Source organism: Mytilus galloprovincialis, chromosome 10 (assembly GCF_965363235.1).
Source record: "Mytilus galloprovincialis chromosome 10, xbMytGall1.hap1.1, whole genome shotgun sequence".
NCBI lineage: Eukaryota > Metazoa > Mollusca > Bivalvia > Mytilida > Mytilidae > Mytilus > Mytilus galloprovincialis.
The window spans coordinates 12,552,897-12,675,008 of NC_134847.1; the positions used below are offsets into that span (position 1 = coordinate 12,552,897).

Consider the following 122,112-nt stretch of genomic DNA (forward strand, 5'->3'; position numbering starts at 1 on the left):
TAGGGTTACAGACATCATCAGGGTTAGGGATACAGACAGCATAAGGGTAACGGTTAGAAACATCATTAGGGTTAGGGTTATAGACATCATTAGGGTTAGGATTACCGACATCTTTTGGGTTAGGATTACCGACATCTTTTGGGTTAGGATTACCGACATCATCATGGTTACGGTTACAAACATCATTAGGATTAGGGATACAGACATCATTAGGATTAGGGATACAGACATCATTAGGATTAGGGATACAGACATCATTAGGATTAGGGATACAGACATCATTAGGGTTACGGTTAAAGACATCATTAGGGTTAGGGTTAGAGGCATCATTAGGAATAGGATTATAGACATCATAAGGGTTCGGGTTAGAGACAACATAAAGCTTAAGGTTACCGACATCATGAGGGTTAGGATTTCAGACATCATTATGGTTAGGGTTACAGACATCATTAGGGTTAGGGTTAGGGTTACAGACATCATCAGGGTTAGGGATACAGACAGCATAAGGGTAACGGTTAGAAACATCATTAGGGTTAGGGTTATAGACATCATTAGGGTTAGGATTACCGACATCTTTTGGGTTAGGATTACCGACATCTTTTGGGTTAGGATTACCGACATCATCATGGTTACGGTTACAAACATCATTAGGATTAGGGATACAGACATCATTAGGATTAGGGATACAGACATCATTAGGATTAGGGATACAGACATCATTAGGATTAGGGATACAGACATCATTAGGGTTACGGTTAAAGACATCATTAGGGTTAGGGTTAGAGGCATCATTAGGAATAGGATTATAGACATCATAAGGGTTCGGGTTAGAGACAACATAAAGCTTAAGGTTACCGACATCATGAGGGTTAGGATTTCAGACATCATTATGGTTAGGGTTACAGACATCATTAGGGTTAGGGTTAGGGTTAAAGACATCGTTAGGGTTAGGGTTAGGGTTACAGACATCATGAGGGTTAGGGATACAGACAGTATTAGGGTTACGGTTGGAGACATCATTAGGGTTACGGTTACGGACATCATGCGGGTTACGGTTACAGACAGCACTAGGGTTAGGGTTACATATACTATTATGGTTATGGTTATAAACAGCTTTAGGGTTTGGATTCGAAACATCATTATGGTTATCGTTAGGGTTACATACATCATCGGGGTAAGGGTTAGGATTACAGACATCATTAGGGTTAGGATTACAGACATCATTAGGGTTAGGAATACAGACAGCATTAGGGTTACGGTTAGAGACATCATTAGGGTAACGGTTACGGACATCATTCGGGTTACGGTTACAGACAGCACTAGGGTTAGGGTTACAGATACTATTATGGTTAGGGTTATAAACAGCTTTAGGGTTAGGTTTAGAGACATCATTAGGGTTAGGGTTACAGACATCATTAGGGTTACGGTTATAGATAGCTCTAGGTTTATGGTTACAGAAAGCATTAGGGTTAGGGTTACAGACAGCATTTTGGTAACGGTTACAGACATCATTAGGGTTAGGGTTACAGACAGCATTTTGGTAACGGTTACAGACATCATTAGGGTTAGGGCTACATACATCATCCGGGTTAGGGTTACAGACATCATCAGGGTTAGGGTTACAGACATCATTAGGGTTAGGGTTACAGACATCATTAGGGTTAGGATTACAGACATCATTAGGGTTAGGGTTAAAGACATCATAAGGGTTAGGGTTAGAGACATCATTAGGTTTAGTGTTAGAAACATCATTAGGGTTAGGGTTACAGACATCATTAGGGTTAGGGTTAGAGACATCATTAGGGTTAGGGATACAGACAGAATTAGGGTTACAGTTAGAGACATCATTAGGGTTACGGTTACGGACATCATTCGGGTTACGGTTACAGACAGCACTAGTGTTAGGGTTACAGATACTATTATGGTTAGGGTTATAAACAGCTTTAGGGTTAGGGTTAGAGACATCATTCGGGTTAGGGTTACAGACATCATTAGGGTTACGGTTATAGATACAATGTAGCTCTAGGTTTAGGGTTACAGAAAGCATTAGGGTTAGGGTTACAGACAGCATTTTGGTTACGGTTACAGACATCATTAGGGTTAGGGCTTCATACATTATCAGAATTAGGGTTACAGACATCATCAGGGTTAGGGTTACAGACATCATTAGGGTTAGGGTTACAGACATCATTTGGGTTAGGATTACAGACATCATTAGGGTTAGGGTTACAGATACCATAAGGGTTATGGTTAGAGGCATCATTAGGTTTAGTGTTAGAAACATCATTAGGGTTAGGGTTACAGACTTCATTAGGGTTAGGGTTACAGACATCATTAGGATAGGGTTAGAGACATCATTATGGTTAGGGTTTTACAGACAGTATAAGGGTTACGGTTACAGACATCATTAGGTTGCAAGTTATACAGACGGCATTAGTGTTAGGGCTACATACATCATTAGTGTTAGGGCTACATACATCATTAGTGTTAGGGCTACATACATCATTAGGGTAAGGGTTACAGAGAGTTCCCTAGGCTTTTAAAGGCATTGACCGTGCGAACATTTTAAGAATGAAGTGCTTCCGCGCTTAACACAAAATGTACTCGGTCAACGCTTTTACACCCCAATGAATTTACAAAATGAAGCATTCAATTCTTAGATTTTAAAAAAAATGAAAATCAGTAGCTGTTGTAAGAAATGGATAGGAAGGCTGTGTGTTCTTATAAAAAATTATGAGTTCTATCAATTATACAAATCAAAATATCTGCATGTTCGAAAAGCAACATAATTTGTGTCACAGGATAGTAAACCTAATACACTGCTAAGCACATATCAAATAATAGTTTATATACATTTATTAGATACGTACATGTGATCATTTGAACAATTTTCTATTTGACAAAATCTTTGATATGGGCTTTCTTTGGAACATTTATTTAATATTCCTTCAGCTCTTGATTATAAAACCTTCATTACGATGTCAATAAGATCAGCATAGATTTATGTATCCACATTAACAATGTGTTACTATTCACAAATTGTATAAATTCACTTTTTAGCTTAGATAGGTGAAAGGTTTTAAAAAAATCGAAAAAATATCATGAACACGAGAATGCATAAAAATAACGTATTATTGGTTATACAATTAAAACTATGCATTATTTCATACGTAGTGTCGGATTAAAAAACAGGACTTGTTCACTCTTTATTTAGTTTTGCTTTATAAAGATAAAGAACTTCAACAAAAAAACACACTTTTAAAATTTTATTTTTGTTTTTAATCTAACAGACTAGAAAATTCTGACAGACTAACATGTTAAGAAAATCAATTATTTTTGTTAGAAACCACGACAACATTGATCCTCCTATTATAATGATTCGGGTATTTCTGAAAGATTTTACAACAACAGTTAGCGAACAGATTCCTTAATACGACGGTGTCATATCATTATTAGGTAAACTATTTTCTCTTTTTTTAGTTATACAGATCGGTCAGTGAAATAAGACAGCAGTGCTACGGTTCAATAAGTCTTCTTGTCCATTTTTTAACTCGCACCTAACCCGAGGGTGTAACAGGCTTAGCATAAAATATGTTGCTATACTACAAAACCATATTACAATGTAGTTCCTATTCTGTTTAAGTAAAGTGTGTTGATAAAAATATTTTAGGAAATGTTTGAATTGGGTATTGTATATTGCATTTTTTTTAATTCGTCGAACATGTAATTCGTGGTTCACCTGTACTCACACAATCCATAAAATCTGGTATCCACCGAATAATAATGAAAAGTAAAACAAAAATACAGAAAATTCAAAATGGAAAATCACTAAGCAAACGGCAAATTTGAATCAAAAGCTCAAACACACGAAACGAATATAGAACAGCTGTCATACCCGTAGCCAGATAAGGTCACATTATTTTGATGCAATGGTTCTTTTAATCTAGTCATAGACAATATTAGATATCTTCAAGGTCAAACATGTCTATCGAATCAGTTTATTTAAATCGTTCGATATAAACCGTTTTGCAGGTATTCACCATTGATATATTTACTGCAGATGGGATTATTTCTTGGTTCAAATATCTTCACCGTAACAGAGCTTCTAGAATTTATTATATTTATCATGTGGCCGCTTATTCAACGTCGATCAAAAAAAAAATGTCGTTCAAAATATAGCTTAAAAAAATACCTTTGGACCAACCCAATTACGAGTTGCTGTTATTCATTCCCATCAAGGATGTAGTTAGGTGAGAACACAAAACTGATACTATGAGTCAGAGACGCATTAATTAAGGTTCATTTAGATTTATATTCCTCAGTGAAACACTTAGTCTAGATCTGTCTTGCGATTTTTAATTTGAAATATTTCTTATTGTATAAGCAATATACAAAGTTTTAGTGAAATATAGTGAGGAAACCGGAATCATATCAACAACTTGATCTACTAGTATTTTCAAAAAAGATCTGGCTGTAATAGAAGCACACACCGTATACCAAACTCTTTATTACTGTGATCGATTCCGTTCTGGTACAGTTTATGTTACTCAATAATTGTTTAAAGTACTGTGGGTTTATCATTATTCGTTGAATACCAATTTTCGTGGATTTCGTGGTTACCGTGGAACCACGAATTTCAATGTCCAACGAATTACAAATTTTTTACAAGAATGTATGAAGAATTTTGCAGAAACCATTAAATCCAATATCCAAGAAAGTACAAGTTTTTTCTAAATCCAGGAAAATTGGTACTCATCAAAATGAATGAATCTAAGCTAGATTGTCGATCGAAGCTAGACCTGACGAATAGTTTAACAGTATGCATATCATTTAGAGAAAACGAGACATTATGCTTCTTCTGTCACTCTTTTAGATTGTTATATTCATCTTGGTTTTTTTTTATATCTCCAATAACAGCAGAAAATTTTCTTTGTAAACAAAGCTCTATTGTTTATTCACAGTTAAATTCCATCGACTCAGATTGCTGTTTTTAGGTATCCATTTTTATTTCCGTTAAAGAATGAACTCAAATTATAAAAATTTTGTTATAAGTTTCACCCTCATAAAGACTAGCCAGACGACCATCAACTTATTTTTCAATTCAAATTTGTCAATTATGGAGGAAAAAAAGTATATTTAAAAAAATACTGAACTCCGAGAAAGTTTCAAAACGGAACGTATCTAATCAAATGGCAAAATCAAATGATAAAACACATCAAAATTTGTGATGTTGATGGAATTTGTTTTATAAATTTACTCCCGTGTATACTCAATTATTGTTTTGTTTGATATGTTTTGCTTTACTACTTATGGTTTGCACCACCTCAAAGAATGATTTGTAGTCAAAGGGGTTCATAGCTTTTTTTCAAGTTAAAAGTACTTTCGGTAAAAAAAAAATCCCCAAAGTTGATAGTTGTTTATATATCTATGACCTCACAATAAAGCTAATTTTAACATGGCTCAGCTGTTAAAACAAGCCCTTTCACAAGTATTGAAACTCACAAATGTAATAAATCATCTTGGTATTCTAATATTACATATATTAAAAGATGTATTGATGTTCACATAGAAAGTTTTGATGTTGAAAACTTAGAGTATTTTTATTAAGAAATGTAGGATTTAGTTGAAAAATACTATAGACAATATGCAAATGTTAAAAAAAGGAAAATTGCTTACTTTTTTTAAATTTAAAAACATCTTCAAATAGGAAGAATATTTATGTCACGTTATTGAATTTCATTTTCGACAATTTATAAGTGCTCATCAGTTAGCTATTGAGTGTTTTACGGAGTGAACAGTGATTCGATAACATTATATATCTCCGGACACCTATAAGACAGTATACAACATAAACTGGTTTCGACTTCACCATGAAAAAAAATCAAGTAAATGTGTTTGTGCTTTTGATAAACCCGCCTGCTAAAAGTATACGGTAAGCAGAATGTTGAGTAATGAATCTGAAAATGCACACAGTATAGCTGACTCATATAAATCCTTAAACCAAATTTCAGAAATCCTTGTAATTTTAGTTCCTGAGAAAGTTGCAGAGAAATTATCAATGGGACGGACGGACAACGTTAGGTTAAACAGTTTTCCCCCACTTTTCTTTTAAAGCGACATCAAACAAATGAACCATGAAAACAAGGTTAATGACCACTGAATACCGCCACACAGATATCATCAAAGTTTTTAATCATTACTTATTTTCAACATTTGGTTGAATTCGAGTCTTGTAGACGAAACATGTCTGGCGTACAAAGTTATGAACACAATTTGATAAGGTATTTTTCCATAAAAAAAGCACGTATATTTGAGACATTTTCATATGGACTTTACCAGAATATCTAAACCTTGATGGTTTATCCATGACATAAGATTATGGTCGGAGAAATCTTGTGTGATGGACATGTTGATTTTGCAATGATCCCATATATCAAATTTAGTCTCATATAACTCACATTAAGTGTGCTATTCAACTGACAAAATTATCATGTTCTTTCAAAAATCCATACCTGAGGCATAGAAATTAAGGGACGGTCAATTGAGAGATGTAAAAGTAATGAAGCATCCAGTTGCTTCATTTCTTTTGTCTTTGATATATTCAAATAAATAAATTAAATGTATCCTCATAGAATTATTTTGATTGACTAACATCAATCTCGAGTCATTCTAAAATTATCATTGATTTCAAAATGAATTGTAAAAGAAAAGAGGGACGAACGATACCAAAGGAACTGTCAAACTCATATATCGAAAATAAACTACATTCATGATGACACACGTTACCCTAATAAGTTCACATGTAAATAAAAAAAATGCTTAGTAATCGTGTTTTGATGAACATAGCGAAAAAAGATTAATAAAATATTGAAAGTGGGCACATTTTTATAATGAAGCCCTTCCGCACTTAATATAAAATGTACCTCGGTCAACCCTTTTACACCTCAATGAAATTACAAAAAGAAGCATTCCTTTCTTAAAAACAATATGTAGTATACAAGTCTTACATTAGTGTTTTCTAATATATATGGGCATGGAGTTGACAGTGATCAAATTATAAATGATTAATCCCGAAATTAATGCATACATTTGAAATTGCAAACCCTTGGTCCCTGGCAAAAATGAAAATATAAAAGAAGGACAAAAGATACCAGAGGGACAGTCAAGCTCATAGATTGAAATTAAACTGACAACGCAATAGCTTAAAAAAAAGACACAACATATAAAACAAGACGAAGTAAGGCAATCCCACCTAAAAATGGGGGTGATCTCAGGTGCTCCGGAAGGATAAGCGGATCCAGCTCCACATGTGGCACCCGTCGTATTGCTCATGTTATTACAAACACGGTAAATAATCTAATCCGGTAGGTCACATTCGTGAAAATAAAGGAGTTCGTATTTAAGACATAAGGAACATATCCGATATGTTGATAACAACTGTCATATTCCTAACTTGATACAGACATTTTTTTATATGGAAAATGGTCGATTAAACCTGGTTTTATAGCTAGCTAACCTTCTCACTTGTATGACAGTATACAAAACCACAAGTGTGATTATTTAAATAACCTGGTTCTTTCCATTTTTTTGTAATTTTATTTGCCGCCCATTTTGTCCCAGGTTTGAGTTGTCTTTTTGTCATGGTTTAATATCCCCCCCCTTTTTTTTTATTAATATTGTATCTAAATTTGTCATAGATCATATTTTTTAGTTCAGTGTATGTTTACTTGTTTTGGTTAATACTGTAAATTCAGAAATTATTGAGATGTTTTTAATATTGCAAAACTAGAGGCTCTCAAGAGCCTGTGTCGCTCACCTTGGTCTATGTGCATATTAAACAATGGACACAGATAAATTCATAACAAAATTGTGTTTTGATGATGCTGATGTGTTTATAGATCTTACTTTACCGAACATTCTTGTTGCTACAATTATCTCTATCTATAATGAACTTGGCCCAGTAATTACAGTGGAAAATATTTTCTAAAAATCTACAAAAATTTATGAAAAATGTAAAAAATTTATTATAAAGGGCAATAACTCCTAAAGGGGTCAACTGACCATATCGGTCGTGTTGAGTTATTTGTAAATCTTACTTTGCTGAACATTATTGCTGTTCACTGTTTATCTCTATCTATAATATTATTCAAGATTATAACCAAAAACAGCAAAATTTCCTTAAAATTACCAATTCAGAGGCAGCAACCCAAAAACTGGTTGTTCGATTCATCTCAAATTTTCAGGGCAGATAGATCTTGACCTGATAAACAATTGAACCCCATTTCAGATTTTCTCTAAATGCTTTAATTTTTTAGTTATAAGCCAAAAACTGCAATTTACCCCTATTATCTATTTTTAGCCATGGCGGCCATCTTGGTTGGTTGACCGGGTCACCGGACACAATTTTTAAACTAGATACCCAAATGATGATTGTGGCCAAGTTTGGTTTAATTTGGCCCAGTAGTTTCAGAGAAGATTTTTGTAAATATTACTAAGATTTACAAAAAATGGTTAAAAATTGACTATAAAGGGCAATAACTCCTACAGGGGTCAACTGACAATTTCAGTCATGTTGACTTAATTGTAAATCTTACTTTACTGAACATAATGGCTGTTCACTGTTTATCTCTATCTATAATATTATTCAAGATAATAACCAAAAACAGCAAAATTTCCTTAAAATTACCAATTCAGGGGCAGCAACCCTACAACGGGTTGTTCGATTCATCTGAAATTTTCAAGGCAGATAGATCTTGACCTGATAAACAATTTAACTCCTGTCAGATTTGCTCTTAATGCTTTGCTTTTAGAGTAATAAGCCAAAAACTGCATTTTACCCCTATTATCTATTTTTAGCCATGGCGGCCATCTTGGTAGGTTGACCGGGTCACTGGACACAATTTTTAAACTAGATACCCCAATGATTATTGTGGCCAAGTTTGGTTTAATTTGGCCCAGTAGTTTCAGAGGAGAAGATTTTTGTAAAGGATTACTCAGATTTACAAAAAATGGTTAAAAATTGACTATAAAGGGCAATAACTCCTAAAGGAGTCAACTGACAATTTCGGTAGTATAAAATTATTTGTAAATCTTATTTTGCTGAACATTATTGCTGTTTACAGTTTATCTCTATCTATAATATTATTCAAGATAATAACCAAAAACAGCAAAATTTCCTTAAAATTACCAATTCAGGGGCAGCAACCCAACAATGGGTTGACCGATTCATCTGAAATTTTCAGGGCAGATAGATCTTGACCTGACAAACAATTTAACCCCCATGTCAGGTTTGCTTTAAATGCTTTGGTTTCCGAGTTATAACCCAAAAACTGCCTTTTACCCCTATGTTCTATTTTTAGCCATGGCGGCCATCTTGGTTGGTTGACCAGGTCACCGGACACAATTTTTAAACTAGATACCCCAATGATGATTGTGGCCAAGTTTGGTTTAATTTGGCCCAGTAGTTTCAGAGGAGAAGATTTTTGTAAAAGTTAACGACGGACGACGACGACGGACGACAGACGCCAAGTGATGAGAAAAGCTCACTTTGCCCTTTGGACCAGGTGAGCTAAAAATCGAGAGGGTAACAATAGCAATGTAAACTTGCATTTTTGATTTTTTTTATGAATTAAACAGGATTTTCTCAGTATTGCAAAAAATCGCATTTTAATCTAAAATGACAAAATCGCAAAAATAAAAGCATGCAATAATTTTTGAAATAACAGTAGTCTATTTGATCGAGTTGCACCAATTCAATTGATATTTATAGTGCACCTTTCAATGTGTTAATATTACAATCAGGATAGGGATGAAGGTTGGCGCCTGTTGAAACGTTTAAACCAGCTGCATTTGAATGCACCTGTCCTAAGTGATCAGCTTGTTTAGTATTTGTTGCTTGTTGATGTGGTTCATAAGTGTTTCTCGTATTTATTTAGGTAGGACCATTGGTTTTCCCGTATGAATTGTTACAAGGTCATTTTTCAGACCCTTTATAGGTTGCTGTTTAGTATGAATCAAGGCTTTGTGTTGAATGCCGTAGTTTGACCTACATTTGTTTACTTTTTACAAAGTGTTACCTGGATGAATTTGTTAGTTCAGTATGTTTGATTTGTTTTGGTTAATACTGTAAAGCTGTCTGATTTGCACATATACCACATCTTATTTCTATGAATATCAAATACCAAATCCTATGTTGTCAATATAATGTTAAAATCTAAGTGAACTAGACCCAACAAGCCAAGTCAGAATTTTTAGGTTCCAGCAGGAAGGCATACCACCCTACCCTCACATATTATACCATCCTTGACCATAAAACTCCTCTGAATATAGTGTGATTGCTAGAGAATTAGCAAATACAATTTTCAATGTCTCTGGTTTATCCAAACTGATGTATTAAATCCATGACCTCATGACCTCTAGACCAGCAGGATATCAATGACCATACAATTGGTTATTCTTATGGGGAAATAAAGCTTTGAGGATTTTCTTAACTTTGATTTTTGTTGAGCCTTCGACTTTAGTCGAAAAAGCGAGACTAAGCGATCCTACATTCCGTCGTCGTCGGCGTCAACAAATATTCACTCTGTGGTTAAAGTTTTTGAAATTTTAATAACTTTCTTAAACTATACTGGATTTCTACCAAACTTTGACAGAAGCTTGTTTATGATCATAAGATAGTATCCAGAAGTAAATTTTGTAAAAATAAAATTCCATTTTTTCCGTATTTTACTATAAATGGACTTAGTTTTTTCTGCGGGGAAACAAAACATTCACTCTGTGGTTAAAGTTTTTAGAATTTTAATAACTTTCTCAAACTATCCTGGGTTTGTACCAAACTTGGACAGAAGCTTGTTTATGATCATAAGATAATATCCAGAAGTAAATTTTGTAAAAATAAAATTCCATTTTTTCCGTATTTTACTTATAAATGGACTTAGTTTTTTTTGCGGGGAAACATTACATTCACTCTGTGGTTAAAGTTTTTAGAATTTTAATAACTTTCTTTAACTATCCTGGGTTTGTACCAAACTTGGACAGAAGCTTGTTTATGATCATAAGATAGTATCCAGAAGAAAATTTTGTAAAAATAAAATTCAATTTTTTCCGTATTTTACTTATAAATGGACTTAGTTTTTTCTGCAGGGAACCATTACATTCACTCTGTGGTTAAAGTTTTTAAAATTTAAATAACTTTCTTAAACTATCCTGGGTTTGTACCAAACTTGGAAATAACCTTATTTATGATCATAAGATTGTATCCAGAAGTAAAGTTTGTAAAAAGATTACTCTGTTTTTTTCTGTAATTTACTTTCAAATGGACTTAGATTTTCTTACAATCATAAAATAGTAACAAGAGGAATATTTTTATTGATTTTTTTCCTCATTGTTGTTGAGCCTGTGATTTACAGCAAAAATAGGCGAGACACTGGGTTCCGCGGAACCCTTACAAATTTTTCTTTTCATTACTGCAAGAAAATTTGTTTATTGTGGGGATGATAAGTACCAAAGAATTTTTTTCACAAATCTAAACAAAATATTTTCTGTTATTCCTTTTTGAAGTTTTTGGAAGGAAAATATTAAATACCAAACAAATCCATTTTGATAAAGAATTCAGCATTAATAATTAAGCTTTTATGAGATTCCCAAAAATAAAACAAATTCTAACTGAAAAACTTAAAATTTGTTTCAATGTTTTTTCAAAACAGATAGGCTAAGAAGATAACATAAATCTATTTACATATCTTTATTTATTAAGCTATATACTGGCTTGACAATATTACGCCAAAACTATCAGAATATAAAATTGTACATCAGTTACATTTTGCTATGGTTACCGTACAAAATAAAGGTTATGTTATGACCTTGCAGGCCACGTTTGAAATGCTAGAGAAATTATGTTTTATACTTTGATCTAGATTTAATCAATATATTGCTTTATTAAGCCACATCAAATTTTAAATTTAATACTTAAAATCAAGTTTTTTTTATATAACATATGTATATTAAATAAATAAATTGACGTTATTTGAATGTATTTCAATTTTAATTGAATCAATTATCCATAAGTCTTCAAATTTTATACCATACTTTATTAAATTTTCCACCAACTGTATAATATGGCTTCTTGTAAAAAAAGTAAATTACAAATGTATTGCTGAAAATCAGACAAAAGGTTCTGTTATCTTAATAGATATCCAAAAAGTAAATGCATACAAATAAAGTTTTGGTGTTGCTTCCAGATCAGATTTTGAGCTTTACTTAACAAGTTTAAATGCTGCTTGGAAATAAATAGTATTGTACACTGTATGCAAAACTCTAATATAATTATATAAGCAAAATCTTATAGAATTAAAATAAGATAAAAAACAAATTTCTATACATAGAGTATTTCAGTCTGTAAATCCCCAAAATTCAAGTTTTTTTTCATTCAAGTTCCAAGATTATTAAATTAGATTTAAGTAAGTAAATGGCAAGTTGGCATTGAATCAAACATCTACAAGTAATTTTGCATTAAATTTTATAATATGAATTAAAGTTTTATGAAATTGCCAATGTTGAAACTTTTTATTAAGTTAATTGCTTGTATGTTTATGTTATTTACACAAAATCTGTAACTTATGTTCTAGTTCAGATGAATTTTGTCATTATATTTTGCATGCCATGATCATCATAAGCACTCATCAAATTTTGGAAAAAAGAATGGTAAATTTCCCCCCCCCCCCTATGGCATATTGTACATGTGTATGCAAGTCTTGTAATTATCAAAAGTAATAGCTTGTCTTCACCACAAAATTAATATAGGGGACCAACATTTGTTTACCATTCTGTCCTCCTACATTAACGGACATGAAAAATAGCAAATGCACCCGACCAGTACTGCAAGGGAGATAACAAAACCATAGGGGAAATAACTCTTGTTAGTTAACAAAATGTCTGAATTCTATTGTTAACTACTATATTAAAGCATTGAACAGAGAATTCTAGTCTTTCAATTTTACTTGATCAGAAAGATACATCCTGCTGAATTTTATAATTTGTACAAAATATAAATAATGTCAAATATTAAAGGATCATTTTTTCTTCCCCATAAAAATCAACTGCATGTAAAGACTTATAAATTATTTATTCTTTGCAAGGGTAACAGTTTCCCATATTTTCAACATAAAATACTAACTAAAATGCTGATTATATAAATGGCTTTCCTTAGAATACACATAAATAATTGCAAAATATTTACATAAATTCTGTTCCTAAGTATATGTATATACCAATATGAAGTGGTCTCGTATTAGAAGATTGCCCTTAAATTGTCAAAATAAAACTTACAAGTGTATGGCACTTCAAATATTTCATCAGCACTTCAAATATTTCATCAGGATAAACTTTCCAGAAATGACATTTAGCAGGAATTCACTGGAAAATATGAACACCTTCAGTTTTCAAAATTCAAAAATGGTGGGCATGTCTGAATTATTTTTTCTGATAGAAAGTATTGGTCGATTTTACATCTTTCTTATCAAACTTTACATTTTTATATAAGGCACAGACAGAGGCATATCATTATATTAAAAACCACCTCATGAAGTTTTATATATTGAATTCTTTGTACAATAAAGGTAAAATTTTACATTAACTTACTGCATCACTATTTTTCAATTTTTGGTGAATCTTTAATTTCTGTAAAATTTTCCATTTAAGTATAAGTTAGATGTTAAAAGTGACTAAGAGAGTGTAATGATGTTAGTTAAACCCCTGGTCAAAGGCATTTCCTGGAAAAATATGGATAAACAAATTATCAATGATTTTTCAATTATGAAGAATATTCTCCACAACACCTAAATAAAGGAGAGAGATGTTCATCTATTTTCAGAACCATCAATTATCTATAAATATGGCGAGACCACTCAATGATATGAAATAAGAAAGGCACCTGTTTCATGCTAAGACAGCAATATTAACAATATACATGAATATATTTTACACACAAACAATACTACAGCACACACTGCTAGGTGGTTCAGTTAAAAATCACTCTTGTTGTTGTCTAGTTGACTACTGTGAAACAGTGTAATTGCCAGTCACAAACACTCCAATTGATTCAGTCAAAATCATTTTTGCTGTTGTCAAGTTTACTTCTGTGAAACAGTGTAATTGCCAGTGATACCATTTTCATATGCCAAAGCTGACACACTGAAGATACAGATATCTCAAGATAAAAAATCTGCAATCACAAGTCTTCATTTAACTGAACCACTTTGCCTGTACTGTATATAACTTTAAACAATAACGTAACTTTGCAAATATAATAAAAAACATAACAATAGAAGAGACCCATATTAAAAATTCAACAAAATGAAAACATTAAGTCTTCTCCCATTACAATACACTTTTCTTTTCATGCTAACTTTTTTTACATTTATTAGAAAAAGAAAATTTCAAGTTTTGGCTTTTAAACATTTGTTTCTAAAACATAACTCAGAAAACAAGTCAAACATAGTCTCATGACCCTGAATAACCAGATAATATTACATCCATTGAATCACTCCCTTTGAGCTATAAGAAATTAGTGACTAGTATTAATTGAAAAATAATTCTGGATTTTACATTTGTAATGAGGTATTGAGATTTATAGAATCTATCCATTGGCAAATTTATAGTAACATAAATTTATGAGGAAGACATTTATTGCAATAAATTTCATTTAAATCCCCCCCCCCCCCTTCTCCCACAAAAAAAGGTCTGGAAGTTAGTATTACAAAATGTAATTAGCAACAGCTTCCATTACACCAAATATAAAATAAACTTCCATTTATCAAACATTAATAACAATTCATTTCCATATAATAAATTTTATACATCATTAGAATTCATCGCAGATGAATAATTCCACAAGAGTTACTCCCCTTTGGCTAGCAAATCAGTTGATGGGGTAACATTGGAATACATAGTTTATCACACCATTTGAAGAATATAAGTTTTCATTCATCCCCATTCTGCTGCTCAACTTCACCGTTCAAGCATTCTGGATCAACATCTGTTGAATAAGAGGTTCCTTCTAATTTAATTGTCTTTTCTAATTTGGTAGTTGCTTTAGTTTCATAATGCAATTTAATGTCCTGATCTGATGGTAGTGTTTGAATAAAAGCTTTGGTTTGGTAAGCTGTGCTGAGATACCGCCACAAATTCTTCAGTTCTTTAGGGATCTCATAACCTCTGTAGGCCTGAAAATAGATATTAAAGAGATTTGTTTAAAAGTATCCTCACCTCATGGGTTTTTGTTACATTAAAAATGCATTATGACGTCTCGATTTCCATTGAAAAAGCATGCAGAACTAGTACGAAAATATCTAACATATAATCTGACTATACTGTTGGTCATTTCATAATGTGTATTATCAATTATTAATTTCACTTTACCTTTCTGCTCCCTATATTTTCAAGCCATTACTACAAGTACAACATGTGTACTGCACATTTTTGGAATTTCTATGATGAAAATTGGATTTTTTTTAATGTTTTTCACAGTGCTGATCTAGAATTGTGATTACAGAACAGTTTCAAATATTTTATACAATCAACTAAAAACGCCTGATAACTTCAAATACATATACCAGGTTGACAGAGTATAGAAATATGGTCATCTTTTGTCCTTATGGCCTCAGAACACAATTATTCTTCCCCTTGGCTACAATTCACTTTTTGGTTAAAATAAAGTTGAATTAAAAAATTTGCACCGCTACGAACATGAAATAAATTTAACTGCCTATAGACCATTATTATTCTAATAAAATATGCTTGTCCTAAGACAATCCATCAGTGCTTTATCTTTAGAGAGCCCTATTAACATGCTAATGGTTGGATTTGAATCTTGATTAAATGACGAAGGCTAATTTCTAACCTACTTTCATTTTGGCCAAATCACTACGTTTACTTTCAATAATATATTTTTTTCCCAAATGTTTTACTTATTTCAATATATATGCAACTGAAAAGATCACTTAAAAAGTAAACATTTCAAAGATAACAGTAGACAGATTATCTAGGAATAAATACCCCGTATAATAATTAGGAACTATATTCCTAGACCATGAACAAAGGGAATTAATTGTGGTCTTAGGCCTTATACTGATTGATAACAAAACCCTGACCTCCATAGTTAAACCAATGGCTATGTATGGTGTCTTTTGGTGTTAGTGATATGAGCTGCATCGACTAGAAATCAACCTTATGCATATGCACATGAAATGTACATGCATCGTCTTAGAATTTGGTTGATTTTTGAACATTCAAATGCGAAATGAAAAATAAAATTTGATGTGTTTTGTATGGTTCATGTAATGCTGTAACTCGATTTTCAAACAGTTACACAATTTCTGTAACGATTATTTAAACCTGATATAGGTTAATAGATGTACTGATATTCATAAGCATAAGGTCAATTTCTATCAATGCAGCACATGTAATATTTAATTTGCAGCCACTTCAATTAGGATAGGACATTATATTGTTTTCCAAGCTCTCTGCAGTAAAAATAAGAGAACCTTTACCAAAACATTTTGACAGGTTCCTTGATAGCGACATTTTTTAAGGCTCAAGTCTTATTCTTACCCTTATTCCATTAACCCACTTACCCTATGGCATTCCAATTTTCCTGTCCTTCATTGAATTTCTTTCTGATTGACCCTTATTACAGGATGTACCGTACCGGCCTTATTCAATGTTAATGGGTTCTTGTTCTGAACAAGCACAAAACATTTGTATGTAAAGCAAGCAATTTTCAATAAAGTACATTTAGTGCTTTCCCTAGGACCTTTAAGCATCATGGTAATGCCATGCTATATTTCTAAATGTGATGCTATAATTTTTAGAAACATGGTGGCATTTTAAATTTCCTTTTTTACTAGGGTTGTGTTCAATATCAAAGCGGTTACATAGGGCTATGTAGATCTATGACTATTGAAGGTGTAGCTGGCCTAGCTGCTACATAGATATTGAGAGTACCTAGGCTAGCTACTCATCCAGTAGACAAAAATCTATGTAGCATTTTATAGCTGCTACGATTTTGAACGCAACCCTGGATGCTGAGAACTCTGACATGCGATCTACACATTTTTTAAACCAATGTAAATGTCTCACAATTACTGTATACAATGTACTTGTGTGATCCTATAAAATTTGTTACACATCTAGTTGTGATTCTATAAATAATTTTTACCTTTCCTGCCACTCTGATATGCTGAAGTCGTGACAGTAATACTGTATCACTATAGGAAATTGTAGATCCACACAGAAAAGTCGTTTCCATTTCTCCCAAAAAGCCATCAACGTTTTTCAACTGTTGCGTTAACTTTGTCCCATTATCGTTAGGATTTTGTAGAAATAAATTAAATTTCTGAAAAATACAAGAAAAATAATGTTATCACAGATACAGTTATAGGACAAACGCCAGATTTTGAGTTTCTTCAGCAAAATAGCCAGAACATTATCCAATTAACAGATTATTGATAAGTCATTTATTCAAACACTTGTTTATTTGTCTTCACAGCAGGAAATCTTCTGATTACCACAATATTTTAGATGACTGACCAGAAATGACCACATGTGTACTATGTACAACTGATGTACTGTCAAGGACTGTTCCACATAAATAGATTGTTATCAGAATCAGCTAGTGGCAAATATTATGACTTTTGAATTCTATCTATACAAGACCCCCCTTTTTTATGATACAAATTTTGGCAATGCAAACATTTGAAAGCAGAGTATTAATGTTTAGTATTTTATTTTTTATATTTAAGCGTATAACTAAATTTACAATATAAATATGAATAAGAAATTACTGATTTTGTAAAATAATTTTTTGTATACTGGAATGAAACTTGAGAAGTTATCGAATTTAATTTTCTTGTTCCACAGGCACACTTTGAAAATGTTTTCTCTTTTAAGCCTAGTAACGGTGTCAAAAATCTAACACAAGTTTTGACATTTTTAATAGTTCCAGTTTTACAATTTGCTATTTGTCAAGCCTGCATATACATTATCTTGGATCATAAATCAATGGTCAGTAAAGAAGTCGAGACATTTATGATTGTGCACTCTTGTCATTAGAATTTGCCCTTTTGGGGAATAGTTGAATTTTGTCATTTTTGGAGTATATACTTGCATCAGAGGTGCATTGCTTTCTGGATAACTCCTTGAACAGTGAACCATAGACCTATGTACTCCCATGCTTAACTTTGTGTACTAAAACTTGAATAACAATTTGCATCTGGGAGGGGGGGGGGGCATCATTTGTGTTTTCCAGACACAATAGTATCTTTTAAGAAAATCCAACATTGACTTTGTTATAATACAGTAACTTCACAGTGGAGTGCGGTGATATAATTTTGTCTAGTTTTTATCTGAACTGTTCTGTTTTTGCTGATGATTAGAACTATTTTTGTTTAATAAATATTAAGAAGATACAGTCTAGGGTTTAAGTTAACAAATATCAATAACCTTTCTCAAACCTTAATTTTGAATTATTTTCTAAATACCGGTAATGATATTGATAAAAAATGTTTTCCAATAATTTTAATTCAAGACTTTATTAGAGTCATATTCAAATGTAGGTACTCCTAACGGTGCCTTGTTGCATTCCCTTTTCAAAATCATTTATTGATTTAGTAATTAATTTCTGTAAAAATCCTTTCAAATATATTTATACAAAGAACTCTTTTAAAAATATTTATATTATACATATTACACATGTTGTATTCCTGGAACAGATTTCACGCTATAAGTTTCTATTCAATAGTGTTCTACAAATTCTGAAATATACACTAATATATTGTTTCTGATTTAGTCTATGGTCAGTGGTCTGATTACCATGGTCAAAGATAAAAGTTTCATACCCATTCATCTGACATTCTAATCTCTACCAGCAGGGAGTATGATAAGAGGTTGTAATATGTTGAATGGGTTAATTAACATCAATAAATTGTGCAATTTGATATCTCCTAAATTTTAGGATGAAATTTGGCGTTTGTCCTATAACTGGATACGTGTAACATGTGTAAAATACATGTACACATTGTATGTACAAATGTACATGTGTATTGAAGCCTAACACTGATATATATAGAATACATTTTTATTGAAGACTAACTGATATGATACATGTACATTTGTAGATGTACACTACAGCTCAGGTACATGTAGGTTTTGCTTTGTCCAACCGTCTACAGTAAAATGTATAAAATACATGCACTTTTTAAGTACACATGTATTGAAGTCTATAGCTTAAAACTGATATGATGTATAAAATACATCAAGGGGCATATATACAAAATGTATAACACATGAATTGTTAGTTACTCACAGAAATAATTCAAACTCTTGGAGTTTTGGTTCAAGTTGTGCACATGTTTCATCAAATTTGGATTTGGAAAACTCAAGTTCAAAAGCAGAAAAGAAACTGAAAGACAATCAAGGGTAACTCTTAATACCCGGGCCCAGAAAATTTTCATCAGGAAATGAATTTAAAAAAAAACACTTCTTACATGTTCATGTAGAACACAATGCACATGTTTATACTAGTTGAAGAAACTTTGCCAAAGGACAATACATCTATATTGACAAAACATGTTCATGAATTTAAAAGCATTCATTGACTTCAATTTTCTCCATTTTTAAAATAAGAGGAATTGTCTTTTAGGAAAATTGTTGAAAAAATATTTTCTTTAACAGCAAAATAATCCGGCCTGAGGGACATCCCTCATTTAGGGATTTTTTTCCAACCTCTGTTACCTGTGGAATTGATGTGTCTTCATGTAAGACAGATTTCAATTAACATGATTAAGATAAAGAGCTAATTCACTAAACATTCCATTTTTTCTAGAAAGTGACTGTATATATACATTTGTATATACAGCAAACGCTCTTGAATGACATGAAAATTGATGGAATCTTATAAATTATTAAATAAGTATGATTAAATAATTTGATGTACAATAAATAAAATTCCCATAAAAAGTACACTAGCAAATCAAAGGTTACTTATTATTGAACAATATTTGAGAAAATGTCCAACCTTTCACAAAAAAATGATAGAACTTACTTATAATTAGAAATGACAAAATAGGATTTAATCAAGGCAAAAAGGAGTTTTCTTCTTTTAATTCTACATTTATATTGCAGTAAAATTTCTAGAACTATAGTTGAACAACATTTGAGTTTTGTACAAACTGTTGACAAATCAATAAATTTTTTATGTACATTCATATGTGCATTTTGTAAATGTATGTATCATATTTTACTGTTGAATACATGTAAAAACTAGTTAACTAGGACACATATTCAAGTATTCCAAGTCAGGTTGTTATCAAATGTTTGAGGGTTTTCTTTATTCAGGAAAAAATTTGTAGCTGATGGCAGACTTTCCATCATCCACTTTTAAATTAATAAACAAAACTTTTGTATATATAGAGCTTGACAGATGTTCATGTAAATTGACTTATCAGTTGGTTTTTTTTTTGGTTTTGTTATCAATTTGGTTTGCTGCCTCTTGAAGTACATGCACATATCTTATATTTCATTTTAAACACTATAAATTTTCTCAGTTGCAGAAAAAAGTATCTTCATGTTTAATTGATGTTTGCACATTGTTGAGGGCTGTATGGTGACCTATACTTGCTGGCTTCTACATCATTTAGTTTCTGGTAGTCTGTAGCGAGTTGTCTCATTGACAATCATACCATATCTTCTTGTTTCTTAATACAATCCTAAAATGTAGCTACTAACTTTATATAAATCTTCAACATGTCTAAGGGCGAGCTGATTCTTAGCTTCTGTTCTTTTCAGCAATGGTCGACTGACATTAACACTTTCAAAGAATTTCTCTACTTCATCAGCATCATCAAATACACAGTTTGAAATGTCCTGTCCTTTTGTGTCACGTCCCTGAACACCTATTACAATTGGAAATGTCTTGCTCATGGTTTTAGCCTTGAATGATTCTGGTAAATTGTTAGCTGGGACCGTGTAAACTTGGAAATGAACATCTGACTTTTCCGCCAAAAGATGGGCCACCATGAACCATTGTTGACAAATGGGACACGATCCTTTACTTTCACCATCTCGTACAGATGCCTGAAAACCAAAAACAAAAGATTATTGTTTTAATCATGTTTTTTTTTTATGTACATGTACGAAGACCCTTTCCTCCGATCCTAAATATTACTGCAAATTTAAATGAAAAACATGTAGTTTAAAGCAACAATAACAAAGCAGTAACCTGTTGTTTTTAGCTCATTGGTTGGGTTTGTTTATCTTTGATAAATTTCCTTTTCCATTTTCATGTAATAAATATAGCTAACTCTTCCATTTGACCACTTGTGTATTTTGCTTTATAATATATTATTTAACCTTATAACTTATAGTACCTAAACGTGGGCAGATTCAGAACTCCCCCTTGAGTGGGTCTCACTAAGTTAAAGTGTGACGCTGGATTACAGATTATTTTGTAAGTATAACACTTAATGTCAAATTATTGTGCAGTGAAAATGGGAAATAAAGTCTAGTAGGACATGGCAAATTACAAACACCAAACAATGTAAATGCTTATGTACATAGTGTAAGTGGGATAAAGGAATCTAAAACAAATATAGTTATGTCCATTACTCATTACAATTTTTATTGATTTCCTTAATGACAATATCTGCATTATTTTTTCAATTTGTATATGATAAACACATTTCATTATTAATCTATTTAATCACCCAATTCACCCTCAAAACACGAAAAGGGGGGATAAACACCTGTGAACTAACTAACCTTCTACGGAAAACGTCGATAACAGCCAATTTCCGTCATAATGAAAACCCAATCAATTTAAAATATCTACATATAAGGAACTATTCATCATTTAAAATAATTAATATTTAACAGTATTGCAAATAAAATCAACAAAACATGATAAACACATCTTGAAAAAAGATGTGTTCCGAAATGTAAAAGCAAAAACTTGCGCCAAAACTAAGACGAAGAATGCAAATTTCGGCATTACAAACCTTAATGTACAGCTCAAAATGGGGCTTGTTGTCAGAAACAGAATCGTTGGTAGGGTTATCGTCACTCATCTTCTTGTCGGCTTCGAGAAGGCGACGAAAATTTCTTCACTTTTATCACGTATGACGCAGAGGACCTCGCCCAACGGAAATGAATGAAAATAATCAAGCATGCGCATGATAACGGGCACCTGCTATCATGTGACAGAAGATTACAAAGCGGGAAATTTTAAAAAATAAAAGTGAAATGGGTAATCTGTACTTATACGTTTTAATTATCAAAAACGGCTTGATAATTATGTATCAATACAGACATTTTTTTCGTTCACCCTGCCAGTTTGACCTTCTTTGCAAAGAGGGACGAAAGATACCAGAGGGACAGTCAAACTCATAAATCGAAAATAAACTGACAACGCCATGGCTAAAAATGAAAAGGACAAACAGACAAACAATAGAACACATGATACAACATAGAAAACTAAAGAATAAACAACATGAACCCCACCAAAATATGGGGGTGATCTCAGGTGCTCCAGAAGGGTAAGCAGATCCTGCTCCACATGGGGCACTCGTCGTGTTGTTTATGAGATAACAAATCCGGTAAATAGTCTTATTCGGTAGGTCACATTCATGAAAGGGAAGGGGATTGTAGTTACAACTTAAGGAACATATCTCATCTGATATCATTTGGGAAACGGTTAATCCATAACGGTCAACCAATTCGTGATGGCGTCCGTAAAATTTATGAAGAGATGATTTCAACTTCACCATTTGGAACTCTTGATTTAATAGCTTCCTTGTAAGCAATAATCCTCTCAAGAAAATCATGCAGGGGCGGATCCAGCAATTTTAAAAAGGGGGGTTCCCATACCAGGACAAAGGGTGGGTTAAAACTATATGTCCCCATTAAAATGCATTGATCGGCCAAAAAAAAGGGGGGTTCCAACCTCCGGAACCCCCACCCCCCTGGATCCGCAAATGCTTTGAAATGGAAAGTTCTCAATTGGAAAGCTGAAATCATTTCTTTTGTCGTAAAGTTTTGTTTTCAATCGACCCTCATTGTCAATTTCTAGATGTAAGTCAAGATATTAGGCCGACTTAACTGTATCTGTTGTATCCTTTATCTCTAGTTCAACGGGATAGATGCATTCGACATAGTCACCAAATTTTGAATTATTTAGTGATAGAACATCATCTATATAGCAAAAAGTAGAGTTAAAGGATATTGCTAACTTCTTATCTTTCTTTCTAAGAAGTTCCTGTATGAAATCAGCCTCATTATAATAAAGAAACAAGTCAGCAAGAAGAGGGGCACAGTTCGTTCCATTTGGAATGCCGATAGTCTGTTGAAAAAACTCATCCTCTGAACGTAACAAATATGTTGTCAATCAAGAAATCAAGCATTTTGATAATTGTCAGTTTCAGAGAATTTTTTGTTTGAATCAGATTGATCAACAGTTACATCAAAAAGACATGCTTGTTTGCAGACTGTATTTTTACAGAACAATTAAAAATCAAAAATATTTTAACATTCTACAAAATGACTTAGACTGCCTAGACAAATGGGAACATACTTGGGTTGTTCAATGCCCTCGCTGTAACAGGTTCTTCGTGACCATACAAACGTTCATAACTATGTAAACTACATAAATTAGGCCATTAGTATTCTGGTTTGAATTGTTTTACACCGTCATTTTGGGGCCTTTTATAACTGACAATGCAGTATGGGCTTTGCTCATTGTAAAAGGCCGTACGATGACCTATAGTTGTTAATTTCTGTGTCATTTTGGTCTGTTGTGGAGAATTGTCTCATTGGCAATCATACCATGACCACATCTTCTTTTTTATATTACTTAAAGGCCACATTTTAAAATAAATCCGTCCAGGTCAACCAGGGACTATGCTAGTAAAGAAAATCCCTGAGTCAACACAGTGAAATATCTTACTATCACCTAAGACTTTCTATACTAACGTTAGTGATTCCCTATATAATCAACCAAATATTCCCAAACAAAGAGTAGACCCCTTACCCTGTATCCGCCTAGGAAAGTCCCTGGTATCACCTTATCCAACAGCATGTCATGGGAAACCAATACAAACAACATCAAGCGAATAATTCTTCTATTTTTTTTAAGGAACCTAAAATTAAACCAAGAAGAAACAAAAAGTTTGGCTTATTCAACCAATCACGGTAAAAAAAGGGTTAAAAGGGTAATTTTCGGCTACTCAAGTGTTAGTGTCAAATTGGTTAACATTTTACTGTGATTGGTTGAAATAATTTTTATAAAACTGTATTCCAAATACTATTGACTTATAATAAGGAGTTCCATGTACACTAACCTAAACATAAACTTTAATTTGAAAATAATGTAATGGTTTCAAAGTAAATGCATTACTGTTGGATTGTTTTATGTGATATCCATTTAACGTGGCTCGGTACTTTTAACATCCTGTCAATGTGTTTGTATTGTCTTTTTTTGCTGGTGTGTTTTGTATATGCGACTTTTTGTATTTCTTTGGTTCTTATAACGTGACTCTGTACTTTAAAAGATCCCGTCAGTATGATATTGTTCTATTTTATGTCATTATGATATATTTCTATTATGAATTACAAAATATATTGAACCACAGACGTCAAAATTATTCAATCGCCTAGTGAAATGAACTATTTGTGGATTCTTATAAATTCTATATAACTTTTGGACTATTTTAAATCTCGATCTATTTCTGAAATTAATTCTTACATACTTTTGATTTTTTTACCCGGTATGCAAACATTGCCTATGTGAAATTTTAAAATTGTTTGTATATACATTGAAAGTGACGTACAAAATTTTCTGACGTCAGACACTCGAATCAATGAATGTGTTCATAGATAGATGTTTTTGTGTTCTGTTACATTGTTCCATTTAAAATTGTTACACGATGATGACTGCTGTACCCATATTTTGACTATTTCATTTATTATGTCTGTTTCGTTCACACATCATTGTAATTATAACGTAATTTTTATGGGACTGTCATCAAAGTGAGAGGGTTAGCTCTATAAAACCAGGTTTAATCCACCATTTTCTACATTTGAAAATGCTTGTACCAAGTCAGGAATATGACAGTTCTAAATTGTCCATTTGTTTTTGATGTGTTTTGTTATTTGATTTTGCCATGTGATTATGAACTTTCCAATAAGATTTTATTCTATGTTCAGTATTTTTGTGATTTTACTTTATACCACAAGTGGTTCCACCTAAAATGACCTTAGCACAACTTTATATGTATATGTTTACAAAATGTATAAGCTTCAATGCCAATATACCATGACTGAGTGGGCAGAGCCAAACAATCTCCATGGAAATGAGATAACCCAATCCAAACTAAATTTCATTGACTTCCAATCTTTGGTTCCTCATGAACTGACCTAATCTATATTTAATACATTGTTGATGCCGCCACTCCTGCCAGGAACATCATACCTAAGTCTTGCTTTTTGACTCTGTCAAGGGGAGATAAAAACTGACAAATTGAATGAGATTTAGACACATTGTATAGATTGTTTATAATTGAAGACTGTAAGTTGACCTCTATGATGTCTTTTGGTTACTTTTGACCTTTGGTTCCATTCTCAATGATGTATACCCTTTCATTCCTTCAATTCACATACAATTACCTAGATTAAGTTCTTTGAGATAACATTTTAGCGAAATGATTTTGATTGGCTGTCAGATCAAAATGTATTTATGATGACCTCAAATAAGATGATGTAAAATTTAGCACTGTAGTGTAAAAACACTTGGGTGCTGGACAGTCCTTAGGAATATAAATATAGCCTCCAATATGACAATAAGAAGTTCCATATCTGAGTGAGAAACCGGAAAATTTTCAAAGTCAACAGGTATCTTATTTTTAACCAATTTTAAGTTTCTTAAGTAATTCCATCAAAGCAAACTTAATTATGGTACAACATGTGAAACCAGATGCTCCGCAGGGCGTAGCTTTATACGACCGCAGAGGTTGAACCCTGAATGGTTAGGGCAAGTATGGACACAACATTCAAGCTGGATTCAGCTCTAAATTTGGATTGTGATTAAATAGTTGACACAGCATAGGTTTCTGACACAGAATGAATGTGTTCTAATGAACTTAAAATTTGTGTTTCTCTTAGAGCAATTCACTATGCTGTTGAATATTAATCCTCTCAAAAAAATGTTTGAAGAAATTTTCTTTTTTATTTATGAAATTTCAAATGAGAAAAATTGAACCCAATATTTTTAATCACATCCCCCTTTCCCTTATTCCAAAACTAATCTCAATTAAAATTTCTAATGGAGTTTGCAACAATAACTACTCATTTAAATACATCATAAAATATTAAGATGTAAAAAAAACTGCTTGTTATCACTGAATGGTAAAGATTATTTTAATTTATCAGTTGGTAGTAAAAAGTGAATATACATTGTATATTGTATATAACAAAGATTTAAGTTGATTCTGGACAAAGAAAGATAACTCCAATTAAAAAAAAATCTTGCTATTGCACAATATTTTGCAATTAGATATTTCTTGCTTACTATTCTGGACAAAGAAAGATAACTCTAATTAAAACAAAATTTGATATTTCACAATATTGTGCAATTAGATATTTCTTGCCATTGCGCAATACTGTGCAATTGAAAAGACTTGCTATTACACAATACTTAATATAATAATTTTAGATCCTGATTTGGACCAACTTGAAAACTGGGCCCATAATAAAAAATCTAAGAACATTTTTGGATTCAGCATATCAAAGAACTTCAAGATTTCAATTTTTGTTAAAATCAGACTAAGTTTAATTTTGGACCCTTTGGACTTTAGTGTAGACCAATTTGTAAACAGGACCAAAAATGACGAATCTACATACACAGTTAGATTTGGAACCCCATTTATTCAATTTTTGATGAAATCAAACAAAGTTTAATTTTGGACCCCGATTTGGACCAACTTGAAAACTGGGCCAATAATCAAGAATCTAAGTACATTTTTAGATTCAGCATATCAAAGAACCTAACTGATTCATTTTTTGTCAAAATCAAACTAAGTTTAATTTTGGACCCTTTGGACCTTAATGTAGACCAATTTGAAAACGGGACCAAAAGTTAAGAATCTACATACACAGTCATGACAGTTAGATTCAGCATATCAAAGAACCCCAATTATTCAATTTTGATGAAATCAAACAAAAGTTTAATTTTGGACCCTTTGGGCCCCTTATTATGTTGGGACCAAAACTCCCAAAATCAAACCCAACCTTTCTTTTATGGTCATAAACCTTGTGTTTAAATTTCATAGATTTCTATTTACTTATACTAACGTTATGGTGCGAAAACCAAGAAAAATGCTTATTTGGGTCCCTTTTTGGCCCCTAATTCCTAAACTGTTGGGAACTAAACTCCCAAAATCAATACCAACCTTCCTTTTGTAGTCATTAACATTGTGTTTAAATTTCATTGATTTCTATTTACTTAAACTAATGTTATTGTGCGAAAACCAAGAATAATGCTTATTTGGGCCCTTTTTTGGCCCCTAATTCCTAAACTGTTGAGACCAAAACTCCCAAAATCAATCCCAACCGTTCTTTTGTGGTCATAAACCTTGTGTCAAAATTTCATAGATTTCTATTAACTTAAACTAAAGTTATAGTGCGAAAACCAAGAAAATGCTTATTTGGGCCCTTTTTGGCCCCTAATTCCTAAAATGTTGGGACCAAAACTCCCAAAATCAATACCAACCTTCCTTTTGTGGTCATAAACCTTGTGTTAAAATTTCATAGATTTCCATTCACTTTTACTAAAGTTAGAGTGCGAAAACTAAAAGTATTCGGACGCCGGACGACGACGACGACGACGACGACGACGCAGACGCCAACGTGATAGCAATATACGACGAAAATTTTTTCAAAATTTGCGGTCGTATAAAAATTACTTTTATCCAACATATCCCTAGAATGATGGACTAGAAAATTTACAAAATTCTGCTCACTCCAATATACAATACAAGTTTAATGATTTTGATCAAATCATACTGGCCTTACTTGAACATATAATGGTTTACTTTTTACAAGTTTTGATTTGGATTGAGAGTTGTCTTATTAGCACTCATACCACATCTTCTTATATCTATCTAGTATGTGCCTATGATTGGACAGGGGAAGTTTAACCATCAATGACAGGTGAATGAAACAAACAAGTTCTTTGGCTGACACATGTTTATTTTAATCTCCAAATAAGTGCATTTGTCTCAGCTCAAAAGTTTCAATTCCCCATTAATTACATTTGAGTTATTGTTGTATCTACTAACATTGGTGTATGTTGTCATTTGTGACCAGATAATAAATAGTTCAAACACAGCACATCCAATTTGAGTAAATGTTCATCTGTAATAGTATTGCATAGAGTCACTTCTTTTTCAGGGAAAGAATCTTTTCCTGTTAAAGATCTGAAAAATAATAATTGAGAATTCATTATGATTGATCATATATGTATAATTATAGATTTACTATGGTTTATTAAAAAGGATAGATATAGGAAGATGTGGTATGAGAGCCAATTAGACAACTCTCAGGCCTTGATATATATTAACACAAAACAAAATTCCAATCACTCTAAAAATATATTTTTTGCAATTTTGTTTATATGAAAGGGGCTGAAATGTAAAATCCAATCTAAAATCAATGTACAAAAAAATTTGCTAAACTTGAAAAAGACCAATCCAAATTCAATTAATATAATGCATATTTTCAAATGTACACTTAATGGTATTAACAAATTCTATTATACTCTGAAAACAATAAATATGTCTTAATGATGTGAAAAGTCGTACTTAAAAAGTTATAAACAAATGGAACATGTAGTAAAGAGCCCTTAGATTGACAAGTAAAGCATGTGTAAGTTTACAGGTGTTTAAATCTATACAACTCATTGATATGGAGATGAAATACATGTGATAAGGTATATGTAAACAGACTACAACTTACAGATAGGTAAAATAGATACTTCACATACAGATACAATCAGGTATTGATGATCAACTACATGTCTACTAAGTATGGAAATAGTGGGTATGAAAAAAAGGGGGAGGGTGTTTAAGTTTTTTCACAAGTTTTTTTTTATTATTTTTTAATTTATTATGAAATTCAATTATATTTCTTTTTGGGAAACTATTTAGTAAATTAAAAAAGGATCAGGTTTGAGTTATACTTAAAATAATTAATGGCCATCTCTAATTTTGTCCGTATTTAAAATCAGTTGTGTGTGAAAAGGCCATTTATTGTTAACCATCTTAAAATATAAAGCGCATATTAGTTGTAACCTTGACCTTTTGTCAGTTGTAGATAACATAAAACAAATGCTATATGGCTGTTCAAATGACTCAATTTTAAAATTCAGGGATTATACATGTTTCAGTTAGTTGTGCCTCTGTCAATTGCTGCATGGTTTTTGATTTTTTTTCCCTCAAGGTTTTGCATTTTCAAACTAATAATGTGTTTGACCCCCTTTTTTTCCTTCATTCTGAACCATAGGCCCGTCTCTTAGTTTAAATGGTCCCTCTTCTGGGGACGTATATTATCTACAGTGATCTACAGTATAATAAAGTAACTGTGAAGACAGAACGAACAAAATCTTTTAAATATATTTATTATTGTCTCTCTAGAAAATATGTAATATTATTTACATTGGTACAGGTAAAACAGGTATAACTTGTCTGGAGACAATACAAGCTGTTGCCTAGAGTCTGCAGGTATTGTTCATTTCATGTGAATATTTAAATAAAAAGTTAAATTCATGAGGATCTCTACCTAACAATTTACATGATGTAACAACTGTATTTGCTAAATATCAGTTTTCTTTTAAATTTTAAAATTTAAACTTCATCAAAGGAGAGATGAAATCAACTGATATTTCATAACATAACTGCAATAATTGTAGCTCTATACTCCTTTAGAAAAATGACATCACCACCCTCAATTTATGTTTTTTTTAATTCTATTGAATATTCATAACAATAAAACATTTAATCCAGAAAGTATACATCTCTTTCAGGATATGTGATTTGATATTGATATATAATCAGCCTGCTGATACATTCTAAATCTTGCTTTATAAATTGAATGAAATTAAATTTCAATATGAAGTTACAGTTTTATCCTAAAATTGAATGACACAGTATAGTTGGCATTGAGACAATTATCCATGGAGGTTAAGGGTAAACATCAAAAGTTCAATGAAGGATAAAAAACTTAATTCACAAAGTTTTTTCACTGACCCCCCCCCCCCCCCCCCCCCCCCCCCCCCTCTTAACTTAATTTGGTAAAAAATGATTGACCAATAGGGATATATATAAAATCGATTTTAGATTAAAAAAAACTTGCACCAATGTTGACCCCCCACCCCCAAACTATTTGATTTAATTTTTTTAATCTACATCGATCTTTTGATTTCGTCCCTTAAAGGTAAAAGGTGTACATGACTAAACAAAGAATATTACATAACTGTCTTCTGTAAATACAAAGTACAAAGTGCCCTTTTAATGAAGTCAGAGTCCTCATGATTGTCCCAAGTCAGGAGCCTGTAGTTCAGAAGATGTTGTTCATGATGTAAGTTGCTGCATATAACATTTGTCTTTTGAATATCAATCAGGTCATAATGGTTTTCAGTTTGAATTGTTTCATATTTGTCATTTTGGTGCTTTTTATAGCTTCCATTGTGGTATAAGTTTTGCTCATTGTTGAAGGCTGTTCTTAACTATGGTTTCTGATAGAAATGAAAGGATATGAGGTATTCCAACCATGACACAAAATCAGGACATGCACAGCAAAAAACACTAAAAGCAATAGACAACTTTCGAGTTCGATGCATTTCCGTCAAAAACTCTGGTTTTAGTGAACGTCATTTGTCCGTTTAGGGGCGTCGTCACATTCATCCAATGTTGAGCGAGTGGTTGGAAAACTATAATTCTTTATTGTACAAATTATTCGGCAAACTGAATTCTCAAAATTGAAAATCAGCACTGCTGTCATTAGGGAATTGTCATTAAGTACCCACAGAACAACCCTTATTTCTAGTTTATCCTGCACAATGACGATTACTAAGACGTTTGATGAACCTAAATAGTGCAATGATACAGGCAACCCCCTCTATCTGGTAAATGATGTCATAAAGGCGCCTATAATAGACGAGTTTTTTCCGGTGACGGATGAACTCGAAAGTGGTCTATTAGGAAATGCTAACTCCTATGTCATGATTTGGTTTCTGGTGGAGAGCTGTCTTCCTTGCAATCATACCACACTTCATGATAATCTTTTTATTCATTCAAATCAATGAAAACTGAAAATTCATCTTTATTTCTAGATTAAAATCCTTATAAACTGAATGCCAGTCAAAAGTTACCTTTTTTGACCACCATTAAAAACAAATCAATAAAAAAGAAATTACTAAATGAAATACATCCTATCTTCATTGTAGATTTTTTTTTCAAATAGTTTTCAAACACAGTTAATTCAGATGAACTTTAACTTTCATAGTGACATCCAGGACTAATAAAAAATGTACTTAATTAAGTTATTAGTATCATGCCAATCCAATATACTCGATCAGTATCAATAAAAGTTGTTCAACTGTATAGATACATCATAACTATTTCAAAAGTTTATTCAATATTATCTGAATTGATCTATATGCATGAGTGAAGTCTACTAAATATTACAATTAAGCTGAATGTTATTTTAGTAGCGCACTTGTTAGGCTTAAAATATGAATTTATTTTTCTATCACCAAAAATCGATTTTTTTATGGCAATTATTATATATGCAAGTTAAAATTGCATGTTAATGAGTCATGAAAATGAGGTGTGCAGCTAAAGAGTCAGCCTGATTCATGAGACCAGGCCTAACGATCATTAAACTTTTGAATCGGTTTTGTGTACTCATGCTTGAAAAATCAACCAATCAAAATGTTGGATTTCATGTTTCGAGCATGAGTTTCTTTCTCCAAGCACTGAGCAAAGTTTTATGAATCGACCCCAGATGTTTTGTAAATTGTTTATTTTTTATTACCATATTGCAGTTTACTCTCCTCAACACTGAGCTTTTATACATAGCTAAAACACCAAACTTATTATTTTGAAACAAAGTAACTAACATCCTGAAGTTAATAATTCCATTGCAAAGCCAGTTTATACAAAATATTGCAGGTCAATGTCTGAAATGACATCAATAAAAGTATTTAACAAGTACTTCTAAATTGGAACACTTGAACATATATTTTCCAGATAAAAATTCAAGCTAAATTAAGGCCTATAACTTTATTTCTGGTCCGACGGCTAGTACACACAAAATTTTAATAGCTAGAGTAAGAAATGAAACTCCACCAGCTGTCACTGTGGCATCGACCCAGTGGTTGTAAATAAACTCCATCAGCAGTGGTATCGACCCAGTTGTTGTAAGTAAACTCCACCAGCAGTGGCATCGACCCAGTGGTTGTAAATAAACTCATCATAGTTATTTAGATTAAGGAAATTAAAACTTGAAGACCTCATTTTGTTCTACATCGTTTGGATGATTTGTGTTATTTACACTAATACAATGCTGTTCCATAATGTGCATGTACACATAATTTTCCTCTTGTTTTACAAATTGCAATTTCAAAATTTCTGGGAAAATGGAAGGAAAATATGGATATATAGTTTTTTTTAGATCCCTAAATGCTATTCTGTTTAAAACAATGATTCCCATTTAACTATATATCATGTATATGGAAATTAAATAATCATCATGATCATAATGACATAACAAAATCTGCATTCCAGATATGTTAATATATTTTATGTTATTGCATTAAAGTTTACAAAAGCATAGAAATTCTTTTATTCAGTGCACAAGTTAAAAGTATTAATGGATGAGTAACTCCTATGTTGGCAAAGATCATTTAAACCGATCTTCATTTCAATCAGATATGATTTATATTCATAGTTAAGTAAAATAAATAATAACACAACTAGGTCTTAAATTATGTCACTTTAATATTTTAGTTAGAAGTGTGTTTAAGGTTTAAAGAACAAGTAAATAATGAGGATGGGAGAAAAGGGGGTGGGATAGGAAAAAGGAGGGACAAAACAATGACCTTATCATACCTAAATTTATTCTTTAAGAATTCAGAGCAGTAAATTAATGATATTTTCAAACAAAATATCCATCTTCAGATTTTTTCTTTTCATTAGGGGAACAACTTAATCTACCTTAAACATCTATTTGTTTTGTTTTGAGATGTGTATAAGACTCCTATTATCTTCTGTTCATATTTATACTTGACGAAAGTCTAATTATGTTTACTTTGATAAATATAAAGGTAAAAGATTTTGTCACAATATTAAGTATAGATTAACAGAGCTTGGCAGAGACAAGTTTAAGATAAATGACTGTCTAAAAATACACATAGTTGTGATATCCTTTGAAAACTACCACAATTTGAAAATGCCCAAATCACAATTTTTACTGAAGATACATGTATATTTTATCCCTCCTATGAAAGTATGATAAATTCTTAGCTATATATATATATAATCAGAGTCTGTTGCGGCTACTTTAATCTGTCAATTTAAAAATATTCATAAATTTAAATCGTTCAGTGCTGCATGTCTATTTGGTAATTTTATTGAAGTAATCATTCTTGTACCATCATAATTGTCGTTCCCGTTAAAGTTTTAGAATTGTGCTAGTTCATATCGCACATTATTATTTGTATTTAAAGCATATATTTAACTCTCTGTTGTAATAAGCCATATATTACCTATGTCATGTTTAATAAATTTTTAGAATGGTGCAAGTGTCTGAACTGATGTTCGGTTTGACTTTTTTATTGTATAAATTTCAAGATTGTAATTCAGTTTAATCTAAGAAGACTTAAAGATGATTCATTTAATATCAGAATCTCACTGAGGAAGGATATCAGTTATCCGAAATATTTATAAATAATTACATTTATAGTTTCCTTTTTTTGTATTTGGAGTTGTTGTGTACACTTTTTTAGGCGTTTATATAATTTATTTATTATGTACATGTATCGTTACTCGTAAAGATCCAGCGCTCTCGTGGGGAAAATCGTTGACTACTATTCAGACGTTTTATATATATATAGCTAACAAATCATCAGTAAAATGCTCCTAATGATCAGAAGGTAAAATGATTGTTGCTTGCAAAATGTTCAGCAGCAAATATTTCACAAACAGTAAGAGCACAAATGTAACATTGATATTTTTTGTGGACCATTGACATATACCTTATTGATATTTGTCGGTAATATAACTCATAACTGAACTTATCACAAAGGATCCCTAAAAATATATAAACATCATTATACAAAAAATTTCTGACACCACATGGAAAAGTGATTGCTGAAGGGTGGCATCAATACTTCAAGAGGCAAAGATTCTCTGGTCAACAGTACAGATTTCCATATTGTGATAAGGCCTATTGAAATACCGTAATGTTGGATTCAATTTATGGAAATTAGCATAATTAAACTTATTGTTTGTCAAGTGAAATTATTTTTTGGTCAATAAACAACAGTATAACATTTTATTGCATAGCAATATAATATTTCCAACAGAAAGTAACCAAAAGTTAGCGTGCAATAAATTCCAGTATTGCACTAGTGCAATTATAAAATCTTTAAAATAAATGACGTCATCAGTTAAACCAATTTTTACTTTCAAATATTATATTGCTATACAATAAAAGGGTTATTGCACGAATATTGGGGAATAATATAAAATTCTACTCGGGACAATATTTGACAATATTCATGCAATAATCCTATAATATTATGATGCGATAAAAAACAACAATCAAATTCAGGTAAATAATTTTGTTGTGCTATTTAAACTGTGTGTACACAAATTATAAGTAACTGCTGTGAAATAATTTACCTAAACATCAGTAAGATGAGTAAAAACTTGTATGTATCTAATATATTAAATTTATTTATCATATCATATGTAAACAGATTAAAGATCTTCAGCTGAAATCAAGAAGTAACAAGTTGGTAAAGAAAAAAATATGTTTACCCTGTTATGAATTCATGTATAAAATTGACTTTCTTGTAGTCAAATGGAGGAAATTTTGAATAAATGCAAAACACATACATTGATTGACTTCAATGAGGACTCAAATAAAAAATAAAATGGCCATTTAAAAATGAACAAAAATTAAAAATAGCTTCATGCTTCATAACCAATTTGCACAAAACTTAAAGCAGGAGAACAAATGAAATAAAATTGCAAATCAATTTTAAGGTTGTCAAATTGTTTGATCACTCAGCTTATCAAAAATGTTAATCTTCAACATGCTTAACTAGTGCTTACTAAAAGATACAATTCAAGAAATGAACAGACAGATTTTTTCGCATACATGTCAATCAGACTGCAAAAAAAATTACAAGTTCTAAATTAATTGCCCCACGGATTTTATTTCATAATTCAAAACGGCAAAAATTATAAAATCATCACCCTAAGAAAGTTAAAAGACATCTGTATAGTTCACCTACTTTTTTCACAAGATTTTACACCTGTCAATGAGATTTAAATAACAATTATTACAGGTAATCACAATACCTATCACTCAACAAGCTTTGATTAAACCTTTTACAGTATGCAATTATTTTGTCTCCTATTATTGTCCAGAATAATTTGGTCCTATTTGAAAAGGCCAAAATACCTTTAAAAAAGGGCATTTTGAATTTTACCAAACATTAGGTTTAACAAGGTTAAGTCTGACATGTATGAATAAAGACAGATGTAGAAGGGTCTTAATGAGGTTAACAAAATAGAGAAAAGGACCAAAAATACTTAGGTATTAAATATTATAAACACTAAGAAATTAACTCCCCTCCCCTCCCCTCCCGTTCCCCAACACTAATGTCCATAATTTTGTGTATGGTAGACATAACTGAAACAGCAACCTTAATAGCAACAATCAAATTCAGATTGATTGATTGAATGTTGATGTATAAGCCTCTTTCAGCACTATTGAATTTCTTGCAGCAGCCTAACTTAGACCCTCAGATTCCATTATAAATTAGCATACTGACACTGATATTCCAATCAAATGAAAATGTATATCACCAGAAGTCTAGTGATCAAGATGTTCTGACCTGTTTTTTTAAACACTTCTTACATAAACAATATGTAACATTTTTATTGTCATACTACTTGTTATATTACACAACCCAACATAGTATAAGTAGATAAGTTTTAATGATGATAGCATACTTCTATCTAACCTATATGACCTTACAGACACTGTTCTGAATATATGAATACAAATTATCTTCATTTCAATGTTATATTCAAAAGCTACAGATAATTTATCTATATACTACTGAATTAAGAGGCTATTTAAGCTTTTAGTCATTGCCAACACTATATATCCTACCATAATATTATCTAATCATTTGTATAAGGACCTGCACTTCTGAAATTTGTATTTATAATCAATTCTACTTTTTATTTTTTTTTTATTTTTGTGAAAATTGTCATAATATGAAGCTAATATGATATTTGACTTAGTTCTAATAATTTGTTTTTTCAACACATTTTTTAGGTCAGACTTTCATTGTACTACAGATGTACCTAAATGTGATTTCTTTACAATCATGATGTATACAGGGGTCTCCCTTTTGTGTGGTTGATTATATAGGGAAACACTGAAGCATGACTGGAGCAGGCCCCCTCTAATTAGGCAGTCAGTGGGCCACTCTTTATGAAAATTTTTACATTACTTGTAGCCACTGATAATAATAAATTGTATCCCATCAAAATTTAAAAAAAAAAACCTGCAGTCCAGTGATGGAAAAGGTAGGATAATGGTGTATAACCTCCAGAAACTAAATCTTTAAATAGACACAGTAAAATCAAAACCATATGATATATCATCCTTTAATGCTGTTCTTCAAAAGAAAATCACAATTAGGCCTTCAAAATGAGCAAAAACTTGTACCTCACTGCAAGTTTAAAAGCTTAAAGTAATATGTATTATCATATGCCTTCACAAACACATTTTATTGACATTTAAAGTTAAGGACTAACTATCGAGTGCAGAATAATTTATAAAAAAATAAATACTATTTTAAAACTAAAGTAGGAAACGAAGTTTATTTTTGTTATGGCCTGTACATTGCAGGACAGTTTGACAACAAAATATGGAACACTACTTGGGGTTCAGTTATAGACCGGTAAAACTGAATAATAAATTATATTTCTTCATGTTCACATCAAGTCAGAATGCAGGTGAATTAATTATAATAAAATATATATTAGAAAATATATTGTATATGCGTGTTCACATGTACATTATGAATAATAGCTAGGTTAGATATGTACATTATAAACTTAAGTCGCAGAAAAAGAACCAGAGGCTCACAACAGTCTGAATAATTACTAAGTGATTGAAATTTAGGTTAGCGGGGAGACAAATTGAGAGACTTATGAGTTGACCAAAAGGACTTAGTTTAAGCCTGAAAATCTAATACAAATTATTATGGAATTAAGGCTTGATTTTTATGTAGAAAAACACTTTTTAATTTGGACTAGGAAAATGACTTGAAAAGTTTCACTCTGCAGACTATACTATAATTAATATAAGCATCTGCTTTGTTACTTTTGCAGATTTAAAGTCTACCTTTACTTTTTGCCCCATTTCCCTTTATCTGACATATATCTTGATGGGCCCTGTGGTTGTTTAAATTTGCATTGATTTGTATTTTAGGATGTGAAGGCATGTCTGGCAATTTATGACTTTTTATGTTAATATTTTTTGCCTGATTTATATTTATTTGTTGATATCATTACCAATGACTACACTGAAGTTGTATACTTCAATCACACAGATGTAAAGCATGAAAGACAATACATGTAAAAGCTAAGATTTGTGCTGTGCTACATATTATGGAACCATTTTCAACTTGCTTACAGATGAGATTTGTTGTTCCAATAAACACTTTAACTCAATAGCCAAATTCATCTCATGTTAACTATGCCTGATGGATGGATGGATGAATGGACTGTTGTTTAATGTCCAGACTAAGACAATTAGAACATATTGATATGATATTAATATGACCCCTGCTTTTTACTAACTCCACTGGCTGAGCTAAATTTTAAATACCTTAAGTTCACAAGGTAACAGAGTGCAAAAAGACATGTCACCCTACCCAGACAATATATTCTGACTCCGGGCAAAGTTAAGGCTCTTAAATGTCTTGTGTTCAGCAGAGATGCAGCAAGTACCAATTTTTAATCATTTGGAATGACCCAGCCAGTGATTTAAACCCATGACCTTCCTCATTTGAGGTGAGCACACTTCCACAGACATTAAACAAGGCTGAAATATGCCTGGTGGAGTTGGAACCTAAAAGCTTCTTAATAGTTTCTTAATTTATCTGATCAATGAGTTTTAAGCAGATGCTCGCTGAATCTATGTAATAGTATATTATGTTATCTTATAGATTATGGTAACAGCAAAAATATCAAATTGCTGTTTTAACAATATGCTAAATCTAACCTAATTAACTTATGTTATGCCTAGCAGGTCCAAAGACATAATTACATACATACAGTAAATTTAATAAAACTTAAATATAAAAAAGAAGATGTGGTATTATTGCCAATGAGACAACTATCCACAAAAGACCAAAATGACACAGACATTAACAACTATAGGTCACTGTACAGCCTTCAACAATGAGCAAAGCCCATACCGCATAGTCAGCTATAAAAGGCCATGATAAGACAATGTAAACCCTATATAAATGTTTAACCCTATATGTTAATGCCTAGCAGGTCTGTTAAGACATTATTTCATATAATCTGATATTAATGACAATATCTACGAAATCAATTGTCTGGTGAAACCAGCATAACAATTCTAACACACATTTAATCAAGCAGCTAATCGCCATAAAAGATCTAATTACAACTATTAACTTTCAGTTTTATAGAAAATCGGTAGATTTAATCGTGATAAGATAGTATAAACACCTTGTTGGGATTCAACAGTTGACCGATTCTATTGGATATAAATTCATTCATACATATAGCTGTTACACGAAACACTATGTAATATAGTTCTTTTAAAGAACAACCACTCAAAGATCTATTATTAATCAGCAAGACAATTACTAAAACATTGGCTATTTCCGTAGTTTTTCACATGCTGGTATATAGCTTTTTTTTCCTATAAAAATCGCTTCTACCGTTATTCTGTAGAATGTATTTCTATAATGATGTAAATTTTTAGCCACATTGAATGCTAAAATTCAATCAGGGCTGACTATAAAAAGAAATGATCTAAAATAAATTCACTTGTAATGACAAATTTTTTCTTGTCAGTTGTCAATTCTTTAAAGTAGAGTGGTGGAAGATATTGTGAATATAGGAACTTACATAAGATATTAATATATACAAAGATAATGTTATAAAATATATACAGTTAAAATTAATGACACTGACAAAGGCTAGTTCGCCCAAATGTTTGTCAACACGATTTTTATATAACATCATCTTCATAGATATACCATTTTATATTAGTACTGTTGCACACATCTTTATAGACTTGAACATTATAAAAATCTGGTAGCATTTGAAATAAATTTGCTTTATAAAGTCTGGAACTTAGCTGCAAAATTATAATAATTCTTTATAATACAATTCAAATTTTAACAGTTTGCAATTTTTGCTATATACAATTATATTAAAATCTTCTTTAAAATATGATTAGATCAGCAGTTTAATTACGGTAAACTTGACTGTATTGTAAAATATTAATATTAATATAGTAAGTCTGACTGACTGCAGAAACCGTTTAGTGTCACAAAGAATAGGAATTTTTATTGTGTGTTAAAACATACAATAAATATCCTATTTAGTATGTTAGACAACATTTAACCTCAGGGTGTGCACAAAATATTGTTTTATGACTATCAATATATATTGTTTATAAACAAATAAAATTCTTTAAAGGTCAATAAATACATTTAATGACATTAGTATAAACATCTCAGGTACATATATAACTAAAGGTAAATAATAATAGGTTCTTCCAGAAATGGTCACCCCAATTAACCTTAACAACTAAGCATAAAATAATTGTATAAAAAAATGTTACCTGAATGCCAGGGAAATGATAATGATTTACAGAGTCAGACTAGCCAATTTTCCGGAGCTTTAGGGGGTTTCCCCTATGAAAGGTGTTGGCCAGAAAAGAATATAATAATCAATTAAATAACTTAAATAAAATACTTAAATAAATAAAATTCCTAAAAACTGGCATTCTAATGTGAAGAAATGCATTTAACACATATACCATAGAATTTTAGGCTAAAAACCATGATGGCAAATTGCATGCAAGAGATCCAATAATAAGGTACTTTAGAAGCAAAAATAAATGAGGAGCAGGGACACAGATGATGCCCCTGCTTGCATATAAGGAAGTACACCACTAAATCATGGTCCCATTGCTTTCTATGTTAAATTCCTCCGTTCCAAGCAGGCATACCTCTTTCATTTTAAGTTCAAATAAAGTGGCAATCATTGCATGTCAAAGCAACACTTTATGGTGTTTTGTACTGAAAAAATCAACATACCTTTAATTGCAAATAAGAAAGAACTGGTTCCCGGAAATACGGATATATACCAAAACAGGTACTTCAGATCTGACAAACAGACTAAATGTACCCTCTTTTTAAAATTTGGTGCAGTTTTTTTAATATTCAAATTTTTAAGTCCAAAAGTGTTCTACAATGATCACCAGTCCTTCAGCTTTCATTTGATGCCAAAAATACCTAAATATTCTATCTATTTTGAAAGTTACACTCATGCGTAGGAACTATTTTGTGTTAAATATGTACTACTTTCTGGTATGTGCTTTCTGGCCGGGCCCGAATTAGTGGTGTTACACCATAACAATATAAAGGGACATAACTAAAATAAAATGGCCAAAGTGACACATATTTAATGGGAGTATTTTGGTAATAAGCATTGTGTATGAGTTTCATAACATTTGGTAAAGGCAAACTTAAGTTAGAGAATGGAAACAGGAAAAAAAATCCATTTGCAAAGGGACATAACTCTTGAACAGTAGAAGTGATGGCACCAAAATTCCAATTTGATCTGTGTTTTGTGGTAACAAGCATTGTGTATAAGGTTCATAAAATTAGATTGAGGCAAACTAAAGATAGAGATTGGAAACAAAATTTTAGCATTTTTTTTTTCGTTTGAAAAGGGATATAACTTTAGAAAAGTAAAAGTAATGCCACCCAAATTGAATTTAGTGAGAATTAGTGATACAACTGGGCCATAAAAAAGAATAGGTTTGTTTGCCCAAACGCTACCTACCCAGAAAAAAGCTGCCTACTCAAATTCTTTTATTGTCCAGATTTGAAAAAGTTTTTTTTTAATCAGATAGGCATGAAGACTAATAATCACCCGATACTTCAATTTCTCTTTTAGAAAAAAAACAAGGATGTGTCCAAAGTACACGGATGCCCCACTCGCACTATCCTTTTCCATGTTCCATGGACCGTGAAATTGGGTAATTATCTAATTTGGCATTAAAATTAGAAAGATCATATCATAAGCAACAAGTGTACTAAGTTTCAAGTTGATTGGACTTCAGCTCCTCAAAAACTACCTTGACCAAAAACTTTAACCTGAAACTCCCACTTTCATTTTCTATGTTCAGTGGACCGTGAAATTGGGGTCAAAAGTCTAATTTGGCTTAAAAATTAGAAAGATCATCTCATAAGCAACAAGTGTACTAAGTTTCAAGTTGATTGGACTTCAGCTTCATCAAAAACTACCTTGACCAAAAACTTTAACCTGGACGGAAGAACGTAACCACAGACGGACGGACGGACGGACGGAGCCACAGACCAGAAAACATAATGCCCCTCTACTATCGTAGGTGGGGCATAAAAAGAAAATGTCTACCTACCTACCCACTGTCATGACTGTCTCAACCTTTTGGTAGGGTTTGGGCAAACCAAAATATTTTTAATTGTGGCCCTGGTTAAATTCTAAAGATGTTCTGATAGAAATAGTATTTCGAATAAACTTGTGCCCTTTCTTTGATTAAAAGTTGAAGAAATAATGGTGAATAGCAACTGATTTAAAAATACCAAAAAAAAAAATCGCTAAACTTGTATACTTTCCTATGATTTACAGTCAAAAAGTCAACTAAATTGTACCGCCCATGGCATTATAATGAGTGGTTACAAATGGGAACAGTATAAAATATTTAAAATTCATGTTAAAGGTAACAAACTGTAAAATTTACCTAGTAAGATAACACAATAGGTATTTCTTACTTCTGTCACAAGACAAATTAGACAAAAAAACATGTAAACAACAACTTTAGTTTTGACATTTTATAGTTTTTGTTATAACTAATATCAATTAATGTGTTTATAATAAAAAAAAATATGGAATATTTCCTTGTTTGATTACTGATTTGAATAAACTTTTTATTGATCGACTTTCTTCAATGTTGTTTATCAAACTTTTCTCCTAAATTCAATCTTAGGCCAAAATAAATTTTTAGTTGTCTATAAATGATGGTTAGATGTACACTGTCATTTAAACTGAGGCATGTTAGTAAATTTGGTCTTTTAAATAGTTATGAATATAATTAATGATTTAAAGTATATGTTTTTTGTCAAAAAACAAAATAAGTATTAACAATTGCAGATACATTTGTCATGCATTTAATGGATATACAAAGAAAAAAATATGCAACTTGGTCATCAAGTTTTAAACATATCTGGCAAAATTAAAATCCAGTACATGTAGATCAAATCATCCATCTTTTCAAAGAAAAATCCTTATCCCCATTTTCCTAGAATTAAGTTAGTTTAATTCTTTTAAAGATTTAGTCTTAAGAAGATTGACACATGGGAAAATTGAATACTGTAGTGGAGGGGGGGTGGGGGGGGGGGGGGTATACATAGATCAAAGACAACTTGAGAAATAAGACATTACGCAATAGTATGGAGTCAAACCTGTATAAAGGTGACTTATAGGACAAGAAAAAAATTGACCTTACAAGAAAGGTTACCTTGGAATTGATGTTAAAAACACATTGGTATTTATACTACAGTTGGAAAAGTAGAAGCTCATCTAAAATTAGACACAGGATTTTCTTAAAAAGGTTTCTGAGGCGATTCAAAGGGAGGGGATGGATGCCAAGAACCCCCTTACCTTTAAGGATAATTCAGACGTGTTACTTAAATTCCACTCCAAAAGTTGTTTATTCCCCCCCCCCCCCCCCCCCCAACAACAACAACCTTTTACAGTTACACATGTGGCCAAATTGTACAGACACATGTCTATATTGTCTATATTGTTGTAACAGAATGTATTTCAGTTACCATATTTATAATTGCATCATTGGGTTGCTGTCTAATGAATGTAAACACCCTTCATTTTCTTTTCATATCAGTCTTACAATTCTTGTCTATTTAAAATTGAGAAAGGATTTAGTTTATAAATGAATGTAAACAAGAATGTGTCCCTATAGCTAGTACACGGATGCCTCACTTACACTATAATTTTCTTTGTTCAGTGGACCCTGAATTTTGGGTCAAAACTCTAATTTGGCATTAAAATTAGAAAGATTATATCTTAGGGATCATGTGTACTAAGTTTCAAGCTGATTGGAATTCAACTTCATCAAATCTATCTTGACCAAAAACTTTAACCTAAAGCGGGACGGACGAACGAACCCACAGACCAGAAAATTCATGTCCCTCTACTATCGAAAGGTGGGGCATATAAAAATGACATTAACTAGACAAATTGGAAGCTTCTAGGGGAAAATAAGATCTATTGGCAGTAAAACAGAGGGTACTTCAAGAAGTACTGATATATATACAATGATATTATAATATCAATTGTACATTCAAATCTATTACCTCCCTTTTTCTTTTTTTTCTTCTAAAATAGTCGCAATTTATTTTGTTAAAAGAAATCTGAATGTGATTTTTGTCCGATATATATGATGGCTATGAATCATCAAAAGATTTTAAAATAATTTTGTTCCTTATAATAATGGCTTATAAAGAAGAAGAACTTATCCTAAAATAATCGTAAGTTTGCATAAAAAAAAAAAAAAAAAAAAAAAGATCTAAAAGTAATCTTTGTCTATACTCGTTACTCAAGAATCTTAATCAATAACAGTAATAAATTAAAACTATAATCTATGATATAACTGAAAAGAAAAGTGAATGATTTTGGCGTGGTGGGCTATTGAAGGCAGCAGATGGTCCCCCATTGTCCAATGACTATAACATAGAAACACAAGAATTTTATCAATATAAAGATTTGATCTATTTCTTCCTAAATCATGCTTTAATTTACAATAAATCAGCCAGTCAAATTGATAAATGTATAGTTAAGTTGTATCTTAATCTGACCAACTCCTACTACAAATTCTTCTACTTATTTATAAATGACAAGGGTTAAACACCTTTTTGAAAGTGAAATCATTTGTGTTTTTTATTCCTATAAAATTTTCAGAGAAACTGTATTACCTGAATGAGGTAACATCAAAGCAACACCCCCATCCCCCTGTTTCCAACCATCAAATAGCATATGGCTTGTTTTCCCACCATTATATACCCAGCGTATGACTTGTTTTCCCACCCTCATATTGAATATGGCTAGTTTTCCCACCATCATATTGCATATGGCTGGTTTACCCACCATCATATTGCATACGGCTGGTTTTCCCACCATTATATTGCATAAGACTGGTTTACCCACCATCATATTGCATATGGCTGGTTTTCCCACCCTCATATTGCATATGGCTGGTTTACCCACCTCATATTACATATGGCTGGTTTACCCACCATCATATTGCATATGGCTGCAACCTAAGATACAAATAACTATAAGACAACAACATTCAGTCTTCCGACAATAAACAGATATATAATTTGTTATTTTTTCTTGCCCCAAAGTCTAAAATTATGAAAATTAAAAAGGGATTTTCATAGATCCACCATCAAATTTATACTTAACTCTCTTAACATATATAATTTATAAGATATGTAAGATATCAATTAAAATTTATGAGAAATTAGATATTCAAATTTACTTTTTTCTTATCTTTTTTAAATTAGCTACCACCTTGACCTTCAAAATGTTGACCTTAACTTTAATAAGAATTTGCCTTTCATTTTATGTCACTATATGTTGAAGAAAGGTTGTAATCCGAAACTACAGTACTTAAAATGGCATCCAGTAACAAAAATTACTGACTACTGAGGTTAACAACTATATTTATAGAATATACATGAAGACTAGGAGGAGCAATGTATTTGTCTACAAAACCTAAGATACACACTAGATAAAGCTTTGTTAAGTCTGCACCAAAAACTTTTTCAACTACTAGTCCAAAGACCAATATTCTGACATATTTCTTATTGGGCCAAACAAAGTTTTGAAAACATTTACTAGTCTGAATGAAATTTTACTAGTCTGGGGCATCTGACTAGTGGCTAACCATGCAGACTGAATTGTTTAATTCAGCTAGATCTCCAAATTTTGTAAAAATTAGAAAATTTATCAACTTGAGATTTATCAACATGTTTAAAAAAAGAAATCAGGAAAGAATTAAAACATTGTAACAATTAAGTTTGCTAAAAAAAATAATCGGTTAAAGATAGCGAAAAATACAAGGACATAATGAATGAGTTTAAACAAATAATGTTAATAAAAAAACTGTGACTAATTTATTACAGTGTCAAAACAGGAAAGTAAAAAAACAAACAAGTACTATGATGAAGTAGTTTTCACCAGATAACTAAATATACTTTTAAAGGAAGTGTTTCATATCCTTTCCCATATATACTACATGTATTTGTAGATATTCTTAAAAAAAAACTGATAAAATAAAAGTGAAATTACGCAAATTTCTCAGTAAAATTTCAAACAGGAAAAGAATTTTAACAGATAAAAATGACAGAAGGCATTTTACATGTAACTTTTCGATGTGGAATAAAACTAGAGGCTCTCAAGAGCCTGTATCGCTCACCTGATTCTACTTGGGTTTTTGAAATCATATAAAAAAATATAAAATTTGGCTAAAAGTGACAACACAACCTCATTTATAAGGAAAGGAACATGTTTAATTTCATTCAAAAGTCCCCCACTGGCGGCCATCTTGGATGACGGATCGGCTACAAAGTAACAACACTTGGTCAGCACCTCATAAGGAACATTCATGCCATGTTTGGTTTTATTCCATTTAGTGGTTCTCTAAAAGAAGTCATTTGTATGCATTTCCCATAGGGTCCTATGTTAAACTAAGTCCCCTGCTGGCGGCCATCTTGGATGATGGATCGGCTACAAAGTAACAACACTTGGTCAGCACCTCATAAGGAACATTCATGCAATGTTTGGTTTTATTCCATTCAGTGGTTCTCTAAAAGAAGTCATTTGTATGCATTTCCCATAGGGTCCTATGTTAAACTAAGTCCCCCGCTGGCAGCAATCTTGGATAATGGATCGGCTACAAATTAACAACACTTGGTCAGCACCACATTAGGAACATTCATGCCATGTTTGATTTCATTCCATTCAGTGGTTCTCTAAAAGAAGTCATTTGTATGCATTTTCAATAGGGTCCTATGTTAAACTAAGTCCCACGCTGGCGGCCATCTTGGATGATGGATCAGCTACAAAGGGTGCAATCAACAGTTTTTTTCTATGACGTCACATTTTGAGGGACCATGCATAAGTGACCCTTAGTGGTGGACTGATTAATAAAGATACTTGTATAAAACTAGATATCACTGGAATCAGAATGTTCTCTAGTTTATAATGAAATAAAAATAATGTGTACTTTTAATATATTAAAAATATTCCATCCAATGAACATGGGGGAAAAAAGGTCTAATTTGAACATAAAAAACTTGAAACCTGGTCATGTGCACACCCATGAAGACATGATCCATGCACATTTTACATAATCAAAACTGTATGAAATATGTAGGTTTTTACCTGGCCTTTCAAAAAAATCTTGTTTCAGGGTACGGTTTCCTGCTCCGAAAAGAGCAACAGTGGCTGCAAATAAGTTTTCAATTTTCACTGCCAAAAAAACAGGTTGTTTACAGTGTTGTCTCCCCTCAAAACATGTAAAGTTAATATGATTTTTAAAATTATTTCAATCATTCAACCTGTTTTAATTCAAAGCTAATTAACTAATTTTTACAATCAAATACAAAAAACATGATACGTTTTCACCAATTGAGTAAATAAACAGGGGTTTCCCCCCATGGTTATTTTTAGTCGGGGAATAACCCCTAGTTTTTTATACGAAACTGTTTATAGCACCCAAAGTAACAACACTTGGTCAGCACCACATAAGGAACATTCATGCCATGTTTGGTTTCATTCCATTCAGTAATTCACTAGAAGAAGTGATTTGTATGCATTTCCAATAGGGTCCTATGTTAAACTAAGTCCCCCACTGGCGGCCTTCTTGGATAATGGATCAGCTACAAAGTAACAACACTTGGTCAGCACTCCATAAGGAACATTCATGCTATGTTTGGTTTCATTCCATTTAGTGGTTCTTTAGAAGAAGTCATTGTATGCATTTCCCATAGGGTCCTATGTTAAACTAAGTCCCCCGCTGGCGGCCATCTTGGATGATGGATCGGCTACAAAGTAACAACACTTGGTCAGCATCCCATAAGGAACATTCATGCTATGTTTGGTTTTATTCCATTCAGTGGTTCTCTAAAAGAAGTCATTTGTATGCATTTCCCATAGGGTCCTATGTTAAACTAAGTCCCCGGCTGGCGGCCATCTTGGATGATGGATCAGCAACAAAGTAACAACACTTGGTCAGCACCTCATAAGGAACATTCATGCCATGTTTGGTTTCTTTCCATTCAGTGGTTCTCTAAAAGAAGTCATTTGTATGCATTTCCCATAGGGTCCTATGTTAAACTAAGTCCCCCACTGGCGGCCATCTTGGATGATGGATCGGCTACAAAGTAACAACACTTGGTCAGCATCCCATAAGGAACATTCATGCTATGTTTGGTTTTATTCCATTCAGTGGTTCTCTAACAGAGGTCATTTGTATGCATTTCCCATAGGGTCCTATGTTAAACTAAGTCCCCTGCTGGCGGCCATCTTTGATGATGGATCGGCTACAAAGTAACAACACTTGGTCAGCACCACATAAGGAACATTCATGCCATGTTTGGTTTCATTCCATTCAGTGGTTCACTAGAAGAAGTCATTTGTATGCATTTCCAATAGGGTCCTATGTTAAACTAAGTCCCCGCTGGTGGCCATCTTGGATAATGGATCAGCTACAAAGTAACAACACTTGGTCACCACTCCATAAGGAACATTCATGCTATGTTTGATTTCATTCCATTTAGTGGTTCTCTAGAAGAAGTCATTTGTATGCATTTCCCATAGGGTCCTATGTTAAACTAAGTCCCCCGCTGGCGGCCATCTTGGATGATGGATCGGCTACAAAGTAACAACACTTGGTCAGCACCCCATAAGGATAATTCATGCTATGTTTGGTTTTATTCCATTCAGTGGTTCTCTAAAAGAAGTCATTTGTATGCATTTCCCATAGGGTCCTATGTTAAACTAAGTCCCCGGCTGGCGGCCATCTTGGATGATGGATCGGCAACAAAGTAACAACACTTGGTCAGCACCTCATAAGGAACATTCATGCCATGTTTGGTTTCATTCCATTCAATGGTTCTCTAAAAGAAGTCATTTGTATGCATTTCCCATAGCGTCCTATGTTAAACTAAGTCCCCCGCTGGCGGCCATCTTGGATGATGGATCGGCTACAAAGTAACAACACTTGGTCATCACCTCATAAGGAACATTCATGCCATGTTTGGTTCCATTCCATTCAGTGGTTCTCTAGAAGAAGTTCAAAATGTAAATTGTTAACGACGACGACGACGGACGACGACGACGGATGACGACGACGGACGACGACGACGGACGACGGACGCCAAGTGGTGAGAAAAGCTCACTTGGCCCTTCGGGCCAGGTGAGCTAAAAAGCTGAAATGGCAAAAAGCTTTCATTTGATTGTAAAAAGTAAAATTACAAATCCTTGAACTGAGGAAAATTTTATATGAAAAGTCCTTAGTCAAAAAGCTAAGTCAAAAGCTCAAACGCATCAAACGCATGGATAACAACTGTCAAATTCCTGACTTGGTACAGGCATTTATTTCCCTCTTTCAGCAGAAACTATGAAGGCTTTGGATATTTGTTCAAATGAGTTGCATACTTTTGCGTACCCTTGTAGAACACACTTAATTACCTTGTTTTTGTGACAGTTTTTCATGTCTTAAGTTTTTAATTCTGCTTGTCTGTGTTGTTATCTCCCTTACATAAGGCTACTCATTAATTTGTGAACATATATGGCCTTATTTTAAACAGATAGCTGGGCTCTGTTGAGGGTTTGATATAGTTAGAGAGAGCCATTAATGTCAGGAGGATGACACATGTTGCTAATTTCCCAAATCTGTTTTTTTTATATGCCAATATCCACACCCAACATTTGCATGTCCTCTTATATACCCCAATACAAAATCAAGTCCTCCCTTAATTTTACAGGCCTACCATGGCAAGAATATTGCCACTGGTTGACCTCTAGATCATTTGACAGCTGAAATCCAATGAATAAGTTTGCTTTTAATTTACTGTTTACAACAAAATCAGTATTAATACCAATAAAAACAATATTCAAAGATCTAATCACAGCGTTGAATTGGTAACCTTTCAGAATAATTTTATTTATATTAAAAGATCTAAATTACAGAGTTGAATTGGTAACCTTTCAGAATAAGTTTATTTATATTCAAAGATCTAATTACAGCGTTGAATTGGTAACCTTTCAGAATAAGTTTATTTATATTCAAAGATCTAATTACAGCGTTGAATTGGTAACCTTTCAGAATAAGTTTATTTATATTCAAAGATCTAATTACAGGTTTATTCATATTCAAAGATCTAATTACAGCGTTGAATTGGTAACCTTTCAGAATAAGTTTATTTATATTCAAAGATCTAATTACAGGTTTATTCATATTCAAAGATCTAATTACAGCGTTGAATTGGTAACCTTTCAGAATAAGTTTATTTATATTCAAAGATCTAATTACAGCATTGAATTTGTAACCTTTCAGAATAAGTTTATTTATATTCAAAGATCTAATTACAGTGTTGAATTGGTAACCTTTCAGAATAAGTTTATTTATATTCAACAATCTAATTACAGCGTTGAATTGGAAACCTTTCAGAATAAGTTTATTTATTTAACGATCTAATTACAGCGTTGAATTGGTAACCTTTAAGAATAAGTTTATTCATATTCAAAGATCTATAATTACAGTGTTGAATTGGTAACCTTTCAGAATAAGTTTATTTATATTCAAAGATCTAATTACAGTGTTGAATTGGTAACCTTTTAGAATAAGTTTATTCATATTCAAAGATCTAATTACAGCGTTGAATTGGTAACCTTTCAGAATAAGTTTATTTATATTCAAAGATCTAATTACAGCGTTGAATTGGTAACCTTTCAGAATAAGTTTATTTATATTCAAAGATCTAATTACAGCATTGAATTTGTAACCTTTCAGAATAAGTTTATTTATATTCAAAGATCTAATTACAGCATTGAATTTGTAACCTTTCAGAATAAGTTTATTTATATTCAAAGATCTAAGTACAGTGTTGAATTGGTAACCTTTCAGAATAAGTTTATTTATATTCAACGATCTAATTACAGCGTTGAATTGGTAACCTTTCAGAATAGGTTTATTTATATTCAACGATCTAATTACAGTGTTGAATTGGTAACCTTTAAGAATAAGTTTACTTATATTCAAAGATCTAATTACAGTGTTGAATTGGTAACCTTTCAGAATAAGTTTATTTATATTCAAAGATCTAATTACAGTGTTGAATTGGTAACCTTTTAGAATATGTTTATTCCTATTCAAAGATCTAATTACAGCGTTGAATTGGTAACCTTTCAGAATAAGTTTATTTATATTCAAAGATCTAATTACAGTGTTGAATTGGTAACCTTTTAGAATAAGTTTATTCATATTCAAAGATCTAATTTAACAGCGTTGAATTGGTAACCTTTCAGAATAAGTTTATTTACCGGTATATTCAAAGATCTAATTACAGCGTTGAATTGGTAACCTTTCAGAATAAGTTTATTTACCGGTATATTCAAAGATCTAATTACAGCATTGAATTTGTAACCTTTCAGAATAAGTTTATTTATATTCAAAGATCTAATTACAGCATTGAATTGGTAACCTTTCAGAATAAGTTTATTTAAAGGATTGATAATTTTACTGGATGGTTCCTAAATTTCCCGCTCGGTAAACAACATCATCCTTCCCCTTTTGAAATAAGTTATCTACAGGTACAATTTAAAGTAGGGGTAGTTGAGGTTGGTTTAATTTGGTACTTTAGTTGGAGAAAAATCACAGTGTTGGTAAAAGATTGTCAGAGATTTGGTCAGAACAATTAACAATGAGTCATTTGAGGGTTCAAAAATCAGTCTGACAAAAAAAAAAATTTGGAAAAAATTTGTAAGAGAGTTAAATCCATTAAGAAAACTGACTTTTACAGTACCAGTTCTTATTATAAATGAAGTATTTGAGGCATGCTCTGTAATAAAGCACACACAATAAGATTCCGTAAAGGATTTCTTTTTAATTATAAGATAAATCAAGAACTTGTAATTATATAAAGAACATTGAACATGTTGAAAAAGAGAGATATTCATTTCAAAATTCTAAAAATTGTTCTTTTTCAAAGTTTTACCTACTACACAAATGTTTGCTTTTAAGAAAATGTGTTCTTAGATTAAGACAAAATTTGTGGGAAGTTACATTTTGATATACAGAAAAAAAGTCATAAAATTGGCGTTCCCTCAAGTTTGGAATCCTGGTACATTTTGTAAAATATTTTCAAATTGCATGTTCAAATTTTAAATTGTCAGTGATATCTAAATGACAATATATTACAAATTGTTACCCCACCCAAAGTTGTAATCTTGTAAACAAACTTGGCTATTATCTATAGATGTGACCTTTGAACTATTGAGATTTACAGACAAAACAAAGATAAAACTATCAAACAGTAGATTTTATTTCTTCCAAGTACATGATAAAAAATCAATAAGTGTCAACCAAATTACAGTAAAACCAGTAAAAAAATATAAAGAAGGCCTAGAGTAAAAGTGCATAGATATTGATCAATATCGTAAAAGTAATATGTATATTTATTTGATGAATAATATGTGCATTGAATACTAAATTATCTCTTTGTGGTTGCACTCTAAACCACTTTAACATTTAAGAAATATTATAGACTATATATATATATATATAGACCATAGAAAAGCTAAAAAACCTAAAAGGGCACCTGATTTATTTTTTATCTTTGATAATCTTTTTTTTATAATAATTAATAAATGTTCAAACCCAAAGATGATTCCAAGCTGTACATATTGTGTTTACAGTGTTGACAGCTGTCTTTTTTTTTTTTTTTTTTATTAAAGACCATTTATTGACCTCAGAGAGTGTCTCTTGATTTTTCTTTTGTCGTTAAGGGCCCTGTGATGAAGGAAAAAAAAAGAATTTGAAGTTGAATTAGAATTTTAAGCTGCTATTTCAATGATTTATATCTCAACTTGTCCTCTAATTTTTTGGAACATATGAACCTCAAGTTTACCTGAAAAATTGAACCTCAATCATCTTTCTGAATAACCTAGGTCTTTTCTTTCACATACTAAATACCATTTTAGTTGAACAGTTATAACTGTACATGTCTTGCAAATAAAGACTTGTTAGTCCCCTCTAAATATATGTATAGACAGTATTAGATAAGAATTTTATTAATCTAATCAAGAACCAATAAAGGGCATTTTTACAACATTATTATGCACAATATGATTGGAAAAAAACAAAACATAAACATAAAACCATAAGGTAATGGACAGGATCAGTATATAAACTATAAGAGCTACTCCAAAGCCGTTGACATCTTCCTTAAAGGTCATATAAAAATCTAGAGTTATCATTGGTAAACATGAACAAAGCATTTGTGAATGAAAAATGGTAACACTGCAAATCTATGAAAAAAAAAAAAATCTTGTTTCTTTTAACCTTTTTCACGCTTTATAAATCTATATGAGTTATAGCACATAAATATGCATGAACAAGGCTAATTGTATATAGGAAACAGAAAAATCACCTACTTATACATCTAAAACAGAATTTAAAATATGCCTCCCATTAAATTCAACATAATCCTTTCAAATTTCACATTTTTGTGGAAATGATTAAAGTACTAATTTTTGGGCTGGGTTATATATTAGGTGATTCATGATAATTAGGTTAATTCAATTCAAAGTTTTATTGCCATATTGTTAATCCTTTGCACTTGTGTTTCTAGGCAGATACCGGATACACAGCAGTGTATAGCATTTTATTATTCTGTTTTTGTTATCAAACTCATTAAATTAAAATCAAGACACAAATAACATTGCAAACAGTTGTGTAATTAAATACTGTTAATAAGAATCAGTGCAATCTACAATTTTTATATACATACATATATATATATATATCTGAATTTGACATGTACTATTTTTAAAATATTAAGCTGCAATTTATTTTATATATATTTGTAATTAATACAGATTATGCTTTTAATATCATTTTAAGTGCCTTTCATTAGAAAATGCACAAAATTGTTAAAAAGTGGTTTTTTTTTTACATGACAAGGCTTGCAGAGTTATCTCCCATACTAAAACATTTGGTCACTGGTTTTCTCATTTATCATACCTTAATTTCTTTCAATTTTTTTTAATAATTATACGTACAGATTCGGCTATACATGTTCAGCTCTTATATGCTTACTATTTGTCATATTTTTTTGGTAAAGCAAATATTTTCTCTGTAAAAGGCCTTAAATTCAATTTACTTTATAAATCTTAAAGGAACTCAAAAATTTGTAAGGGTTCCATGAAAACAAATGTCTTGTCTTCTTTTGCTGTTAGTCACAGGCTCAACAAAAATGGGGAAAGAATTATTCATATAAAATTATTTTTCCTCTCTGTTGATTGATTATAAGAAGGTTTTGTCAAATTTTGTAAAAATCAAGGATGATTTATGAATCTAACAGGGCTCACGCTACCAGGCGACTTGGGCAAAGAAGTCGCCTTCCCGACCGTCACTTCGCTTTCCCCGACCCCCAAAAGCGAAAACAAGTCGCCCTGTTCTTGACGATAGTCGCTTTCAGTCGCTTCCGTCATCGGACATTTTCAATTTTTACCAAGTTGATGAAACATCAATTTTTTACTGATTATTAAAGAAATTTAGACATAAACGATTCATTATCTTTAGAAAAGAGGTTGAAGCATTGTCTTCGCAGTGTGTAGCAGGTTATTTGATAAAAATACAACTTTTTATCACTTCGTGCATTTCCGCAAGTCCCGGTGCTTGTTACTCGAAAACGTACATCAACCTAAATTTCGGCGGCAAAATAAGTTTGTTACTTTATTTAAACGTGATAAAAGATGCTTCAGTAAATGTTTAATCCATTTATTGCATTAAAACCGTCATGTTCCTTTCCAAATAACTTGTCAAACATCGTTTATTTTTGTAAATTTTCTTGCATTCGTCCGCCATTGACCGATTTCTAAACTACGGATCTGAACCGGACCAGCTATGACCGAAATCCGTACTTTTACAATAATTACTACGGACGCACGGATGGAACAGCTGACAGAAGAATATTGATCCCAAAGGGGAAAATTACGTATTCCACACACATTAAGAGACTTTTGGTTACATCTAATTGATTGGTGTATATAATTCCCTATATTTTTTATGGATTGTTTCAAACTATTGATTAAAGTTGCTTAACTCTGAGACTATTCTACTAATATCAATATATTATGGCCCAGCTTAATAACTCTTATATTTTTTTTATGAGAAACACTGAATTTCATACACAAGATAATTTTTAATTAAATTGTAATTGATATATTATAATTTCTTTACATTTTTTAAAATAATTTTTTTTTAGTGCTAGATATTAAATTTAGTTGGTAGTTTCTCACAAAACCTTAGTTAAACTTAAATAACTTTTAATTTGAAATGTTACTTTAATTGTGTACTCAGATATGAATTGAATAATATAAAAAGAACATTATTTACATATGGCCCTTTATACTATTGTAAAATCCAAACATTGTAGCGCACCATGCGAATGAGCACTTCTCTTTCAAATCTCACCACTTCTCCCTATCAGTTTCAAAAAGAGAAGTCACTTCTCCCTATAATTCTGAAGTAGTGTGAGCCCTGTCTAATAAATGTGTTAAAAACTGAAAAGTACTGAAATGTCCATTTACAAGTACAATACGATAATTTTTTTACAAAATTTACCTCTGGATACTATCGTATGATTATAAACAATGTCGTGTCCATGTTTGGTACATAGCCAGGATATTTTAGAAAAGATATTAAATTTTAAAAAATTTTACCAACAGAGTGAATATTTGTGGAAGCCGCCAACAGAATGTAGGAGCACAATGCCTTGCTTTTGCAACAAAAGTCACAGTCTCAATAAAAATCAAGAAGTGTTAAAAAACTTGAGGGTGGAGAAACAAAAAAGGTCAGGGATGCAAAAATAAAGGATGAAAGACCTCTAATCTTGATTTATAGGCAGTGGTGATTGTTCATTGATTTACAGGATAAAGTCAGGACCAGACAATTATTTCAAGTCCAAGTATAGAGATTGAGATAGTAAATCATTTTCAAATATTTTACATATAATTCATCTCAACTTGTTTTGATTCTGTCCTGGAAAACCTGACAAATGAAAACTTGCTGAAGCTGTCTTGATATAAAATGTAAAGAAACTGAGAGAATATATTATTTTCACCAACTCACCTCAATTTGTTTTGTTTCTGTCGGAGTAAACCTGACAAATGAAAACTGTCAGAAACTGTCTCAATGTCACGACCTTGACACCAGTCAACAGCAGCTTGTCTTTTGTTGCCTGTCCACAACACTACTGCATGGTTATATAGGGCATCTAAATTTCCTGAAAAAAAACAAGTAATTATTATACAATTATTGTCTTTTGATGAGGTTTATAAATACTATACATGTATTTCCCGTGCTTGAGGGAGATATGAAGATTTGTTCACCCAAGAATATTAATATTTCACGAGGGCTTTGCAAATTTTCATATCATGAAGTTTCGCTAATTTTTATTTTATTTCATAAATGTACATTTTTATACCCCCGCCGTAGCAAAGGGAGCATTGAGTTTTATCCTTGTCTGTTTATACGTCCATCCCAATGTATGTATCATAGTGTACGTTTGTTTTTCAAAATTGGTTTCCGTAGTCTTTCTCTTGTCTCCTGTCGTAAAACATAAAAAAAAACTAATGTATGGGAAGCTCATTTCAATAGATATCGATCTAATATCTTGTGTTTTTTATGACTTGTCCCCGTCTTGTCCTTTTACAAGATATAAGAGTTATTTATTCTGCTTCAAGAACCCAATAACTTTTTCACTGACTGTGAGGCTGTCTCTTTAATTGAATTTGTAAGTCTGATGCACGTTGTTTCCGATTTTTTTAAGTATAAATACAAATTATAGAAACGCAACTGGATTGAGTGAAAACCAGCACATTTTTGTGACACTGTTAGTAAATTTCTTTTAAAATGGTTGGAATTTACATAATGTGCCATGTGTTTTACTGATAGAGAATGCATATGTATATTCTCAGATATTTTTATTGCATAATTTTTACGAACGACAGAATGTTGAAATTGGTCTTTTCAAATGTACAGTTTGCAAGGTTTGTCCACAAATACGCACACAACCCACAGGTTTTACATCATTCAAAATATAAATTACTTTATCAATGACTTTAACAACTAACAGAATGTTTCTAATAGTAATTAATTTGGTAAGGATGCATTAAAAATGTGTCTTTCAGACACAACTTTTGTATTGTGTTGTCCTGAAGTATTTGTCACCGGACATTTAACAACATCTACTCAAACACACTTCTATAAAATTGAGAATGGAAATGGGGAATGTGTCAAAGAGACAACAACCCGCCCAAATAAAAAACAACAGCAGAGGGTCACCAACAGGTCTTCAATGTAGCGAGAAATTCCCGCACCCGGAGGCGTCCTTCAGCTGGCCCCTAAACAAATATATACTAGTCCAGTGATAATGAACGCCATACTAATTTCCAAATTGTACACAAGAAACTAAAATTAAAATAATACAAGACTAACAAAGGCCAGAGGCTCCTGACTTGGGACAGGCGCAAAAATGCGGCGGGGTTAAACATGTTTGTGAGATCTCAACCCTCCCCCTATACCTCTAACCAATGTAGTAAAGTAAACGCATAACAATACGCACATTAAAATTCAGTTCAAGAGAAATCCGAGTCTGATGTCAGAAGATGTAACCAAAGAAAATAAACAAAATGACAATAATACATAAATAACAACAGACTACTAGCAGTTAACTGACATGCCAGCTCCAGACTTCAACTAAACTGACTGAAAGATTATGATTTCATCATATGAACATCAGGCACAATCCTTCCCGTTAGGGGTTTAGTATCATTCCATCATAACATATATGAGAAGAACATAACCCGTGTCATGCCAACAACTGTTTTTAGAATAAATGTGTTTAGTTCCGATGCAAAGACCTTATCAGTGACTCAATATTAACGCCAAAATATGCAATCTTTAATGACTTGACAACAGTATCGTAATTATATCCCTTCTTAATAAGTCTATTCAAAGGTTTTGTAAGTTTCTGCAGTGAATACTGACACCTTTGTGCTTTATAAAGAATATTACCATAAAAAATTGGATGTGAAATACCTGAACGTATTAAAAGTCTGCATGTTGAGCTATATTTACGAATAATGTCTTTATACCGATGATAAAATTTAGTAAATGTTTTGACTAGTTTGTGATATCGAAAACCCTGGTGTAATAATTTTTCAGTAATACATAAATTTCTCTCGTTAAAATCTAAAACATTGTTACATACACGAGCGAATCGTACAAGTTGAGATATATAAACACCGTAAGATGGTGACAAGGGAACGTCACCATCTAAAAACGGATAATTAACGATAGGAAATGAAAAATCATCCCTTTTATCATAAATTTTAGTATTCAGCTTTCCATTAGTGATATAGATATCAAGATCGAGAAAAGGGCAGTGGTCATTGTTAGTATTAGCTTTATTTAAAGTAAGTTCAACAGGATAAATTTCATTAATATACATACTGAAGTCGTCATTATTGAGAGCCAAAATATCATCCAAATATCTAAAAGTATTATTGAATTTGTTTATCAGATGTTGTTTCGATGGGTCTTTGCTTATTTTTGTCATAAATTGTAACTCATAACAATACAAAAACAGGTCCGCAATAAGTGGTGCACAGTTAGTCCCCATTGGAATTCCGATAATCTGACAATATACGGAATCCCCAAAGCGAACAAAAATGTTATCTAGTAAAAATTCAAGGGCATATATAGTATCAAAGCATGTCCAATTAACATAGTTTTTTTGTTTATTGCTACTAAAAAATGACCTAAAAGAGTTTGAACATATATATTCACATTCTGATTTTTTGAATGCCCATTTAATTAGGTGTGTGAATTTTTTCTTAATGAGAATGTGAGGTAATGTGGTATACAGGGTAGAAAAATCAAAACTTTGAACAGATTCAAAATCACCAATATAAGCATGCAATTTATCAAGTACTTCCAACGAGTTCTTGACACTCCAAAAGTAATTTATTCCACTATTTTCGAAGGCCTTATTTGAACAATTTATTATCAGGTTTTTAATTGTACCAAGTGTGCTGGTAAGAAGAATAGACAATTTAGTAGTTGAACAATGGCTTGAAGACGAAATAAATCTATATTTGTAAGGGGTTTTGTGTAGCTTCGGAAGCCAATACATAGTTGGGACTTTCATTGTATTTGGCTCTGCTTGTAAAGCGGTGCCTAAAAGTTTATGTTTGTTACAGATTTCGTTTTCTGAAAATGGAGTCAGTTGGAATGTTGGTGAATTGGTGATTTCCTTTTTCAGAACCTCAATGTAAAATTTACGTCAAACAATAATAATATTATTAGCAGCTTTATCTGCCAGGACAAAAACAAATTCCTTGGCTAGTTCTTTTAGTTTATGTTTGATACGAGAAATAGGTATGCATATGTCAACTTTGAATCAATTTATATAAAACAAGGATGGTACCATGTGTCTTTACACATGCACAGACTCACTATAAAATCCGGGAAATTGTTAGTTTTTAGTCTTTCTCCGTATATAAGAGATCATAATGAAGAAGTGACGGCGCTCAGAGCATTTTTATGAAGTAGTTTTCTTAATTTTTTCGTTTCTGTTTTCTACCTTTAGTTTGCTTCAACCAGATGTTTACTTTATACGTAATTTATACGTAATGCATTATATTTTTTTATGTTTATACAAGAGGGGGCGTGATCAGTGTCCCATGGATACATTCCGGCACATGTATTCCAAGCTCTAACGTATTATTTCTTTTTGTTAAGAATTGAACGATGGACAGTCAGTGCGTGAATGCTTCTTACTACCTGATTGGAAGATATAACGAGACGTGAATAATCAAAGTTTATTGATTGGTTAGGACAATCCAAACCTAGTAAATGTCCTTCAATCCCGTAGAGTGTCGGATTTGTCCTCTCTATTTTAGCAATAAGATTTTGCCTGGTCATTAATCATGCATATTTATGATATTGATATAGACGAATCTTCTGTAGTTTTGTAAACAACAAAGTTAAACGATATCGTGTGACCTCGCGTGTTTGGTAAAATTTGTTGATTGATATTCTAAATGAATTAATCTACAAAGCGAGACCACTTTCCATTTTCATGAGCTTAGAGACAGCTAGCCTTTTTTGAAGGCTAATACTTGTAATGCATTAGAATCGGAATAACATGTGGTTGAAGTGTAGCTACAATCGCAAATTTCCGTGTTACTGTCTCCCCTATGCGTCGACAGTAAAACTGCAATTGCGAACATCAATTCGCCAATTGAGGGGACTCCTTAACTACAGTGCCGTTACTCCTGTGAACTTCAATGAACTTATTTTAATTTATTGAAAGTATGTGGAAATTTTCATATAACAGTTCTGCATAACTACATTTCTTATTTTAAATACTAGTATGAACAATACATATACGGCTGGTCATTTGTATTTCTAGGCCTTCATCTGTTTCGTCTTTCATCATGTATAGGAGCATGTAGTTTGTTTGTTTGGTCAAAGACCCCAAATCTGAACATATTGTGTAACAATTTGACAAATCATACCAGTAATCTATCTTTCTCCTGCAAGGCTTTCCCCTGCTTAGTCATAAATATTTGATAATATTTGAATAAAATTTGTTGAAGTCTAGATTTAAATGAATGGAATAAACACAGCTGCTGAAAATGACTTTACTAGTCAAAAACGATGTCTTTTCATCCAAATGCTGCATACAAACAATTTACCAAACATGGAGCAATTAAGCAGTTTTCGTTAATTTTAATGGCAATATGAATGCTTTCATAAGATTCAAAATATTACAGTTAGAAGTAATGAAAGAATATAAGTGTTTTTCTTCAAAATCAGAGTCTTGTACATGTATTAATACACAAGTATGTATGACCAAAGTTAAACACCTCCCCTTCCGACTGATAGTTGTGGGCATAAAAGTTAAGGGAAAACATCAAAAGTTCAACATAGGATAAAAAAAAAACTTAATTCACATAGGTTCTTAACTTGACTTGGGAAAAATTGATTGATCAATATGGATATATGTAAAATCGATGTCAAATAAACAAAACTTGCAGCAACTTTTATCCCACCCCACCCCCAAACTATTCGATTTTTTTTTTTATCCAACATTGATCTTTTGATGTCATCCCTAAGTTAATCACTTTCTCTCATTGATTATGGTCAATTCCAAAGTGTTACAAGACAAAATGATTCTTTGTAAAAATATGCTATCAAAGATGACTTTCTTCTTTGCAGATCAACAACAAATTTTTTTTTTGTGTTTTACAGAAATGACAAGATGAACACATAACGCCCATTTCCATAAAAACGAGTTCGGGGACATACCAATTTTATTAACTCATTATAATGCAATAAGTTAAATCCTTAAGTTCAGATTTTTTTTACAAAAAACAGTGGACCTGGAAAAGAGATATTTTTGGCTTATTGTTGCCATGGCAACTGTTTTATTTTAACCCAAAAATTAAAAAATCAAGTTTTTTTGAATTTTTTTATGATTTTTTAATTAAAATTTATTATTAATGAATGGACCACAATTATTTATTCAGTTTTATTTGTTTATAGTCACTCGCATACATTATTATTTCAGAAGTATTCAAACTTTATACAATTTTCCCTAAAAATCTTCAAAAATCGTAATTTTGAGCTTTTCACCTGAAAAAACGGGACAGGCGATGTTCGATTTTTTTTCTCTAAATGATTGGGTACTCCTCCCTGAACAAAATGATGTATCATATTGGTATAATATCACGAAGAAAAAAATCCAGGTTTCATGCAAACCTTACCTTAAATTTGAAAAATCTATCAAATATGCCAAAAACTGTCACTTTTCATATGGTTTTTGTTAAAAATGAAAGTTGCCACATCCGTGTTCATCCTCGACCTTTATATATGTATTTATCATTAAACACAACTTACATTTAAATATCAAGAATGAACATGAATGCGGCCACTTTCATTAAAGACGGAAACCGTCTAAAATTTAACTAAAATGCTGAAATTGTGAAGATTTCAGTAATTTAGCATGACTTAATGCTGCAAGTACCCGTTATATGTGCATTGTAATGCCAAAAACAGCCCATATTTATGTAGCAGAGGCATTATACCTTCCAAAAAATAACTAAAAGTTTACATTTAAACAATTTTGTAAGACTGCTATATTTTGGGGCCAAAAAGGGTCCTACTGAACCTACTCCTTTGAACAGGATAATGATTTTTGCTATTAAGAAGTTCAAGTTGTGTACATTAATCTCTCATAACGTCGCATGATTTGTCCCATCATTCAGAGGGGAATATGATACTCAGAGGGGAATAAGAAGATTTGTTGAATGATATGTGGGATAATCTCAACCAATCAAATACTGATTAAACTATCAATATTTATAAACAGTGGAATAAAATGATATATCAAACCCCAGAAATATGGTGCAACAAATTTTGCAAAGCATGAAAATTTATGAACAGAATGTCTTCTAAACATGGCTCAAGTTCGTGTGTCCACACCATAATGATAACCACACATTAACCTGAAACAGGAGACTAATGAATGAGCATACAGACCAAAAAACATACAGGTGGGAGCATTACACATTGATGCCAAAGCAGCAGTTCAAACCACAACACTCAGATAGGTGATATTTAAAGTTTCAATGAAGAAAATAACTTCATACAAACCTTGATTAAGTCTTAGTGAAATCCTGAGAAAATGTAAGGCATCTTTATTTTGACCTCTGGTTGCCACAGCAACACCTAAATGACAATATACAGATGATGCTAATTTTTGAAGGTCATTGACAGGTAATGTGTCCTTGAGCTGTGAACTTTCCTCACCACTGGAATCTAATCTTCGGCGTTTAATTTGTTGCTGAGGTCTGGTCCCTTTCCCTAAATCATCACTGAAGGGAATTTTACCAACACACCTGCAAAAATATACATCAAAAAAACTAATTTTTATTTAATGTATGAATATTCATCATGTTCATTACCTTGTTTTTTCATGCATATTCATGGTATTAAGCTTTTTCACATACATATTCATAACATACTCTTTTAAAATGAATTTTCATAAACTGGTCATTCTATTATTAGGAAATGGAAATAGTTTTAAGGTTTATAAATAGTCAATGACCGCTTCATACATGGTAAAATAATCATTGACCATTACTTTGTTGGATGTAATTTTTTCATTTTCTACAATTGTTGTTTTCATGCATATTGTAAGATAACCATGATAACTTAATATTTCAATAATCATTGATTTCCTTGTACTATACTTCAAATCTGGTATTTAAGAAAAAAATGCATACTTCTTAATAAAAAATACAGACCAAGCAGGGCTTCCAAAACGGTCATATATTCCGGTCATTTGTATAACGTCCGGTAAAAGTCCAACTGGGCAAAGCATGAAACGGTCATCTACTTTTAAGTTTTCAAGGCTTTTTCAGTCATTTTAACATAATTATCGATCTTTTTGACTCAACCTTTTGGCTTAAACATCCACACATTTCCGGTCATAAAAGTGACATGATGATTAATTACTATCGAAACAACCCCTACTTCAATACTTTCTAATTTAATCATCGCTAATTAGTTGTTGGACAGCTGAAATCTACCTGTTCAGGTGACAGGTAAACTATTTTCAGTAACGGACATCCTAAAAATTATTGGTCTATTCACAATTATTTTCTTACATTTCAACGGTTTGTATCTAATTGATTTAGTCCAAAAGATTAAAATTATAAAAAATTAGTTTATCAACATGATTTGATGAAAAATTTAAAAAGGTTTTAAATGAAAACTCGTCAGAAATATGTTGTATGAACTAGAACACTTGTGTGCATGTGCACAGGTGGGAAATTTAATTATGCATCCTACATTTTTTCAAAAATGCTAAAATTATCATTGATACCTATCTAACATTCATTTCAAGTATTGTGTTGAAGAAATAACGTGGAAAGAGCTTCTTCACTCAGTCAAGCTTTGTAAACGTACACAGATTTTATGTATCCGTTTATGGTTCATGTATCATGTGTATTACCATTGCCAAGTAAACATCCGGTTTAGGAAAATGTGATTTTAAAAAGGAAAGTAAAGTTTTTGACAATGTCATTTTGCACAAATAATGAGTCTGAGGCAGATATGAGCACACTGATGTGCATACTATGAATGCTGCACTGCCAATTTAACAGTTTACATCTGAACATCAAATTCATATCAAAGTTTAAAATCATTTTTTTTTTTATCTAATGTCAATCATTGGAATGGCCATCTGATAACAATAATTGCCTTTTATGACTAAATCTTAAGGGATTCAAATCAGGATCAGATATAAAATGTCTGGCTGGCTCAAATATTTTTTGGAAGCCCTGAGACCAAGCTCTCTACATTATGTGTTTTTGAATGCCAGGAATGTAATAGTTTCAGACAAAGAACAAATTCTGCTGCACTCTTGTGGTACTTGGGATTGGTGTAATAATAATAATAATAATAAATTCTTTATTTAAAGAGGGTAAACTCAATTAGTTACAATAAACTAATCTTCCCTGAGGCCCTGTAGCTGAAATTTGTCTATCTTTTCAAAGTATTACATCTTTAGCTATATCAATGAAAATTTTCTTCATCAAATGAGTTAAGATATTTGTTTGAGATCTTTGGCCTCTTATTTTACATATCTGACGGGGTCTTAACTTTAACATGCTCAGATCAGGACCTATACAATAACATTGGTGTCTGTCTCATTGCAAACAGATATACATGTACAAAGACAGATACACATGTACAAAGACAGATACACATGTACAAAAACAGATATACATGTACAAAGACGTATATACATGTACAAAGACAGATACACATGTACAAAGACAGATATACATGTACAAAGACAGATATACATGTACAAAGACAGATACACATGTACAAAGACAGATACACATGTACAAAGACAGATACACATGTACAAAGACAGCTATACATGTACAAAGACAGCTATACATGTACAAAGACAGATACACATGTACAAAGACAGATACACATGTACAAAGACAGATACACATGTACACAGACAGATATACATGAACAAAGACAGATACACATGTACAAAGACAGATACACATGTACACAGACAGATATACATGAACAAAGACAGATACACATGTACAAAGACAGATACACATGTACAAAGACAGATACACACATGTACAAAGACAGATATACATGTACAAAGACAGATACACATGTACAAAGACAGATATACATGTACAAAGACAGATACACATGTACAAAGACAGATATACATGTACAAAGACAGCTATACATGTACAAAGACAACTATACATGTACAATATTGACTGGAGAAAAAAAACATGTAATGGATGATTTTGACTAGAAATAAAATCATTGAATTTGATAAAATATAACCCATTTCATCACTTCTGTAAGTTATTGGTTTGACCAGCTACAGTTGAAAAATATACATATGATATAACCTATGTTACTGAATATCTCCATCACATATACTGATACTGTAATGCAAGCAAGTTTTAAATTTCAACTGACATGATAGAAAAGAAAGTATCAAGATTGTATACCAGTTTGCCTAAAATAATGTAGACTAAAAGAAACTTACTTGTCTAGGCAATGCAAAGCTGTTTCAATTTTTTCTAGAAACACAAAACAATCAGCCTTGTATAAAAGAACCAAAACATTGCTGTCACACTCTGTATCTTTTGTTTTTAGTTCTGAAGAATGTTGTCTTTTTCTCTTGCTGCCTTCTTGTGAACTACCTCCTTCTAGTTGGTCAGGTTCTATGTCACTTATATCCACAATTCCAGTTAAACCTGTGTCACATGAAATCTGATCAATTTCTAATTGGTTAAGGAAGCTGAATGATGAATTCTGGGATCCAGAGGGGAGACAACTCAGGACTTGATCACAAACTGCTACACAGTCATTATAATTTTTAGACTCATGAAGACATTTTATAGCTTCAAGATAAATGCTTTGAATCCTGGGAACCGTTACCAAACTATTTCCAGAAATCTGCAGAAAGAAAAGTTGTTAAAAGTCAATAATGTAAAACCAAAGACTTATAAAAAAACAATACATTAATGTTATTATCACTATGTTTTAAATATTTAACATAAAAATCAATTGAAGTGGGTAAAATTCTTCTACTAATTTCACTTCTATCAATGCTGGATCAAATTCTACTAGAAGCTAGAAATGTGTTCTAAAAATTTACAATTTGTATCAAAATAGTAATGCAGTATTACCAGAGTATATTACAATCAAATATTGGTGAAAGAAGTAGAGAGAATCCATATTTTGTTCAAACATAAGTCCTTCTAAATGCAAAAATACACAGATCTTGAAGAATTGGAATTTCAGCCATTTATGCGAGAAAAACCCATTTCTTATAAACTATGATGTCAATTAAAATGCTACAACACTAATGCAAAAGCATCTTCACTTTGGTTGTGTAGAAGTGTAGAAGGGGTTTTACTTAGGGCTTTTCAAGAAAAAAATGTATGGAGGGGTTGGAAGGCAGTTTTTGTCAGCACCCGCCACCCAGACAATTGTAATTGAGAATAATAGTGCATTATAGTGTGAAAAGTTGCTCTGATACCCATCACCCATGTATTATTAATATAATGTGCCTTCCGACATCCCTCCCCCCACCCATACATTTTTTTCTGGAATAGCTCTTAGTATAAAATTGCACCTATATCTGGATGCTTTGATTGAGGCTTGCTTGCTTAAGCATAACGGATATAAAGGTCAACATCAGGCTGGAATGTGATCATTAAATCAAATACACCATAAAGATTGTTTCTTGCTTATGTTCAGTGGCAAATATGTCATGTTATGATTATGATGAGCAGTGTACTGTAAAAAAAGAGTACATGCATGTAAAAATAACATTTGCAATGTATAGTAGGTGGTTTCTTACATAGATTTGCATTCAATCAAAAAGTTCCCGTGACTTCTGATTTCAATAAACATTGTACTTTACCTGTATAGTACTGGTGTCATTTAAGTACACAAGTAAATCCAGATATCTCTGAGACGCATCTTCGTACCTACAATCAGACACATAAATATACCAATCTTAATTTCATCATCCAATTATTCTATAGTCTACTTAATCAAAAACATTAGTCATTCAATAATCTTCAGGCAATACCAGATCAAACCAATAAATTCACAGAAATAAACAAACTGAATGTTTGAATTCTTTTATTGATATTACTCCATGGATCATCTTTTTGAAATTTTATCTCAAACCAGTGCTAGGGGAGGTCTTAAGACTTTTAGGGAAGTGAATTTTTGTTCTTTAACAGTGTGTTGAAGGCCTCAATGGTGACCTTGAGATGTGAGCAGCAATAAAAGCACAGTTCTTTTGCTATTTGTGTTTTCTTGTTGTGTATGGACTGATTTTATATCATTGATGGATAACCCATATCATTTCTGTTTGAAATAATATTGTCTAACATTACCTAAAGTTTGAATAAAATTTTAACCTGCAAAATAAAAAAAGATTTTTGTTGAAGAATACTTACATATTGAGCTGTGAACATCTACATGCCAGTGTATACAGGACTTGACACAGTGTTACTTCTCCATTGGTCTCATGTGTTATCTGTGTAAACATATCCTGACTGTAATCTGTTGGTTTAATATCACCATTCTGTAGTGCCTATCAATAGAAATAATCAAAATTGCTGTAACTGTAGACTATAATCATGTCATTTTCAATGTCAATGTCGACCCTGGTATCATCCAGATACTCCCATATCAGCCCATAGCACAACCCAAGGATCTATCAGCAGTCCTTTTCATTTTCATTTTCTGTTCTGTGAATTGTTACATCAGCCAATGAAATTTCAGCCTTCAAATGTTTGAAAATGTGTATAATCTGACAAAACCAGAGGATCCTAAAAGGTCTTTAAAACAGAAATTTGAATGAAGCTTTTCTGATCCTTGTAAGCAAAGCTATTAATCAGATTGGGTCTTTTTATTGCTATATGTATATTCGCCAAGTCCTGTTATTTGCAATATATAACATTGTATAATAAAATCTCACGATAACTCCTGATTTAACAGTAATCAAACTATCAACAGTCTTTTATAGTAAAAAACTTTTTTCATATATGGGATGTATGGACATAATGGTTTACTCACTGTAGACAATAGGTTAAGTGATTCTAACTCAGCCAGTGTCATCCCAAGTGATCTGTATTCTAGAGATATGTTATATAGTGGTAGTAGGAAACAGAAATCATGTTCTAAAGCCTCTCTAAACTTCTGTATTGCACACTGATGCTTTTCCTTAAAATAAATGAGTATGAAACTGTTGTTAAACATATAATAATTGCATACATTCATATTAGACATGTAATTTGTTAAAAGAGGGGTTTGGGGAGGGTTGAGCACTCACAAATATGTTTAACCAAGCCACATTCTGTATGTGCCAAACTCAAGTCAGTCGTTGTCCTTGATTGCTATCTGTCATATTTGTTTTTAGTTTTCTGTATTATCTGTACCCACAATACTCACGACAATTTGTATCCAACGAAGAATTATAATTGTGGCATGAAAAAAGATGACCATGCCTGATGACGGCTCAAAAAGAACAAACTTTCAGCAAATCTTTTAAAAAAGACGGATAAACTTTGATTATATATATATATATCGTCTAAAAGTCATTAGAGAAACAGATTCCACCCCTATATTGTGTGTATTACGATATTTCTTTACTCTCAAAAATTTTAAATATTCAAAAACCTTAATCTTAAAATTTAACTGTCTCATGTGGAGTAATACCGTGACACACTTAATCCAGTGGTGAAATCTATATTTCTCATGCCAGGTGCCTCATCAGTGATTGTCCTTTGTTATATTATGATGAACTGTCTTTTTGGTAATTTGCTGTTATCAATTTCTTGCATCACTTTCAGGGTATCTAACCATACATATTTCAAACATTAATTAAATCAGTATTCAATTTTTACATTTATAAGCCATGGGAGTAAATTTTACTTGCTTAATGTCTACAATCAGAGAAAGAAATTGAGTTAGCTGTGTTGACAAGGCAGGAGTAGACTGGGAGTTCCATGTTGACCAGACCTTTAGATGTCTTTTAGTTTTTTGTATTGTCAGTTGTTGTCTCTTTGATGTAAACCTTACATCTCTTTTTCTTCATATAAACTTTGTCTTAATTCTGCACCGGTCATTAAAGGCAGGACAAAAATGCAGCTACACAGAAAATGAAAATATCGTTGTATAGGCAGAGTTAATATATTATAACCCTCCCCCACATTCTGTATATGCCTGCCTCAAGTTGAGAGCCTGTAATTCAGTGGTTGGCATTGTTGCCGGACATCATATTTGTTTTTGCTTTATTTTTTGTACATAAATCAGGCCGTTAGTTTTCTCTTTTGAATTGTATTAGATTTGCCATTGCAGGCTAGGGATTTTATAGCTTGCTATGCGGTATGGCATTTGCTCATTGGCGAAGGCTGTACATTGACCTATGGTTGTTAACTTTATGTCCTGTTGTCCATGTTGGAGAGTTGTTTCATTGGCGATCTTACCACATCATCTTATTTTTATAGAGGTTAACTATTATATCCCCTCCTTTGAAGTGAGGGAATAATTATAGATTTTAAAGTTCAATATGTAACCACAAAAATACCTGAACATCAACTTACCAGTTTAGACAATGCTAAACCAAACAAATGACAATGCAGAGCCTTCAATCTACTGGTCATATCAGTGTGGTCAATGGCCAGAGTGGTTAATACTTCTACATACTTCTCTCTGTAGTAATCTTGGCATGCTGAAATTACACAATGTTGAAACTGGTTAAAATTGATTCTAAAATTGGAGTTATATTTTTTTTAACATTTTTTGAAAAGACTTCCTAACATTAATCTTTATTTCTGTAACATGCTTGTTTGTGTATAAAGTATAGCTGCTATGACGAAATTTTCAAACTTAAAACAAACAATTAAATTTTTTTAAAGAGTCAAGATATATAATAGTCAACAGAGTCAAGTGATAAAATCTGATCTCTTACATGCTGTGTGTAATGTTCTAGAGATACATGTATAAGGGGAAATTATGCGAGGGAAATTTTATCAATGTGCAGTTTATCATAATTAATCAAAATGTCAGAAACAGTTTTAAATGCATACAGAATCAGCCAATAAGTTTTTATCAAATTTATTGAAAACAAATTGGCAAAAGAACCATTCGTAGAACTTTATTATCCTAAATTGTTAGGTCAGTCAGGGGTACTACTTGTACATGCATGTATTCTTTATTTACTTGAAGAAGTAAATAAAATAAACTTATATATTATAATTTTAATGTTTGAATTATCTCCCCTTAATTTTCTAAAAAAAATACTTAAAATTCTTAAGTTTTGAGATGTAAAATCATGCCTTTAACAATTTTTCTCAGGTTAGCTCATACTTTTTTTTTTATTAAAGTTCAATGTTTCATCTCATTTATTCAACAAAGAAACTGAGTGTGCAAAGATCTTATGTATTTGTACAAGGCCTTCAAAAATTGCCCCTTAGGGGTTGTAAATGAGCAGTGTTCTGAAAATAACAGACAAATGGGATGTCCATGAAATTACACTTAAATGATTAGTAAAGACATTTGCAAAGGACAGACAATCAAAAATTCTATTAGAGCAAAGAATTTCTAAGAATTCAAGAAAAGAAGATAGGATGACTTTTTTTATAAGTAAAAAACTCTGAATGTGTAAGGGACTTTGCTAAGCCAAATTTTTGTTTACCTATACAAGTACATAAAATACACTTGCACAAGTATCCTATACATTTATTTATATAAGTATATAAATATTTACCTCTTCAAGAACAAATAAAAACACTTATACAAGTAGTACCCCTGACTGTATGTCTTCCTGTTTAATTATAAACCAGAATGTTGTCACACAAATGATTAAATATCATCCCCCTGTTTCATTATGATTTACTCCCTAGCCAGCCAGTGAATTTTTTTACAGAATATTCTTATGTATACTGTACTTTCCTTTTTTTCAGTGTGAAAATTCCAATTGAACAAACTGGAATAATTACCTTTTAGATATGCAGTATAACCTTTGAACTCTGGTGATTCAACTTGATTCAGGTATTCCTTTGCCCTTGAGTCATCCTTTCTGAAGTAAGCCATGCCAGCTGTCATGTAGACTATGTCAGTCACTGATGGTGTGTCAATATAGTGTTGTCCTGTCAGCATTAGGGAGAGAGGAAGGAGAGTTAAGGGAGGTAACTCCAAATTCTGAAAAATATAAAAAAAATATAACTATTATTATAAGATAAAATCAACATAATTTGTTTGAATTGAGAAAATATGTTAATAAATATTGAAAAGAAATGCAGAATCATTTGTATGATAAAATAGATAAGGTTTAAAACCAAGGTGTAGAAACAGTCATATTTGCCAGACATGACCTAACCTGAAAGGTGAATTACCAAAATGTTGTACTTTGGGATTAATGAAATTTTAATATTACAGAAATAATAACTGAGCGTACCATAATAAATAAATAAAATTAATTCCTTCCATTAGACATCACAAAATGACTAAAATTGTGTGATTTTTTTTTTATAAGTCTTTGTTAAGTACCAAAACATGTAGTATTTTGTACAATTCGGAACATTAATTGTAACAACTTATTTTATAATACCTTTAAACCATGTAGAGTCACACATTTATCCACTAACTGTACCATACTGTCTGTCTTGGTCTGTCTGCAGTTAACCACGATCCATAAACAACACAGACTTACTAACGGTGACAAAATTCTGTCTATAAATAGAAAAAAAATCATTCAATTCTTCAAGGAGCAAAAAGTATAAAAAAAATATCTTTGCAGTTATTTTTTTACAATAATAATTCAATTACAGATGACTAGTACAATCAAATTTACCTTGACAATATTCATAAATAACTTTTAAAGTGACTTGCAATGATTTTATTCAATTTATTTTGAGTTATTCCCCTTTGGTCTGCTTTTATTATTTTTTTAGTTTTCTTCAAAATTTCTTTCTGCATCATTGTAATGTGATGCTTTAGTCTTTGAATGTGATGAGGAATGATGCATCGGAAAATGTTGTCTTATACCTAGATCATGTTATCAAGTGAAACTCTACTACATTGAAAAACATGTTATTTCAAATATTTTGGTTTAACTGGGTGTTTTATGAAATTGATGAGAACATGGTGCTATTTGAACTAGCTGATGTCCAGTGGTTGTAATTTGTTGATGTGGTTCATAAGTGTTTCTCGTTTTTTATATAACTGACTGTTGGTTTTCCTGTTTGAATGGTTTTACACTATTCATTTTTGGGGCCCTTTATAGCTTGTGAGTCAAGGCTCAATGTTGAAAGCCGTACTTTGACCTAAAATGGTTTACTTTTAAACATTCCGAATTGGATGGAGAGTTGTCTCATTGGCACTCATACCACATCTTCTTATAACACAGATACCTAATAAAGAAATATCTCTTCCTTACCATCATGCACTTGCTGTAAAGCCAGGAACAGTAACTCTGTTGTATCTTGATGTAAACCACAATGTCTCCAGTCTTGTTGTCCAATAACTAGAACAAAAAGAAATTCAATGCATTTTAGACTATTAATACACTACAATTTTATGTTGTACTGTCAGTCTGCACCAAAAACTTTTTCAACTACTAGTCCGAAGACCAATATTCTGACATTTTTCTTATTGGTCCAAACAAAGTTTTACAAAAACTTACTAGTCCGAATGAAATTTTACTAGTCTGGGTCATCGGACTAGTGGCTAACCGTGCAGACTGCTGTACATCGAGTAGATAATTAATAAGGCTGGCATAATATATCAGTAAAAACTCATAATTTCAAATTAAGCTAACATTATCATGGCAAAAAGACAAATAAGTATGTTAAACTTAGTTTTATGAGAGTTCCTGTCTACCCTCCAAGAGAATATGAATGGAATAGCCCTAAATTGAGGCTTATTGATCATACATTTACAATATTACATACCACGTATCAATGTTTCTTTGATAATTTGCAGAAATTGGTGATCATACAGACAACCTACATTCTCTGTTTGTATTCTAATAAAACACAGATTATAAAGGGCAGACAACTCAAGCTGTAACTGTGCCATGTTCAATGGTGCACCTGTAGGGATAAATAAAAAAAAACACGTAACAAAGTACTGGTAGAGTGGTAGTATTTATCTGAAAACAGGGTTCAAATTTTGTAATTTGTACATATTTATAAAAAATTAAAAATTTTGTTTGTGTGTTCCTCTTTGATGTAAAATATGTATGTAGAAAAGAAAAAGAGTTCTTTATTTTTGTTTCATTTTGTATCAGTCCGAGAGAAGGATAAAAAAGATAAATTCAAAGGTAGCTTTTGACCAAATAAACAAATACACACACATGCTTGAACATGTAAAAAAAATCTTAATATGTACATGTACACATGTTAGTAAATGTCAAAGTTCAGACTTACTTCTGATCTGGCTGATTATAGTTTGTAGTTCTTTAATGTACTGTTGGTTTGGTTTGGTTTTCACATCACTGATGTTGTTGTCCTTTACATAAGTCTGAAAAGTAAAAACTTTATTTTAAAGGCAACTATATTTTGTCAGGTACTAAAATTTACTTAAATAATAAGTATTACTGTATTGATATGTACTTCAAATTGTGACTTAGATAGAGAACTGTCTCATTGGGACTTATATATCACATCTTCTTATATAGATTCAAAATTGATATAAATTATTCAGTACCACAAATTTACAGTTCTGTTCTGTACTACAAGTTTTTGGTACTAGTAGTTTTGTACTTCTGGCTAACTGCAATCTCGGTTATTCCTTAATCAACTTCATTACACAATGAAATTTATCATACATGATGACACAAGGTTGCACAAAAAAGTGTACAGGTAAATTAAATAAAACTTGATAAAAATCGTGTATTCATGATCCTAGCTTAAAAATGTAATTGTAAGTATTGAATGCTTTTTTTGTATCTTCATAGGGTTGTAAAAGTGTTGACGGTACACACATTTTTAGAAGTGCTTCATACAAAATGTACTTAGGTCAAAGCTTTTACACCCAATGAAGTTACAAAAAGAAGCATTCAATTCTTAAGTACAAAAACTATTTTATTTTTAGTCCAGTAGTAACTTCCAGATTACAGTACTAATGAAGTAATAAATATTAATTGTTACCTCTATAATAGTACACAATTGAAGTACAAAACCACAATTTCAATTTTTAGTCTAAATCTATAAAATTAGGGAAACGTAATATATAGTAGGTAAGTTTGAGAGACTCCCTGGACATTATTAAGGAACATTTGTTTAAGTACTATGAGTTTAAAGTATTAGAATGGTAAATAATAATTTTACATACTGACATGAATTGTGATGATATCATGTTACAGGAAATGATCCATTGATTCTGGAGGTTATCTCCCTTAGTGGTATTCTCCTCTATCAGGCGATTGCACTGGTCAAATTTTCCAAGGGAAAAAAGTAAATCAAACCTTTCAACTATAGCCATGGTCAAATAAATATGTGACTGTCTTTTGCACTAGATGTTGTAATCTATAAAAAAAAAAAAAACTATATAATGTTTAGATACATGAGTAGGCATGCAGGTACAAAATGTAAGTGAATACATGTATATATAATATATATATCTGTATCTGTATCTGTAGTGGTATGTGTTGAATCCTGTTTAGGCTTTTATACACAGTGGAGAAGAGCGCCGTTGTTATGGGCGTTGTTCTTGTAGAGCGGTCTTAAATGCCTCTACAGAACCTGCATGCACAACTTTATCTAGTAGTTGGTTCCAGTGGATAGTTGTTTTCACAAAAAATGAAAGTTTGTACTGTGGTTTGTTTGTTGCTATTTGGAACTTTAAGTCCTCTGGTGTTATATAACAAGACAAAGCTAGCTATGACCCCTCACTCCACGCTGAAGTAACTGTATTATATCAAAATCAATGAAGGACTTATTTTGAGATATTATTGTGTCTGGGAGACACAAGTGGACACAAGTGATGCCCCCGCAGATGTAAAGTGTTATTTTAAATTCTAACATGACGTCCTTCAAACGCTTTGAGTACACACCCGTGGTAAAATATGAATATATTGTCAGGGCTGTTCCAATCGTACTCCCACGTCATAGAAAGTTGACGTAAGAATATGAGCATTTTACGGGAAAATACAAGCTTGCCAAAACAAAAATCATCACAAGGAAACCTAAACAAACGAGGCTACATGTAAATGTGGCACAAGACAATTTTTTTTAAACATATATAAGACATTATAAGTAAATTATAATTTAAATTCAACCAAAACTATCTAAAAAGTTATTGTAAAAACTTTAAGCAAGTCACTTAAATTCAGTTTGCTCCATTCTTTTACCCCCATTTTAATAGTGCGATTATTTATGGGAACGGCATATCCACCTAGAGCGATTCGATCCAAAACAATAGCTGTATTTGTCCTATTAGATTCGAAATAATTCAGGGGGGCTTGAATCATGATTTTACCACGGGTTGTCCTTTTATGTCGATATTTTATCGCTCAGGGTAAAATATTTGTCATGAAGGGCCAACCCCTGGTAAAATCACGATATATTCAAGCCCCCATGAATTATTTCTTAATCATCTATAACATTTAACCACTTATACTGTAACGTTTGTGGGTCACTTTATTTGGTTCATTTATTTATTTTATTATTAGTATTTTTAATTTTTTTCCCAGAAAAGATTGGACTTATTATTTTATTACTTTCTGATTTTTTTTCATTCATTAAATTTTAGTGACGTAACGAACCTTCCATTAGCATTAAAAATATTTTCCCTTCTCAACCAATCAGAGAGCTCCATTGAATTCGAGGGGAAAATTTAGCTCGTGCAGATATTGCCTGCTAGATAACATTCTCAACCCAGACTTCCAGGTGTATAAATGTAAGGTAAAAAGGGGAATTTTCAACCATGTGCACAATATTTTTGGAAGTGGTCTCGGTAGGAATCACACGCTATTTTATATACTATAATTAGTGTATTGAAGAAAATGTGTTTTACAGCATTTTTTAGGTAAGAAGTCCCCCTCCTATGATTTTCATGTATATATTTTGAGTGACTAAAACTGGCTGGTTTTTGATCACGGTTTGCATTGGAGATTTAGCGGAAAACTTTGAATAGTTGGGTGTTGAGGCGTAATTTATTTAGAAAGCGGTTCGCTGGTTAAATTATGAGATGAGTTTTTGAAAACTTCTTTGAACTGAATAAAAGTTGACAGTTGGCGAATAACGAAATTCGGTTAACTGTTCAGCTGTTCAGTTGTTGATAAGGTTGTTTATGTTTATAAGTTGTTTATAACTTGCGGGTTAAAGCAAGTAAAAGTTTGGAGTAATTATTGGTTGACATTCACGTGAAAGACTCAAATCTATGACTTGAACTTAAGGACAGTAAATTTAAGTATTAAAGCATTAACAAGCGAAATCCATATGTAAGCCCTGATCAGAACGGCAGAGTGAGTCGTTAAAGGAAGTTAGATACTGAAAAAATTTATTTTGGTCTAAGAAATCTTGTTATAGACTGCAGAAATAGACCATTGACTCTCAAAACTGTAACTAATTAAATGTGCAGATGATTCATATATATGTGTGTTTAATAAAAGTTGTATCTTACTGAATTATTTTATTACAGAGAAACGCCTTGTCCCTTGCCTGAATTGATCCTTCGATTAAAACTCATCCTGATTACTTCCCATGGTATTGGTAACAACCTAGATTTTGACCCTCCCTTGAGTCTGAGTTTCATGGTTTCATGATTACAGACTATTTAGGTGAAATCATATCCAGGACAGAACGAGCCTTATGGTGTTTAAGCTTCCCTTTAGGTGTTTATTTTCTGGTTTTATTGCTTGTGTATTTGGTATATATAAATCTAGTTACATGTATGTGTTTGGAAATCCTGAACTAGTTTTGTTGGTGTTATATTGTAGTGTCATACTTGAAACGACCACACTTGTTGGGTCGGGCTATTGACATTTGGACTGTCGGTCTGTCTGCCCCCTTTATTTATTGTTTACCTCCAGGTTTATTGGAAATGTTTTAGTTTTTCTTCAACCCATACAGATCTATAATATAGAATTAGCGTGGGAAGGTACTTCATACTTGAGCAATAAAATTACCTAGACATACTTATAGAGGTGCAGTATATTACTGGACGACCACCCAAACCATAATGTTGGGACTGTGATTTTTCTGGTAAACTGGTATTGCCAGATCCTGGTATATTTGGTAACAGTCCAGACTGTCATTTCAGTTGTTCATTTAGTCCTACACTAAGATAGCATGACTGGGGTCAAGGTCAAAGGTTAGGATCTGGTTGGCCCTAGGAGTAGTCTAGACCTTTTTTATTTACCATTGGTGATAGAATCCAGAAGTCACACTTAACTGAGACTTGGAGAGTACTGAACGTCAGAGACATCTTGTTCCAGAACACGTATTTAAATAAATTATAAACTGGTGGCATAGACCGGTAAAAATTATATCTAATAAAACTCTTAATCATGTTAATGGCTAAGTATTCAGTAAAGTGCTGTTTCAATGGGTGTCCCAGAAAAATGCATTTTTTTCATATTTTAAATTATTTCGAGTTTTAATGCAGGTAGCTAATCAATTCACTGTATGATGAAGAGATAATATAAACAGTCTCATATGAAAAGTTTATTGTTGAATAAAGTATTTTACAAATGAAGTGTTGAATTCCCTATTTTTTGCATGCTTATTTTGTGACATGGTCGAATGACCCAAAATCAAAATTGTTTTATAAACCTTTTTTTATGAATGTCAACTAGGTAAAAAGGATTTTCAGGTAATACAATAGGTTTGTCAAGGTTTAGGGCATTAAAACATGAAAAATCTTCGAAAAATAAGGATTAAAAACAATTTTAAATGGTCACGTTGTCGGACTAACATTTTCTGTCTTCTTCCTAAGTGAAAATGAAATATAAGTTATGTAACAATAGAGGGCAATTAAATGCACAAAATATCTTGAGGCTTGAGCTTATTAACTAAAATGTGATAATTCATCATGAAGTTACAGCAGAAAGTTTTATTTTTTTCAGGAATTGTCATTAAAGTTTACTCTTGAAAAATCTGTCCAACCGTTACGGGCGAAAATTTCAATTTTCATTTGCAAGTTGCCAACTCAGTTTAAGTTTTTATTAATGTTTATGACAACAAATTTTACGACAATTGCAATGCACATATAGTATTGCTGTCAACTGTTCCTTTTTACTGGAGGTCAACGACATTGAAGGGGTGAACACTCTTTCTGTCCAACCAAGAGATGGAAGTTACATCTGAATTAATGTTACGTCCAACATCCAAGATATTCTCTACAATGGCTATCACAAGTCACGGAATCAATTTGCTTCCACTTTGACAATAACTTAACCTTAAATACTACCATATATATGAAAAATAAAGAGGTTTTAAACTGTTGAAAGTCTAAATTTGACATAATTTTGAAAATTAGGACGTAACAAGAGTCCGATAATGTTCTGTTGGACAAAATCTTCTAATGTCGGACGTAACAGCTTTTTAAAAGTAAAAAGAAACTTGTTAACAACTAACAAGTCCACATAAATTTAAAAATAGTTCTCAGACCCTTCCTCAACTCTTCTTAAGAGGTGCCCATTTTTAAATTGCCATTAGAATCAGTAAAATAATGAATTCTGTCCTATCTTTGTCCGACAGGGAATATAATCTGTCCTATGTTTGTCCTACAACAAATGAATTCTGTCACTGTTCATCCAACAGTTTTTTTATGGTTTTGTTTTATCCATTTATTTAATAATGAACCATTTTACCTCTTGCTGAGGAACACCAGCTGTAGATATTAGTATAAACAGCATAGTTTTGACTTTGAATGATGCAAATGGAACAAATTCTCATCCAAAAATGTCCCCGTTTGTCCGACATATTTTAAGATTTTTCAAACTTATAAGTTAGTTTTTGAAAAATTTAACAAAATGATATACTTGAATTGAAGATCTTATGAACTGTCAGAGAAAAATTAATATATTTATTAACAAAGCCTTCATATAAAAGGAAAATATTCAATTTTCAATGTCCTGTTACGTCCAACATAACCTCTGTCCAACATGCTATTTATGTCTAATTTTATATTTTCTGACTAAAAAACTATCTTTTTATATGTAAAACCCTAAACAAGAATCATTCTCCTTTCAGAAAATCATGTTATTATGATTGAAACAGCTACTTTTAAAATCATACATGTTGTCACACATTAACAACACTATACTGAATACTTAGCCATATTCTAGTCTGGCATCACTATAATAGAAGTCCTAGAGCGAAAGCATAGGCCAAACCTACCCTAGAGATAGATTAAATGAAAAGTTGGGTTACTGTCTAGTTTCGATTAAGGTTGCATAGACAGTACCCCAGTTTCGTTTCAGTACCCCAAAAATGACAAAGTTCAATTATCTCCCAAAAGAATGAAAAGAACAAATATTAATAAAAATCAAAACCTTGACCACATGCACAGCTTTAATAAAGGTACTAAAAGCCAGCAAAATGAAAACTTCCTAGCATTCAAGCTGTAGGAGGAGTTATCTGGAAATGCTTCTCTTATAAATGCAAGTAAATACTCAAAAAATGATCAAGTTCAACTAAACATGCTAAATGTATCTTCCAAAAGAGCAAATATTAAAAAAAAATATTAAAACCTGACCACATGCACACCTTCGATATATATACAAACAGACAGCAAAGTGAAAACTTCCTAGACGGCTAGAGCCTGAAGTCGTGAGGACACTTGAAGGGGGAGCTTTCAACTGTTCAACTTTCTTTCTAAAGTTCTCTGAGCATTCAGTCCCCCATTTGCCAAGTAGGTCAAATGATGGACTAGAGTTGTGCTGGCTGGGATTATTTCTCTGGTACCACCACCGAAGCCTGATTGGTTTAGGCTAGTCCAAATAATTATGACGTCTGGCATGGCTATTTTAATTTTTTTCTGGGACGCCTTCCTGTCAATGTGGGATCAAAAAAAGTCAAAATCGAAAAATACCCACAGCAGACGGCATGATTATCTGGACTAGGTTTAGGCCAGAATGAGAAGCAAATGGGTACCCCTCCCCTTTTTTTCCCCTCTTCCTCCTTTATTTTTTTTTCTATCAATATAATATTTTATACTTGCTTATTTTTTGGTTTTATCTTATGGAAAACTACATATTGCGCCTACCGGAAGCGTTGAGTATTGTCAATTTGGTCAAGTTTTACTTACAATGTAGATGTAAATGAACTGAACATCTCCCGCTAATATTTCCATCAATGCAAACACGGATCAGAACGCTTCTTGCCCCTCCTATCATTGCGCAACATATCAATTTGAATGACGTTTTAACCCTTGTATGAAATTTATGATTTTTTTTATTATTAATAATCAAAGATGATTAAGTATTAGTTTTATGGGGTATACAATTGTATATGTAGGGTTTCTTCTAAAGATGTGACTAAGTTATAAACTAGGTCAACTCGTACCTTTGCCATACTCGTAACAAATTGTGCATAGATATAAAAATGCTGGAAACTAGAAGTTAACATAAACAAATCAAAAGTCATTATATTTAACTCAAATGAAAAAACCCATAATATTTTTTTAGATATTATAACCATGATAACGAATTCTTGGAAACTGTCAAATCATACTGGAATTAAAGCTGAAGACAGAAAGTGTAAGCTATGTAAGAACGCAGTTGAAGACGAACTACATTTTCTTTTAAAATGTCCTGTTCTAAAAGATACTAGATCTCAACATCTATCTAATTTAAATTCTAAATTCAAAAAATTTTCAAGATTATCTGATGAAATGAAATTTGTTTGGATTCTTTCATCTGAAGATTTGTTTGTTACTTCAAACTTATCTAATTTATTGCACTCCCTTTTTGAAGAACGAAAGAAAATTATAGAAAATATTGTTGTTTAAAAAAAAAAAAAAAAAAAAAAATAGAAGAAAAAATATATATTAGATATATATATATATATATAAATTAAAATTGATCAGGAGTTGTCTCCCATAGACCTAGAACTATCCTAAAGATTTATGTAATTTCTCCAGGTCACAGTGGCACCCATAACAACTATGTTTTGTCAATAACTTGGTTTATATCAGGTTAATTAGTGTAAATGTGTATTCATGTGGTTTTTTGTTTAATTGTACTTTAATCATTCTAATCATTTTCTGTGCTTTATTTTGTAATTCATTTGATTGTATAGCTCAAATTTTGGGCACCATGATTGGTTAATAAAATTATCTTATCTTATCTTATCACTGTTACTGCTACCTTGGCATGACACTGCAGCACACAGGAAATCTAAATCTGTCACGGCAGCTCATTGCTTGTTGAAAAGGGTAGAAAAGCACTCTTTAAAATAAAAAAAAACCAATTGGACTGAATAACCAATGCAAGCTATTAGAAAAATTATTTGACTCCCTAGTGATCCCTAGTTGTGCCTATTGCTCTATACGGTAGTGAAGTATGGGGAATAGGCAAAAAACACAGGGATTCAGATCACTATGAACACTTGCACTGATAAATTTATTAAAAAAATTCTAGGAATACATTGTAAAGCATCAAATGCTACATGTTTAGCCGAGCTGAAAAGATTGCCCTTATATATCAGAATAGAATTTTCAGCAATAAAATATTGGCTTCATAATACTTGAGTCAAATAATTCACTTGCCCTAAAAATATATAAAGAAACTGAAAAAATAACTCTTGGATAATAAATATGAAAAATCTTATTTCAGGACTTGGAGTTCATTTTATTAATCTAAATCCTATTGATATTAAATGTATTTAAAACCCATTCAAGAGAGAATCAACGATATAGCCTTCCAGAAGCAAGAGACTGACATCAATCAAAATAAAAAATTAATAACTTTTTTTAATATACTATATAAACCAAATAGTAGACCCTCATATGTTGATCAATGCAATTCCAAATGTGATAGATCAACATTATGTAGATTGAGGTTAAGTGCTCATACTTTATCTATAGAAAGGGGTCGATATCTAAAAATACCAAAGCAGAGTAGGGTATGTCTTTAATTGCTGCATCAATGGAGACATTGAAGATGAACTACACTTTCTTTTGAAATGTTCCTCCTATAACTATGTGAGAGATAACCTTGTTAAAAAATTAAATAAATTTCTATTGAATAATAAATTAACTTCTTTATCATATAACTTGCTTATATCAATTCTAAATAGTAATTCCCCAACAATATTAAAATTGTTGTCAACTATTTGAATGCATGCTTGTTGGTGAGAAACTCATTATTAAAAGGTAATTGATTTCTGTAATAATGTATATGCTTCTCTTTTTATTTTTATATATTTCTCTCATAAATATCCACTGTCACTCCTTCATTGTATATATGTTATTGTAGTCTGCCTTTAATTTGTTGCAATAACCATTTATTGTCAATGTGTTAATTTTTAGTGCTAATAAAGTTATCTTATCTTATCTTATCTATATATATTTCGGCATTGGCTATTTTGCCGGCAAAAATCTCAAATGCTGTTTGTCAATACTTCGACATATATTACAAGTAAAACAATTAAAATAAGAGTTTAAGGAAAGAAGAAAAAAGGGAGAAAAATCTGTCAATTAATCAAATAATTTAGTATATGTATATATAATTCGTATACCCTGGTCCGGGGTTACTTCAGGTCATATCGTCTGATAAAAAATCTGAAATAAGACCGGCAAAAAAGCAAAACTCTATATAACCGATTTTTTTCCCACGAAAGGGGGGCCCGGGCTATTTAAAACTTAATTAAGCCCGGCAAAATATCAAAACTCTATATAAATCGCTATTTTGCCGGAGCCGGTAAAATAACACATAAGAGGAGAGGCTATTTTGCTGGAGACGGCAAAAAAGCCACTGCCAAACTGAAATATTCCAAAAAAAAAAAATCAAGTTTTATTTTAATACATGCCTACATTGAAGTAAATTTATGTAACAAAAACGCAATGTAACCGTAGACTCAATAACTATATTGTTACATTCGTAATTAATCGGTTCCTTTGTCAAATCAAATCAAATCAAATATGTGTATTTCCTAATCAAAAAGGCTCATATAGGCATATCAATTACAAAGAAATAAATCATAGACAACACAATATTTGAAAAACAGAATAATTTTTGGCAATAGGGGAAAAAAAAAAATTTTTTTTAGAACCAGTATTTTAATAGCACAAATCGAAGAACAGTTACAATAATATGTTTATGTAGATCAGCCTATGAACAGCAACCAAAGACTGCAGGAAATGGTTCTTCTTTGTGAACAGCACCAGAGACTGAAACAAGCTTCCCCAGAGATTGTTACAGCACAGTCATTTGAGACATTCAGATCTCAAATGACCAACCTCACAAACTAAAGATAAACCACAGACACTTGTCTCAAAAAAACAAATCCTATATACCTTTATGATATAAGTAAAATATCTTCGAACTTTAATTCTATTCAGTAATTTATGTTTTCTTTGATAAGGTCAAGTGACGGGTTGTTTAAAGCTATTTCACCGACATATTTAAATGGGTTTTAAAAGATTGCAATATATGAGGTGTTGTTGGGATCATTACAGAACACACCAGATGATAAAAGGTAAAAAAAAAATATGAAGAAAACTATAACAAAAATTAATAGAAAATAATTGCTAAAATGTAAAGAGTTGAGAATAATTGGAGAAAATGATCAAGAAATTTAAAAACAAGACTGTGCATTCCAGACCCCCACATATCTATATATGATCGTCATATGACAACGACCTTGGATTTTAAACACTTCATGTCCTAACTTCTACTCGATACTAAGTTACAGTAATAGGAAGTAAAATAGTCAGACATATTGAATTTTATACAAGAATGGCGTTTTCTCAGTCTATTAAACGAGGACAAGCTCCTGCTACGTGTAATTTATGTGAAGAAGAAACTAAAATTAAATGGAAATGTGTAAACTGCGACATGTTGATGTGTACGAAATGCAAAGAAAAAATTCATGTAAAGTTCAAATTTGCTAAAGATCATCAAGTCATAGATATCAAGGATGTCGGGGATCATCTTAAAACTCTAGATTTTAGCAATTTAAAATGCGAGAAACACACAGGACAGTTTGCCGTTATGTTTTGTACGTCGTGCGATAGACTAGTCTGCACGTCATGCATTTCTAGAACCCACAATGGCCATGGGTTAGTAGAAATAAGTGATGGTTACAACATTAAACTGGAAACAATAAAAACCGAAACAACAAAAGCAAAAGAAAAAATTAAGGATCTGACGAAAGAAAAAGGAACAATAAGTCCGGTTGATACGAAAGACAGTAAACAATACAAAGATTTGATACTTAAAATCGAGGCTCATAATATTGAAATTAAAAAATCAGCTGACAAATATTCAGAAGAATTAAAAAGTGAATTAAAAAAAAAATGGAATGAATTTCAGGTGGGAAAAGCCACAAGAAAAATCGAGAGAGTCGAAGATAGCTTAAATCAACTCATTTTAAATGCCGAAACTCTCATTCAATCTAAGGAAGCCGAAAAAGTATTTATTGAGTATAGAAAGCTGTCAACGGCAGTCAGTATAGATGATATCGATCCCGGTACCATATCATTTCTCCCGGGACAAATATCACCGTATAACGTGGGATCGTTACAAGTTGTGTCTAATGCCGTCAACGTACGTATCATTAAACAATTCCAAACTGAAATTTCTAGAGTGTTTCATATGTCGTTATGTCCCGACAATTCCCTGTGGATAAGTGACGCAGAAGTGTTACAGAAAGTAAAACCAGTAGAACATAGACTGACAGTAGAATCAACATTTAACATTGGAGTGTATGGAATGGATGTTACTCCGACTGGTGTCCTGCTTCTGGTATCGGGTGGATCAGTACTGCAACAAATCAGTGGTAAAACAGGAGAACTTGCTGATTCTATTTACAATGTGGATCCTTTAGTTAATACTGCTATACATGTGAACAAAGATGGTAAAGTCATAGTAGGAGTCAGGAGTACGGGAAAAACATGGCCGGTTTCGGGCAGACGAGCTATTATTGGGATGAATCAGAAAGGAGAACATGAAACTATCTATGAACATGACAAAAACAACATCCGAATATTTACATATGTTGAGAGTATTACCAGTACAGATAACGGGAATATCTGTGTTTTGGATAGGTTATCTGAGAATGGGAGAGGTAGAGTTGTGGTGCTAAATAGGGACGGAGATATCCTACAGATCTACACCGGTCATCATGAGGTCAATAATGAAAACGAGCCGTTCAAACCAGTAAGAATTGTTACTACACTGTCTGATAATATTATTATGACAGAAATAAACATTTACATTTTTCACATACTGAATAACTGTGGTCATCTGATCACTCATTATAACATTGGCAAGGTAGGAATAGAAAGGTCCTTTTCTCTTAGTTTTACAAGAACCGCGGGACAAATGTATATCGGATGTAACCAACCATTAGGAAGTTTAAAGAAAGCAAAGTTATATGAAGTGCACCTTTCTGGTTGTTAGGCAAACAATGAATTAATGACTATTAAAATAACTTTCATTTCCTTCGAACTTTCTTGTTATCTTTCAAATCCAATTATTTTTGTTTGATTTTTCTGAACAGTTTCAGATTTTCATCATTGTGTCAATATACGATAAAACATATACGTATACAGACAGTGAAATGAGTTTTTAAGAGCATTTTTATTTAATCAGACTTAAACATTAAACAATTTGTTTCGTGTGATCATTATATCAGTCTATGGAAGAAGCGATTCGATAAAACCTTTTCTTATATCAACGAGCGATATTGTCTTATATCAACGAGTTGCATTGTGGGAAATTTCAGACGAATGTTAGCATTTGTACGAAGAAAGGCAGATTTCTCGGTATAAAGTTATGACTCTTTTCTTAAAACAGGGTGACATTTAACATGACATACGTCTGGTGTATAATTTTCATGAGTTATTTTATGTAATAACATGGTTATGTGTTACATATTTGTTTTTCTTTCATTTTTCTTTTATATAATAAGGCCGTTATTTTCTCGTTTGAATTGTTTTACATTGTCTTATCGGGGCCTTTTATAGCTGACTATGCGGTATGGGCTTTGCTCATTGTTGACCTACGGCGACCTATAATTGTTAATGTCTGCGTTATTTTGGTCTCTTGTGGACAGTTGTCTCATTGGCAATCTTACCACATCTTCTTGTTTATAATTCTATTTGAAGTGATGATGCAATGGCGGAATTTAAAAGCGATTGCAAATACGTCTACCGACCTATTAGATTCTAATTTACTGGTCACACTGCTATAGTCTACCCACCTTGGTAATATCGAAATAGACCCAAAATATCATTACTTAAAAGAAACATCCATTCAAACAATCCAATCCAATACAGCTCCAAATTACAATGAATATTCAAATGGTAAAATCAATAATCCAAACAAATTAAAATGTACAAATGCTGATGTCCCGCTCTTTGAAGATACCAACTGAGTAGCCTCAGGCTATAAAAACTGGACAACTTCAGATACAACGAAAATCAAAAATCTTGTCAAACAGAAAATATATTTATTATTAACATAGCACAAGATATTGAGAAGGAAGACAGTTCTTTTTGGATATCAAAGACTTTTCCCCGTTGGTAAATCGATATCTCTATGAACATAATCAGCTCGCCGCGTGGACGCTCTTTTACATCGCGATGACCGTGAGGGTATTCCGATGTATTGTTGCCACAGAGATTTGACTTTCGTTTTTGGCTAGTAGGGCAACCGATCATGTAAATACGCGAACTTTTCTTAGTGCTAAATAACAATAAAAAAATGTTTAGAACACAAATAAATAAGATGTAAATGTCTTTTGACGTTAGAAATGTGTATATTCGTTCATTCGTTCATTGTGTATTAATTTACGTTTTTTGATTGAGTTAAGTCTGCCAATTGATATTTTATAGTGTGTTTTTCTATGTTGTGATGTTATGCTATTGTTTCAGAAAAAGGGAGAAGGTTTGGATCCATTAAAACGTTTAATCCCGCTGCAAATGTTTGCACCTGTCCAAAGTCAGGAATCTGAAGTACAGTAGTTGTCGTTTGTTTAAGTAATATATACGTGTTTCTCGTTTCTCGTTTTTTTATATAGATAAGACCGTTGGTTTTCCCGTTTGAATGGTTTTACACTAGTAATTTTGGGGCCCTTTATAGCTTGTTGTTCGTGGTGAGCCAAGGCTCCGTGTTGAAGGCCGTACATTGACCTATAATCATGGTTTACTTTTTTTTAAATTGTTATTTGGATGGGATTGGCACTCACACCACATCTTCCTATATCTATATATCTTTTCTATATTCATAAATTTAGATTGTTCAGTTGGAGGACTGGAAAGCAGTTATTTATAAGTGGAAATTTTAAAGATTTATAGATATAAGAAGATGGTGCATGAGTTCGAATGAGACAACTTTCCATCAAAGTAATAATTTGTTTAAAGTAAACCATTATAGATCAAAATGAGACAACTCTCTATCAACTAAATATTACTAGTATATTATAGTTTGTTTAAGTAATATATACGTGTTTCTCGTTTCTCGTTTTTTTTATATAGATAAGACCGTTGTTTTTTTTATATTAGCCTATATGCTTCTTTCAGAAAGAGTAAATGTACAAATTTGTAAAAAACTTAGGAGGAGACAAAGTCTATGATTCCTTTGTATATTAACTATATCTGGAGTCAAATTACTACATGAGTTACAACTTACCTCGTGGTATGCTGGTATCTCCCAATTTTTAAGTAAAGAACATAAAATGTAACCATTGCTGTTTAGCTTCTTCGGTCGATTATAACTTTAAAAAATATACAATCAGTACTACGAGGATCAGTGGGGTCGCCAAATGGACGGCTGTACTGATAGAAAGCCTTATAACTATATTACTTTCATGACAAATTTTTGTCCTAACAGAAAGTGCGTTAATTAACGGAGGCTTTGTGAATACGAAATAAAATTACGGAAATTTAACGGAAATGTTAACGGGTCCGTTAGCTAACTGATGCTTTGTGAATAAGCTCCCTGGTAACTAAGTAAAAATAATCGGTGTATAATTCAAATAATGCACTGAAATTAAGCCGAATGGAAAATGATAAAAAAAATCGTAACGTTTTTGGGTTACTAAATTGCAGTTTGTAAAATTGATATAAATATTACTCATGATTTCATTCTTTATTCTTTTTGTTTATACTTATAGATTAGTATTACTGTGTGGACCGTTGTGCATCTCTATATTAGTGAATTCTGAAAATAATAGTGGACATATGATAAAAACGACAGACACATACAAATATCAGATTATATCATGATTTGTTTGTTATCTCGGTTTATATATCTAATTTAGGAAAATCCTAACAATCCGTATGCTACAATCAACTTATAAATTGGGCTACGAAATACTTTAAGCTTGCTCTTATTGGATCCATGATCGTTTCCATGTGGTAAGTTGCAAATGAGACAACTGTTCATGCCAAGAGACCAAATGCCATAAAAAAAATAACAACTATATGTCCTTCAGCAATCACCAAAATAAAAACTGCATATTCAGCTTTAAAAGGTCCTGGAATGACAATCGTAAATCAATTCAAACGAGAAAACCAATGACCAGATATATGTACAAACGATGACTAACAACAAATATGATATAAAGCACCAAACGACAACCTCTGAATTACAATGTTCTGTCTTGGTACAAGCAATTACAGAACTGGTCGTGGTTAGATAGTCCCTTTTGAATCTTTTAAGTAATTTTGTTATGCTAAGAATTTGTAACAAATAATATAGTCAATATTTCAAATTATGTATACTTAAAATTAGTGTGATCATTCTCTCATATTGTTTTGCTTTATAACTATTTTGATCTGAGCGTCACTGATGAGTCTTATGTAGACGAAACGCGCGTCTGGCGTATTAAATTAAAATCCTGGCACCTGATTACTATCATACAATTGCAGCAGAAACATGTGAAGAACAAGAATAGTACACGGATGTCCCATCGCACTATCATTTTCTATGTTCAGTCGACCGTGTAATTGGGGTCAAAACTCTTATTTGCCATTAAAATAAGAAAGATCATAACATAAGAAACATGTTTACTAAGTTTCAATTTGATTGGACTTTAACTTCACCAAAAACTTTAACCTGAAGCGTGTCAGACGGACGAACAAACAAATGAACGGACGAACAGACGCACATACCAGTAAACATGATGCTCATAAATGGGGCATACAAATCAAATTCATTTTCTATTATTTTAGGCAGTGGCTTTGTTGCCGGCTCCAGCAAAATAGTCTAGCTCTTTATATGCTTTTTTACCCATTGCATCCTAATACCCTCATTAGTGCTATTGTGCCGGTTGCGACAAAATAGCGATTTATAAAGAATTTTGCTATTTTGCCGGCTTTAATACAGGATTTGTCTTAGGAATATATGATTTTTTTCATTGAAGTCATTGAGTCCAAAAATGGAAGACTATATCATCCACTTCAACCTAATCGTTAAAAGAAATTGAAATATTAACGCTTTGTGCGACTCATATGTGAATTATGAGCTACAGCAGGTTTATAGCACATTGAAAAGGACAACTATGTACACATGTGGAAACATGATTCAGGGAATATGCAACTTGTACAAATTAGAGCACAGAACAAAAACTATATAGTTTATGAAGCAATAAAGGCCACAAACCTTCATCCACTGGTTATAGTAAAGTCGTGTTTTATAACATGTTCATGTATTTTTTATTTTGTTACTATCTACATTATAGCAGCGAGAAGACAAGCAGCAGAGAATAAAACAGTGTAAAAACTTGCTAGATTGTTCGTAAAACAATAACTGTGTTATTCTTGCTAAACAAACAATCTTAAACTAACTGCATTTATTCTAAAAACAGTTTGGATTTAACTTCTAATTTTAAAACTTAATTGGATATTTTTATTATAACTTTTAATCAGAATAATAATTAAACATCCATGACTTGCTTATGTGTTATAAATGTTTAAAACCAACATATTTTTTGGTATGTAAACTTTTATAATTTCAAAGAATTTTCTTTTTTACTAGAATATCAATTTAGTATGTATGCATGCTTTGCTTATGTATAACATTTTAAAAGATATTCAGTACCAAGCATCTATTTCAAAAAGGGAAATGCCCCGTCGAAACATAAATTCTTTCGAAAATTTCGTTGCAAGTGATTATAAGCCTACCTTCTTGTAGGATAAACAGAAAATCACAAAAGATACTGAACTCTGAGGAAAATTCAAAACGGAAAGTCCCTAATCAAATGGCAAAATCAAAGGATAAAACACATCATACGAATGGACAACAACTGTCATATTCCTGACTTGGTACAGGCATCTTCAAATGTAGAAAATAGTGGATTGAACCTGGTTTTATAGCGCTAAACCTTTCACTTGTATGACAGTCGCATCAATCAATTATATTTACGACTTTTTTTCTTAACTTATATTGGAAATTTATTATAATTATTCTAATGCAATTGGTATTCATTTCAATTCTTTTATATTTATCACATACCAATCGTCAATCTTCCTAGGTAAATTCGAAGGCATCAAGTCACAAAAAGTTTATACTTAATAAATAACAATGCCATACACTGCCATGATTGTGGACAGCAATTTTGTAGCACATGCTGCTTTCACTTTAATTCAAATTATAGATATGGAACGGCAGCAAATATATATCATTATGTTCACCAATCAAGAAAAGGTGATAAAGGATTATTAGTAAATTAGACATCAAACCAACAAAAATATTTTCCTTAATAACTGTACTTAATTTATTCGGCCTATTTTGATTCATTTATTGGTGTTCAAAACCACTTTCAGCACTATTTTGTGGCGGTCAGTTATTTGTGGGAGATAAAGCCAGAGTGACCAAAGAGAACCACTGTCCTTTTGTTGGAAAATAATAATCTTAGTCAATCATAATTGGAGTGGAAAGCACCTGCCACATCCAGAATAAGAGCTCACAACCTCAGTGTTGACAGCTCGTGATACAGCAGCTCGACCTCCTAGACCATTGGGTCACTTACGCCCCTGGGGGCTATATGGCACTAACACTAAATGATGTTGACTGCTCTATGATCGAGTTGTTTTCTCAAGTGAAATTTGAACTCACAACCTCAGTGTTTACAGCTCGGGATACAGCAGTTCGAACTCACACCCTCAGTGTTGACAGCTCATGATACAGCAGCTCGAACTCACAACCTCAGTGTTGACAGCTCATGATACAGCAGCTCGAACTCACAACCTCAGTGTTGACAGCTCATGACACAGCAGCTCGAACTCACAACCTCAGTGTTGACAGCTCATGATACAGCAGCTCGAACTCACAACCTCAGTGTTGACAGCTCATGATACAGCAGCTCGAAGTCACAACCTCAGTGTTGACAGCTCATGATACAGCAGCTCGAACTCACAACCTCAGTGTTGACAGCTCATGATACAGCAGCTCGAACTCACAACCTCAGTGTTGACAGCTCATGATACAGCAGCTCAACCTCACAACATCAGTGTTGATAGCTTGTGGTACAGCAGCTCGAACTCACAGTCTCAGTGTTGATAGCTCTTGATGCAGCAGCTCGAACTCACAACCTCAGTGTTGACAGCTCTTGATGCAGCAGCTCGACCTCACCTCAGTGTTGACAGCTCATGATACAGCAGCTCGAACTCACAACCTCAGTGTTGACAGCTCATGATACAGCAGCTCGAACTCACAACCTCAGTGTTGACAGCTCATGACACAGCAGCTCGAACTCACAACCTGTGTTGACAGCTCATGATACAGCAGCTCGAACTCACAACCTCAGTGTTGACAGCTCATGATACAGCAGCTCGAAGTCACAACCTCAGTGTTGACAGCTCATGATACAGCAGCTCGAACTCACAACCTCAGTGTTGACAGCTCGGGATACAGCAGTTCGAACTCAAACCCTCAGTGTTGACAGCTCATGATACAGCAGCTCAACCTCACAACATCAGTGTTGATAGCTTGTGGTACAGCAGCTCGAACTCACAGTCTCAGTGTTGACAGCTCTTGATGCAGCAGCTCGACCTCACAACCTCAGTGTTGACAGCTCATGATACAACAGCTTGAACTCACAACCTCAGTGTTGACAGCTCATCATACAGCAGCTCGACCTCCTAGACCACTGGGTCACTGTTTCCTCTTGGGGCTATATTGCACTTACACTAAATCAATATCATATACAATTTGTAGAAAGAAATTAAATGAGTTTTTTTTAAAGTTTTATACCAAATGTCTGTAAATTTGCTTAATTGTTAGAAAATGCAGGGTATTCTGTATTCATATATTTCTTGCAATAATATTTGTATTAGTGTAAATCTGTACAGTTTCTTATGCCTTAAAATAATATATTTATATAGATAATAAAGCCCAGTTATTTTATTTTTATTTGAAAATGCATGTAAAGTATAACATCACTTGTTGAGTAGAAATTAAAAGTTTTCTTTATTATAGAAGAACTTTGCCCCAGTTTTATCCACAGCGGAATGTTTGTTGCTCGCTTGGTGAAGAGTATTTGATAATCCACTTGGTCCACAGAAGAACACACCAACACTTATCCTGTAATAGAAACCTAGTAATCAGATTACATAGTTATTCCCCCTGTTCCCATATATGAACTTAAAATACTGAATATAAAAACGGACAATCATAAATTAAAAGGGCTTTATTTTTATAAATTTTTAGAGAATTCTTATTTGTTTTACTACAGTTAAACTTTATTCTGTTGAACTCAGATATGTGAAAAAAACTTCGATGGTTGGAAGTATATCGTAGATGTCATTACAATTTCTGATTATTTCTAATATGTACAACTAGTTAATTCATACTATCTATTACCCAAAACCTGGTATTAAGTTAATCCATAAAAAGAAAATAGCATATCTCTGTAAACATGTTTAGTATAACCCTGTCAAATTATTTAAGTATGAGCCTATCCCAAGTCAGGAGCTTGTTATTCAGTGGTTGTCGTTTGTTTATGTGTTATATATTTGTTTTTCGTTCATTTATTTTATATAAATAAGGCCGTTAGTTTTCTCGTTTGAATTGTTTTACATTGTCTTATCAGGGCCTCTTATAGCTGACTAGGCGATATTGGCTTTACTCATTGTTGTAGGCCGTACAATGACCTATAGTTGTTAATTTCTTTGTCATTTTGGTCTCTTGTGGACAGTTGTCTCCTTGGCAATCATACCACATCTTTTTTTTTATATTAGATACTTTAAACAAGTGAAAATATTAATGACAATCACATGTTCTCAAGCATATCCGAATATTCTTTTCATTCCCTTTATGAAATTTAAAGTCTAAATCACCATAAACTTATGATTTTTTTTAAGTCTTTGGCATGTTTCTACAACATCTTTCCAAATATAACTTTTATCCCTGGCCTCTATCATTTCTGTATATATTATGATCATATATCATTTTAGTAACAATATAAATATTGATAAACATTGTTGTACTTACCCAGCATGGTCTTTAGAAATATTTTCAAATATTTTGTCCCAGTTTGGTCGGCCATAATGTGTTTTCTGCTGTAGTCCTGTTACTGGGTCTGCTTCATCGCCTTCATGTAAAATTATGTTTTGAGCCTGAAAGTTACAGCGTATAATTATGTTATGAGCCTGAAAATTACAGCGTAAGATTATGTTATGAACTTCAAAGTTACTGCGTAAAATTATGTATTGAGCCTGAAAGTTGCACTGTTAAATTTTGTTTTGAGCCAGAAAGGTGCAGTGAAAATTATGTTTTGAGCCTGAAAGTTACAGCGTAAAATTATGTTTTATGTCTGAAAGTTACAGTGTAAAATTTTGTTTTGAGCCTCAAAATTATAGTGTAAAATTATGTTTTGAGCCTTAAAGTTACTGCGTAAGATTATGTTTTGAGCCTGAAAGTTACAGCTTATAATTATATGAGCCTAAAAATTACAACGTAAAATTATTTTCTTGTGCCTGAAAGTTAGTGTAAAATATTGTTATGAGCCTGAAAGTTACAGCGTAAAATTATGTTTTGAGCCTGAAAGTTACAGCAAACAATTGTGTATTGAGCCTGAAAAATACAGCTTTAAAATTATGATTTGAGCCTGAAAGTTACAGCGTATAATTATGTTCTGAGCCTGAAAGTTACAGCGTATACTTATGTTTTGAGCCTGAAAGTTACAGCATAAGATTATGTTTTGAGTCTGAAAGTTACAGCGTATAATTATGTTATGAGCCTAAAAGTTACAGAGTATAATTAGGTTTTTGAGCCTGAAAGTTACAGTGTATAATTATGTTATGAGCCTGAAAGTTACAGCGTAAGATTATGTTTTGAGCCTGAAAGTTACAGCATAAGATGATGTTTTGAGCCTGAAAGTTACAGAGTATAATTATGTTTTGAGCCTGAAAATTACAGCGCAAGATTATGTTTTGAGCCTGAAAGTTACAGCGTAAGATTATGTTTTGAGCCTGAAAGTTACAGAATATAATTATGTTTTGAGCCTGAAAGTTACAGTGTATAATTATGTTATGAGCCTGAAAGTTACAGCGTAAGATTATGTTATGAGCCTGAAAGTTACAGAGTATAATTATGTTTTGAGCCTGAAAGTTACAGCGTATAATTATGTTCTGAGCCTGAAAGTTACAGCGTATAATTATGTTATGAGCCTGAAAGTTACAGCGTATAATTATGTTATGAGCCTGAAAGTTACAGCGTAAGATTATGTTTTGAGCCTGAAAGTTACAGCGTATAATTATAATATGAGCCTAAAAGTTACTGCGTAAGATTATGTTTTGAGCCTTAAAATTACAGCGTAAAATTATTTTTTTGTGCCTGAAAGTTACAGTGTAAAATATTGTTATGAGCCTGAAAGTTACAGCGTAAAATTATGTTTTGAGCCTTAAAGTTACAGCAAAAAATTGTGTATTGAGCCTGAAAAATACAGCTTTAAAATTATGATTTGAGCCTGAAAGTTACAGTGTAAAATTATATTCTTAGCCTGAAAAATGAAACGTTGAATACTATTCTGATCCTGAAATTGCAATGAAAAATTGTATTTTGACTTTGAAAAGTGCAATATGGAATACTATTTTTAAATTGTTTAAAGTAAGAATGTGAATTAAAATACTTCAGCTGTTAATTGCTATGAAAAATTATATTCTGAGCCTCCAAATTACTATGTTAAATTATATTCTGAGCCTCCAAATTACTATGTTAAATTATATTCTGAGCCTCCAAATTACTATGTAAAATTATATTCTGAGCCTCCAAATTACTATGTAAAATTATATTCTGAGCCTCCAAATTACTATGTAAAATAATGCAAACAACAAGTTATAAGTTGTATGCGTCCAAATTGCTTATTTGGATATACTTTCATCAGGAACACCCAAAGCATAATATTTGGAAGCTTATACTGTATATGAACCTAAAAAGTTGAGGAGATATTACCAAAGAGAAAATAAAAAAAATAAGCTAACTGGACCATTTGTTGATCATTGTTGTTGGTCTTTCATTTTGTCAGAAAACTTTTGTTTTTTGGTTGTGTGGTCTGTTATTTGTTTGAGCAATACTTGTTATCCTTTTATATGTTATAAAACATACAATCAGTCCATCTATTCGTAAAATATAACTTTGAATAAAATTCACATATTACCTGGTCTTTGTCCCAGCCTCGGGTCAAGTAGATATTATAGGTTAGGAAATTTGTGTTTCCCTGTTCAGCCATCTGAGTATCAAATTCTAGTAGAAGTTCTTGCATCCATTCAAATGAGTTAGTATCTGGACAGACCCAGTAAAAATATACCTTTCTTAACTTCATGTCTCCGTCAGGGTTCATACACTGGTATCTAAAGGATTAAAAAAATCCATTAAGACCATTATACAATTTATAAAAAATTACAGCAACACATAGAACAAAAGCAAATTCTTGTTTTGCTGATTGAAACCCTATAAGTTCTGTTTGATACAAAGATGAATGACAGATGAATTAATGAAGAAACAGAAATGTAAATGAATAGAAACACAGACACCAGTATAAGTTAACTTTAAACTGCCTTCTTCAGAAACTGAGGGTATAGTGATTTAACACTTGTGTTGAGTTAATAAAGAAGATACATTAATTAATATATCGGTATATAGATAGATTGAATGAGAGAAGATATATTTGACTTATTCAAATTGATAGTATTTCAATTATATATAAATGCAAATATTGTTCTTTTAAATCAAATGCAAAACTGTCTATACTGCAACTAGTTGTGTTTAATTCCTAAATTTAGTAACACAGCTACATGTATATTTTAAGCAATGTTAATTCCATCATGGATCAATGACATTTGAATAAAAAAAAAAAAAAACAGCTGCGCCATGAGCGTATGATATGCCCATCACATTTTTAATGAATAAAGTTCAATTACTTCTCATTTTCACATTGGAAATTTATGAAAATCAAAAGGAAGGTTACAACAATAGATATAAACAATTCACCAAAGTAACATGAGAATCATGAAAGCTTTTTGAGTTTTTGTCCAAAAACAAGAAAATCTCCCGTTTTTAATGAATAAAACCCTACAACTCCGAAATGTAAAATGTAAAATAAATAAAATTGTAAAGGGAGCTTACATTAACAGATACAAACAATTCCTTAAAGTTTCATGACAACTGCTGAAAGAATTTTTGAGTTTTTGTCAGAAAACTAGAAAAGCCCCCTTTTTATAATCTACCTCAGGGAATGCAATCCCTTCTTAATTGAATTTTAAACGCTCAAGTTGATTTCCTTACCTGATGTGTTTCAATATAGATGCAAATGGAGTAACTCCTATCCCTGCGGCTACAAACACATCAACTTCATACCAAAATATGTCCTCAGTAGCAGTACCAAATGGTCCATCTACAGCCACCCTGAAATAATATTAAATAAATGACGTGGAATATAACTTCTACTTAAACAAACACATCAACTTCATACCAAAATTATGTCATGTATGTCCTGAGTTGCAGTACCAAATGGTCTATCTACAGCCACCCTGAAATAATCAGGTAATTTTCAACTTAGAAAAATAATTCAAACAGATTATAAATCGTGTGTTCTTCTCTGGGTTTACTATATATACAAAGGAAAGCTGAGGAACTCAAAGATTTAAAAATCAAGGATATACATGTATCAGTACTTAAACATGTGAAAAGTCAAATATACCAAAGGAATCAAAATAATAATAAATCATAACTGTTACATATAAATATAAACATTTTTATCCTTAACTAGGTGTGGTAAGAAAAATGTCATAACATTCCTATTTTGAGATTTATCAAAGGATTGAAAGCTGAGAGGTGTATCTGTACAATAAATCATATTTGAGAACTTAAATTAAATAGGTGTGGTCAGAATAATTTCAGGATAATGTCATTTTTCCATTTTATCCAAATCTATTTATCAATCGTTATTCAAATTTTTAAGCCATGCTGTATTATGAGTGTATATGGTAATTTAAATTCTAAACCTTGACCTTATTCTATTTATACATTCATGATCATGACCTCTTATATTTACATTGTTTGATAATGACCATTGACCACTTGATAAAATTTAAACCTTTGAAGTCCTAAAGATGTGAAGGATTAAGAGTGCTATCTACCAGTATTTGTACTTAATTTACATTATTTCATGAACACTAAGTTATGGCTAGTCTTACGATGAATGGAAGTTTATTTTGTAAATTGTGTGAATCTGTGACAGACATTAAATGGAAATGTTTGCAATGTGATATAGTTATGTGTGAAAAATGTAAATTGAGGATTCATCCCAACATAAAAAATGCGAAAGATCATAAAGTAATGGACATAAAAGAAGCTGCTGCACAACATTCTTCCAAGTTGGATTTTAGAAACATTAAGTGTGCTGAACATTTGGGGCAGGTTTGCAATCGTTACTGTCGGTCATGTGACAAAATTGTCTGTCCGATTTGTACTTCAAAAACACACTACAGACATGCACTATTGGAAATTGGCGAAGGGTATGAAATTCAAGTGGAAAAACTTAAGAATAAACAAAAGAAAATAAGATCAAATATGGAAATCTTAGGCCAAAGGAAAGCTCAACTGATCGACACTGTTAAGATGGAAAATTCAAAATATAGGGAAACAAAGAAAAAAATTCATTTTCAGAATGTAGTTTTGAAAAATGCTGTTGATCGTCTTACCGAAAAACTAGCAAAAGACTTAGACCAAAAATGGGAAGGTATTCATAATTATACGGAAAAAGAAGAAAAGAAAATTTCACATCAGAAGAAAAGTTTAGAAACTTGTCATTCAAAATTAGAAGACATTGTGAAGTCAAGAAATGTTGCCAAATTTTTTGATGATTTTGGAAAAATAACAAACAATATAGAAGACATTGAACCTGTTGAACCTTTTGAACTAAAGTCAATACCCACATTTTTACCAGGGGAAGTGAGTGAAAATAATATTGGATCATTCCATGAGGTCACTGATAAAATTCATTTCAGAGTTTTGAAACAGTATAATACTGAAATACCTAGAGTGGATTATATTTCTTCAGGGGCTGACAACTCTGTATGGATTACATGTAATTCACCAGGCATTTTACATCAAGTGAAGCTAGATGAAAACCTTCAAACATCTTCTAGTTTAAAAATGAAAATATTTGGCATGGCAGAAAATAAGTCCAATGACTTGCTTCTCATTACTGGAGGTGAAACGGTGCTCAAAAAGGTTGATGGAGGCACTGGGGATGTAGTTGACACCAACTATGACGTAGATCCACTCATTCCGACAGCTATCCATGTCATGAAAAACGACACGGTTTTAATCGGCACTAGAAGTAGTGGACCCTTGTTTCCAGTTACTGGAAGGCGTGTTATTATCTCTATGGAAAAAGATGGACGACAGATATCTTTACTTGAACGAGATAAAAATAATCAGCGTCTTTTTACGTACACTGAAAACATTTCTAGCACCAAAAATGGCCATATATGTCTAGTGGATCAACAACACAGTGATGGAAGAGGAAGAGTCCTGATCATTGGTCACAGCAGAGAGATCTTACAGACATACAGTGGTCACCCTGACCTGAACACTAAAACACGGCCATTCAAACCAGTAGGAATAGCGACAACACCATCCAATAAAATCATTGTACCAAACTTAAACTTCCATACGTTACACATTCTAAATAGTTTGGGACATTTCATAACTTACTTCAACACAAGAGATGTCGGAATACAACATCCATATTCTATGGCTTTTAGAAACAATGGACAACTTTACATAGGCTGTACAACACCTATTGGAAATTCTGACAAGGCAAAATTATATGAGGTAGAAATGTCTGAATGAAACTAATTCTTTGTTCAAATTCATAAACAATCTAAAAGAGAGCTCCAAAAGAGAGCTCTAAAAGAAAACTGAAAAATAAGTTTTTCCTCATCATATTTAAGCAAGAGCTAGCAGTGTTTAGTTATTCATTTAATAAATATATAATCAATTAAATTTAGAATAAAAGCCACATTTGTTATTGTTCTCATCAAATACATATACTGATATGTAAACATACAGCATATAACTTTCTTATGATATATTTTTCATTTAAGAAAACAAAACAATAAACTAATAAAAATCATACTACAAAAGTTATTATATACATTGATGATAAATTGCACTTTTAATTCAACTTTTAAATTAGTTGCATATTAAGGACAAGAGCATGATAATGTGATATGAATAAGTAGGCAGTTCAGTACTAGACCTACAAACTAAGCCAGACATTAAATGTACTAGTTTAAAAGGTAACAGTCCACATAACACTATATTGATTAAAACAATTAGAAGAGAAATTAAGAGTGCAACATATTTTCTTATACAAAGAACAAGTAAAAAACAAACATTTTGTCATATTCTCAAACAAGTCCAATATTTAACAAAAATATGTAAACCTGAGGAAATTATAAACAAAAAGTCTTTAAGCAAAAGGACAAAATCAGAAGCTGAAACGTGGCTGAAAATTGTCAAACAAATGGATAACAAGTAATTAACTGTCATATTCCTGACTTGGTACAGGCATTTTCTTTTAAAGATATATAATGGTGTATTAAACCTGGTTTTATAGCTAGCTAAACCTCTCACTTTTATCAGTATCATAAAATTCCATTATATGGCAACGGTGTGTGAACAAAACAAACGGACATAAATGGTAAAAATGTCAAAATGTCTGGAGTCACACAATATTACCAGCTATCTGTTTAGCTGATACAATTAGATCTGCATTTCTGATCTCCAATACAAGACAATTGTGTGAAAGAAAATGCCTGTACTAACTAAGTCATTTGTTTTTCACTTTTTCTGTTGATTGATAGCGTTTGAATTTTGACAGTTTTTTTTAAATTTATCTTGGAGTTGGGTATTTATGTTTTACCTGTATACACAAGCATGTACGGGCAATTAATATCAAATTTCCAAAACAAAAACGCTCAAACACTGACACTCACTTAAGAATTTCCTGGAATGATACATTAATTCGTCAAGTGGTTAACCTACCGTAATTTGTTTGTTTATTGTTGAAAATGATAAATGGATTGGTTTCTGTTAAATATCCACTGGTAGATATAGCATGCATATCAGGAAAAATACATATATATAAACTGATATGAATATATGCCATGCTATGACCTAGACAAAGGGACTCTCATTTTTAATTTGCATGCTCAAAAAATAACAATTCACCAGAAAAAAATGTGTGACAAAGACTGATTTGCACATTTTAGATTTACTTGGCCAATGATCAAATTAAACCTGGCAATCTTCAAGACACAGTTTTATGAATATGAATTGAGGTAACATACCAATGTCCTTTTAACATGTTAAGTCCAAGTATCAGATATTAGAGCATAATTAGTAAAAATCTCATCAAATATACCAAGCTTGGTACACTTCATCAGGAAAACTCAACATGTGTTAAACCTATGTTTGTTTTTAAAAAACACATGTTTCAATGTCTGCTAGCATGACAGAAAAATGTGGAAAACTAATAAAGGACCATACCTCTGCACAAAATCATCAGATCAGAACAAAATTCTAAATTCTGGTCTGATAAACATTAATCCAAAAATCAAATCATTATCTCAAGCACAAAGAAAACAAATGTGGAAGATTGATTTGCCAAAAGGACAGACAATTCTAAAGTCTTTTTCTTTGACTGTAGGGGACTTAAAACTTAAACAAATGTGGAAGGTTGATTTGTCAAAAGGACAGACAATCCTAAAGTCTTTTTCTTTGACAGTAGGGGACTTAAAACTTCAACAAATGCGGAAGATTGATTTGCCAAAAGGACAGACAATCCTAAAGTCTTATTCTTTGACTGTAGGGGACTTAAAACTTAAACAAATGCGGAAGATTGATTTGCCAAAAGGACAGACAATCCTAAAGTCTTTTGCTTTGACTGTAGGGGACTTACAACTTACATTGGTAGTTTAGATGTAGCTGTGTAGTCATCATCATCAATATGACAGGCTTTAGCCAGAGCATCAGTCCAATCTCCAGCTCGTCTCACATGAATAGAGAAGTAATCATCTTCTGGTGCCTGTACAAAAAGTAAAATAATTTTTTTTTTAAATTCAAGGTAAGTTCAAAGAGCTGAACCCCTAATTTGACAATTTTAACTAGTATCTAGTTTTCTTTTAACCATGGTAACAATACATTAAAATCTCATGCCCGGTAATTTTGATGATTTTTTTTGTAAAAAACAAAGTTTTTATTTTGTGTAACCCAAGTAGGTATTTGAAAGATTAAATTTGAAGAAAGGACGAGGATTTAGTTTTTTTTTGTTTTTTTTTAACACAATAAAGTAGGGAAACCTCTTTTTTTTTAAATGTATTTATTATGTAATGAATAAATAATCTTTAATCAAATAAAATAAATTAAATTAATTATCTTGTTTTTTTTTATATTATTATATATTTCTCACTTTTATCTATCTGTTTGTTTTGTTTTGTTAACTTATAATCTATACCATAGAAAAGTAATGAAAAATTTTGAGTAATTAAATAACATTATAAGGGGAATAACTGTGACAACTTTCATCCATCAGTTGGAGATTAGGCATCAAATGTTAATCATTTATAAATTCTGATCAATAGCTTTTCTGATTTGTATGAACAAAAGTAAATCAACAAAATAATGTCATAAAATACAAGTCTTTACTTCTCCAGTACTAGTGATTTCCCCAGCACTTGTCATTTTCACCATTTCCAATGATGACCAAAGTATTTTTATCTATCTTGTCACTTACATTTTTTAATGAAGACAAATATGTAAATGAAATTTTAGATAAAAATGGGGAAAATTTCACAAGATGTAAAAAGTAGAATTACAAAAATATAGAATGCCCAGGAAAATGCAAACCAGAAAGTCCTTAATCAAATGACAAAATCAAAAGCTCAAACACATAACAAAACAAAAAGGAAAATAAAACAAACTTTACACTGTGGTAACATCCTGAGAAACCTCATTGACAAATTGCAGGATTTGGAACAATGCCTTAGATTTGAAACATTCATAAGAAGTACAATATATGATGAATTTGTATACAAAACAATAAAAAAAAATATACAATATACATGAAGAAACAAGAGTGCACACGCTGAAATGTCTCGCCTTCTATAATAATCATTGATATTATGTTGATAGTCCTAGGTATAAAGCTAAGCTTTATTACAACTGTCACATAAACTTAACATTAACCAAGATAACTAAACAAAGACCAATGAACCTTGAAAATGAGGTCAAGGTCAGATGAAACATGCCAGGCAGACATGTACAGCTAACAATGCTTCTATACAACATATATAGTTGACCCATTACTTATAGTTTAAGAAAAATAGACCAAAAAAAAAAAAATAACACTTAACAATGAACCGTGAAATGAGGTCAGGGTCAAATAGAACCTGCGTGACTGACATAAAGATCATAAAATATTTCCATACACCAAATATAGTTGACCTATGGCATATAGTATTAGATAAAAAGCCCAAAACTCAAAAACTTAACTTTGACCACTGAACCATGAAAATGAGGTCAGGGTCACATGACATCTGCCCACTAGATATGTACACCTCACAATCATTCCATACAACAAATATAGTAGACCTATTGCATATAGTATGAGAAAAACAGACCAAAACACAAAAATTTAACTATAACCACTGAACCATGAAAATGAGGTCAAGGTCAGATGACACTTGCCAGTTGGACATGTACACCTTACAGTCCTTCCATACACCAAATATACTAGCCCTATTGCTTATAGTATCTGAGATATGGACTTGACCACCAAAACTTAACCTTGTTCACTGATCCATGAAATGAGGTCGAGGTCAAGTGAAAACTGTCTGACAGACATGAGGACCTTGTAAGGTACGCACATATCAAATATAGTTATCCTATTACTTATAATAAGAGAGAATTCAACATAACAAAAAATTTGAACTTTTTTTTTAAGTGGTCACTGAACCATGAAAATGAGGTCAAGGACATTGGACATGTGACTGACGGAAACATCGTAACATGAAGCATCTATATACAAAGTATGAAGCATCCAGGTCTTCCACCTTCTAAAATATTAAGCTTTCAAGAAGTGAGCTAACGCGCCGGATCACTATCCCTATGTCGAGCTTTCTGCAACAAAAGTTGCAGGCTCGACAACAAATGACCCTTAAATGAAAGCTCACTGACTCTTTTGCTGGCGCCAAACTCTTTCCATTACCTGGAACAGTGCTAAAACAGTACAACATAAGAGCAAACTATATTCTGGTTACTAAGCTCTTGCTTCTAGTTAGCATTGCTATGCGAAAAACAATACATTACTAGCCAACTTTTTATGAAGCAAATGCCTGAGATTTGGCCAAAATTGAAAAGATCAAAGAGAAAAAACAATAGATCAAAGAAAATGGCACGAAAAAGTGTGAACATGCGTGAGTCACACGCTAAATGGGTGAGACTTGGCAGCCCTGATTACATGATGCAAACTAAAATTCTTTTTAAGTACACTTACAGATGTCAGAGTAAATGGATGCCATTCAAGCTTCGATATGCTAGGACAATGTACAAATATATACTGTCCTGGTAACATCTTAAATCCTTTCTTCTGCATTCTTAACTGGTATACTCTTGACGGATGCTTTACTACCTGAAATCAATTAATATTCTAAATTATTATGCTTATATCATTACAAGTCTAAAAAGCTTTTACCTTAAACTATTTTTAATGTAAAAAAACTCATCATAGATTTCAGGACTAAATTTTGTATATACGCCAGACGCGTGTTATGTCTACAAAAGACTCATCAGTGACGCTTGAATCCAAAAAAGTGAAAAAAGGGCCAACAGCACATATACCTATTTTATATCTATAATTTTGTTACACATTTAATGAAAAAAAAAAAATATATGTTATTTTGAACTACAACATTTAATATCCTTATTTTATCAATATATACCAAATAGCTTGAAGTTATATTCACATTCATACATTATTATCATGATTATAACCATGAAATTATACAAAACAAGTGCCAAATTATTTTAAATGGGGCCATAAAGTATCATGAGTGGAAAAATTGGATGACATTAAGTAAAGAGGCATGTATTCGTTTCAAACTTGTACAGTTCAATGTATTAAAAGTTTGTTTCCAAACTGGAAGCATGTGGTTTTTTTCTAGCTTGTTCTGTACAATGTATAGAACTTTTGTTTCAAAGCTTAAGGTATGTGATTTTTTAAAGTTTATTCATCACAATTTATAGAAAGTTGATGGTCGAGCTCAAGGCATGTGTTTGTTCATTATAATGTATAGAAGTTTGCTTCAATACTAGAAGCATGTTTTTTTTAATCTTTTTTTTATTCAGTACAATGTTTTGAAAGTTTGTTTCAAAGCTAAAGGTACCAGTATGTTGTTTTCAAGCTTGCTCATTACAATTGATAAAAAGTTGGTTGCAGAGCTGATGGCATGTGGGTTTTAAAGTAAGTGTTCAGTAAAATGTATGAAAAGCATTTTGGCATAACTTACTTTTGTGATAACAACTCGTTGCTGACTTCTCACAAATCTTACAATTCTTTCTATTATGTAAATAACCATAGGTCCTATTGTCCACATCCATGCCTACAAATGTGTAAATCAATAATTAAAAAAAATCAAGTAGGGTTTTGAATAAATTCTCCTATTTTAAATAAATTTTTTTTTACTTGTTGAAAAGGTAAAAAAAAAATAAAAAAAATTGAAGCTCTTGAAGCAATTTTGCATGACCAATTCATGTGCCATTGTTGAGGCTAAAGATAAAAAATTGACATTCAACATTTAAACTCATAAGTTAAAAACAGCACATAGGCAATGTATGAAGTATCACTGATACAATTATTTCTGTAAATTAACAGTTCATAAAATGTCAAGATGTTGTAATTCATAAGATTTTCAACCAAATTAAGGCATAGATGGCAAAAGACAGATTTGGCATATTTTTTTCTTTTTTTATCTATGGTTTTCCAAGCTCTTTATATATATTGTCAGCACAGGAGAGGTGACTACTGGGTTGAAAATAAAACTTCCCCTAGCAGTGCCATCAATCCTATAGTTGAAAAAAACTAGTCAAATATACATTATAATGAATGTAGTTATCTAGGAATGCATTTAATCTACATCCAAAGCCTTCCTGGTCCATGAATTTAAATACGTAAAGGGAAAATCTGTGACAAATGACTCTTGATTCATTTACTTTCGTGGGTATCAATTTTCGTGGATTGAGGAAAACTTGCATTTTCGTGGATATTTTAATTCGTGGTTTGGCCAAAGTCTGCATAAATTTCATAGGAAATTTGAATATGGAAATTCATGGTTCACAGGTAACCACAAAATCCACAAAATTGGTATCGAAGGAATAACAATGAATCCACAGTATGTCTCTCTCTCAGATTGATTCCTAACCTTGGCTGATATTCCTTCAAACTCTGGAATAGGACATCGCATTTGTCCAGATGAATCCCTCTTCCCCCAGTTGGACGGGTTGGCAGAACAATTAAGTGGATTGTGCTGCATTACACTGGCAGGTGTTTGTCTTCTTACAATACCTCTATAAAAAAGAAAAAGGTAGAGTATAAATGACAATTTAATAAATTGTAACATACAAAAAGTATATCAAATACACAAAATATTGAACCTCACACTGCTTTTATCTTCCACAAACAGACAAAAATACAAACAATAAAAAGATTGTTGGACTTACATACATTGTACATGAATATTAAATGTACTGAGGTTTATTTAGTTGCCATTTTTATCTTAAATCTCTTGGATTAAATATCCAAGAAGTAACAAACATAACATAATGTTCCATAGTACAGCTGGGCCCTTGGTTGCTGTGGGGTCGAAGTAGTAAACTACAGTATCGCTAGCCTGTCTCCACTGAAGTTGTGAGTTGTGGCAGGGGCATTTAACTTTAATCTTATGAATTGACAAGGATTGCCAGTTTTCTGCCAATCAATATATTTCTCTGCAGGCGCTCCAGCTTCCTAGATCAATGACAACTGAAAAGCAATGGTATAGCCTAGGGTGATGACAGTGGCATTAACAATCATTCCATAAATCAATTGTATGGCTACTATCAAAGACACCTTATGAACACAATCAGTCACAATTAACACATCAAGAATCAGGATCAAACTGTATGCACTACCAATGGCAAGCTGGCTAAATCAGATGCTTAAATACTGTAAATTCAGAAATCATTGCAATGTTTTTGTTATTGCAAAAAACGCAACAGGGTAATCACCGCAATAATTTAAACTTGCATTTTCAAATTTTTCAAAGGAATTACGGTAAGTATAATTTTTCTCAATATCGCAAAAATTCAAATAACATTTTAGTCAAAACTACAAAATCTCAAAAATAATTAAATGCATATCTTATTTCTGAATTTATAGTATGTTTATTTTAAGTTATTTATTTATAATTCAATTTTGGATGTAACATGTCTTCTAATTGGCTGACGTTATTTTGTTATCAGACCATAGACATAATTTAGTCATTTGACTGTGACGCCATCAACGTTTTTTCAAGGTTTTCTATGTTTTAAAATGGAATTTAGAATTAAATTATAAGAAATGACTGTAATATTTTTTCTGTCTATTCGAAATCACATAAAAAATGTGGTGCACACTGTTAAAAAACGCGCTACGCGTGTTATTCAGTGCGCACCAAATTTTTTATGTTATTTCTTCATAGACAGAAAAAATATTACAGTCATTCCTTAAATAAAAACAAGATCTGGTATGATTGTCTATAAAACAACTGTTCACTAGAACCCAAACGACTAGGGTGTAAGCAGCTAAAAGTCACCATTAAGCCTTCAACAGTGATCAAAACCCATACCATTAGTTCAGAAATTACTAAGTTCTTTTATAAAGGTGACAAACGCTTTTTTTCAAATTCGCAATAATACAAAAAATTGCATATATAATTTCAGTAGTTTATATAAAATGTTTTCACTCTCTGTTTCATTTAAAATTTTCCATTTTAAGTAAAGGGTTTTGATAAAAAATGCAGGCAATGATTTCCAAATTTACAGTTGTCAAATTGCATATACATAGTTTGTTTAGTTGTGGGTATTTGTAACTTATATCTTATTTCTAAAAAAACAATTTCCTTTGTTTGGTGGCGGAAATATTTTTTGGTAGAAAAGTCCAATAACTAAACTAAGTGTTGTTTTGGGGCATCTTAGATGCAAGTTTGATTAATTTCGCTCAAATGATCAAGTTGTATATTATGCTCTTTCTTCCAAAATTATTTTCTTAATTTGTGCAAGTTTTAGTTAAATGTTACAGTCATGACCTTTGGGACTGACAACATCATGCCAAAAAAAATTGCATTTTCAGAAAAAATAATTTATTTTCCCCTTTCTACAACATAAGTATTTGATTTAATGACATCCTTTATAGCTTTATAATATATCCTGTTTGTATGAATATATCTATATACATACAATAAAAGCTTTGTACTTAGTACTAACTACTTATGATTGTATTAAAAAGTACTCCAGGATACTAATGTTTAAAGGTTAATAAAATCTTACTATCTTTACTGAAGAATGATCTGTTTGTTGTGATAAAAATCAAATACATATAATGTAGTAATATTTCTACTATTGAGGTCATTCAATTAGGGACAATTACAGTTGAAAATGTGTAAAATGTGTAAAATTTGTAACTTCTCTTAAATATATATATATGCAAAGTTGCAAAATCAATAAAAATAACTTTGCTACAAAATTGACTAAAAAGTGTGGCTAGAAATAGTTTTATTATATAATAAAAAAGTGTCCCTAGTACATAGATGGCCCACTCACACTATCATTTTCTATGTTCAAATTAGAAAGATCATATCATAGGGAACATGAATACTAAGTTTGAAGTTAAGGAGACTTCAACTTCATCAAATACTACCTTGACCAAACACTTTAGCCTGAAGCAGACATGACGAACAAACTGACAATAAAACAAACAAACAAACCATCTGACACACAGACTAGAAAACATAATGCCCTCAGTTAAGACATAAAAATAAGAAGATGTGGTATGTTTGCCAATGAGACAACTCTCAACAAGAGACAGATCAAATGACAAAGCTATAGAAGTTAACAACTATAGGAAACTGTACGACCTTCATCAATGAGAAAAAACCCATACTAGTAGGCTATAACCTGTGTTGTCAGGTCATCCTCTTTATTTCCCATGTGTAGTTATACAAATTAATGCATTTTGAACCTTATTTCGATGGTCACCTCTATTATAAGGTCAGTTATCTTTGGTCCAAATACTGACCTTTATAAGTCCATAGGTGAATTAAATACATTGTTGTACCAAAAACATGCTTTGAACTTTGATGGATAGTACCCTTGGCTTTCACTGGTCATAAAAACATGGAAAATTCAGAACTTTATTTATCTTGAACATAATACAGCTGAAAAATAACTTTTCCCACCTGTTCTGCTCCTACTAAAAATAAAAATAAGGTGTGGTATAATTGCCAATGACACAACTATCCAACAGAGCAGGGCGGACATATCTCATAGTTTTTGTTTAAGCATATTTTATTGTTCAAAAATGACAAACTGATTGGACACAATATCTCATGCAATTAGAGAGAGACTCATATATTTTCATGCTTATTTGGGGGGCATTTTCCTTTCATCTTTTGCTTTTTCTTTTCGATCTTTACAATTTTGACCAAATCTCATGTATTTGCTTCATGAAAACATGGCAGTACTGACATAGAACATAGGACAAAGAATATATGTTTCTATAGAAGATTGTCCAATAAACAAGAAGAGAGATTAACAAGAATGTGTCCAAAGTACACGGATGCCTCACTCGCACTATCCTTTTCCATGTTCCATGGACCGTAAAATTAGATAATGATCTAATTTGGCATTAAAATTAGAAAGATTATACTATAGAGAACATATGTACTAAGTTTCAAGTTGATTGGACTTCATTTTCATCAAAAACTTCAACCTGAAACCCCCACTTTCATTTTCTATGTTCAGTGGACCCTGAAATTGGGGTCAAAAGTCTTATTTGGCTTTAAAATTAGAAAGATCATATCATAAGCAACAAGTGTACTAAGTTTGAAGTTGATTTGACTTCAGCTTCATCAAAAACTACCTTGACCAAAAACTTTAACCTGAATGAACGCACAGACGAACGCACAGACGAACGAAAGGAGCCACAGACCAAAAAAACTAATAATGCCCCTCTACTATCGTAGGTGGGGCATAAAAATTTCAAACTATAATTATCATACTTACTCAAATCCATGTACAACCAGTCCAATGAAGAACAACACAAATAAATGATGAGTGAACCAAAATACTTCAAAGTACGATCGTCTGAAATATCAAACAAACATAAATGTTATTAAATCCTTCAAAATATAATCATGTGATGCAGTATAACGAATGAAGTGTAATTTAAGATTACAAAGATAGCACACACACCCCTTTTATCACTTTGAGTTAATTATAATTGATGAACAGTAATTTTTAATGCTTCTGAGTTTATATTTCTAATCAAAATTAGAGAATGACTTACTGTACATGAATGTCATTATAGCAATAACACAAAGCTGAGAGGGTGACAGAGCAGATTGGTACTCTGAGAAAACATTGCTAGCCACGTTTGACAGTGCTTTTCTAGGGGTACAAATCTGTTCTATTTGGTAGTACCATCTGTTTTGTAGTGTTATCAAATGAATACTGACCTAATGAGTTCTGTAGCTGCTGATACCATTATGATTAATGATAATGTAATAACTATTCCCGATACGCCTGCTAAAAACCTCAATGTTGCTAGAATAGGGTCCTATAATAGAAACAGATACTGTAAAGTAAGAATTCAAGGCATGCATTTATTAGTGCAAATCACTGAATACTGGTAAAAATGTAAGATCTAATTATTGGAATTGCAAAATGAAAATCATTTCTGAAATTATCAATGCAAATATTGATTGCGGTAAACCTTATTCTGTCCAAATTATAGATTAACAAGATCCCAATAATTTCTAATTAAAAGTATATAGCATATATTATATGATAATAAATAATTTACTTACTTACTTAATTATTATAAGCTTTTTGTTCGATTTATATTTTTCAAGTAATTTTGCTTGATAATGTTTTGTGGTATATATCTGTTATAATCAGCACAAAAATATATGATCACAATAATCTTTGCGAGACTCTTCTTAATTTGGATCAGGTTACAAGAAAGTATTACTCTGGTTCAACCCATTTTATTTCAACATTTGAAAGGCCCAGAGCAAACTGCTGTGAGCATGTGACTGATCATAAGTTCACAGTTTTGTCAAAAATTGATCTCAAATTTCTGTTTTAACAGACTGAGTGTTTGAGTATCTGTAAAAGCGTAGACACATGGTAATCTGCTCGTGGGTTGTCATGAGTTTATTATTAATTGGAACATGTAATGTCTTGTTTTCACTTGCTCTTCTGTTCTCCCAAAGCTTGTCTGTATTCCAACTTTTAAGTTTATTGGAATGGTAATGTCCAAAGTGGTAGTATAGGTTTTAAAATGGTGTTGAAATATAAAGAATAGGGAAAAAATGTGCTAAAAAATTCAATATTACAGAAATGGGGACATCCTCCATATTTCATTTAAACAAAGTTGTCATACCGTAGGTTCTCTGATTGGGTTGAGAAATATAGAAGAATTCCCACTTCCTAAACCACTTAGCACTCGTAAAAGCTCTCGATCTGGTGTTGGACTGTCATAAGCCTCAGCGTATCTCTCAACATTAAAAACGTGGGCACCAACATGAATTACTGAAAATATAAATGTATAGTGTAAATTCATTATTATTCTTTGGATACCAATTTTTGTGGATTTTCTTGGTACAGTTGAACCAGGAAAAAAAACAACAAAATATAAATTTTCTATAGGATTAATGTTTGCATGTCTATTGTTGGAAACAGAATATTGCTCTCTAGATGTATCGTGGTTACATGTTTTTTGGGGTTTCTGTCTCCTTGATATACAATTAGCTGTTACCCCTTTTACATAATAAAAGACTACCTTGTACCTTTGTTGGCATATGAAAAAACAGTTCTCCAAAACATTTTGTGGAGGAACATGGTTTGTTTACCTCCAACCTATGGTTTAAATTGTTACTCTTTTCATTTGTTAAAAAAAGAACAGAGTTCCAATGTCTCAACAAAAATTGATGGTCCACAATTTTAGAACTTGTCTTAGATGTTGCTGATATCAACAAGTTTTATAAAAAATCTGGCAAGAATTGTACCCATGAGAGCGCTAACAAGAGTGGACAGACAAAGGGACAAACAGAAGCCCAGAATTTCAATGTCCCCTGCAAGCTGCTACATTGGGGACAATAAGGCAATTTATCATATAGGCAAGCCAATTATTAAAGTCCTGTCTTTAGCCTTGTAAGCCAATCATTAAGGCTATGAAATTCTAAATGTCACAAACAAAGAATGAAGGACATCAAAACTTATCTGTCATTAGGCAAATTAAGTACAGAAACTAACCTTAAAGGCCATTAAAACTGACCTGTAATTCAATGATATTGATGGCTTTTTTCAAAACTACCTGTACCCTTTTTTATTAGGGAAAATATGCGTCATTTTTATCAAATTGGGAAATCTATAATATCATGAATTTGACTGGAACTTCAATTTGCAGATCCCCTTTGAAGAAGTAAACACTTATTTGAAATAAGACCCCTTGTTGTCAGCGAATATACATAAATAGACCATCAAATCTGCACATATAAGTCATTTTAGACATGAAAAATATTTAAATGAGTGTTTTTCAGTTTGTATTTATGCACAATTACTACTAAGACTGCACTGGTTGGGAAAAAAGTCGTCTTTTTGGGAATAATTTTAAGCCAATTTTTTTTTTCAAATTGGGATTTTTCGCCAGGGGAAAAAGCCTGTATTCTCCAGTAATTTAAACCAAACAATATCACTGTAATTAGTCGATCCAATCATTACGGTTATAACAACATGAATGTCCTAAGGCAGATAAAGCATATTAACATGAATACGGACATGAAAACTTACCTGTCATCAGGCAAATCATATAGGCAATATAGCGATGGAATGTGATATGTTTGTCTAGCTGCCTCCGTATATTTCTGTTACAACATTTCTGTAAAGATAAAAATATTCCTCATTTACATCTTTAAAAATGCTAATGAAAATAAAAATTTGTCAAATTTTAATTTAAACCTCAATCAGTTATGTTTATTTCAACATTTGTTTTTTTAACAAGAGTGCACATGCTGAAATGTCTTGCCTTCTTTACTAATAATTGACATTATGTTGATAGTCCTAAATATAAAGCTTTAATACAACTGTCACATAAACTTACCCAAGAAAACTTAACATTGACCAATGAGAACCATGAAAATGAGGTAAAGGTCAGATGAACCATACCAGGCAGACATGCACAGCTAACAATTCTTCCATACAACAAATAAAGTTGACCTATTGCTTATAGTTTAAGAAAAACAAACTGAAGCACAAAAATTTAACACTGCATGAGCAATGAACCGTGAAAATGAGGTCAAGTTCAAATAAAACCTGTGCAACTGACATGTAGATCATAAACTATTTGAATACACCAAATACAGTTGACCTATTGCATATAGTATTAGAAAAAAAGATCAAAACTCAAAAACTTAAATTTGACCACTGAAAAATGAAAATGAGTTCAAGGTCAGATGACACCTGCCAGCCAGACATGTACACCTTGCAATCATTCCATACACCAAATATAGTAGACCTATTGCATACAGTATAAGAAAAATAGACCAAAACATAAAAACTTTACTATAGCCACTGACCCATGAAAATGAGGTCAACGTCAGATGACACCTGCCAGTTGGACATGTACACCAATTACAGTCCTTCCATAAACCGAATATATACTAGACCTACATTTGTACTACTTATAGTATCTGAGATATGGACTTGACCACTAAAACTTAACCTTGTTCACTGATCCATGAAATGAGGTCAAGGTTAAGGCTGTCTGACAGGCATGAGGACCTTACAAGGTACGCACATACCAAATATAGTTATCCTATTACTTATAAAAAGGGAGAATCTAACATTACAAAAAATATTAACTTTTTTTCAAGTAGTCACTGAACCATGAAAATAAGGTCAAGGACATTGGACGTGTGACTGACGGAAACTTCGTATTATGAGGCATCTATACAAAGTGAGAAGATACCAGGGTTTACACCTTTTAAAATATAAAGCTTTTAGGAAGTTTATGTTATTCAAATTTGTATTTTGAATCTATTTTCTTTATTTTCTAGACAGTAGATCACCCTATTTACCTGAAATGATCCTCTTAGAAATGACACTAAGTTTCTGCAAACAGGAAGTAAAATGAGCATACAGTTCAGGTTAAGTGCAGCTGCACTAGCTCTGGCCCAGGCCAAGGCAGGCTGAAAAATATAATGGTATATATATGCACACTGTATATGCTGTAGGGCATAATATTGTGTATGTAACTATATTTAGCAAGATTTCACCATTTAGTATATACATGTAAATAAGGAGATGTGGTCATAATGTTTGCTCGGAATGAGAAAAATTATCCAACAAAGTTAGAATGAAGTGCATGTATATGTACATGAAAGCATATGTTCTCTCTATTAGTTTTATCCCCAAAATAACTATTGTTATCCCATAATTATAGTATTCTTCAATAGTAACAACCAAGTTATCCAATCAGTTAATTGAGAGAGCTAATTTATTTCATTTTTAGAAAGAAAAAGCCACAGTTCAAAAAAAAGTGTCTTTTGGTTTAAAAAAAACTGTTGTTAATATCCACAATGTTATGTTTTCTTATCATCATGCAGAAAAGTATTATTTTCAAACTTTACTTTTTTGCATCCACAATAAGTTCATATTATATCATTAAATTACACATTTTGTACATTTTGTACATGTATTCATGTACATGTAAATTGTTTATACTTACCCCAAGTATTTTCCTTGTGTAGTAATATTCATCAGACTGGTCAAATCTAAAGTAGGTCACTGTGAAATAAATGATGTTGGCAATGATCCATACAGACTGAAAAATATAAACAAAACTAGGTTACAGTGACATAAAATTGGAAATGGAAACAGAAATGTATGTGTCAAAGAGTGTCTTTGAGACAATGACCCTGGCATCAGAAAGCCACCAATGGGTTTTCAACACAGTCACAACTATTCATGACACTTCGTTTAATCTTTATACAGATTCTTTCAGTAGAAATAATGGCAAAGTTAGAGAACGAAAAATTAAAAAATCAGCAAATTTTCCTTTAATAAAGGGGCATAACTCTAGAATGATTAAAGTTACACCACCAAAATTCAAACTCAATCTGTATTTTGTGGTAATAAGCATTGTGTATAAGTTTTATAACATTTAGTTTAGGCAAACTAATATTAAGTTAAAGAACGGAAACCAACTTTGGGATGTACATATGTAGGTACCGGGTACGTATGTATAGATGGACAAGGGTAAAACTTAATGCCCCTCTGCTACAGCAGGGGCATCATAAAACAAAATACTGACAATTGTTGAAAAGAATCATGATGTGGACCCTGCAAGATTTCAAATCTCATATTTTTTAACAACCTTTTGAGTTATATATATAGGATCAACCGACCATTTACATTGGAAAATGCCTGAATCAAATCAGGAATATGACAGTTGTTTTCATTTGATGAAGTTGTGGTGTTATTGTGGCTACATTGTAGTTCTGGACAAGGATCAAAATCAGAGAAGCAAATATTTGAGAACCAAAATAAAGAGGCCTAGATAAGAAGGGCTTAACTTAGGCTGTCAATTTGGAATCTCTTTTCATTATTTCATCAGATTTGAATGTCAATTTAAAAAACACACTTTGATTAGAGACCAGACATTGATCTGAGTCTTGCATATATAATTTGAATAAAATGTTGGAAATATGGGAAATAAAATTCTTGCATCATTTACATGCAAAAACAGTTATTCAATTACTTCCTTAAGATAACATACTGATAAAATACTATCACAACTCTTATCAACGGTTTAAACAAATATATATATAACTTACTTTTTAACTTGAAATCCCAAAGAGAAAGATATTCAAATTTTAATTTAGGTACATGACGTAGGAACTATATATTTATTCAGAGTTATACTTTCGAGTTAAAATCAGAAGTTTTGACATAAAGCCATAATACATGACAGACACAAAAACAAAAACAAAAGGACATTAATAGGCAATATATTCCAATGCAGGTCAACTCAAAGTCCCCAGTCCTCATGCAGTTCTTTAATTTTCTGTTTAAAGGAATCAATGGTCACATTATGGTTTAATTACTTTCTAAATTGTTATTTGGATCGATGGAGAGTTGTCTCATTGGCACTCACACCACATCTTCCTATATCAAGTTTGTTTATATTACTTGATTGTAGCTATTCAATATATGGTTTATGATATACAAATGAACATCATTTTATCTTTATCAGTTTTATATAAATTGTATATATTTTCATTTATTAAAATCAACTTTTTCTAATAAGAATAATAATTTCACATTAAATTGTAAGAAAAAATGAATTTTCAACTTCAAATTTTGACATGTTTTACCTTTTACATCTATCTTCTTTATTTTCTAAAATTTTTTTTTTTTTTTCAAAAATTAACTTGAAGTCAATTTTAATTTAGTAAAAAAATTATTTATTCTAAATTTTATAATTATTTTTTTTGAAATTTGAAAGCTCGCTACTTTTCTACTGCAATATTTTTATGTTAATATCACAGGAAATTACCTATCACTACATACAATTAATTATATATATTAAAAACAATAAACAGATTATCAGCAGGATGCAGCACAAGCAGATATATACTAAATTGTTTTCCAAAAAAAAACTTCCTCTTGAATCACTTCAATCAACATTTTCTTTTACATTTAAATGTAGTTGCTATGTCAGTCATATTAAATGTGATTTATGTTGACACAAAAAATTTTTTTTTTGTATAGTGTGTTTTTGAAATTCCATACAGACATGAAAGAAAAGGCCAGGAATCATACATGCATTGTACAAGTATACTAAACAGAATGTTAAGTCTTAAGCAATTAAGTGGGAATAAAATGGCTTGCACTTGTTTTTCATCTCAAAGTCAAAGTCTTCATGTTACAGTTTGGTATTCAGCACTTATTAAAGCAAAAAACAAAAACTACAACATACATACATGTACATATAGTGTTCAAGCTTTTTTGATGATTTCAATCATAGATCTTTTAAAAATTCTGATAATTTAAGAAAGTGGCTGGGTTAGGTTTGAGGGTCCTTTGAAATTTCTTTTTTTAATTCTTTAATTTTGTCTTAGGTTATTTCTCTTTTTTTCTTAACTCTTTTAGTGACAAGTACTTTTTCTATATTCTTTTTTTTTTATCCCAAGAATGGCATTATTCTCTAGTCTGTAAACAATGGTGAAATCAAATGTTACCAAAAACCTTTCTTTAGACAATTTTGCAATTGGGGTTAAGTCTGTTATTTATATATTGTCTCTTATTTAGTTTCTTAGAATTTGTTTCCATCAAGACTTTTCTCAGAATTGGTATGATTAAATGCAACTCCACATTTGTCAAAATTTCAAATCCAATTTCTCAAATCTTAATATATAAATCTACATGTATTGTCATTCAACCAAACTAAATATGTCAAACTAAACTAAATATGTTTGTGGCAAATTTGGTTAAATTGTTGCTTAGAGGGCGTAAAGAAAAAACATATTTTGGGGCTAAATGCTTGTAGGGTCCAAACAAATATTAATACGTTGTCATGTATATTGGCAATATTTTTTTACAAATTGCAAACAATAAAACACCCTTGTTTCTCAAACCCTTGATCATTACCCCTGACAAAAATAATCAACAGCAAGGATTTGATTACTATACAAATCCTTGTCAAGCATTTTTTTCAAGAGTGACTCTTGACCTACAATGTACATGTGTTAAAACTTAAATTATATCAATATTTTATATATACATTTGTACAATCAGAGACATACATATAATATGTCTCTGGTACAATGTACATGTATCCATGTAGAATACATTGTATATAAAAAAAATGAACAGGGCCTTTCTATACCAGAGACATATATATACATGTCTCTGTCTATACTTAGTAAAACGTAAAGATCAACATTTATATTTTGCTTTTACTTTTTTACTAATTATATAATTGGTCAAAGGTATTAAGGCTTATATTTATATTATTATTATAATACATGTATATATAATCTTGTATAATTATTTTCTTCACTTGATAGATCTAATGAAAGTAAAACTAGATCATAAACATTGATAAATGCACATACCACTGTGATCCATCTTGGGAGATCATTCAACACCCTCGCCATGGCTAATGTATCATTTCAACTTCCTAAATCCATCGTGATATCCTGTTGTCTTGATATGTACATGTACAGTAAGGTGTTGTTATCTTTAATACAGTCACACACTGTATCTCGATTTCTCCAACTTCCCGAATGTTACGTCTCATTTAGCTTAAAATCAATCAGATCTATACATTCTAAAGTGGGGTTTTTGTGTTTACTTAACGTGTTCTTAAAATAACCATGTTTTTTTTATATTAATAACGTGTTTTTATGTTACTTTTGATTGATGTATCTGTGTCAACTTGCATGTGACATTGTTTACAATTACACCAAAGAACGCCTTTAAAGGGAGACTATAAGTTGTAAAAAGTTTATTTGGCGGGAAACTGATAATTTTATAACCTTTATACAACTTTAAAATACCAGGAACATATGTTAGATATACTGTTCCCAGAACTTACCAAAAAAAATTATTTTATATTATTATTCTATAATGTTTTTGTTTTTGTTTTTTACCTTTTACCTTTTAATTGTGTCCTGGATTACTTAATCACCGTGAAATTGATATTATTGTATGAGATACGAGTGCTGTCACACAGCAATTTGTGTGAGACTCACACATTTTCATGCTCACTTGACAGCAGTTTTTTCTTGGAATCTTTACAATTTAGGCACAATCTTACGCAGTTGCTTCATGAAAACAGCCCTGCCTCTCATATGATTCCTTGCAGTCAGTCCTTAGGCAATACGAAACCCTAATATTTGATATCTTCACATGATGGAATACTGAATATATATACTGAAAATTTATGGTCTTTAAATCTGTTTTCATATATACTTCGTTTTTCATTGTCAAGACATTTCTTGGAAATTTTTTCTTTTGATTATATGCTTTTTTCTAATGTCTTCGTTTTTTGATAAACAAGGAATGATAACTAATTATAATCATTAATTTATCAAAATTTAAAATTGGTTAGAAAAAGAGTATGATGCACATGCACTTGTCTCAGTTTTTTTCCCTTTATATGTACACCTTATAAAAAAAAATCTGAGACAAGTGCTTGTGGTATGATGCTATCAATAATTCTTGTATCACTGAAATACCGGTAAATTCAAAAATTGTTCGACTTACACACTGTCTCTGAAAAAGTGTGTATATAAACATCATTTTATAGATATAGGCTCAGATTATTACAAAAGGTTTTTATCAAAAGTTTTTATTGCTTTGGTCGGGTTGCTGTCTCTTTGACACATCCCCCATTTCCATTCTCAATTTTAGTCTTTTTATTGTTAGAAATAGATTCATCATTTAATTCTGATAAAGTGAATGAGAAATAGCATCTTGATCTCATATTAAGGACAAATAGTAACTTTTTCTGTAATACTAATAAGTATAAAAAAAAGAAGATGTGGTATGATTGCCGTGAACTCTCCACAAGAGATCAAAATGAAGGCACAGAAATTAACAACTATAGGTCACCGTACGGTTATTATATGTCAGTTCATTCATCACAAAGTTTGTCAAGCCAAAGTTTTTTACAACAGGAATTACTTGATAGTATGACTTCTCATCGGGTATTGTTGTTGTTGTTGACCTTTGATTTTCTTGAAGGTTTTTAATAATAGTCCTACCATTTCAAAATATTTGGGAGGGGGCTCGGAAGAAAAATGGTGTCCTGCATTTTATTTTAGTTGTAATTTCTGTCCTGCCTTTTTATTTTTCACTTTATTCGGCCCTGCCTTTATTATTAGCTTGTCCTGACTTTTTTTACATACATTGTCATTCTTCTGCTTCTTTTTTTGTAAAGTGTATCATCCTGCTTTTTTTTAAAACTCAAAACTCCTGTCCTGCTTATTATTTTCAAATTTCATCCGAGCAACACCCCACACCACCCTCCCATAAAAATCAAATGGTAGCTCACTAAGTGCTTACAGGTTGCCTTTCTGTAAACATCTACAATGCAATTTTCCATAGAAATTCCTTTCACGGCTAAAACTGTGACACTTTTACTAGGAAGTTTTAAAAAAATATATACATGGAAGTTTGATGGTTTTTTTTTTTTGTCTCTCTCTCTTTATGATTATTATCTAGTTTGACATACGACATTATATTTTATATAGACACTTGCAATTGTGTCTGTTGTTAAAAACTATTTGTTGTGATTTAACCGCCTCAGTGTTCTCATGGGAGGTTTGTTCGCCTTCGGTGCAGGCCGAGTTGGGGGTTAAAGTCTAGCTGGGCAACAAACGACTTTAAAATTAGAAAAAAATTGCTGGAGTTCAGTATTTTTATGATTTTACTTTTTGCTAATTCTTCACTAAGCATACAGAATTTAAATAGTTTTAGAAAGACTGATTGACTCTGATTCAGAATAATGTGTCACGGTTTAATATAGAGAACATATCTCCCTGCATACCCAATTTACTTTGTGAACTAGCACAAAGTAGGGTTAATTTTGCATATCGCATTATAATGTTTTCGTCCCAAATATGCATTTAATTTGTAACTGGACATTAAAGGCCATCATCATCAATTTGTTGACTTTAGATTTCTTTAACATATTTTTTACCATTGACTCTGACCTTGTTTTAGATCGAATATTATATTCTGAATGACATCCAGAGACGTGGCATGAAGAGTCTATTTATCATTTATAAATACAAACTTGGATTTTTTTTACTCTTGACAAAGTTAGATAAGTTTTAATACGGAAACATCCTCTTGTTAAATTTGATGATAGATTAAGAAATGATGACAACCAAGAATTTATAACTAACATACGTTCTTGCTACAACAGAAATACATCTATTAATAAATGTATGAAAAATAAAAGGAAATAGATATGATTTCCCGTAGATAAAATCACAGGCACTTGTCTCAGAATTGTTACCCCTATATACCTTAATATGGAAATTTTTATATTAGACAAGTGCCTGTGGATAAAAAAAAAATTGTTTTTTTTAATTAAATGAGCAATATATATATTTATATATATTGGCATTGCCAGACACACATTTGTTGTTCTTATAGAGGAAGACAAGTTGATTGATTGTCGTTTGCTTAACATCCAGTGGCTAATATTTCATGAATTTTCCGGACAAGAACAAAATAACAAAAAGTACACATGCAGGTCATGCAGGTCCTGTAAAATGAATCTACAGGAATAACGGGCTAGTCATTTTGACTGTCACTGAAAAATGAGGTTGTGTTGGATAGGGATTGAAATTAACCTTGCTACAGTGGCTCCATCCATGAAATCATGCCGGACCAGTCAAAGAGTTGTTGCTAGGAGTTTTTACGTGCAGAGACCATGACTCTCTCTCCCTCTTTGTACATCAAAAACGGAGTAAATTCAACTTCTGACAGGACATATCTACGAATTTATACATTCTTTATGTGGTGCTACTTTTTATTATTTATTTGCATGCTGCTGTCATAATAATGCTTTGTTTTATTTGTTATTGCATATGTTTTTATATTCGGTGAAAAGCTCATAAGAGCTTATGTTTGTAATGTATGTCAATATGCCGAATCAAAAAAAAGTTTTACTTACTAACTTACTTACTTCGCACAAACAAATCGACGCCACTCTTTGGCAAGTGTATATTTCCGGACGGGTAAGAACAAGACCAAAAATGACCACATCTCCTTACTTTTATCTGAGACTAGTCTCAGCTTTTATATAAACTAGAAGACGCCCGCGAAATCGCGTTGCAATTGAGGAAATGTTAAAACAAAGAGTGTGGACACAGTAATAAGATGGATACAGTAAGCATTTATACTTCGAATTATGTCCTTGTGCCAATGATAAAATTTAGGAAATATTTTGACCAGTTTCTTTGCTT

At 31.9% G+C, this 122,112-nt stretch overlaps 4 protein-coding genes across 5 annotated transcripts; 1 reads left to right on the forward strand and 3 right to left on the reverse strand.

The window, feature by feature from the left end:
- Nucleotides 1-14,403: 14,403 nt before the first annotated feature.
- LOC143049861 (chloride intracellular channel Clic-like) lies at nt 14,404-22,208 on the reverse strand. Its single transcript, XM_076223623.1, has 4 exons — nt 22,050-22,208; nt 20,782-21,129; nt 17,216-17,392; nt 14,404-15,221 (listed from the first exon to the last, which is right to left on the reverse strand). Exons 1-4 carry the CDS (start codon nt 22,116-22,118, stop codon nt 14,979-14,981), a joined length of 837 nt encoding a protein of 278 aa, XP_076079738.1. The 5' UTR covers nt 22,119-22,208; the 3' UTR covers nt 14,404-14,978.
- Nucleotides 22,209-28,269: 6,061 nt separating this feature from the next.
- Nucleotides 28,270-80,454, reverse strand: LOC143049862 (uncharacterized). The gene is made up of 15 exons (XM_076223624.1): nt 80,398-80,454; nt 74,476-74,669; nt 73,569-73,662; nt 73,092-73,232; nt 72,578-72,664; nt 71,750-71,871; nt 71,139-71,340; nt 69,741-69,868; nt 68,212-68,358; nt 67,590-67,726; nt 67,043-67,109; nt 65,657-66,069; nt 62,704-62,948; nt 56,110-56,263; nt 28,270-28,517 (listed from the first exon to the last, which is right to left on the reverse strand). Exons 2-15 carry the CDS (start codon nt 74,623-74,625, stop codon nt 28,394-28,396), a joined length of 2,211 nt encoding a protein of 736 aa, XP_076079739.1. The 5' UTR covers nt 74,626-74,669; nt 80,398-80,454; the 3' UTR covers nt 28,270-28,393.
- A 12,198-nt stretch (nt 80,455-92,652) lies between these two features.
- On the reverse strand, nt 92,653-118,438 carry LOC143049864 (NADPH oxidase 2-like). 2 transcript variants are annotated; one of them, XM_076223625.1, is made up of 15 exons: nt 118,246-118,435; nt 114,855-114,950; nt 114,205-114,315; nt 112,919-113,006; nt 111,510-111,658; nt 110,581-110,681; nt 110,129-110,209; nt 106,252-106,396; nt 105,340-105,432; nt 104,328-104,462; nt 101,740-101,858; nt 97,046-97,165; nt 95,919-96,111; nt 93,752-93,876; nt 92,653-92,842 (listed from the first exon to the last, which is right to left on the reverse strand). In XM_076223625.1, exons 1-15 carry the CDS (start codon nt 118,285-118,287, stop codon nt 92,716-92,718), a joined length of 1,725 nt encoding a protein of 574 aa, XP_076079740.1. In that variant the 5' UTR covers nt 118,288-118,435; the 3' UTR covers nt 92,653-92,715. The 2 variants fall into 2 exon arrangements, with proteins under 2 accessions (XP_076079740.1, XP_076079741.1); XM_076223626.1 differs by lacking the exons at nt 92,653-92,842; nt 93,752-93,876 and adding an exon at nt 95,054-95,161 and having other exon boundaries at nt 118,246-118,438.
- Nucleotides 97,797-99,784, forward strand: LOC143049865 (uncharacterized). The gene has a single exon (XM_076223627.1). It carries the CDS (start codon nt 97,943-97,945, stop codon nt 99,617-99,619), a length of 1,677 nt encoding a protein of 558 aa, XP_076079742.1. The 5' UTR covers nt 97,797-97,942; the 3' UTR covers nt 99,620-99,784.
- Nucleotides 118,439-122,112: the final 3,674 nt, after the last annotated feature.

Bases quoted from the DNA above. Each gene is read 5' to 3' on its own strand.
- LOC143049861 (XM_076223623.1), bottom strand. From the start codon at position 22,118: ATGAGTGACGATAACCCTACCAACGATTCTGTTTCTGACAACAAGCCC. The intron at 21,130-22,049 runs GTTTGTAATGCC...TTTGGTTTTCAG, and splicing joins ATTTTGAGCTGTACATTAAG to GCATCTGTACGAGATGGTGA. The intron at 17,393-20,781 runs GTTAGTAGCTAC...TGTATTTTTCAG, and splicing joins ATGTTGAAGATTTATATAAA to AAATTTAATTTATTTCTACA.
- LOC143049862 (XM_076223624.1), bottom strand. From the start codon at position 74,625: ATGGCTATAGTTGAAAGGTTTGATTTACTTTTTTCCCTTGGAAAATTT. The intron at 71,341-71,749 runs GTATTATAAAAT...TATATTTTTCAG, and splicing joins TGACTCTACATGGTTTAAAG to AATTTGGAGTTACCTCCCTT. The intron at 67,727-68,211 runs GTGAGTAAACCA...TTCTATTGATAG, and splicing joins CACTTAACCTATTGTCTACA to GCACTACAGAATGGTGATAT.
- LOC143049865 (XM_076223627.1), top strand. From the start codon at position 97,943: ATGGCTAGTCTTACGATGAATGGAAGTTTATTTTGTAAATTGTGTGAA.
- LOC143049864 (XM_076223625.1), bottom strand. From the start codon at position 118,287: ATGGCGAGGGTGTTGAATGATCTCCCAAGATGGATCACAGTG. The intron at 114,951-118,245 runs GTATGTGCATTT...TATATTTTTCAG, and splicing joins TCCCAAGATGGATCACAGTG to TCTGTATGGATCATTGCCAA. The intron at 96,112-97,045 runs GTAAGGAAATCA...TTAATCCTTTAG, and splicing joins TCTATATTGAAACACATCAG to ATACCAGTGTATGAACCCTG.